Source organism: Psittacula echo, assembly GCF_963264785.1.
Source record: "Psittacula echo genome assembly, chromosome: 1".
Classification (NCBI taxonomy): Eukaryota; Metazoa; Chordata; class Aves; order Psittaciformes; family Psittacidae; genus Psittacula; species Psittacula echo.
Window position 1 is genome coordinate 79,922,140 of NC_137735.1, and position 143,821 is coordinate 80,065,960.

The following is a 143,821-nucleotide window of genomic DNA, read 5'->3' on the forward strand; positions in this document are numbered from 1 at the left end:
AGGGAAGGCTTGCTAAGCATGTAGCAGAATTCAACTTATCATATTGCCTGTAGTTTTTTTGCTCTGGGAGCAGAGCTACCTTGCTTGATCTACTGGTAGTGAAGGCTTCTTCAAGTTCGTTTATACAATGCTCAGAAATCTGGCTGTCACTGCAAGGATAAGCATCTATTAGCTTCTCATCCAGGGCTCTCACAGCTTCCCCTCTGCCCAGCCACAGTCCTCTGGGGCAGGACTGCAGAGGTGATTTCTTAAAGATAATCATGGCTTAGATCTGCCAGTTATGAAGTAATGTTTATTCCTTCTGGATCAAAAAATTGTCAGGAGAGCATGTTTTAAAGCCAAGACACACAGGTCTCTTCTTCCAAAAAAAGCAGTATGCCCTTTCAGTATTTAGCAATCTATTTTTTGGCACTTTGTTAATCATGCTTATTCCTTAAAAGTATTGATTCCATTTCCAAACAAGTGACCACATAAATTAATAAAATCAGTCAAACCCAAAACAGTGAATATTTCCTTAACCAAAGATTGAAATATTTAAGACGATATTGACAGTCACTTCAAGCACTTTGTATTGCTAAAAGAGATTAACTGGCATGCAAAACCAGCAGAAATGCATTTCTTGCTGTCAACATTTCTTTCAAATTTTAAATTAGAGAGCTTGCACAGAAGATTTCTTCAGTTTCTGTACAGAGCAGAAGGGAAAATATTGACCTTGGAAATGTAGCTCTCTCACTACAGTAAGCATATTCTCTTCTCCAGCATAATCATTGTTGTCTGAAGTAATTTATCTTTTGAAGACTACCTCATAGCACTGACAAATACTACAGTTCCCATTTACCTCTAAACGGATTTTTCTGCTATTTGCAGATCCTGAGTGCTTTACACAGTGGTTACAACTAAAGCATCAGTTACCATATAGATACTGGATTCATATCTCATTCTAAAACCAGGAAAGAACAGTGCGGCTGCTAAAAGTTTAAATAACTTTTCTGAAATAGGCCAGCCATGCTGAGATTTGGGAAAGGATGAAACTAACTTGAAATATTTAATTTTAAAAAAGAACAGTAGAAAGGATGAGCTTTTCCATTTATCAAATCTGAGAGTGAAAATCTGTTTTATATAGCATTATAACTTATGTAGTAGCTATGCTGGGAAGGTATAATGTACCTGCGATACCTCAGCTTTAGAAGAATCAGGATAGAGCTTTAAATCAACATATTTTATACTATTCAACACTAAATTTGCAGTGATAGAATATAGCAATATAAGGATTTTGTAACTGAAAAGGGATTCAAAAGAATATTCCTAAATCCAAGGTATCTCCATACATTCTCCTAATTCGAATTGGAGTTGTGTTTGTGCAGCTCATTCTGTGAAGGGTTACTGGTTAAAAATGCTAGAATTTACTTAGGTGTCCCCTTCTGAGGGCCGGACTCCCCAGGTCTGGAAAGCATTTAGGTTTCACAAAAGGATATGAGAAAACATTCCTGACAAAGCCTCCATGCTCCTACTTGATTTGACTTTTTGGATTGCATGTTGCAAGCTGCTGATCTCTCAGAACAAGACTTTGAGATAGGGGTGCACACTCCTGTTCTCAGCTCTCTGTTTCTTGGTATGTGATGGGTTCTCCACTGTTGTGCTGAAAGCATGGGGGGCAGGGAGCCCTATCCACCTCACTATAAAAAGTCTAGCAGACAAACCTGAAGAGAACCTGTTTCTTAAATCTGTTTTTGAAATTTTCTGTGGTTGTTTTTTTTAATTTTTTTATTTTTTTTATATTTTTTATTTCACAAGGCTTATCCCATGACCGGTTTTGGATGTTAAGGGTCTGCATTTCAGAAAATGATCTTGCTGGTTATTTATGCCCTATATCTCTATTTCAGTTATGCATTCAGCAGCTGGAGTCCATATGGAAATGTTAGTCATTTTAACTGAGTGACGACCTTTGGAGATAAGGGATAGGAAATATGATTTTTTTTTCTATTTTGTTTCTAATCTTATGCCATTAAAGAGAAGTATATATGGAACAAGATGTTTTTCCTAATGTCATGGTTTACTATTTCAATTTCAGCCAACTAATTGGGCCCTGGCTTGGGAAGCAAAGAAATATTTTGTTTTACAGTTGTGAGCAGGAATTAATGGGACTGAATGTTGCACTACTATTTTGAAGGAGCTCGACTTTGTGCAAGAATTTCTTTCTGTAGGAACTGTCATCTTTTCCTAAATCACTCAGGAACATTTCTGCCTGGGAAGCAGCCCATAAAAAGCCCTGCCACCTCCAGGAGTCACACTGGCTCGCGAATATCCACCAGTGCCAGGCTGAGGTTATGCATATCTAAGCAAATTTATACTGGTCACTTGATTTGGGTGGCACATAACATCAGCAGTACATACAACCCAAAGAAGTTTGCAGAGATCCAGCAGGCACACAGGTGATTCATATGCCTTCCTAACAAGTATCCCACTGTAAACACAGTGACTTCTGCTCAGCCTTGGTATCTACATGGAGAAGGTAACATGGTGGCATTGACCTTGACAATTTGTTTGCAAGGCTCCCAAAAGCACAAGACATCCTACAAAAGGGGGAAAAGGTTAATAAACTTTGTCCTGGAAAGCTAATCATCCTTGGAAACGATATAAGAAGAGATAGGTTGAAGGCAACAGATAATGCAAGAGACAGGGATAAAGTCCCTGAGGTGATTCAAGCAGCAAGTCTGATGGAAAGGGAGGAAATGTGTATATTTAATAAGGCTAACATCACTTTGGCACAAGGGGCAGGGCCAAAAGAGTCAGTAAGTCTCACAGAACTAGAATATTTATTTCAATTAGATATCCAGGCTCTTCTGGTAACCTTCAAATCCAATCTTAGGTGGCTTTATCAGGATAATGGGGTACCATGCTTCCCTGACCTGACTTGGGTTTGGTTAGCTGAAGATGCAGAATATGGTAAGAAGCAAAGCAGACTTTGATTTTTCTTTTTACTTCAGGAATGTAAATGAATTTCAGTTTCCAGCAAAGTATCAAACATCTGCATGCTCCACTTCCTCAGGAAGCTGACAAAAAATGAGCATTAGAAGCAAGAAGAAAATGAGTCTGACAAACTCATCTGGGCATCCTTTCCTGGTTTGCTCTTTGCCAAGCCATGACTGCAAAAGCAATTCCTTACACCCATGAATAAAGGCCATAGAGCTGTTCCAACAAGTACAACCAGGTAAGTCAACATGGGGGTGCTATATTTAATGCAGTTGATAGCTGTGTGTAAGAGTTTGGAGCAAATGCCACTACTGGAAGTCCAAGACAGCAATAGAGCTGACAGGAAAATCGATTACAGAGCTACAGCGAGGCAGTGGAAAGAGAATGATGAAGAATTTGAAAATTAAAAATACATATAGTGAAATTTCAATCGAATGACCATCTTGCACCTGCTATGCCTACACAGAAGAGGAATGGCTTGTGCAAAACCTCTTCAGTGAGAAAAGAGGAATATGAAAACCATAACCTAATGTTACCCAAACTTTTGAGGCCAGATGGAAAATCCATGTAATAATAAAGAACATAGCTGATCTGCTGGCTTGCAAACATAGAGAAAACAAGCTGCATATCAGCTTTATTAAACCTACAACAAGCAATGATGTGTTTGTTTTAAGTTTACCAGTTTAAGGAAAAGCCAATTTACCACAAAAATTTGTAAGATGTTGCCAAAAGAAAACTGTAAATGTCGTCACAGACTCTACAATTTTAAACCTGAAAGATTTTCTGACAAATTCAAGTCTGAGGAATCTGAATTCATATAGCGGTCACATATGTTATTTGCTTTCAGAAATGGAAAAACCTTCTTAGACAGCCAGCCTTTTTTCACTCTTTCATATATATAGATACGACAAAATTTAATTGCTGGAACTGAGTGGGTGTTGGTCTTACCCATTTTGAAGAGGGAAAACCAATTCTGGGTATGAATAAATATGAGCACTGCTTCATCACAAAGTATCTTGTTTATACAATTAGGTGATTTTAGCCCCAGGGCGTGCTGGGTGGAAGTGTTCCCTGTCACATGGTTTCAAATGGTTTGTCCAACTGATTTGTAAGGTGCTCAAGTGGCATCATTTTCTATTCACTCTCCTTAGAATATTATTCCAGAGCTTCCTAATTTTCAGCATTTGAAAGTTGTTCCCAGACACTGAGCCACATCTTACCACATTGAATTTTTCACAACATAACCACAGATTTAGAAGGAGGAATCCCAAGTCCCAGAATAAACTTAATATTGGAAGAGAATTTGGTAGTACTGTAAGGAAAGTGAAAGAAGCCACTGCTGCATTATTTATGTTGCAGAATGAGGATGGATAGGGTAATTCTTACCAAGAGCGACACAAATCCTGTGATACCGAACAATGAGGATTTAAGATCTTGACAGTTTTATACCTTTCCCAATTAAAACATCCCCCTGACTGAATTTTACCATTGGAAAAGCTTATCACTCTTCAGAGCTTTCTAGAAATATCAACCACTGCCATTCTGCCTGCACATTAACATGTGTGTTCAGCTGACACTTCTGCTCCAAACACAAACACCACACTTCTGCTCCAAACATTTCACCACACTTTCCTGAAGACAGAGGAGGGGAGGAAAAGGAGCAGAAGATGTCCGTGCTGATTTTCAGTTTGGGAGAAACCTAGGGTGCATGTAATACATACAAGTAAAACAGCAAAGCAATGAGCCACTACATCCAGCAAAACTCAACTTTTATTAACTGTGAGCACCTCTGTCTATTGCTTCAAGTTCACCAACTAATTTAGGGAGCATTAATCCACTACTGCTTTAGTGGAGTGCAGAATGTTGAATGCAATTTCTAATAAAAGGAGCTGTCTAATGCTTTTTGTGACCACCTCTCTTCTATGACTTAGACTTACATAGAGGAAAACACCTTTGCTTTGTATATTTGAGCCTTCTGCTTCAGTGATTTCTCCTTCACTCAAGGTCCCCAAATCTACTGCTGTTTTGCCCCTTTGTTGTGGTGCAAGGTGCAATGCAGAACTTTGAGAAGAAGCCTGCAGAGCCTGCAAAGGAACATGACCTTTCTGTCCTGTCTGCCAGCAAAAGGTTCATGGGGGATTGCCCAACATTACTGGAGCCAAACATTCCTGTGGCAAAAATGAAGGACCTGGTAGGCCAAGACAACAACTGCCAGAGAGGTTTGAGCTGCAGATGTTTAGCGCAGCGTAAATACTTCTGGAGTTGATAAATATCATAATAAAAGATTGTGTCATTAAAATGGAAATTTATGCCAGGTTAATGGTCTCTACAGTGGAGTGCAGCTGCCTCACGAAAAGTCACCATGGGCTCAAGCTTAAAACAAGATAAAAGTGGACACTGAATTTCAGCATAAGGGAAGGCCGTTTCCTCTTGGTTAGAGTGCAGCTGAGTCAGTCATTTCATGTCAAAGTGATTTGAAGCGAGACAAGCAGGTGACATCCTGAATATCTATTGTAAAAAACAAGTGGTGGTTGTTTCTGGGTTTGAGAAAGTCATCCCTGCTGAACTCTTCATGGCTGCAGACGTTGCACCAAGATCCCACTGGCAAACCAGGATTGGAGCAAGGTCCATGGTGCATGGGATGCAAGGATCCATTGGAGCATGGTCCATGGATGCAAGGGATGGTGGACCACATCTGCAGGAAGGGCTTGTGGGGCGCTGCCCATCTCTGCCCAGCAGCAAATCTCTCCAGGAACTCACCTGAGAGTGGTGAGTGAGTTTCCTGGGAAGGGAAACCCTCACAGCAGACTTTTCAGTCTTTTTCAGACCCTGTCACCTCACCCATCCAGTTTCTTAACTTACTTTTTTGTATGGGCATTTTTGCAGTGTGAGATTTGCAGAGCTGAAATAACATCAAAAGAAAAAAAATCCTTTGCAAGGTAATTTGAACTCTAAACTGTTTGGATTTAATGATGTTCACAGGCCTGTGTGTTCGTTTTCTCTGTACATTTCAGCATTCCAGCATTCTCCATGAGAATACTCATGGAAAGTGAATTTCAGGTAATAGCTCACTTTGGACTTTACAGTTGACTTCTATGCTCGCCCTGTGCAAATCTCATTATAGCAATTAGACAGATAGATGGAGGAAGAACGATAGTAGCCTGTGGGGGAAAACCTGGGTCTAGTGAAATCTAGGAGAGTTTCACCGATGGCAGGATTTCAGCCCATATTTGTAATGTGACAAACAAGGCAGCTGCAAACTTCAAGCATTCATTACTGGCAAAAAGATTACCACTGCAAAGAAATTAAAGAAGCAGTCAAATAGTGGGTGCATCTAACTCAATTTGCAGGCAGAGAAAAGCAATATTTGTTTATTATAATGTGAGTTATTGGCTCAGGCCAGAATTCCAAATCAGACCAATTCTGCTAAATTTACAAAGAATTTGAGTGAATTAAATCTATTCCATAGACATGGCCCCAGTCATCAATCTGCAATTCCTGAGATACATAAATTATATGATGACTTTTTTACAGTTTGTAAAGTTCGTGGTGGAAATGAAAGCTTTCTTCTAAGGTTGCATTTTGAACCCCTGGAAAGTATTGTGGGAAATTTGTTATCATTGTAACACTGAATTTCAGATTGACTTACAGGGTCAACATGAAGTATGAGCATGTGGGGGCAGAAGTTACGGGAGGGAAAGGTGGACCATTTCTTCCACTGTTTCATTGTATCATTTCTAACAAATTAAAGATAATTAAAATAATAATTAAGTAATAACTGATGGCACAGATTCCCAGAGAGCTTATAGATGCCCCATCCCTAGAAGTGTTTAAGGTCAGTTTGGATGAGGCTCTGACCAATCTGATCTAGTCGAAGTTGTCATTGCAGGGGGGTTGGACTAGATGACTTTTGAAGGTCCATTCCAACCCAGACTACTCTATGATTTTGTCTCTCTAGATCAGCTTTAATATGAATTAAACTTGGAAGAAGTCTTGAGCTTATTTTACCCCAAAAACTCAAACAGATTTTCTCTGTTAAAACTCCTTTTCCCGTACAGCAGGGTTTGTTCCAGACCTATTTCTTTGTGTAATCAGTGGATTAAATATAAGTAATACAGAACCTAGAGAAGATACTTGGTCATTTAGTCACTGGTGGCTTGTTTCAGATGAGATAATTCACTGGAAGGCTTAAACTTCTCCTGGAGGAATCCATGTCTATGCATGAAACAGTTGTCTATCTAAAAGCAACAAAGTCTTGAGACATTTTATCTCACTGGTAAATCTCTGTGTACCCTGCGTATATGTATTTGTTAATGCCCATCCTAACACACTATTTCAGCTTGTGCTGTTTTGGGTGGGCACGTAATTACATCTCAAGACCTTAGAGAACAAGAGAAAAGGTAATTATGGGTTATAAACTTCAGGTTTATAGTTCAGGTATACAGTTCATATATGTTCATACAGTTTAGGTATGTTTGTTCAAGTTTCTTTCCCCCCCCCAAAGTAAGTTTATCTGCCAGGAAAAACAACAGCATGCAAAACAGCATTTGGAAGGAGCTGGCTGCACCACCCTGGATTGCCAGACCATGATCCTCTCAAGGTTTCATATCCCAGCACTGTCTTCTAGTGTAGAAAAATGCAATGGATAACCTAGATGCTTAACACAGAAGTGCAGTGTCTCATTTTATAATCTCTTTATTGGCTCTAGGGAGAAAGGGAGTTATTCAGAGAGGAATTGTGTAAGTGCTGTCTTTGTCAAACATGTGCAGAATGAGAAATAAACATTTAAAACAGCTGAAGGGCAAAGAAGGCACTGCCAAAAAAATGTTTGTTGGAAAGAAAAAAATTAAATTTAAACCAAGTGCTACTAGTATTGCAAAAGAACAAGAAACAGAACCTCTTCTATACACAGCACAGGAGCCACAATGCAGAACCTGGGAGGAGAAAGAAGAAGAAAGGTGCCAGCACCAACAAGGGGAGCAGCAGTAGCAGAGCTGCAGCACGTGTGCAGGAAGCCAAGCATGAGCCAGGGCTGACTTGGGCAACATCCATAGCAGCATCTCTCTTCCTACAGGCATGCCTCCTGCTGCCAGTTCTCAAATGAAGGTCACCTGCTCTCACCACAGTCATTTGCTTGGGTGGCCCCTTACACCCAGCTTCTGGCATCCCTCCCGCTGCTACACCCGAAGCGCCTCATAAGTCAATGTTTGTATAAAAGAAGCCACAGTAGAGCAGCATCACCTTGCTCTACTTCACAGTGGTGGGATAGTTAGCCCGTGCCACAGGATGCACCACACAAAAAGAATTTCCTCTATGCTAGCACTTTTTGGAGCCCCAAACTGAAACACAGCGATATCTGGGATACAAACAGTAAGACCATGAAGCAACTGCACCACAATATTTCCCTCTACAGCTACTTATATGTCTAACTGAAGGACATATTTACAATAACACCTTTTGGGGGTGCCTCCATCCTCCTGCAAACTCCAGAACCACTGGCCCATACCTTGAACTTGTGGTCTATGCCAGGGACCAGCACCATGTGCTGTCAGGGTCGCCAAGCTACTACATTTGAACATCAGACTGGTGAGTCTTTGCAAACCATATTTAACCCAGTGCCCTGTTTGTGGGGGGCTATCAGAAAAGCATCTGCGCTTCAGGAAAGGCTGTTCTATGCCACACATGTAATCATGCTTTCCTGCACAGTTCACTATAGGTTTCATAGCAAAGTGGATTATAAATAAGCTAAGGAAACAGAGTGATCTGCTTAGAGCCTAGATAGTGTTCCTGGCCAGTCCTTGGCCTGGGATGCTGAGGAGCAGGACCCTATCCCCCTTCATAGAGCTGATGCAGCTCCATAGCAAACAGCCTGCAGCCACCAGCTGCAAGGCACTGCTCTCCAGAGGAGACATCTGCACTTGCCTTATGGCCTAAAATCTACTCATCCCATCTGATTTTTGTCTTTCTATACTACTCACAGGGATAAAGAACAGCCAAGACTCAGTTTGGTCCTGATGCTCTCTTTTTGTTATGATTACAGAATATCATAATATCTTGGTCAGCTAAAGGAACAGGGTGTTTAATTTCTTGCTCTCATTCTTTATGGAGATGGGCATGAGCCATGACATTTGATCCAACCCCTGCATTGAGCGTTTTCAAAGCTGTGGGTTGTTTGGACATGGGTTTCCGGCTCAGCCTTCTCTCCTCATGCTTCCCCCTGGGTGCTGCCAGCCACATCTCAGATTTTGCAAAAAGACAGATGTAAAATCTTCATTTGAGACTCACAATGAGAACCCTGGGTATGATGTCTCCAAACAACATCCATCTAAGTTTGGGAGTGGATTTCAAGTCCTGTGCGCAAACCCTGCCCTAGCATATGTTTTCTACAAGTACCTGACAACTGATGCTCTGGTAACTAAAACACATGGGGCAGGGGGGACAAATTATGACCTAAGAAAATCAAGTATTGTCAACTACAAAACAGATGCAAGCTTTTAAGGGATAAAGCTATTTCACTTGCAGTGCAAGAGGTGTCTGACTTCTGAAGGTTTTTAGTCTTTAGTAAGACAGATCAGGGACAAAGCAGCAGGAGAAATTGAGAGGTTGCAATGCTGAGAGCAGAGCAGGCTCAGCTCTCCACTGCTAGGATAACTATCAGCAGTGGAGCTGGTACTTACTTCAGCAGAAGCAAAGGAGAAGAAGCTGCAGAGAAAGCAGCTGCTTCCTTCTTGCTAGTGTCAGCTAAGGAAAGAAGGAGAAAATCTGTCTTGGGACTGCTACTTTTACAAGGCTGAGGGGATGGGCGATGCTCAGATTTGATCTTTTGGTGCCTCACATAAAATATGGGGGGTCCTGCAGTGGCAGGGGTTTGGCAAATGGCTTTTGAAGGCTGTGGAAGAAAGGGATGTATTTCTTTTTGCAGAGGAAGGCATAGCCAAACAGGTGAGGGAGGTGACGCTGAAGGCGGTCATAAAGACCCAAGGAAAGACAGGGAATAAAGAGAGGAGGAGGAAACAGAAGCAATAAAGAGTGGACAGAAGGAAAACCCCTGTAGATGGAGGAAGGGAGAGAACTGTCCCTCAAAAAAAGAGGGAAAAACTAAGAAATAGAGTGAAGGGAAAATTGCAAGGAGAGGGAACTTCTTGGCTGACACTACCACAAATGGCAGAGTACACTGGATCTGTCAGAACAGCAATCCCAGGAGATTTATTCCTGAAGCTTTACAGGGGCTCATCCCAGAGAGAAATTCTGCTCTTCCCCAGGGTCTCAGAGCTGCAAGATGAAGATAAGAACCAGATTGCATCAGGCACCAACTGCAACTTAACACACACCACAAACATATTCATGTTAACAAAACATAGCTACATTTCAACCTTATTATATGACAAACTGGAGACGTAAATGAAGGGATCCTTCAGGAGAATATCAGGGCAGGAGGTGGGAACAGGTTGGTCTTAGGAGACGCTCTCCCTTTACAGCTGTAATTTTGCTAACAGCTCTCGAAACTTTGCATCCAGTTGTAAACCGAGCTGTCCAAGTTCTGCCCCTTCACTTATATCATCTAACCAGGAAATAGGAATTATACAACCTGCCTCTGGCTTCTGTAGCTAAGCAAAACACTGCACAGGCTTACTGCAACAAACTAAAGAATTCCTTAGTAACCTGGAATGCAATTTAAATGAGACGGTTTCCCCTTTCTGATGATAGATGTTTTGCATGAAGAAAAAAACCCTTACATTTGAGCACACGATTATGTGTGAATTCCTGAGCCATACTTAGTGTGCTTTAAGATGGTTCCAGTATCCCATTCAGACACTTAAAACCAAAACAAACTCAAGTTTTTTCCTTTATTTTCCTCTCCTTCCCACGAGTGGATATATTACTATCTAGAGGCATGTAAACCCATACAAATTTATGACTATGTTCTAATTAAGTTTATTTCTTGATTTATCCATTTCACCTCTTTAAAGAAAATAGAGCTAAAAGCTCTTCAAAAGCTGTGTTTGTGCTGAAGGACCACAGCTACAGCCTCACATTATACAGGCAATGCTCAGCTCTCTGGACTTCCAACACAGAAGTAAACATCCTGTTCTAAAGCTTGTGTGCGACAAGTCAGTCCTGACTAATCTCAACAGCAAATGCAACTCACAGAAGAGCAGCACATTTTGTCTGCACAAATGGAATGAACATCTTTGAATTCACCTTCTGTGCTCCCTAACTTTATTTGGGACATGGGGGGTGAAAGAAAGGATTGGTGAAGGACATGATTTTCAGGCAAACTTGGCTTCTGCAGGGCGTAATGCTGCCTCTCCTCCCACCCTGCCCAACCTTCTCCCATCTGTGGGAGAGGAGGCTGATGTGCCTTCATTACCAGCTCTGGCTCTTACCAGTATCACTCAGGAGGTGAGGCAACAGGGTGTGATCTCAGCTGCCTCCTTCTTTCCTTCCCTCTCCTCTGCAGGGACCCCGGATCTGATGTAAATCCACTGATGTGAATAGGAGTCTGATCAAAGGGGCCTGGAATAGACCCCAAAGACATTGCCCCCAAGAACTATTTATGGCAAACCAATGTGACTTCAAGGAAGTGCCCTGACTACAAAATTAAATATAATCTAGTTTTAAATACCAGGTGGAACAATCTTCTATTTAAGTCCTGATCCAGGAAATCATTGAGTACTTACTGAACTTTAAGCATCTCATTAAGTTCTGTGCTGTCCAGCATGAGAGCAGGATAAAAGTTCACAAGTCTTTGGTTTAAGTACATAATTAAAGGTAAGCATGTGTCTAAGTGTTTTGCTTAATGACGATGAGATTATTTGCATGCTTAGATGCTGTGCTGAACCACAGAGACAGGGGCTGCTTTGTACTTGCTGAGAGTAGAGAGAACAGGGAGGCTCTACTATGCTGCCGCAGACTGAAGGGTGAAGAAGAAAGCAAGGCACTCAGCAAACTTGAGGGGCTGCCGTTTCTTTGGGAAATTAGTGGCACTTTGAGACCTGCTGCTGAAATATTGTCAGGAATAGAGAAATCTGTGTGCCTCATCTGTCTGAATTACTTCTGCAAGCTTTTCCCCATCTGGCTTTTTCTCCGTCTCCATTGCCTTTCCAGAGGGGTCTTTCAAGGATGCTAAGAAAAGCATGGCCAAATGCAGCATAGCACATAGAAAAGGGAGTGTTAAGCCAAAACAAAGTGGAAAAGCATCTGAAATACTTTCCAGGAGCTTGTAGGCTGTTTAAGATTTCATTCCTGCTTTAAGGTGGGCAGGAGCTACCTGGTGATCCTTACTGTAAGTATATGGGCACACCAAAAGTTTGGGTTTGGTTTGGGTAGGAATGAACCTTAAAGCTCATCCAGTTCCAACCCCCTGCCGCAGACAGGGACACCTTCCAGTAGACCAGGTTGCTCCAAGCCCCACCCAGCCTGGCCTTGAACGCTGCCAGGATGGGGCAGCCACAGCTTCTCTGGGCGACCTGTGCCAGTGCCTCACCACCCTCACAGGGAAGAACTTCTTACTAATGTCTAATCTAATGCTCCCCTCTGTCAGTTAAAGCCGTTATCCCTTTTCTCATCACTACATGCCCTTGCAAAGCATGGCTCTCCAGCGCTCTTGCAGCCCCCTTTAGGTACCGGAAGGCTGCTCTAAGGTGCTGTAAGGCTGCTGTGAGGAAGCTGTTCCTTGAGCTCGGTTTCCCGGCAGCTCGACCCCACTCCATAGGACACCTACAAGCGAAGGCAGCCGCGGTGCTCCGCGCGGCTGTGATGCGGCCGCATCCCTGGAGCGCTGGCGCCCCCTGCTGACCACACCCCGCCACCGCCCCACTGGGACCTGGGCAAAAGAAGCTTTCGAGCTCTAGCTCGCAGTTTGCTCAAAGCCTGAGGGAACAGAAACATATTCCTTCTCTCCTTTCCCGCTTTGAAACACTCACCTCCATCTCCACGTCTTTTAAAGCAAAGGATGCTATTGGTAGGCTTACCGGGATATTATTGCCATCGATATTCCTGGGCTAAACACAATTAGCATCACCTTTAACTGCACTTTCATTTATCCCAAACCCTCCTGAGCTTTGCAGAAGCAAACCCGTACTCACACAGGAGAGGGAGAGGTAGCCAGCCCTTGTACTCACTCAGCATCCAAGGAGAGGAAAAGTATCCTGCACTGCCAACTGCCTCCTCTTTGATTGTCTTCATTAAGCTTTACACCTCTGGTGTGTGGGAACAAGTTCTCCTTGGAGTCAGACCAGCGTTGACAAGGCACTACCACACATTACACTGGAAGAATATGGTCACTTTCTTACGCTAGAGTAACAGCATGGCACGGTGGTAGATGGAGGGACACAGATTAATGCAGAAACACTAATGTGAGAACACTAGCTGTGGTGAACGACTACAGTCTGGACAGCATGTGATGACCAGACTGAAATCTTCTTTAAGGTAAATCACTGCAGCAACATGGACTTCAGCTCTGGTGACTTGCACAGCACCTCCTTCCCTGCTACATTTCTGGTGCAGCAGGCCAAGAGGTGGCAGGTAGTCATGGGTCTGTGGATGCAGCTGGGGAAGAAGCCACTCAAAAAAACCTCCTCTGCAGGACCTGTTTTGCCTTCCCCTAGATGGGCTAGAGCAGGGAGATCCCTGCTGACTAGTCCCCTGGTGATGGTTGCATCACCCAGGCAGATTACCTGACAGAGCAACCAAACTCCCTCCATACCTTTTAGAAATCTAAGAAAAACATGGTGGTGTTTGTTACACTTCTAACTGTGCAAAACATTTGCTGGTTTATACTCACCTTGATACCCTGTGTTCTTCCCTGGAAAAATCCACAGTTACCTTCAGAGAGTCAAAGTGGCTGATATTTAGGGGCCCATGGTGCCCACCACCCCTCTGCCATTCACAGGGCAGGCGGAGGGAATAGAGCCAAACCTGTCAGCTTCACCCCACAGCTTGACAAAGCAGCTCCAGCATCCTTATCCCAAATGAGGGGAAGGAAGAAAGAGAGGAGAGAAAAAGAACAATCTGCCATTGCATATTACACTGCATCAACAAGCACTAGAGATTCAGACAGGCTTTTTCCAAAAAAAGATAAAGCACATTCAAAACATTTAATGCAGCGCATCATGCTTATACCAACAGGACTACAGACACAGAGGGCTCATTCCCGGCCTGACACCCAGCTTAGTGTCCAAAGACACTTCCATTCAAAGGCTGTGCACTCAGATTTATTAGGCAGCTTTATAGACTGATACTTCCTCACATTTTACTAGTTTGATTAATTCAGCTAGCATCTCTGATCTCACTTCCACTACTAACATTTTCTCTTGAATGGGATGACTTCCATAGTCCCACCGTCCATTTGTCTGAGGCAGATTTTACATCAAAGATGTCCTTGGTTTTATACTGTCAGAAGTAATTTTGTCCAGGAAGAATGAAGATTGTGATTACCCCAGGAGGAAAGCTGTCAACTCAGCTCTGTGTAGAAAAACTGCTGTCTGCAAAAGCTTACATGGGACACCCTTTGGCAGGTTGCCCTCTTAAAAAATAAGTCCAATATTGCCTTCATGAAAGACTTTTTCTAAGAGTGTGTATTTTCTGGCTTGATTCACACAGCAAATTCAAATGAGAGAGAGTAAGTTTGGGGATTTTTTTCCATAAGAGCTCATTTTTCAGGGCAATGTATATGAAACTGATAAAACGGAGCATAAGGAAAACACGCTTGGAGAAGGGACTGCCAGATCCAGACCGATGGACCATTCGTTTGCAAAAAATGACCAAGCCAGGCTCTCCATGGGCAGTCAAGACTGCTTCAAAAACACAGGGGCTCTCCCCACTTTTGCTTATTTGGACAGGTTTCATCCAAGACGCAGCTCTGTGGTCTGCTCCTGTAGCTGTTTGCACTATGATCTACGCTGCAGCATGAGCTCCCAGGGAGGCAGCTGGGTCAGGCTGCCTGTGATGCTAGATCATACAATAACCTCTCTCACCCTGGTGCAAGCTGATGGCAAGCTGGTTAATGAACAGCACACACCATATTTTATGCAAAGAGCCGTTTTGCTACAATCCCAGCAGCATTAGTGTGCTGCAGGACAAGAAGAACATCTTCCAGAAGTTGCCTTTAATAGTTAGGAGCATAGGACACATCTCCACCCTTTAAATCAGCTCACATCTGAGCCAACGTGATCATCCAAGAAGCAAAATGCCAGGGAAATTTCATTTTCTCTAAAGATCATTTTCTTTTTCTTTTAATTTTCATACAAGAAATCTGGAGAAGGACCTTTGACTCACTTTATCACAGTGTAGCAATAAGGAGGAATGGATTTAAACAGACAGAGGGGAGATTATTGTGAAGAAGTTCTTCCCTGTGAGGGTGGTGAGGCCCTGACACAGGTTGCCCAGAGAAGCTGTGGCTGCCTCATCCTGGCAGTGTTCAAGGCCAGGTTGGACGGGGATTGGGGCAACCTGCTCTAGTGGAAGGTGTCTCTGCCCACGGAAGGCGGTTGGAACTGAATGAGCCTTAAGGTTCTTTCTACCCAAACCAGTCTGTGATTCTATGATTTGTGCCTCAGAAGAAAACAGTGCCAGTGAGCAGATCTGGCTTGTCTGTATTGCCATCATATCTATGGAATTGAACCAGCCACAAGAAACACCCTGTCCCCAAATCGTGACTGGATGACAAAGGCTTTGGTTGTGATTTAATAAGCACTTGAGCAAGACCTTGATACCCACTGGTTTCAAGATAACCCCCATAAAAACTTACAGTGGAATGTGTATTTAAGTAGTTTACCAGTTCCAGGCTTTATTACACTGAGTAACAGATAAGGGAAAACAAAAATTGTGGAAGGCGTAAAATTAAGAAATCTGAGTACCAGAGTCAAAAGGTAAAGTGGGTATGACGGAGAATAGCCATTTCAAAAATTCTACAACATGAATACTCTAAGATGTCATGCTGTTCAGAAACACACGTTTCTCTCTTTAAATGCATGCCCCCCAGGCTTAATCTAATGTGTTGGTATTTCATATAACTTCAGAAACAGTCTTCTTAAAAAAAATTGACAGGATGGGGTACATTTCTATTACTGGAAATGGAATTTTAAGCACCAAGTTTATCTTGTCGGTTTAGCTCAACACTGATGAGAGCTTGCTAGGGGTGAAGTGGACCACTAATTGCCAGAAAGCATGATAATAAACTGATAAGCACAGTCTTTAGAGTGTGGAGATGTTTCGGTGAAGCGTGGACTGTTTGAACAGGTACTTTTCCTCCGCAAATTGGCTTCTCCCACAATTCATCAGTGACTGCCTGACTTTTGTTCTCTAATCCCAAAAAGGAGCACACTGGGGGTTGTTTGGGCCAAAACAGAGACAGGTATATACCTGTACACCTTACTGCCAATGCCAGCTCCACCCTGAAAATCTTGCAGGTCTATTTATGCTACATTTTTCCGTGGCTCCAGACAGCCACAATTTTAATTGGACTGGCTGATTGTTTTTTTAACCCTTTTTATTTATTTTATGTCATTTTATTATGCTAATCTTGGCACTGGAATACTCTTCTTAATTCAAATTGCAATATCAGAATACACATCAGCTAATATAACAAATGGCCATTCACCTAAAATTAGGCAACCTACCATAAACAATAAGCCAAATTAAACCCATGCTGCTCCTCTCTTCCTTTTGGCCTGAGCTACTCCCCAGACATTTAAGGAAGATTATCCTCATGTGGGGAAGGTTAACAGATGCAGGAAGGTGAGAGGGGGAAGTACCAAACCTGCCTTGGGCTTACAAACGTTTCAATGCATTTTCGTCCTCACAGGGGATATGCAACAGAGAGCAAAAAACCAAACCTTGGCCAGCTGTGAAAAATTAACTCCAGAAGTGGCAGGGACTCATCTGATACAAGTTTTTCCTTCTGAAGTGTTGCCATCACTGTCAGGAAGAAAACAAAAGGAAGGCAGAGAAGGACTGGCCCCATTTTGGGTGCTTTGTTCTGTGTATGACTGTCTACCTGGAGCTTCCTCCACATGCTCCAGTCCTCAGCTATTAGAAACAACAGGAGCAAACGAATAAAAATATTTCAGGAGCACATGAAAGACCTAACTCCCTTCACTCAGGCCAATTATAACAGGCAGAATTTCAGCAACTGGGCAGAAAGTGTGTGTTTGTCATCATCTTGCTTTGCCACCACTTCCCCTGTATCCCTTGGTATCAAGTGACTTAAGCCAAGCCCTGATCCTGCAAGCAGCATGTGCTGGCAGTGTGTTTATAGCTGGTGAGTCGGTGGCTGTATCCACACACACAAGTCAGAGGCTCTGAAATAGTAAACCTCAGAAGAGGCTGGGTCTTAAATTTCTTCTGGAAAGCACCCTCAGGACTTGGGCTGGTCAATCCAAGGGGTCCACTGGCATTACTTGAGCCCAGGGACATCAGCATCGTGTGGCAGGAACAACAGGCAGGGGAGAGTTGACATGCTTTTACAGTGTATTTTGTGTTTTTCCCCCAGGTTTAAGCAAAGGTTTCCTCTCATTCCTATTTGCGCAGAAGGTTATTTATGAATTAGTGAACTAGTTTTATGGCACATAGCATCTCATAAATTCCCCTAGATCCCACTGGGCCACTCCATAAAATACTTACATATGCTACTGACTGTCAGAATAAGAAATGTTTTCCAAATAGTCTGAACTCTGGCTATCACTAGCATAAGCCAGAGTGAGTTTTGTGGAAGTTCTCATGGCTTTGGCCCTTACCTCAGCAGTGAAACTGACTGCTGTGCAATAAAAGATACCAACTATTGTATTTCCCACAGAGGTTACAATTCTGTCTGTATGGTTTACAGTCTAAAGGAAAAGTGCAAAATAATGTGCCAGACAAAACTTTAAAAGCATTTTTGTTTAAGGTAATTATGATCTCTATTTATGCCTATTAAATTACAAAGATGAATATTAAAGAACACACAAAAACTGCCAGAAGGCAACACCTGAACCTTGTAGGTTTAACACCCTTGCTGTTTCTAAAGTAACTGCTCACTCATCTTGAAGCTGCCTAGGTAATTGCAACTTTTTTGTCTGGAGTTCATTTGAAATGGAAGAAAGCAGGGATTTCCTACTCCCTAGCCTGGGAACACTTGGAGGACTTTGATCCAATGTTTACAGACTGTATCTTCGATAATGTCTTACGGTATAGTGAGATTTCATTCACTTAAGCACAGAGGGATGTTTGCTGTAGCCACAGCTGTGCCAGCTTCTCCATTCATATCTTGCACACACACAGTTACCATAGTTTTCCTGAGTCACAAGTAATACTAGATAAATGAAAGTGTATTTCAATATTTATATCACCTGGACACACATATGCTATGTAACTGTTAGGGGCAAGAGTAGCACTAACACTGACCATTATAGTTTTCTTTTCAAATTTTTTCACACGTTCACTGTCAGTTTCCTCAGAGTTTCAGCTCAGAAACAATACTGTAAAGTGAGTATCAAAAAACCCTCTACATATTGCCCAAATATTTCTGAAGGTCAAAAATCTCTTATCCTCCAGTTGCAAGGAAATACTAGAAACTAAGTTTATGTGAATAGCTCAAGCAATTTAGATCTTTACTGGCTTACACCAAATTAAGACAAAGATTAGGAACAAATGACTCATCCAGATATTACGGATTTGCAAAATTAACTTTTTCTATAGAAAACCACCTGCCCTGAAAAACAATATTAAACCTCTCTAGAGCAGATGTACATGCAAACACATTGCAAAAGGAAAAAAAAAAAAACAAACCACCATGCTTTTTCTGTTTTAACCCCTATTTTTTGGAGCACCTGAAAGTAAAAAGGACTTGTGCAAGTGCCTTCATTTACACAGGGTCACCAGTGGGGGATGTGTCCACTTGTGCCATATATACTAGGGCTTTTCTACTGACATCTACCAGTCATGGAGAGGATGGCAGCAGCATGCTGGCCAGGCAACAGTGGGTGTCTGGGTACTGTTGTAGGTGGTGGTAGGCCACAACCAGGGATGCTGCTGGGTGGCAATGATCTGTTGTTCTTCAGGCATGAGCAAAGAGAGCCACGATGTGAGGTCCTACCATGCTGTCCAAACAGAGGGGAAAATAATGTGGGTGGGACTGAGTTCCAAATACTGCTCATCACTGCAATTGACCTGTAAAAGTTGCTAGATATTATCCCCATTTTTACAATTTGTAGCTTCTACTGCTAAATACATTCAGCCCTTGGGCTTGTCAACAGGCATTTTGGTCTGTAAGACTGTGAAGATCTCCATCCTAACATAATCTAAGCCTCCCAGTGCTGATCACAGTGAAAACTGATAATTTTGGCTGCTTTATGAAAACTGCCAGTGAAGCATAAACTTTTGAGGAGCAATACCAATTTTTTTGAATGTTAACAGTTTCAAGCCAAAGTTAAGGAAAAAAAAAAAAAAAAAAGAAAAGAAACTTGCGAAACTTGGCATCTTCTGTCCCTTTGCTAGAGCTGGAAACCTCAGTTATGAAAACAGGATGGATAATAAATAGCTCTGTCCAAGTCTCATGTGGACTAATGATTAAAAAGACAGCACATCACTCAGCATGTTTATTTGGTTCTTCATTAATGAAGGATAACGACCTATTCAGCTCTGTTATGGTGTTTTATTAAATGCCAGAATTTTATATTCTGCTTGCAACCATTGATGTAATCTGCCCATAGTGTTCCCTTGTGTAGAGCTACTCGCACTTCACATCATAGGTATATGGAGAACAGCTGGATACTCCACGTATTTCTGTAGGCAGTAAGAAAACCTAGCCTGTCTGCTATTTGCTGTAAAACTCTAGTCTGGGTTTTGGGGTTCAGCATTTGTTCTTTGGCACTAAACAACACTTTTATCAATGCTAGTAGCATACCACAACAAGCATGTGTGCTGCTAAACTCCAACCCAGGCTTAGAAACCTCTGGCCAGGTGGTTAGGTTCTGAATGGTTAGGTATGGCACTTGTGCAATTCTTCTATTTTTTTAACAAGTGAACCAAAGGAGCACTTACAACACAAAAGCAGTTCAGAGCATAAGGTATGTCTGTTGGCAATATCACGTTTAATTCCCCCAGCAGAATCTTCTCCTTGAACTTGACTTTCAACCATTGTTGTGGCCAACCTGGTTCTGCAACAGCATATGACACAAGGGTGAAAAAAGAGGAGTGGGAGGGCTCAGGTTAGGTGGGCCAGGGGGTTAATGGGGGCATCAAAGTGAAGTTTCCCCCTTGCAGCACAAGCTCCATAGCCTTCATTATTTAAACAATGAAGGGGATATTAGACACATCTTTAACAGCTTTCACAAGATCAAACCTCACAGAAGTCTCCAAAAAGGGGAAATGTGAATTAAGCCCTATTTGAAGATTCTTGAGAGGCACTCTGCTCTGCAGCTGGGAACTTGCAGGTGCTCCAGGATGCCCTCAAACTTGACTGAGAAGGCCAGCCCTTACATACAGCCTGTGCAAGAAAGGACAGAGTTCAGATCTTGCCAGGAAGAAGTTAATGTCACCTGACAGCCAGGCTCATCTTTTTTCCTTTGACTTGCTGCCTTGAGGAATGGCTTCAGATCTTGACATTCATTAAGCACAGCACACAAACACAGAAGTCCTACAGGATCACCGCTTTTTGCTACAAAAACCCTACAGATAGTGCTAAGGATAAGGCATGGCCCTGTATGTCATGTATGTGTTGAGCCTTGGTACTGCACAGATACCTGAAGGGTTTCGTCCACAGATGAACAAGGGATGGTGACAAGGCACACGCTTTGAGGCACGAAGATGTGGAGAAGTGTGGAGGGGCCTTAGCAGTCTGGGGACATCCCAAAGGCTTTCCAGAGAGACAAGAAAGGTCCCTCATCAGTGATTGCCTTCAGAGCAACCTGACAGAACACCACTTACATGACTTGTGAGGTCCCACCTGGATACCGTCACAAAGCCCATAACTTCAAAGAAGTTGTCAGGAAGAAGAAAATAAATTACTTGGTTTTTTCCAAGTTAATATAAAAATAAAGGCTCCAATATTGTTTCTATTATGAAGAGCTCTCTGCTCGTAACATTTCAATCAATGCTTTGCCAGCAGTGACTAATTCCACATGCCAGAGAAGCAAACAGCTCCTTCCTCATACCCTCCCCTTTCCTAGGATTTCTACCTGCAGGTGGAAAAAAACCCAAACCATTTCAATTGCTTGTTTCAAGGCTGTCATCAGTTAGCAGTTTTTCTTCCTACCAGATGACCAGGCAAGGTAGAAATTATAGAACTCCTGCAGAAGATTATATGTTTAGCCTTTCAGAGCAGCGAGGTATGTAACCTTTCTTTCAAGTATCCCTCTGTCACCTTCCCGCCCTCTCCCCGAGGCTCATTCCAGCTTGTTCACAAATCAGAGGTAACTGACAGCAGCAAATCAGATCACATAAATCACTTGCTAGCTGGTGAAGTGCTGCAGCAGGGAAGGTGGGGGTGCACTGCCACCATGTGAACCCGAGGTCACCAGGGTGCTTCTCACCGCTCACCTGCAGCCCCTGGTGGTACAGGCAGCCCTATTCCCCTGACCAGTGTGTGGGACCTCTCCCAAAACCTCCATCCACCCTGGCCACAAGCAGAATTGGTTTCAGAATTATAGCCAAATGATCAAAGCCGGGAGCTTAATAGCACTACCTTTAAAATTTAATCTCAGTTTGACTCTCTGATGTTCATTTTTTCAAAGTAAGACCACTTATTGTGCTTTAGAACATCAAAATTCACATATACTGGTTTATGTATGTTAGGGAGGGAACGGCACCTTTCTGCATTACTTTGACAGTTTTGTTCCGTAGTGGCTAAAATACAGCACACAGGTGGCTTTAGTAGTATCTGTCATGCTGAGACTAATGAGAACTATGAGCATAAATCCAGAGAAGTGAAAACCACTGTGCTGAGCCAAGATATTAGAACAAAGTAGTAAGCAAGAGAAATCTCAAAAGTAATGACTAGCTGTTTACTGGCTGAAGCCTGTCGTTGACATGATCTGCTTCAATGGATCACTAAATTACAAAAAAATGGGGCAGGTGGTTAAAGTTTAATATTTTAACACTATTTTTAACATCAAAAAGTTTTCATTTTGCAGAAAGAATCCCCAACACCTGCAGACCAATGTCAAAACAAATAAGTAGTTGCCACTACGCAGTCATTAACAGTTTTAGCCGTTTATACTATATCAAAACTTGACTGACTAATTCTTATTGGAGAAATTGCTTTCTTATCCTATATATCTACCTAGGTCCTTCACTTTAATAAGGAATTACTAGTTTGCACTTAAAACTATGCTCTCGTGCAAGAAGACGTCATTCAGCTGTATGCCGCTCTTACAAGACCAACAGAAAAATCCCAGCATCAGTGATGAGATACACCTATGACAGCATTTCCATGAAAATTATCACACACACATACACACACACGCGCTGCTTTTACAGTTTAGCAGTCCCAGTCTGGAGGTGTGGTAGCTACTTTCAACTAGCACAAATTGCCTTTTTGGGATGTATTCACATGAAGCATGGCCACTAGGTAAGAGGACTCATTCTTCATTATCTACAATTGATTAGCATCATCCCGGGGAGTCTGGTACCTGACCAGTTGGACCTTTTTTTTCTTTTTTAATAGGTAGGGGGTAAAAATCCACACCCCCAACCTGTTAAATTTTTAGAACAATAGCTGTACTGTTGAAACTGCTATGCAGTACTGTTGTACTGCAGTATTTTCCCAGGTTTCCATCTCTAAATATAATTGCTGTAGCCTAATTCCTATTAATAGTTTTCTCCCTACGTGCCTTTTTATAACTCCTTTTCGTTGGTCAGACATCTTGGGTAGAAATTAAGCTAAGAAGTTAAATCTAGGGAGCCTTCAGTCTTTTAGAGTTAAGCCCAATTTTGAATGAGAGCATAACATTAGCTGGACATTAGCTGAAAACTTCTTTCTAGCCTTATTCTGTACAGGGAGCTATTGGCACTACCAGAGCTGATACAAAATATTTCCCTTATGTTGGAAACCTGCTTGACATGTTATTTTGTTTGTGGATATCTGCAGTACTGCAGGATTTTCAGCTAAACATTTATTTCAAGGTGGTTAAAGCCAAGCAAAAGGAAAGAAGAACATGCCGTGAACGACCTGCAGAAAACACTCCTTTGCCTAAACAGGGTTGTAAGCAATCTGCCTCCTCTGCTACTAGTCAGTTTGATTTGCCATCGTATTTTCTATCTTGGAGGAATTTTGACAGATTTATGTGTGACACTAGGTTCTCCTGTAACATGGAAAGCCTGTAATTAGATACTGCACAATCAGCTACATCTCACTGGCAACCTGTCTGCCTTAAATCTGCCATCATGCTTAATCAAGCAAATGCCTCCAGGGAGACCAGTGCCTCCACAACCCTGTTCTTGGTGGGACTTACAGAGGTGGCAATATGTGTAAGGTAATGGACCTGCCCCAAAAATCATGGGACAGCCATGGATGGGGACAAGCACGTGTCCTGTAGCCCTGCCGCAGTATTGAACTCAGGACAAGCATTTTCTCCAGCAGCAAAAAGTAAATCAGGGCCCTCACCTGCCACCACTAAAGCCATCAAGAGGACCCCTCCTGCACTATGTAGAGGTACAGCTACATATCTTAAATGTAAATGTGCTATAGGATGTTTTTGATGGCTTCAAGAAGAGTTTAGTCTAAAGCTGTGTTATTATTTGAATAAAACATTCTTAACCTGTATGTGCTGCTGTGCTTGCCAGACAGCTGCTGGTTTTCATTTGAAGAAAAAGTAGTAGTAGAAGAAACGAAAAAGGTATTTCAAACAGCTGAAACCATACAGTGTGAAAGGCATAACAGTACAATAAAGCTTAAGGAACATGAGACAGGACAGACTGTGTTGAAGAAATCAGTTGAAAGATTCTTCCATATAAAGCCGTTAGAGTATCTGTGATTTTGTAACTTCTTAGGAGTCACCTACAAAAAAAGGTGCATTACACAATGGAGAGGTATTGCTAAATATCCAAACACGTGCACAGGCCACATGAGTACCATAAAACTTCAAAGGTGGCTGCCTAATTAAAACACTAATAGTTTTAATAATGTATTTCTTGGAACTGGTCTTAATGTTCTCAGATATACATAGATGTTTAACTCCCAGAAAATGATGTGCAGAAAGAGAAAACAAGCCCACTCCCATAGGCATGGTTTGGACATCACTGAGACAGTAGCCAGCAAGGAGAAAACACATTCAGGGAGACAGGAAGGAGCTGCAGTTGTAGATCCCAATTAAAGGTGGGGCATCATAGCTGTGCTGAGTTTCTTGGACAGGTATCAATGTTTTTGAAGAGAGTCTAAACCCAAACCTCCCTTATTACCATCAACGCCAAAATTTGAATCTAGTTGTCCATGGCCTGCAGGGGCAGACACTGGTATGCAACCCCCATGATATACATAGGGCATAAAAGTTGCTCCCCAGCATGGGGATTGGTTACTGTTCCCTTTGCACACCAACATGACACAGAGGAGGCATTAACGAGTTTCCATAAAAAGCCCGACACACCATAGAGGTGTTAGTTTGGTTTCAATGCTTAATTTTGTTGTCTTCAGTTGCTTTATGCCAGCAGAGGGACTGAAGCCTTCAGAAATAGCATGAAGTTCGTTATTTTACGGTCTCTGCTGCCATCTATTGACCCGTTACTGGAACTTCGGTCCCTCTGGTGGTCTTTTACTTCCTCAGATGATCTTTCCTCCTTCATCACTTGTCCTTTAGTTACCTGTTAGTGTCAGCATGCGCAGGTTGTCTCCTCGTTATATAAGCTCTCTGGACTACCTTCAACATTTCTTGCCGTTGTTTCACGCGGACAAAGACTCTATTTTACAATGTGGTGACATCCATCCTGTTCCACAATATGGTTACATTTTGTGGGACTTGCAGTTTTATTTTGCAATATGGTTACATCCTATTCTAGAAATGTAGCTACATTTTGTGAGCCTTGATTGCAAAACACTTGATATGTGAAAAATCAAGCAAATTGACAATTACACCATTTAACAGTTTCGGTGGAAAAATATTAACATCCTGTTTCACGTGGCAGGGCTCAGGTGGTCGTTTCTCCCGACTGCTGGAGGCTTTGGCCAGGCTCTGGGGACAGCCTCTTTTTCTTGGGGGGTCGTTGCATGTCGGGAGTTGTGGATGGAGGGGCAGGTCCACACAAGGGGGGCGCACGTGCCACCTTGCTGGGGGGCTCACACGTAGTGATAGTGATGGTGGTAATCCCATCATTTAGAAGGAGGTGATGGGGGATGGGACCTGGACAACTCGTTTCCCTCTTAGGTGGTAAAGGAAGAGAAATAACGTGAGGCATGCTGACTCCAAGTGCAAGCTGGAAAAGAACTCCTTTTAGGGGAGCATTAGAAACTTGAAAATTGGAACAGGTGAATTGGTCAGAAATAGCTGAAGAATGGAATAAACCTTCGGCTGGAGTGCAAGTTGGTTGGGCTTCAGAGTCTTTGCTGACTCCCTTAGCAATACAGCAGAACAGGGAATGCATCTCTCAACTAATGGGACAAGTAGAAAGGCTAGCAAATGCAACCAGAAAAGGCTTGAGGGACCTAACAATGACAGGCAACTTCAAGGGTGGATTTACAAAGCACAACTGCTTTGGAGATACTCTTACTGTATGTAGGGCTTTGCGCCTACTTGAAAGATAGAATTGATCGGAGTTGTGCACATGGAATTCCAAGTGTGACTGGAGATGCGGAGCGTGACTTAAACTTCTTGGAAAAGGTAGGAGAGAATACTCAAAAGCTTCCACAAGACATACAAGAAAGTTGGAGAGAGAAAATCTGCAAGGGATTAGAGTGGAATTTGAGTTCCCGGATAACAGCACTGACTAGCACTGCATTAGCCGTGTTGCTAATCTTTTGAATAATTATCTCGATGCACTCTTGTTTAAAAAGGCAACTAAAGAGCAAGACTGCATGGAATGGCATGAGCATGCAAGCAAAGCAGTGGCCAGCCAGCAAGAGGAGCAGGAATGAATTCCAAAGATGCCCGCTAACAGCGAATGACTGCCACCAGCGGGTAATCAAATATTTCAGTGTTGGACTGAAAGGACTGAAATGATTTTCAGAAGTTTGCAAGGGGGGAAATGGCAAGCAGGGTCGGGCTCGCTTCGTACTTCTGTGGGAGAGCGCCTGGGAACGGCGGATGCTGTAGGCTTTTGTCAGTCCCTGGGGGCCCGTGCGGGCGATGGCGGCCCCCGTTCTCTTGGTGGGGTGTTGCGGGTGGAGGGGCATCTCCGCAGGAGGGGGGGCGGCCGTGCCGTGTTGCTGGCTGGCTGCAAGGGAGGGAGCGTGGCATGGCTTGGGCGAGGGGGTTTGTGGTGGGGCCGCTGGCGGGGCCAGGGCTGTGCGGGACTCTGTGCTCGGGGGAGAGCGGTGTTGCCACAGGACGGGTCTGCGTCAGAATCCTGCCGGTGCCGTGGTCCACTGCGGCCGGAATGCAGGGCTGGAGCGTGACAGCGGATAGACCACAGCGGCACGGAGAAGGCCCGAGCTCGCCTCATCTCGGAAGTTAAGCAGGGTCGGGCTCGGTCAGTGCCTGGCTGGGAGACCTCCTGGCGCTCCCGGCCGCTGGAGCCTTTTGCCAGGCACCGGGGAGCGGCCCCCTTTTTCTTCGGGGAGGCGGTTGCGGGTGGGCAGTTGCAGGAGGAGGGGCAGGTCCGCACAGGGGGGGCGCGCCTGCCCCTTGCTGGGAGGCTTACACGCCCAAGTAGTAATCCCACCACTTAGGAGGAGGGAAATCCTACAGGCAAACCAGGAAGAATGTCACTGCGGAGCAGAAGCGCGAGCGGCCCTTTTAAAGAGACACAGAGGATCAGGCCAAATGCTAGAAAGAGCAAAACTGCCATCTGCAAAACGTGCAACAGGTTCAAAAACCATTCCGGTTGTAAAGACAACGTTTCAAAAGGGAATCCTGAAATCGGGAATGGAACCGGGAGGCTCTTGGCAGGTAGATTTTTCAGAAGTACCTCGGCAAAATGGGGATGGGTACATTTTGGTCGGGGTTGACACTGTTGCAGGGTGGCCAGAAGTCTTTCCCTGTCAGAGCAATCAAGCGAAAGAAGTCCTTAAGTGGCTGTTGCAGGAAGTTCTCCCAAGAATTGGGGTGCCTATAGGAATATCCTGGGCTAGAGGTCCACATTTGATTGCAGAAGTGGTTATTAGAGGGCGTTAGTAAAATGCTGGGAATGACTTGGGACTTCCAGACGCCTCGGAGGCCACAATGGAGTGGAAAAGTAGAAAGAATGAACCTACCTTTGAAAAAACAGATTAGAAAAATAGGTGAGGACACGAATTTGAGATGGCCCCAGGCCCTCCCACTGGCCCTTTTGCCATCAAGAGAGCTGAGTCAGAAGCATGGGAGCACTAGACTAGGGTGAAGAAAGCCCCACCGTCATGGAGACTTGTCAATAGGAATAAGATAAGACCTCCAAATTGACTCCAAAATAGGTCTAATTTTGTGTATCCTTTTCAAACCTGGGAAGAATGGAGATGGCTTTGGATGTTAGTGGAAGCCAATTTTGTGGTAAAAACGGAGCCAGAGGGAGAGGTAGTAAGGCATGGAAATCTCTTGAAATGGTGATGCACTTGTGCTCCAGTTCCAGACCTCAGTCCTGACAAGGAGATGGCAAGTGAACCAGGAAAAAGGTGGACAGGAAAGAAATGAGAAAGGAAATGAAAATAGATCAGTTTGTCTGTTTGTATCTCCCAAGAAAAACCCAGGGTGACAATTGGCTATTAGCATTATTGAGAGAGTTTGCTAATTTGCAAAACATGTCAGGAGTGACTGCTTGTTTCCCAATTCCAAGAGCAGTGTGTGAATCAACTCCGTGGGATTTACAATCCCTTGCAAGGGGCATTTCCTTTCAGTTTTTAGTGATTGGGCTTCATAGCCAGAAATGACCATAGCAATTGAAGTTCCTCATAGCCCCAAACCAAAACTGACTCATCTATGACAGCTTTGTGAAAGGGGAAATATGCACAACCCCAGGGGGCATGAAAGCACAAGCTGTTCCCAGGCTGAAAGTCAAAAAACACAGCAATGCACCAGCTACTAAGAAGGAGAAAAAAATGACTGCTACTGCTGAACCCAGGACAACCACACATGTAAGAGGGAAGGAAACAAGTAGGAGTGCATGCTGAATGAGACTACAGGCCTGTTAGTGAGAAACTTCAGTGCAGGAGTTCTGTTGTCAAGTGACTTTGTGAATGGTAAGGGACAGGAGAGGCTGAAACTATCTTGAAGCAAGAACAGGCTTGCTGGGGGGAGGTATTAAGTGCAAGGAGTCATCTGGCTCATTCCAGGCTTTGAACTATTGTTTAGTTCCTGTACAAGCTAAGAGCTTAGAGTTTTCAAGGTGGTTTGTGAAGTGCCTGCATTAATAAGCTCAGTTTCTTGAGTGAGGTACCTTCAGGGACAGGTACCTCACTCAAGAGCAGAGGTGGGGATGGTGTCGAAGCCTTGGCTGTCCATATGGATGAGCACATTATTGAATGTAAGTGAAGAGGGAAGTGAGGGAGAGGCTTGAGTATTTGTTAAAGAGTAAGCTGGTGGCAGTTCCGAGCTTGTGGTTTCCGGGCAGTTTTGCTCCCAGGCTTTGACAGAGTTTGCATCCATCTTCAGGCAGAAAACAAGCCGCTTGTCTGTGGAGTTGAGTGTAAAAGACACTGTAGCACCGCAGAGCAAGGACCTGCCGCTAACATCCCCCTGTGCTCTGTTGTGTGCAGATCAGCTGCAGGGAGCAAAGCAGACAGTTTACATACAACTTGTTTCCTTAAGGAGTGGTTTCATCCTTTAAAAATATTGGAATTTGACTATTTTGGCAAAACTGAAGCTGCATGAGAAAAAGTTTCTTTTTTAATTTATATGGCTCATTATCAGAGTAGAACTGTGCTTATTTACAGCAGTTTCTTCTGGTGTTTTGCTTCCAGGATTATAGTGCAGAAATGGAAGCTAGGGGAGGCAGCAGATCTGCAGCCTTGGCATGATGTAGAGATGAAAATGACTGTTTTGTCTCACAGCATTCATGCAACCATGAGTGCCAGACCCATGGATCTTCCATCCGTTTGTTGCTTGTGTGACTCTCTTCTGAGAGACTTCTGGCTTTGGACAACTCTTGCAACCTTTCTCCACAGCTATGGAATGGTTAGAAATCAAGATGGAATTTCTGTCAGCCTTTTATCACCAATAGAAATGATTGCTTTTAGTGATGTTTCTCTGTCATTGTCACCACTAAATGTTCCTGTGTAAATCCGGTTATCTGTATCTCATCCAATCTCTGCAAAATTGTCATGGAGATATGAACAGAATTACCCAACTGGGACCACAATGTGAATTCCAGTAGTATTTCCCTGGCTATGGGCTATTTCAGCCACCCTTGGCTAATGAAGGCTATAGCCATTTCCATCCTGACAAATCCAACATGCACTAATTTGAATACTGTATATACTGAAACTCTGAACAGTTATTCTTAATGGAAAGAATTTCAATTCATCTTAACATTTTAAGGTCAATAATACTGGTTTTGGATTAGCTGCATGGCAATAGCTGGCTGCAAAACTTTGCTACTCTTTTGTTCCACCTGTGCCAATTAAGCTTTGAACTGGAAGTTGTTTCTGTGCTTCTGTACTCATGGTGCAAAAGAAACAGAACAGCAGTAACTGAAACGGTGGCTCAAGTGACTCTCGTAAGACTTCTGGAGTGGAAGATTGTGACTTTTATCACTAGGGGTAAGGATTTTTAATTCTCTGCGTATCTGTACTTGTGGTAGAGTCATGGTTTACATCTGTGTGCAGCAGCTCTTGCAAGGGCTGTTCTTGAAATAAATCTTTGAGTTGGCAAATGAGGGAATAACAAGGAATGAGCAGGGTCATTGAGTGTTTGTTGCAGGGATCCTGTTAGACATACAGAAATACTTCAAGCTCAGTGATGGAGATACAGGTCTGCTGCAAACAGGTAATAAAATCTCTTCAGTTTGGATAGTTTGCTTTGCCTTGCATCTATGTGGCGTGTTCCTAAACCGCAGGCTACTTACTTATTTCTTCTAGGTCCTACCTGTGTTGCTCACTTCCGCTGGTGGGCAGGCTGACTCTAATGCAAACCTGAATGTCTTTGGTTCAGGGAAGACTGGAGCTGTGTGCTTCAGGAATCCCACACTATGTGAATCATTAAAGATGAAGCAATTTCTCAAGAAATACAGAACTTGAGCAATTCCCACATGTTTTAGTTTTTTTATATATATATATATATATAGTAATCTATGTTCCTCTTTTTCTAAATATGGATCTACCTACTAGTTCTACAAACTCAGCCTTTAACCTCTGCCCCCAAAATAACCTGAGTTTGTTTGAAGCATGAGGAGTACATAGGAGGAAAATAATTTGACCCATGTTGTCTTTGATCCTTCTTGGATTTCCAGTCTTCACCCTGTGTAACATGCTGGCTGCCCCCGTCTTTGGGTACCTTGGTGACCGGTACGATAGGAAAATTGTTCTTGGAGCTGGCATTTTCTTCTGCTCTGGTGTCACATGAAGCAGTTCCTTCATCAGTGAATTGGTAAGTTGCTTTTGTAGTCCTATGAAAATAATCTGCTTATGTCTTGCAGGAGTCACTAGTCTTTATCTAATCACATTTGGAAAAGCTATCAATGAGCACTTGCTCCCCAAGCCTGGATTAAATGGACTTTGTGCAGGAAAGCTTAATGGGATGCTGGAGTCCAGCCTAGGCAATGGAGAAGCCACCCATTACTGTTGCGGTTGATGGGATCTTAGTTTTGTCCTGAATGTTTGTTGACCATGACCTTACAGTGTTGCAGCTTGTTCAGCAAGCTTGTGTTCTATTGACCATATCCGGTCATTCCCTCTGGGTGTCCGTCTAAGGAATCACTACAGTGCAGAAAGGAGAAAGGACAGCAGTGGGAAGCTGTCCCAGTGCTCTGGGAAGCAGGTGTGAGTGGAGGGAATGCAGATATGCAAAAGGCAGTTAATTCTTGTTTCCTCTGGTACATTTCATTCACCAAATTGCATCCCTCTAACAGCAAACTTTCTTTCTCGCACGGGCGATCTTGGACTGTGATGTGTCTTTTCCCTGCAGCATTACTGGATATTCTTTCTTTCACGAGGACTAGTTGGCATTGGCATGGCCAGTTATTCCCCAATAGCACCTACCATCATTGCAGACCTGTTTGAGGAACCAAAAAGGACCACGATGCTATCTGTCTTCTACCTCTTCCTTCCAGTGGGAAGGTTGGTTTTCTTGCTAGTAACTGACCTGCCTTTTGAAATTCCATCTGACCACACCAGGCATTCAATATGCCCTGAGCCTTGATCAGATCTATTTTGATGTATGTCTGGATTGGCTCTTGCAAAAGGATTTGTCCCTTGCTTAGCATGTTGAAATAGAGCTGGTTAGGCTTATTTCTGTAGTTACCTTGAAGAAAAATGAGCTTTTTTTCCCCTCAGCATTTTTTAGAGAGAATCTGAACTCTGAAAACCTGTGGGATTGGGATAAACGATTGAATCAACTCTGAAAGAAATATGTGCCTGGGGGTAGGTAATTTATTTCTGGCTTTTGGAAGGCAAAAGCTTTTGGATATTTGCTTACTTGACAAATTTGTCAAGAACCCCCCCCATTAAATCGTCCCAAGGAAGAACTGGCCCTTCCCTCTCCTCTTTCAGTTGAATTGACAGTGTCTGATGAAGAGGAGAAGGGTTTTTCTGTGCCTTGGACACATACTCTTTATTAGAGCAGGCAGCCAAGTCTGAGCCCAGAAAGCAGATTAAAGCTAAAGGAATTCCTGCAGGGTTTTATTCATGTGGCTAGGACAGAAAAGAGCCAATAATAAACTGCTTTATGGGTTGTCTGATCTGGGTTCTCTGTGCTCTCCTTAGCTGGCAAGATGTCATTTCGGGCAACAAGAATTCCTTGGTGCCTACTGATTACTCCTTTTTGTTGCTTACAGTGGTCTTGGCTATGTCCTGGCAGCTGGCATGGCAGGTCTGTCGTGACTGGCAGTGGGCCTTCAGGGTGAGTTCCTCACTGTCACTCGGGCGGCTGAGCCATTCATTGTAAAATCAGAACCATCCCTGGGGTTGGGATTACTTATGCTCGTCATGTCAAAGGTGAACAGTGGAAAGACCTTCTACTGCCTGACTGGTCATGAACTTGGTGTTTTAGAGGACTTGGTCATGAGTTTGGTGTTTTCCCTTGTTCCTGCAGGACGAAGGAAAGATTTTAGCCTAGTTCTTGCAGAATGGAAGAGGCACAGGTTAAACTGTACAGCAGCCAGGGCAGGCGCTGATGTGCTTCTTACCTGAGGAGGCACTTGGATGCATCAAGACCTCCTGAAATAGAGGAATGTGAAGGTATCTTCTGTTCTTGTCACGTCATTGTGATGTTTCTCCACAGAGAACACCAAGTGCTTTGGAAGTACTCTGTCAGATCCTCCCAAGTTCTCTATAAAATTAACTAGCATGTACACGATGAGGGGGGAAGAATGTTTGCTGGAATAACAGTCTGAAGTTACGCAGGTAACGCTGATGGCTGCATGATTGATTCTTGCATTTGTAGCTGGAATATTACTGTTCACTTTTCTTTCTTCACATATTTTACTCCAGAATCAGAGGGAGCGATCGTGTATCTTTGTGATGCAGAGGGAGGTCTTTTTTCCTCTGAAGTCACCATACATCACCAAAGCCACTCTTCCTTACAAAAATGACCTACAAACCGCAAGTTACATTCATTTCTGAGCATAGCTGCCATTCTCCAGTCCGTAATTCTAATGCTGAATTTGAAGTTCTGTAGGCTTTTCACTCCACGGGTACCCTTTCTGTAACCAGCCTTGCTTGTGTCTACAGATAACTCCTTGCCTGGGAGGTCTAGCACCGGTTCTTCTGCTTCTGCTGGTCCCTCACAGGACCCAGGGAAGGAGAGCAGCACACAGAGCACTGAGCATCTCTGGCACAATACAAGCAGCAGCTGAGAAGCCAGGAGTACACAGAACTGCCTGGACTACTTGGTGTCACGATGTCATCTCACTTGCCAAGATTTTAGCAACCACGGTCCCCTCTGTCACGGAATGGACTCAGTTGGAGATCAATGTGATCAGACAAAAGCCATTTACTATAGAAAACTAACTCTTTATATACTATTGCTTAAAGTAGCTTACAATAACTTGGCACATTGTGATTGGATACATATCTTTAAGGCCCTTAACAACTAATGTATAATTGGTTAAGCACAGGTGTGAGAACCTGACCTTCAAAGCTTGCCCACAGTCCACAATTCAGCAACTCAGTAAATTCCAGCTCCTTCTTATCTTGCTTTCTCGCTCCCTTATTTGTGTCCTCCTTTGCTCTTGGATGACCCTGAATCCATGTCGAGCTCCACGTAGGCACTTGCTGATCTGGGTACGTGGCTGTTCTTTGCCAGAAAATCATCCACATCTCCCCCTTTTTCTTTTTGTACAAGCCAAACGCGCTTTGTAGCACTTATAATCGTTTGTTGGATACATTGAAAAATACACGGCAACAAACTCAAAATCGTTAAAATGACAATAAACACCAGTAGTCCACCTTTTACTAGAGCAACCAGCCAACCTGTCAGTCCCCATTCACCTAATAAATTGTCCAGCCAATAGACTTGCCCATCCTCATACACCATGTGTAAGATCTGAGCATGTTTCCGTATTTCTTCAACAGATGCCAATCACAGGCTGCTGGGTCTGCCCTTTTTCTCCTGGATGGCTCTCTGATAAGAGGGGAGGCCATCCCTCACATCAAGGTCTGGCATGGCATGTGTCCCCACCGCTCCACGCCTGCTGGGTTGCAGCCAACCGCAGAGCTAAAGGTTCTTCTTGGTGGCAAACACAGAGGCCAACCCAGTCTTGCCCTTGACTGTGGCAGCAGGCATTTGGTCAACCTCAGTTCTTGTACTTCGTTGTCAACGCAGAGTTTCACCTGCTTCATCCAGTAACAAGTTGCTACTGTGGCAAAGCACACACAGATTTACATTACCAGAGTAACTATTACAGGTTACAGCAGCATGTTGAAGATGCTGATGGCAGCGAGAAACCAGCCAAAGAATTTTCTGACCAGTGGAGTTCTCCCACCCTCTTAATTTGCTCCATTACCTGCTTTATAACACTACCATCGTATTAGAATCTTTCTAGCTTTTGCCTTAGCATTTTCTAGCAGCTGCTGCAAATTTGCATGCTCTGACATCTCTTTTACAAGTAATGAATCCACACAATACAAGGTATAGTTTCTCATTAGCAACTGGCTAGTAAATACAGGTGGTTTTGTACACAAAATCACAGCCTCTAATAACAGCTACGTTACAAGCACACATATTCGAGTTGTTACTTTTCAGCTGCCCTCAAGTGATGTCCTGCAATCATTCATTTTTCTCTTCCTCTATCTCATCCTGCTCGGGGTATTCACTGTCAGCTCCTATAGCTGAGGCATCGGGTTCCTCCACTTGTCTGTCCAGCTCATGGCAAGGCTTTGCAAACTTTGCAGGCAGCCACCATGGACCTGTAGGTAGGAGGACACAAACATGCCCCCTCTCCCAGGTCATCAGCTCTTGAGAAGGAGGCGGGTTAAAGTGATTCAAAGGCATTCTGATGGAAAAGGAATGAGGAGCAGCAGAGAATGTGAAGCTACAGCTGCCTGCCTGCTTAGCAGCAGCCATAAATACCTGCCGGCAACCACACTTTTGCATTAACCCTTTCTTGCCCGAAATGTTAATCTGCTACCCATTAAAAACTTTTACATGAACCCAACAAGAAAAAATACACAGAACACCGTCTGCCCTCAACACACACATACACACACAGGGGATCCCACAAGCAAGCTCCATACAATTACAATATTTGAAACACAAAATCCAGACAATCATTACTCCCACTACACTGTCCCATGTACAGAACCTGGCACAAGGACCCCGTGAAGACAATCAGAAACCAGCTCCAAGAAGCATCATCGCAGTGCGAGGTGGCAGGCTCACCTTTAGCGGGCGTCCCCGCAGAGGCTCTGCCTCCCCCCCATCGCATGAGCCTTGGGCTTCTGTACTGACCAAAACGCACACTCATTCCGACGCAGGTGGCCAGCCTAGATCGGAAGAAGTGGTCAGCAATATCTATTAAGGTCTCCAAGGGTTGAGAGAAACATGGACATACTTATATTTGCCAACTTCTAGTACATGAGCATCACAGAGAGACTGTCAAATGAGTTGTATATAGGGTCCCAAGTCCACAGTCTGCCATGGTCCACCTGATATGTTGATATTTTCCCAGGGAATTAACAACTTCCCAGCTGACCAATTTCCTAATGACATAAAGGTTGCTGCTTCCATGGGTACGCTGGCTTGTCTGCACTGATATGACGTGTTCAAAAGGCTGTAAGAGTTAAGACTTAAAGGGACTCCTAATAATGGTGCATTAAATTGCTCTACATTTCCACACACCCAACAGTTTTTCACGTGCGTATAATTAACTACCTTTGCTAACAGATCTACATAAGCATTAGCCTTAAAAGCAGTATTACCTCTCTGAAACATAAGCATGAATATTGAAAGAAAGAATAGTCTATTTACACTCATGACTACATCTGGTTTTGTGCTTCCAAGCAAATCGCTTAGCACACCTTTGCTTAGTCCCCTCCAGTGCTCAGGAGGAATCTGCCATATGTATGGCACCAGTAAGGGCTTTGAACATTCAAATTGAATAACGCGTATCTGCTGCTTCTGCTCCAATACCCGTCTCTGCAGCTCAAACTCTCCTTCAGAAATTCTAGGCGTGAAACCTGGCTCGTGCCTCGTCGTCATCCAGCCGATTCATTCGCCGGCAATGAGGGTGTTCCGGCTTCTTTTGGCAACGCTGGCTCCTTCCAAGGTTTCACTCACCGAGCTGGTACCCGCCGCGGGCCAGAGTCTGTGATTACACACATATATCCTCGACCGGTTAGTTTTACTTCCACAGGACCCTTCCAGGTACCCGTTTCCAGATCCTTATACTGGACCAGTATACCCTGAGTCTTATTCACATAACCTGACCCTAACGCTTGACCATGTATTACAGCAGGAGGGTCACTAGTCTCCTACCAATTGCAAAAAGTTCATAACATACACAGCTTTCTGTATTCTTGCTGCTGGGGTAAGCCCTTCTTCCCTCGTTTATTGTTTTTCTAACAATTGTTTCAAGGTCTGATGCGTACATCCAATAATAGCCTGACCTGTAGGAGAATGAGGAATACCAGTGATATGAGCAATGCCCCAATTATTTAAATTTTCAGACAGTGTTAAAGAAGCATAGCTAGGTGCGTTACCTGTTTGAAGCTGTAAAGGTACTCCCATAACTGCAAAACAGCCCTCCCTGGCCGCGCAAATGCATGATTACGTGGCGTGCGGTCTCACCAGCCAGAGGGGTAGCCCAAAGAAAGCGAGAAAAGGTGTCGATAATAACATGGACATACCTCAGTTTTCCAAAAGATGATACATGGGTTACATCCGTCTGTCAAAGTTGGAGAGGTTGGAGACCTTGAGGATTGACTCCAAGGCCTATACCTATTGTCTGGCCCTGACAATCAGGACAAGACTGTACAGTGCCTCGGGCATCTGTCAGGGACAAGCCAAACTGGCGAACTAACATCTTTGCCGATTGGTGAAAGAAGGCATGAGATGCTCGGGCTTGTTGAAAAGTATCTACCGGTGGTCTCGCCCATGCTGGAGCAACTAATATATCTGCTTTGTCATTACCATCACTGAGGCTCCCTGGGAGGCCCGAGTGACTGCGAATATGCGTAATAAAATATTTACAGTTACGATTATTTACAAGATGTAACAGAGTTTTCAACAAGGTCCATAACCTGCGATTAATAACTTCCTGTAAAATTGCCCTCTCTAGACGCTGAACAATTCCTACGACGTACAAAGAATCACAGACAAATGTTAAGCGGAGTATCAGGCCATTGTTGAAATACCGCAACAACAGCACTTGGTTCTAATGTTTGTAAGGAATGTGTAGAGCGACCAGGTATTTTCTGTTTCTTCCAACCATCTTCTGTTTTCCAAACGTATCCGGCTATGTGATTATTTCTGCTAGCATCTGTAAAAACAGTTATACCTGAAACAGGTCTGTCGGAGTAAAAGGTAACATCTTCATATTGGTTCATATTGTCTCAGAGCCACTGTCTCTGGCCCATGTTCAGTCATGCCCGTTTACAGACAATTGGGTGGGTCCCTCTCACGCTACACAGAGCGTTTTGCATGCGCTGCCACTGAAAGCCTGCTCTCTTGCCTGATGCTGCCCTAAATGCGCTCCAGGCCACTGGGAAATGAGAAGGGCTGTATCACAGTGAGCTCCACTTAGTAAGAGGAAAGAGAATCACTAAGGAAGGGGAAAAAACCTTGGCTGATAGTGCAAGGAGCTGGGGAGCACAGTGGAGGAGCTTCATAGATATTAAATTGGTGCGAAGGGAATGTGTCTCTCCGCACACTGACGGGGGGAGAAGCAGCAGAACAGACATTTCTAGCTCTTCCAAAGGACAGGATGCTATGAGAAAAAAATTAAACTACAATGTAATAGTTCAGTGGGGTTTTCTGGAACATGCAGTTAGTTACTCACAGCTATTTATAGCACTATCATTTCAATATCCCTGAAGATGCATCGTCGGACTCTTTTCATTGCTGCTCTGATGAACAAACCCGTACTTGTTGTAACAAGTCACGCCACGGGAGATGCTCTTCTGCGCTCCCCACCCACACAACCCTGGGATTTGTTTTCATTTGAGAGCTTGTTAAACACAGCAGCCATCAAGTGAAGAAACCCATGTTCCAAGACACAAAGGAGTCACACCTATAAATCGTGAACTTTAGCAGTGGGAAAAGGCCATCCTCGCTTTGAGTTGGAACAGCCAGTAGCAGAGTTTGTGGCTGCAAGGGGTTGGCTTTAAATCTGTGACACCCAGGGACTTACCTTGTTGTATCTATTTAGGCTGGGTGTTCAGTCTCCATCGTTCCTATACAGATGGGCCTAAGGGGAGGATAGGAAAATAAAATGCAGTAGACAGTGGCTGAAGTAGATACTCAAATAGCAGTTAATCCTGTGGTAGGGTGCAAGGGCCCGCATCTCATCCCATAGAATCAGAGACTCAACTAGACTGGAAAAGACCTTTAAGATCATCAAGTCCAGCCTATGGCTGTTTGTGTGGCTGTAGCAGCAGTTAACCCACAGCAGTGTGTGTCACCTTGACAGGTAGCCCCAAGGTAGCTGCAGCAGGAACAGGAGACTCCTCTCTGCCCACCCTCACAGCAGCTCACTGTGACAGACGGGACCACTGCTCCCCTGAGCACCTGATGCATTCCCTGAGGCCGGTGTCTCGTAGTTGTGGGGCAGCCCAAGGTGAGGCTCACCTCATCCCTGACAGGATCAGGACTGTTGGCCTTCAGAGGCATCACATTCATGACAAGATTGGCACCCCCATTCCCTGTAGTGGCAGCATCTCACTGGCCTTGGGAAAGGGCTCTTACTGTTTGTGCATGTTTGCACTTTTTCAGCCTGCTTGAGAAAGTCTTCTGTTAAGGGAATAAAAAGCTTAGCATGAAACTTCTGGGTTTGTATTTTTAAATTGTAATATATTAGAAAACACATGTGTATTTTCATGTGTTAACAGGAATGTTGTGGAGACTTGTTATTCCAAGTCAGAGGTTTTTGGAAATACTTATGCCAGACAGAGACAGCTGAATACTTCGTAATTAGCCACTCACATTGTGGGTCAGTCTTATTGCCCCTGAATAACAACTTCCTTTCTCTTCCTCCTTGTAGTTTTGCCTGAATTAACTCAAAACCAGAATTTATGCCCCCACATCAAGAAAGTTCTGAATTTCTACTTTATCTTGTTGCTTTGTAAAGTATTTTAGCAGCACTGGCAGTAGCTGGGCAGGGATTTGGAAGCCGTTTCCTAAGACAGAGCTGCTTGCTCCAAGGGTGCAAGTTTTTCCCTAAATAGACTTTCTAACCTTTTAAAGACATAATTAAAATAAAGCTCTTCCTCCTTTCATTCCCTCACCATGCCTGGAGTGCATTTTGTGATCTCGAGGAGCAAGGAAGCTCAACTGTCCAAAGAGAGGTACTTAAGAAGTGTCTTTAGCAGCAGTGTTGTTGAGGAAACATCTCCCGTGTGGCTCCCCACTCCTTGCAGTCCTGCTGCTTCTGCTTTAGGGTTGATGAACATTTCCTCTAAAGGAAAGAAAATGTGCTCCTGCCATTGAACCGTGCAGAAGCTCCTCCATTCGTGCACTCCCTACAGCACAGGAGCACTGCAGTGAGTTACCAGGCTTGTGCACGATGTCTGTCTGTCTGTAGCTCAGTGGGCCTAGGGGCCTGTTCAGTGTACAGGAACAAGAAGATGTCTCAGAAGGAGTCAATGCAGTCATGCTTTAATGTGTTTTTACATCCTTTTACGATTCACAAGGCCAGAATATAAGTACTTATACATTTTTAATAGGAAAGTAATATATTCCCCCAAAAGAAAAATAGATTTAATTATTTGTCATAAAAGTTGCCTGACAGTTGAAACTTCAAGCTTCTAAGCTAGAAAAGCTCAAATAGACAAATTATACTGAAATGTTCTTTAAAGACCAAGTGGCTGCTTTATTAAAATATTAAATTTACAATTTAAAAAGAAATATCCTGATTTATTATTCAATTATGATAATCTTATTGAAGTGACATGAAATTCATGACAGTGGGCTTTATTCTGTCCAAACCCTGTCCTCGGTTATCCTCAGAGGCAATCAGTTTTGCCATTACCTTTTTTGCCAAAACTTTTCCTTGTACCTAAAAACAATTTATCAGGCAATTAAAAACATTAAACCTAGATCCATATTCTACCTTTTCCTGATTTTCTGGCCACGCTACTCTCCTATCTACAACACATTGGCAGGCATCTGGGGACATTTTCACCATATTCAGGGATGGTAAAGAAGATACGATCACACCATGCCGCTCTGCATCACAGGTTCCAAAATGCTTCACAGTATGTACGAGGGAAGCATGCAGTTTACTTAAGAGATGTATGCTGGGGCATGCTACGGTTTCCTGGTCACCACATCACATCCAATAAACATGCCAAAATGTGACTACTGAAACGGGAGCAGTAACAGGATCATAATGAAATAACTCTCCTCTTCTTCCACGTACACCACGGAATGTAAAGGGTACCCACAAGTTACACCAAGCAACTCGTCTTGTTTCTCTGACACTGAGACTTTGCTTGTACACAGGAGGAACTGAGAAGCCAGGAATGAAAATCACATTGCTTACAAAACATCTAAAATGTGTTTTGGGACCCTCTCTTCTAGCATGAGACAGAGAACTCAACACAGCAGCTAAGCTAAGGTATTCGGCTCCTTGGTTTTGGTGAAAGAGGGCTGGTGGCAGAGCACTGGCACTGTGAATCTTTAGTGTCTGGAGTATCTTTTTTTCTTCCTTTCTTCCTCCACATATTTTGATTCTCACTTTTGCTTCCCCCCTTTGTGATCAAAACAACTGAGTTAGTCCACTTCAACCAAACAGTGTTCTGTAATCATACTTTGTAGGAACTGCACACATTCCTCTGCATAGGGAATAAGCATTTGAAGTCAGAACAAATACAAGTATAATGCCTGGCCAGTAACACTCCCTGGGGTACTCTGCAGACAAAGGAGTGAATTAGTTATGTGAATAACCTAGAAGCTTTTTAGTGTTCGCTTCTGACGGCTGCCCCATATCCAAACTCATGGATTTTCGTGTTCAAGGGCTTATCTGTCCCACTGTCGGGTAACTGGCAGCCAGGTCTCTGTCTGACCCCTTTGGTGATGACCAGGGTTGGTTTTCTTTTAGTGTCCTGAAAGTGCAGAGAAATTCAATTCAGAAAATCTTTAGAACTGTGCATATTTAGGCATAAATTGTGCAAATAGCCAAACTATCCTGTATTAAACCCGTCTCTCCTAACAGGTCAATCTCCCCAAAACACAGAGAAAGAGATAGTCATTACTTTGCTTGCAAAACTGACTAGTGAAGGCTAACAATCTGATATGGATGTAATGCTGAAGAGATAAACAATAAAGCAGTGAAAAGCACACAAGCGAAACAGCCTACAAGGCAAGACAAAACTGGATGCTGAGAAGACAGACACTGAGTAAAGTGCTCCCCATTGAGAGAAACTGGCTCTCCCCATCACTTTGAGGTGGGTTTCTCAGCTTATATCTGTGCTGCATACAGACAGGCTCTCAGGTGGTGAGATTTTCATGACAAGGGTAAAGTGACTACTTATAAAAGGACAAGTAAAACTTTCTTCTAAAATATAAACGAGATGAAATTAGGTCTTGTAGAAAGATGTTAGCAAAGAGTTGAACAACCTCCAAAGCAGTTCAGCTCTGCAATAGCTTTACAGACCTCAGAATTAAATCTCTATGAATTTTGATACCCAAATTTCTGTGACTGAGTTTTTAATAGAACACAGGTTACCTTTGGATAATTTATTAAAGGAAACAGACATTGAAATGTATGTGAAATATCTAAAAGTTAGACAACCAACCTACAGCTAGTGTCACTGTGATGGATGGGGTAGGTATCCATGGGAACATTCTCCATTGAAACGGCTGTCAACAAGAGAGACTTCCTGTGCTTTAGGCTGCAGCGACTTCCAACTTCCTCAGACACTGGCAGCAAAGCTAAAAAGCCAAAGAGAGTCAACGTAAGTTTTGCAGAGAGGCAACGCTGAAGGTAAGCAACATTCCACCCACTACCAACTCCTCCTGTGTGCATTGCAGTGCGGAGTGGTTATGTCCCAGTGGTCGTCTTTGTTCTGATTCAAAGCAGGCCATTTAAAAAGAATGCTAATCCCCATCCAGTCACAATTACCTGACTTAAATACCTGCCCTCACAGGGTCACAGTTTCTGTTTGTAGATCACTAGGAACTGGCACACTGTAAGGCACACACTGCAAGGCTTAAATCAAGAAACCTTCAGCCTCCCTGAAGCGTTTCCATTGCTGCACAGCCGCTCCCCTGTGGGCAAAGCCTTCAGCCCCCCAAACGCTGTCTCTGATGCACCCCAGCCTGGCCCAGCCCCTCGTCCACCCCCAGTTACAAGTGTCCTTCACGCTGGTACAATTTTATCAACCTAAACCCGTAAGAATTCCCACAAGAATCCATTCATTTTCAGTCAGCACAAACTGAGAACAACGCTGGTTTGTCTGCTTTTACCTGCCAGGTAAGCCACGCTCTGGGTGTTCACCTCAAACCTGTCACAGGTTCCTGTGCTTGTTAACCAGAGCTAGTAGTGTGTGTAAAACCCTCACAGTTCTTGCTACAGTGGTAGCAGAAGGGTGCCTGTACCCTAAGAAATGGGGTTAAAAACCGAATACTGTATTTAATGTTCAATGCATATTTACGAAGCATTACTGTGTTCATTAGCATGTTCTCAGGACACTTCACACGAAGGGTAAGGAAGCACAACTCTAACAGGAGATGCAAGATGTGTTCTTACCCTTCAGGAGGTGTCCCACTACTGCAAAGTTGAAGTTGGAGTTGAAATTCAACCCAACAAAATGGTCCATCTGCTTGCAGTGCCACTCGAGGGGCCTCCTGATCTCCATGAACACCTCTTCCGGGCTCTGACCAGGAAAAAGAAGACCCAAGAGCTGCTCATGATAGCTCAAGGTGTTCTTTTGACAAGTGACAGAGTAATTTTAAGAGCTTACACTGAAATACCAAACACACCTTTGAACACAACACACCTGTACATTTCTGTGCCGGTTCAGAACGCAGTTACGTACATCGCAGTTTTACTCTTGGTAGTACCCAAGTGGAACAATTCCTAATGCAAATTGCAATTTCAGTTGCTTACCCAGTGTCCAGGAGGACAAGAGTTGTGTTTTTTTCCGTTATCAACAGATGTAAGTGCTCACACAAACCCAGTGTCAGTCAGAGCTGGTCGCTAACAGCTCACCTTGCCGTTGAATATTCGAAGGCTGTCCAGGGTGTGCAGATTCTGCTCAAGCAGGTCTGTACCTGCTGAGTACAGGTTTACTTCATCCAGCTGCAGCACTGCCATGGCTACCCAGAAGAGGGCCTTGTGCATCGGCGAGTCCTGAAGGGAAAGAGAGAAAGCCACGATTTTCAAGTCAAGAAATCCATCACTGAACATTAAATTCCTTAATCACATTCATTAATTTCATAGGCAGAGCCTGTTAAAAAAGGACAACCAATGTAACGCTTGCGAGGTGGGCTGATGCCAACCTGATGAAGTTTAACCATGCCAAGCGCAAGGGGTCCTACACCTGGGTCGGAGCAATCCCAGGCACAGCTACAGGTTGGGCAGAGAAGAGATTCAGAGCAGCCCTGCGCAGAAGGACATGGGGGTGTTGGTCGATGAGAAAATGAACATGAGCCAGCTTCAGTGTGCGCTCGCAGCCCAGAAAGCCAACCGCATCCCGAGCTGCAACAAAAGTTGCGTGACCAGCAGGTCGAAGGAAGTGATCCTGCCCCTCTACTCCGCTCTCCTGAGACCTCACTTGGAGTATTGTGTGCAGTTCTGGTGTCCTCAACATAAAAAGGACATGGAACTGTTGGAACAAGTCCAGAGGAGGGCCACGAGGATGATCAGGGGAGTGGAGCACCTCTCGTATGAAGACAGGCTGAGAGAGTTGGGGCTGTTCAGCCTGGAGAAGAGAAGGCTGCGTGGAGACCTCATAGCAGCCTTTCGGTATCTGAAGGGGGCCTACAAGGATGCTGGGGATGGACTATGCGTCAGGGACTGTAGCGACAGGACAAGGGGGAACGGGTTCAAACTTAAACAGGGGAAGTTTAGACTGGATATAAGGAAGAAGTTCTTTACTGTTAGGGTGGTGAGGCACTGGAATGGGTTGCCCAGGGAGGTTGTGAATGGTCCATCCTTGGCGGAGTTCAAGGCCAGGCTGGATGAGGCCTTGGGCGGCATGCTTTAGTGGGAAGTGTTCCTGCCCATGGCAGGGGGGTTGGAACTAGATGATCTTAAGGTCCTTTCCAACCCTAACTATTCTATGATTCTATAATTCTAACTTTGAAGGGAAAGCAGACACTAAGTTCACGGCTATTATACATGTGGAACAATCACAGCTTAAGGAGCATCTGCTACCTTCGAACGAGCCCTAAGGTTTTAAGGTTTTTCCCATTCAGCTTTTGAATAGAGGCCAGAGACGATTTTTTGCTTTAAAGCTACAGTATTTGTCATTATGGCTTTTAATAACCCTGCCTTTCACCGAGATGAGGTATGTGTTTCTAGGGAAATGGTAGGACATTGCTAGTAGTCAATCCACCCAGCAAGGCCTCTTTCCACCAGAGTTCTGTTTACGGACACCACCTAAAGGGAGGTGAAAAGAAAGAAAACAAAAAGTAGAAAGGTGAACAAACCACTAGAGAAAAAACGATCAGCAAGTTCCTAATCAACAACAGGAAGCCTGCATCGGCATCAATTCCAACAAAAGAGGTACGTCAACGCACGCACCTCATTGCCCGTCAGGTTCCACAGCTGTATCAGTGGCAGTCCTGTTGCACTGTCATAATTTGTGACCTGGAAACACAGAAAAACCAGAGTGGGCAGCAGTTCTGCTGTGAGCCGTGAAGGATGCAATGCCAGCATCATTCGCTCCCTATCAGACACCCCTTCCTATGTGTAGGCTGGAGGAAATGCAGCTCCTGCCACCAGGCAGCAGCTGGAACACCCTGTGGGCAAGTTCACTTTCATCACTCAAATCCATACCCTGGCTTTCTGCCCACATCACTCACAAGAGGGAATACTCATCCCTCCCCAGCCACACAGCCCTGAGCGGGAACTGATGCTACACCAGGAAGTTCTCATCAAGACCCTGCTCAGCAGCCAGACTTCCAGGCTCTGGCTTTGTTGTCTGTCTTCACACACACAGGATGGGGGGTGCACAGAGTCACAGCAGTAGTACCATCAGCAACAAGACTTTTCCCAACAGCTCCACGTACCTGCGCCTCAAGGACTGCGCCTCTGGTCATCTCGCCAACAGCTGCGTCAGCTTCAGGGGAGAAGCGATCCTCATCTTGGGGAAGAGCAGGAGAAAACAAATGACAGTCACAGGCTTCAAAGGCCAGAAGGGACTATTAAGCTCACCTTGCCTGACCTCCTACATCCATTAGGCCAGCAAATCCTCACCCACTGTTGCTGAAACCAGTCTATTAAGCTGGAGATCACACAAGCATTATGCCTGCTGGGTTGCTGAAAGGAAGAATGAAGTGCTTTCTAAAGCCACTAGCTAAGTTAATAGGAATTTAAGTGGCTGATGAATTAGGAGGCTTTAACAATAGAAAAGTGCGTATCTGCAGTACCTTTCAGCGGTCATTAGTATTTTGATCCTTAATAAACTAAGCTCAAGGGCCTCAGGGCTTCACTGACCCTGAAGACACTACTGACCCGCCTGATCCCCAGCTCCCACAGAAACCCCTTCCGTACAAGGCAGCTTCTTAGGCCCCCAGGCATCAGGCATATCTACCACCATGACACTCTGCCGGGGCTTGAACGGTAGCATTTTGAACACAGAACTATACACGTCAGTCACCTTAGTAGGAAAGTATCAGATATTGGTTTAACACATTAAAACTAAGTTTGCATTTACAGCTACTTTATGACAGAAGGTAGCAGAGTAGTTACAGCTACTTCACTTAATACACTGCCAGCCCTGCCAACTTGCTCTTTAGGAGAGTAATTCACCCTCTCCTCCAAGCCGGAAAAAGCCTGGACATTTATCATCTTTCCCCTGGAGTCTGACAGGTTCTGCCATGCTAGCACATTTAGAAGAATAAAATTCATTTTTTCCAGTCCTTGCTCTAGTCACACCAGAGCTGTGCTTGCAATAAGAGAGGGAAGGTTCAGGCACGATCATTGCTTGCCCACCGCTGGCACCCACTGACACTGCAGTGGGACCGCCAATAGTACTTGTCAGGAGCTCCATTACCTGCAAGAGGCACCACATTGTCCAGGAAAACTTCTGCTCCTTGGAAAGGCAACAATAAAAAGTCAGACCTTAAAGAAAAGAGAATCCATCAGAATAAGAACAGGGCTTTAAGTCACTCCTGTATTCTTTAAGGTGACATTGATTAATCAATTGCTGTAAGAGGGATTTAGTGTAACATTGATGACAGTCAAAAACAACCTCCCAGCAATCTAAGCAGCAGCAGCAACCCATTGTCTGATGAGCACGCCACGTTGGACTGGGCTCCAAGCAAAAGCCACCTCCACCATGGAGGCTTGACTGCTTTCCTCCCACCTCTGGGCACAAGCAAGTATTTAATGGGCTTGTGTAAGAAAACCCTCATCCAATACAGCTCTCCCAGACAGTGGGGCTGGAGCATAGAGAATCCCAATCTTATTCCTAGCTCAGCAACTAACTACACCTTGGGGCCTCCCAAAGGCATCCTTTTGCTCAGCTGCCATGCTAAAGTGACAGAAGTCACAATTTCCTCTTCCTTCCCCTTCAATAAAGCCTTGTGAGAGCTTGCTCTGCTGCCAGGGAACCCACCCCTGCTGCTGAGGCAAACCTTTCTACCAATTCCCACTTCAGCTGTGGAAAAACCCGGAAGGAATTCAAACAATACAGATGCCTCTGAAGAAGATTCGAGCCAGATATGGCCTCAGGCCATGGAAGAGGAGCTAGAGACCTGATTGGTCTGACTGTGTCAGCCTTCACTTTGGCATATCCTCCATAGTCCACATATCTGAGTTCCACTTCACTGGTCTCTTCAAAGTAGCTGATAACTTGAGCCCGTAGCCATGCCCCATCCAAGCCTGGAGCTGCGCAGATAATACCGACTGCGGAACATAAGGGTACAGAGAAGAAAGCTCAGCGGATTTCCAGAAATCAGCACTTCAGGCATTAGTTATGACGAATAACTCCTTTCCATGTGATGCACCCTCCACTTTAGACCATGTACAGGCAGTGACACTAGGAAGATGCGGGAGTAGCTCCACACTTTGTCAGCAAAAATATACCAGGTGCCAGGTAGATAAGAAATAACCCAAGACTGACTTACGTCCTTCCAAATTTCAATGTGCAACTATGTGGCTGGAGAAGTATTCAGGGATGAATGGGGTGAGGAAGAACAGAGCTTAAAAAAAAGCCCAAATCAATGGAATAACCAACGAACTATCACACCTCATGCACTGGGAAACCTCCCAAGCCTAACTCAGGGCAGCAGGATTTCACATGACCCTCGAAGTTTCTTAAGTGAACAGTCAAGTTACTTGCCTTCTACTGGAGCTGGCAGGGTTGGAATTTCAGGTTGAGAGTAGCAGACGCACATCTGCTGCTCAAGGCTCCTCAGCACGTAGAAAGTGGGGTGAGTGTGCTGCTGCAGGAACATGTGCCCTGCATCAACTTGGTGCGCCACGACCACCGGCACAGTGACTCCATCCGGGAGGAAGAGCTGTCACGTGGAGGAAAGAAGCTCTCATTAGTGTTCACTGCAACTCGAAGCTTCATTCACAGCAACTCCCTGTTCCACCAGCACCTCCTGAGGCTTACAGCCACGGCACTGTAGTATTTCACTTCTAAAGACTGCTTTGGAGCAGGAGCAGAAGACTACCCATTGTTAACTGCATGCTGTTCTCAAGGAAATCAGACTTGGGCTGGGGCCCATCTTGTTCCCAAAAAGACTATCAGCACAGAGCAGCTGCAAGACTTATTTACCCAAGAGATCAGTGAGCAGAGTCAGGAATGATGGGTCAAGCCATGCTGCACTATCAACGCTGTGCAACTTGCCAGGACTCCCTGCCCATGGAGGTTTTAAACATCAAGGTAATCTTCACAGGGATTGTCCAAGATTTGTCACAGAGGCCTCATTTTCAAAGTCCTTTGCCCCGACTGCTAGAGAGCCACTGTGCCGGGCAGCTTCCGAGCATTACCGTGCTTGGAATACATCCAAAATGCCTTTCATTTCCCAGCATAAATTCACTTCTCCAGAATAAAGCCTATCTTCACATCCAAGGAAACAGTTACGTGCACCGTTACTACAGGCACAATGGGAACAGTAGTGGAAGAACAGGTAGATAACCCTGATCTATTAACAGCTAAATCAGCTGGATAACAACCAGCCACACAAAATCACACTGGGTTTGAGGGCGCCTGTGAGCCAGCCACATGGATACAGCATCCTACAATGGCAGTGACCAGCAACAGCCTTCCGCCCCGACATCAGCATAGCCAGCAAGCTGGGACTCACCCAGGCAGTCATAAGGAGGGAATGAAGTGTCAGTGGTGCTGCTGGAAGTAGACCGTGGACGTTGGCATCAAGCTCAAGGAGCTGTGTCTCGCCAGTCAGGCTCAGTACTTTTTCTACTTGATGCGGGAAACCTGGAAGACAAAGTCCCACAGAAGGTCTGTAGCACAGATTTGGTGAGGACAACCCCAGCCTTGCCACATGAACCAATATAGCTACCAGAAGCCTTCTGCACTACAGCAACAACTTCAGTTTTAGCAGATTGGCCATGTAACCTGGTAGGAGACCAACATGAGCTGATACACACTCCATAGCTCTTCCTGTAGGCCAGCTAACACTGGATCCTACAGAGAGATGAATTCAGACCTGTCCCTGAAGGTACCTCACTCAAGAAACTGAGCTTATTAACGCAGGCACTTCACAAACCACCTTGAAAACTCTAAGCTCTTAGCTTGTACAGGAACTAAACAATAGTTCAAAGCTTGGAATGAGCCAACTTAATACTTCCTCCCAGCAAGCCTGTTCTTGCTTCAAGATAGTTTCAGCCTCTCCTGTCCCTTACCATTCACAAAGTCACTTGACAACAGAACTCCTGCACTGAAGTTTCTCACTAACAGGCCTGTAGTCTCATTCAGCATGCACTCCTACTTGTTTCCTTCCCTCTTACGTGTGTGGTTAAAAAGTATTCAAACCAAAATAAGCTTCAACTCCTAAACCCACCAGCCTCTCAATGTAGAGAGATACTCAGTCTTCAGTTTCTGAATGGTCTTAGTAGGAAAAAAAAAGAGTGAGTGTACTGTCACTCCATATTAATTCCACATTTAACAATTCATCCATTGGGTTTTCTCCAAAGCTTTGAAACATTTATGATTTCCAGGCCACTCGGAAGTAAAATATAGCAAGCTCACAACAAGTGTTTCCTCTTAATTTACAAATCAGATCCCTGAAAGCATGGTACATGCTAAGGGGAGATGCTAAACCTGAGAATTGACACAGACCACAGTTTACAGAGAATCCCAGACTTGTTTGGGTTGGAAGGAACCTTAAAGCTCGTGCACTTTCAACCCCCTGCCATGGGTAGGGACACTTTCCACTAGACCAGGTTGCTCCAAGCCCCATCCATGGGAGGGAAAACTCAGGTCCCCCACCAGTTTACAAGGAGCAATGCCTTGCTCTTATGGCTAGGTTTAAAAAAAAAAAAAAATAATAAAAAACCCCCAACAAACCTAAAAATCACATTTTGGATGAAGGATATTATTTATTAGAAAACAAGGTGTAAATTTAGTAGGTGACGCTTAAGGAAGTGGATCTTCATCCTCTTTACACTCTTCATTGCAGAAATCACACCACTGTCAGGTCATGAGGAAGTGAAGCTCCCTCTAAACAAACTTGCACAAAGACAACATAGCTCTTGCCCTTTTAACAGGGAGACTGGCATCACTATTCTGTCTAAGGGTGGTGAGGCACCCGAATGGGTTGCCCAAGGAAGTTGTGAATGCTCCATCCCTGGCGGTGTTCAAAGCCAGGTTGGACAAAGCCTTGGGTGACATGGTTTAGTGTGAGGGGTCCCTGCCCATGGCAGGGGGGTCGGAACTAGATGATCTTAAGGTCCTCTCCAACCCTAACAATCCTGGGATTCTGTTCTTCACATAAAGGAATGCCATATCTAATCTAGTAGAGCCAAAGAAGGCCTGGTAAGTTGCAGTATACAGTAAGGGGAAGCATCTTAGTCAAATCTCTGTAGAATCCAGACACAAAAAGAGACCAGTTGCTCTCGATGCTAAAGTATGTTTGGAAGAGACTAAGGTTTAAAAGCATGAATCGTAGGTATTTAAGAGATGTGATGCTTATAAGCATTCTACTAACCATTAGAAAGTAAACCATCACTTATTGGTCTTTCTAGGTTTGTAATTGCACATTTAATTCAAAGTATGACTGAAAGACTAATGCAGATAAGTGAGAAAGATCAAAGACAGAAAGCATAGCCTTAACTTTAGAAAACATCTGTGACTATGGCATAAGTAGAGCTGTTGAAAACTTACCTTTCTTTTTTGCTTAGAAGGAGAAAATGGGCTCTCACCTGGTACAAGGCACCAGACCATGAAGTTGATCAAATTTGTGTAGCACAGCACAGCAGCTATCAGGTAATCTCTCTTTGCCGGACTCTTCCTTGACACAGACACGACTGGACCTTGTCTCCCATGTGCTGCAGCAGCTCCGTAACTCTGCTCCTCGCGAGGTGGCTGGGACTGCAAGCTTGTGCTTTCATGCGCCCTGGGGTTGTGCATATTTCCCCGCGCACAAAGCTACCATAGATGAGGTATCTCCTTAGCACGCCAAGCTATGAGTCAGTTTTGGTTTGGGGCTATGAGGAACTTCAATCACTACGCTCATTTCCGGCCGTGAAGCCCAACCACTAAAAACTGAAAGGAAACGCTCCTTGCGGTCCCTGCTTTACAAGGACTTTACAGAGGCAAAAAGCTGCAGTCCTGTGTTTTTGCAAAAGTGCTGAAGTGCTATACCCTGAGGACAAGGAAAAGTAAAGGGAAACAGCAGCAAAATATTCCATTGTGCATCCAAGATCCCAAAGTGCACGACTTTGCACGGATCTCACAGGAATTGCATATGCCAAATTAGTAATAAACTTCACTAATGTCTCAGTCAGCTGTCAGAGCTAAAAACGGCCTTCCTAGAGAAGAGGCGTTTGCTAGACAAGGTACCCTGGACAGTCGTTTGCTTACACACACTACTTAAGCTACCTAGCCTTGTCCTTGTCACCCAACCAGTCACTTCTTCCTTTTACCACCACCTGCTTTGCACTGACCAGATCTACCCCAGAACAAAATCCTTTCCAGCAAGGTCCTGAGTTTTTAGGTCAAACCAGCAGTTTAAGCAGAAGACTTACACTCCAGACTATTTGCTCGTTTGGGTTTCTTTCAATGGAGGGAATACCAAACAAAAAAAAAACCTAACCAAAAAACCAACCCAGAATGTTACAGGGAGAGATGGAAACAAAACCATCCTTCTTCCTCCCTGCTGGAACTGTGCACATTCTACAGCTCTGAATCGGGAAACAGGATTTTTTTCCCTTTCTTCCCAAACAGGGGCCTGAAAGGAGAAGAAAGGAGGATGCAGGAAGTCATTCTTGCTCTTTCAGGGTGTGTAGATACCTTTATTCCTTGTCTTTAGTCGGGCCACTCAGATTTGAACAAGTACTCTTACTTGATTCTTCCAGCATTAGGTTCCCTATTATATTCAGTATTTTTTTAGACACAGAACTGGTCCCACGTCTTTTGAGCCATTGTGTGGATTGCAAACTTCAGAAGGTTATTTGGTTTCTTGCACCTTGTTTGGACGGTTTAAAGTGAAAATTAAGAGAAAACTAGTAGCTTAATGGGCAGCTAATAGCAATGAGCTCTGATTGCAGCGTCTGACTCATGCATGAAGACAAGAGCCTATGGTTGGAGTTTCTTTTAAGGAAGTGTGTTTCACACTTCAGACTACGCTGAAAACAACAATAGCACCTACTATTCTAGGCCATTTTGTCAAATGAACACTCAGCACTCTAGTATTTCACTCTACCTTCATTTCATGAACATTTAGTTGCTCCTGAACCAGCAGGCATGTTTAATTTCATCATGGGTAAGTCTATACAAATTTTATTTCCGGACAGGTCTTATTTTGAGCAACAGCTTACCCCTCAGCTTTCTAAGGGACGATTTAGAGACAGATGATGGGCATCTCTCCCCACTCCTGCTCATGGTAGCTCTACATGGAGAGATTCAGGCTGGCTGTGAGGAAAAACATCTTTACAAGGAGGCTGGCAAAATACTTGCACAGGCTGCCCAGACAGGTGATAGATGCACCATCCCTGCAGATATTTAAGGCCAGGCTGGATGTGGTTCTGTGCAACCTGATCTAGTTGAAGATGTCCCTGCTCATCGCAGGGGGTTGGACTAGATGAGTTTCGAAGGACTCTTCCAACCCAAACTATTCCATGGTAAGTCAGCTAGAGTCTGAACACATTTCAGAGGGCGTCAACTTACTATTAGGAAGCGATTTTTGCTCACTATTCAATATCATCACTACTGCCTTTTGCGCTGCTACAGACCACAGAAGCTATAATGGCACATTCTCTATGCATCCCACTGCTGTGTTAAACCAAGGAAGTCAAGAGGTGACTACACTCACAATAAAGAATGAGCACAACGTCGTAGGGATTGAAAACTTTACCTACACCCACAACGGTGGATAAATAAGTCTGAAAAGAATGTTTCAAATCACGTTGAAGAATTACAGGGAGGAGGCGCACGTGCGCGCTGCTTTCACTCCATTCCCAAGGCAAGAGCCGACGGGAACCGGCGGCTCCCGGTGCCGCGCCGCGCCGCGCCGCTGGGTGGCGCTCAAACACTGGCGGCCGGCACAGCCTCCGCGCGCGCGCGCGCGCACACACGCACCCCTCGGGCGCTCGGCCCCAGCAGCGCTCCGCCTCCCGCCTCAACCCGCCCGCCCACCGAAACGGAATGCCATGGGAAAGGAAACCCGACAGCAACAGGCGGCAGCGGAGCCTGAGCAGGGAGTGGGACATTCAAACTCAGAGGTGTCCGCTGCTTGCGCAGGGAGCTTCGTTAGCAACAGGAACTGAAACAGCCCAAGCTGTGCTATCGGTTTCCATGCCTGTTCTCCTCGGAAGCTAGGAGAGCTGGCCTCTCTGTCCTTCGGCAGGAATGTGTTCCGTAGATGATGCCCAGACAACATCTCAAACCTCGTGAGGAACGCCCCACACGGCAGCTCATCAGGATTTAACTCTCACTCTGGGCAGCTTAAGCATCTCTTGGTCTAAGCAATACTGAACTAAAAAGTAGGCACTTCTATCTAGTCATTTCATTGGGAAGCTCCTTCCACCCACTCTTTATACTACCTGTAATTTCTCCTGGTCTGAAGATAGCCTCAGAAGATCTTCCAAATGAAATTAAAAGGCGTATGAGCAAAATCTGGCCTTTTTTGCTGGCATTTGCACACTTGACACACTTTCAAGACAATAAAACAAGACAGAATCTCAGCCCGCTAATAAGAAAATGTTATTCTGATGACTTTTGCAGCCCTTTCTGCTTAAGACAAGTTCAGCATCAGTGAAAGAACTTGTCTGCCTTTGTCCCTTTGAGCCAGCAACCAGAAGTCTCTACTCCACACTTCAAAGTAGCTTTTCAGATGCCTTTCGTTAATAGTCAATACTTACTTTTAATCATGTTCCCTTGTTATGTACGACTGTGTCAAGATAAAAATATACAGAGCAGAAAGTAATGCTCGAATAATGTTACCCCCCTTACCAAGAGGAGCATTAATGTCAACTTAGCTGGTATATTTACTAGAAAGAAAAATGTTAGGAGAAATTATTATGTGTAAATCCCTAAGAAGCTCAGAACTTCTTTTCAAGGCCTAAAACAGTTGCAGGACTTTAAGAAGCTTCAAGAACTGCAGCCACCCAGGTTTCCAAACAGAACAAACCCCATCTTCTCTGCCTCACAATGAGGCTTATGTCAATAGCATGTTTTCCAAATCCATTCAGATGCTTCCTTAAGAAAGAATTACAAAGTACTGAATAAGGATGGTGTAAGTCAAAGTGATGAATCTGATCAAGGAAAGCTAAATAGAACTCAAGCCACCTGTGTTTTCACTGGCTCCATTCTGCCCCCAGCCCCCCCCCCCTTTTCTCCCTCTCCGAGTCCATCGTGTACTCCTAACAGAGACACAAACCAGTCACACAGAGCAAGACATTAAGATCAGAACAAGCCAGCACTGTAGCAGGATCCCAGCAAGAACTTACCCGACGCCACAGGTCACAAACACCCCTGCCCTTAGGCACGCACCTCTTCCCAGCCACAAGCAAGATCTGTAACCCCACCCTAAACGCCCTGGGGCAGGGCTGGGGCGAGCCAGCAGCTGGGAGAAAAGAGGCGGGATGAGGAACGGCTCCGCTTTCTTTTTGTGTGAGGTCTGTAGCACTCCTGGCTGCTCGGGACTGGCTCCACAGGGCTTGCGTTTACTGAGCCTGACTTCGGAGAAGAGGTTTCTGTTCATCTTGTTCCAGGAGTGCTTTCTTCCTGGAGCAAAGTGCCTGGACTACAACAGCGTGACTGCAGCCTACAAGGGGAGGAGAGGTCACAGCTGCTGCTTGTGCTCTTTGTCACACAGGAGGTGGGGTGATGGAGCGGTGCTGCTTTTGCTTTCACCCCAGGAAACTTTAAATAAACCGGCCCACAGCATGTAAAGTTCAGTTGTGCTGTGGCTCTAGCAGTCACGTTCTGCCCGTGCATCACTCCGGCCAGTGCGCTGCAAGCAGCTGCTGGGGGTTCTCCTTCATTGCCTGTGCAGGAATGACATCTGTGCTCTCAGGAATGCTTTCACCCCAGGCAGAGCATCCTGCTGCGCTGTCATCACTAACATCTTCCCTGTTGGTGCACTCCCCGACGTGGCTGGACGCAAGCAGATTGATGATGAGGGCAGAAGGGTTCCTGAGGAAAGCTTTTCCTTGGAACAGCTGCAGCCCCTCTCGTGTTTTGGGGAACACCAGCATAGGATGTACAGCTGGGAGCTTGGAAGATGCTGGTGTGTGAAAGCTGTGTGGAAGAGAAGGCAGTGGGACAGGTGGTCTCCAAAGCCTCAGAAACGCAGAGCCTCTTCCCTGCTAAACTTTGCAGCTTCTTGGGAAAGTTTGTCCTGCCAGGTCAGAAATGGTCCCTGTCCAGATGCCTAAACCCAGCGAGATGAGATCATGGAGAGAAGGCTGCTGCTGGAACTGACCTGCCATTGGTATTTTGGGAAGAGGAAACCGAGCCCAGGGCCAGGATGCTTTCTGATTTCTAAAAGCTCATTCCAAAAGGGAGGGTGCCCACCCAGTGCAGGCAGTGGCTCTGAAGGCAGCGTCACAGCACTGGGGTGTGTGAGGCCTCAGCCCTAGGACACAGCTACCTCCACAGTAGCGCATCCTGCCCCTGGCAAGCTCTCAGGGCACCAGGTGCCTGGGAATACTTTCAATTAGAACTTATATTCTGGCTGTAAGTTTGCTGAAGGGCTTTTCCCAGCAAAGCCGCGGCCCTGGAGGAAGAGATCCCTTGTCCTCCACACGCTGGTATTTCTCTGGTCCAAAGGAGGTTGTGTCAACTCCTTCACTTCCTGCACAGAGAATCTGCACTTCCCTGTTCCCGTGAATCCTCTTTGCTGTCTCTGGGCTGAGGAGTGAGTTCTTTGTTCTGTCAACCTGTGAATATGCAGCTGTGCCTAGGAGCGTCCCACACGGCCTCAGTCCTGTTCGGCGCCAGGATTCCCGTACAGGGAGGAGCGATACCCTGAAGGGGTCCATACCTCTGCCTGTGGAGCCAGCGGGCTGCTGGAAGCTGCTCCTGTGGTTGCTGCTCCTTGACTGCACACTGGCTGGGGACTCCGCCTGATTTCGTTCTTTATTATTACTCTCATTTCTTTATTTATTTGCTTGGTTGGTGTCTGCCTTGGTCACAGTTTTCTTTGGCTGTTTCAGTGGGCTGCTCCCGACTTGGAGCATTTAGAAAGCAGAGCTGGGATGGAGAGATGGCAGCTATTTTCATTTGAGACGATGTGTTCTCTGAGTTCAGGCACATCCCTTTCTAAGCCACGGAGAGCTTTGTACTACAGGGTTTCTGTTCTTTTCAGCGTTACTTTCTTTGCATGTTTCAGTGGGGTACTTGTTTTGAGAAGGACAGTTCCCTGCGGTACGTGAATGATGCCAGCAGAGCGTCCAGAGTGTTGGTGATACGGTACGTTTTCATTTAATATCACATTGTATTATAATCATGTCTATTTTCACAAAGTACATTTTCCTTAAAAAAGCAAAAGATGCAGTGATGCTAATTCGGAGGGGTGGGGGGACGAGAAAGATGGGAAAATGATACCGGTCACTTGCACCTTGAAGGTGCTCCACAGCACTTCGCTTTCCTGTGCTGCTGGGGGGAGCTGCCTTCTCTGGGAGTCCCAGAAGCTGGCTCTCGTTTCCCCAGTGAGGCCAAAGCCCCTGTGAGTGTGCCCGTGCCAGGCGGAGGGGCCCCTGCTGCTGTGGAGCCGTCCCCAGCACCTCTGGGCAGGTGGCAGCCTGCTGCAGGCAGCATCGGAGACCCGGAGGAGCCCGGCTGGGAAGGGAGAGGGGCTGCAGCCCCCTCAGGAGCAGCACGGGACTGTGCCAAACCCCAGCCACCCAGGATACCCCATCCCTGGCACTGTTCCCCGCCTCACCTTCAGCGTTCAGCAGCTTGCGGCCTCTGCGCATGCCTATCAGGAAGAGGCTATTGGCCCGGGTGGACTTCCCCAGCCCAGACTTATCTGGGGACCGAGGGAGCAGGGGAAACCAGGGGTGGCAGTGCCAGCCCGAGGTGGCATCACCTGACTTGGCCAAATGAGCCAATAGGTTGCAGAAGCCACAAACACGCACCTAATGATGGCAGGGATGGGAGAAGAAGGGGGACACAGCCATGACTGTGGGGACAGATCAGGTGCACCGTCAGGGGAAGGATCCCCTGAACTATTTCAGGTGACTGAAAGGAAAAGGTCATGCAAGGGCAGGAGCTCTGGCATGTGCAGCCTGCGGCTGCCCCATCCTGCCTGCGCCTTGCCCCCCCAGCTTCCCCACCTGCCCTCTCCCAGCCATGCGGAGGATGCCGCTGCCATCCCTGAGCTTGGGGAGCACCCTAGGTGTTTCCTTCAGCCCATCCACCTCTGCTCAAGAGCGTAAAGACCCCTCTGGTTGCCGTTGCCAAGGCACTTCTCTGTCCTTGACCTTCTGTAAACTGAGTGCTGCAGCACCATGGGGAGCATCTGCAGTCAGAGGGGACGCCTAGTGATGGGTCAAGCAAAGGGTGCTGGAAAGTGGCACCTGCGCCCTGGCCCAGGAATCAAACACAGGAAGACAGATGTGAACATAGTCTGTTTATTTTAAGTGGGGGACATAAAAACAGGGGGTGGGGGATGTAGCAGGGGGGGTGGAAATTGTATATTGACAGTAAAAAAATACGCTAAAATGATAGTAAAATTATGGTAAAAATACTAGTTTACTAGTGTTAACAACAGAACAGCAGTATAACAACCAAAAGCTACAATAAACCAACAAAACAAGTACAGTATAAGAACAAAACAACAGCAGTATAACAAGAATATTACAACAGCCGTAGGCCAAACACAGAACAATAAAAATCTTCAATGAACATCATAGACGCCGACGTTTTGCCTCTGGTGGCCTAAAAGGCCACTTGGCATCTCTGCGGTCCTCCTCCTTCGGGAAGTAAAAAAACCAAAGAGAACAGGTTTAGTCCCACCCATGTGCATCGCAATTTAGAAGGAAGCAGGTGCTGTAACAGCTCAAATATCAAAACAAAGTGTGATTTCCTTAAAGCAGGTTTCAATATTTGTGGGGTTTTGGCTAATTTAGACTGCAGCCAGCACACACAATTACAGGGCTCAGGGAGTAAAAGACCCAGCAGCGAAGGCCTCCTGGGGGTGGTGAGGACCCCACGGGCAGGGGGGAGCAGCTCTCGGGTGACTCCTGGCTCCAGCAGCCTCTGCCGCGCTCCCACTGCACAGCACCAGGGGAGACAGCACCGCAGGTCCTGGGAGCTGGTAAGTCCCAAACAGGTGGGGGTGAGCCACAAATGAAAAGCAATGGGGATTTGGGGAGGGGGAGGACCCCAGTCCGCTCGGGACTCCCCCAGTGGCTCCAGAGCACCCCAACATGGGCAAGGGGATAAGAAGGGAGGGGAGAGACTGCCAGGGCTGGAGCAAAAGTTTACACCTTAGGAAACGTGGCAAAAGAAAGCCAGGACGGAAAGGCTGCACAGACGCACAGAGGTTCATCAGCCCCGGCTGGGGAGCTCTTCCAGTAGGAAGAGTTCCCCCTGTCCCACCCCAGGCGCTGCCACCCAGCACGGCTTCTTGCTGGCAGCAGAAACGGGGCCTGGCCCCATCACTCTGGTCCCGCCTCGGGGCTGCTCTGGACCGCAGCCCGCACAGGTGGGGGCCAGCAGCACTGGCCATTACTTATTGCAGAAATGATGGATCCGTGCCTTGTGCCGCTTGCAGGCTCTGTCCTTGGATCTTGCCCGGCTGGAAGAGGTGGACGAACCTGGAAGCACAACTGTTGCTCAGGTCTCTGCAGCCTCACTCTGAGCTGGCACCGGGGCTACCCCCATCCCTATCCCGGGGGGAATGGAAGGTTTTGCATCCCTGGAGGCCAGTAGCTACCACCCGAGCCGGCCCTTCCGCCATCCCCTAGCCCAAGGGGACAACACCACCCATCAGCTCCTCAAGCCTGAAGCACCAACTGCGTCCATACCAGAGGAAGCGGGGTCTCGTCCGAGGCCTGATGGGCGCTGGCCCCAGAAGGGTGCAGGAGTCCCTGGAAAGCAGCACACCACTGTGAGCCGGGGTCGGCCAAGGAGGAAGAGCCTGGCTTTTAGGGAGTTGGCAGCTCAGCCAGGTGCGGCAGGAAAGCTGCTGCCTAAATCAAGCCCTGCCCTTCACCCCCACAGAAGTCCTGTCCACCCCGACTCACCTGGCAAGACGGGCGCGCTCCTGCTGCTGGACTGGGTGGTGTCAGGAAAGCCGGTGGTGGTGGAAGCCGCTTGCCCAGAAACGACTGATGCTGTGGTCGTGGATGCTGCCTGTGTGTGGCTGGTGCCTGAGCAGCCCTGGGTGATGGCTGCTGGCAGGGAGCAAGAAATCAGGACCCGCAACTTGCCGCACGGGACTACCCCTTAGCAGAGCCTCCCAGCTTGAACAGCTCGCAGCTCCGGTCCTGGGCAACCTCGCCCATCAACCACCCTGGGGACTGCGGGACACGAGGACTCCGTCCCGAGTCTTCACAAGTCTCGAAGAGCATCAGACCCGAGGACCAGGCAGCACTGGCCCAGGAGCTTCCTCGGCCTGCGCTACACCCTGCCAGCCCAGGCCGTGGCTTTCTCCTCCTTGCCGTGCCCTTCGCATTCCCAGTCTGCCCTTACCAGCCTTAGGTCCCAAGAGCTGTCGGTAGCGCTGCCACGCTGCCTCCCTCTCCTCGCTTAGGGTCATCTCTGTGGTGGGGTACCCAGGAATAAGCTCAGGGAACTGCCAAGAGAGAGCAGTAGCTTAGCTCCTTCTCAGGGCAGCCAGCAGAGCCGCTCTGAAGGAGGTGTGCAAGCAGGCGCGTGCCAGAGCCGTGAAGCCGTGGTTCTGCCACAGCCACGGCGGAGCTCCGGTCCCCCTTCATTTTGGCACCGGCTTGGCGCTGAGGCCACGGCAGCCTTGCCCAGGCCAGTACCTGCTCCAGCAGCGGGCAGCAGTCACGCACAGCCACCACACGCTGGGGCAGGGGAGAGCATCAGTTCCCACTCGGCCAAGGATGAGGCCTCCTGCCCCAAGGCAGGCAGGTCAGCCTGCTCCCAGCCCTGCAGGGATTGCACTGAGCACATTCTATCCCCAGAGGAGGGCAAAAGAGGCTTGCGAGACAGCGACGTACCAGCACCAGTGGGTGGGTCTCGCCAGGCACCAGCAGGCAGATGCTCCTCCTGCGTGGCCTTCCTTTCCCCAGCGCAGGTGGTGGGCTCGGGGACTGCCGCCGCTTCTCCTCGGGCCTCTTGACAGCTACAGGAGGAGACAAGTCAGGAGCAGCTCCCAGCAGAGGTGTTTGGCCTGCACCAAGGGGGTTGTCCCTTCTCACTCCTCTCCGGATGCCCATCCTGGAGGGCAGAGCCAGGGACACGGCCTTCAGCCACAGACAAGGCTGCGATGCCCTGGGGCAGCAGCTGGCCACAAGAGATCCGTGGGGAAGCTCTCACAAGAGCCTGCTGGGGCTCCACGGGCCGGCGGCCCCTTCCCACCTCCACAGACGCTCCTTGCACGCTGCCCACCCGAACCACAAACCACACAAACTGCCACACGGGCCCACATCTCGCACTGTGCCACGGGACCCTCTCCGCGATGGGCACACGGGGTTTCCTCTCCCTTTCGGCTGAGGAAGTGTTGCCATGAGTTCCGCCTGGAATGTGAGCAGGCCCAAGCCAGGGGCCCATCCAAGCCCGGCACAGAGCTGGGCCCCACCTACACTCACCTTCCTCGGTCTGCACGGCCTTGTTGGCTCTTCCTGGAGCACGGTCTTCCGGTCGCAACAATTCCCATTCCCTGTGCAAGTGGGAGAGAGCCAGTTAGGGTCAGCCCCAGGCTGGGACAGGACATGCCAGTGCCACAGGGCAACGCCACCGCTGCAGCAGTCTGAGCCCTTCGAGCTCCAACCCGGCCTGCGGGCAGGGCAGGGATGGTGCAGGTCAGCGCTGCCGCCAGCGCCGCAGGGGCACAAGGCAGCAGGGATGCTGATGGACACAACAAGGGAGCTTCCCCACCACTGGGTGACCCAGCAGCCATGTCTCACGGGCCTGGAATGTCCCAGCTCCCGTGGAGAGCAGGCCTTGGGCACCGGCTCAGCTGGGAAAGCGACTGCTCTCTTCCTGGCCGGCACTGACAAGCAGGCACCGGCTGGATGAGCAGTACGTTACCTTCCTGTCCAAAGTGGCACCTCGCAGCAGGATCCTGGGCCAGACTGCGGGGACTCCCTCACGCACATCCTCTTCTATTGGCATGTGGAAAGAGACCAGGAGTAACTCATTTGGTTCAGGGGAGCACAGCCTCCCTTTCTCCTGCTCATCACAGAGTAAATCCCATCTCCCAGGTGCTGGCTACTGAGCCCACAGCCTCTCTTGCTTCAACACTGCTCAACTTACCTCTGCAACGTCTGTGGAGGGCAAAGTCTGAGCACCTCAACCTGAATCCGCTCTGGGAGCAAGCAGCCTCCAGGCTCTTTACTGGCCGAGGCAATGGGGAGGGAGGGAGGACGCTGCTGGCCCAGCCAGAGTAAACCCTTCCCTACTGACCCACCCGGGATAAAACCTTTCACTGCACAGCTGCAGAGCTCCATCAGCCACGACTACGTCCCACTCGCACATCTGCAAGCCCAGCCCAAGACGTGAGCAGTGTTTTACTACAGCTCAGCAGCTGCTGAGGAGACCTGTGTCAAAGTGGGAACACAGGGCTCCCACACGCGCTGCTGCCTCCAGCTGAAAAGGTGCCAGCACAGCAAAGAGATTTTCTCTCATCATCTGTCCCAGCGTACCGGTGGGGAAACGGTCTCAGGGCTCCGGTCCTGCGGCAGCGGGTCCTGCTGGCGCACGGACTGCGGCGGGGCTCTGCTGGCAGACAACAGTTGGAGCCGCTGTTAGTGGCAGGAAGATCCGATCCCATCCTCCCCCCAAGCTCACCCGAGTCAGCAGCGGCGGGACGGGTGCCCTCAGCATGGACGGCGCCTGCAGTCACGCCACTGTAGAGGTCGTTTTGCCGTACGGGTGACATAAGACAGGAGCGATGCGGGCTGGCAGGATCTCATCACACCCCAGGACCCCCTGTGCCCAACAGCCATCCCTGCAGCACCACGCAGGCCAGCACCAAGGGAAGTGATATGGGCCTGGCACCTCCATCACAGTGCAATCCACATCTGCACCCAACCGTGCCCTCTGACGCCTGCATCCCTGACAGCCTATGTCCCTGTGCCAGCTGTCTCCATATCCCACCCAACCTTGCCCTCTGCCACCCTCATCCCTGACAACCTGCTTCTCCCTGCCACCTGTGCCTGTATTCCACCCGTGTCCCTCTGCCACCCTCATCCCTGACAACCTGTGTCCCTGTGCCACCCATGTCCCTGAGAAGGAGTGTCCTACTGCCACCCGTGTCCTTATCCCACCTGTTTACCAGGGCCACCCGTGTCCTTATCCCACCCACATCCTACTCCCGCGCTCACCCGAGGCAGTTGCCGCGGGTCGGGGTGCTCAGACCTCGGCCGATCACAGTGGCCGGTCCGCCGTTACTGGCCCTTTTCCTCGTCAGGCGCCAAGCAACCTGGTCCCGAGTGGCTGGGAAGCGGGCGATCAGCCTGCGCCTGGGCCTGTACGAGGGCAGCCGCAGTCGGGGAGGGCGCTGGGGGAGCAGGAATCGCGCTGGAGAGCGCCGGGCCGGAGGGCGCCTGGCGGGCGGGCGGGACCGCAGCGCACAGCAGGCACCCCCCGCACTCAGCGCCGCTGCCAGCAGCAATCCCTGCAGCAGGCAGGCGACCGCCACCGACAGCGCCACTGCCAGCGCCGACGGCCAGCAACAAGGGCAGCGCCACGGGCCCGGCAGCGCCATCGCTCTCGATCGCTCTGCAGCAACGGCCACCGGCCCGGAGCGCGCTGCGGGAGCCGCGCGGCGTTACCTCGGCAGCCGCCGCCTTCTAGAGCTCGCGGCCCTGCTCCACCGGCCCCGCCGTTCCACCCGCCTCCTACTGACAGCCCTGTGCCCCCCGCGCCCCTGACAGCCAGCGTCCCTGTGCCACCCCTGTCCTTATCCCACCCTCGCCTCTGTGCCTGCAGCTCCCAGAGCCCTGCTGTGTCCTGCCAGGCAGGCGCCATGGCAGGGACGATGCCACGGACCACACAGAACACGGTTCCCCTGAGCATCTCCCATGCCATGGCCCTGCTGCGGGGACCCTGCAGCCCAGCTGAGCAGGCCAGGGCTGTCTGCACGGCATCACCTCGCCAGAGAGGGAGAGGGCTGGTGGGGCAGCCAAAGCCACCCTCAAAGTGCAACTGCTCAAAGCAGAGGCAAAGTGGAGGAAAACTAGTGAAATAAGAAGAAGAAACAGTAATAATAATAATAACTGTTGTTCAACCACGCAGCTGTGTTTGAACAAGGGAAGCAAGTACCCACAAGCAGAGGGTGCTGGAAAGCTGCACCCTGTGGCCTGGCCCAGGAATCAAACACAGGGAAGACAGATGTGAACACAGGCTGGTTATTTTAGGTGGAGGACATAAAAACAGGGGATGGGGGTGAGGTGGAGGAGAGTGGGAATTGCATATTGATAGTAAAAAAATACTAAAATGATAGTAAAATTAGGGTCAAAACACTGGTTTGCTATTGTTATAACAACAAAACAACAGCGTAACAACAAAAATACTACAATAAAACAACAGAGTAACAACATAAATACTACAGTAAAACAACGAAACAACTACCGTGTAAGAAAATAACAACTACAGGATAACAAGAATATTAGAACTAGTGCAGAAGAAACACAGAACAATCAAAATATTCAACAAATATCATAGCTGCTGATGTTTTGCCGTTGGTGGTGCAAAAGGCCACTTGGCCTCAGCATCCCGGCAAGCAAGGTAGTACAACATTCACACCCAACTGCCTTCACGAGAAGCGTTCACAGTCACATCCTACCTTCTGTCTTTAAACAAACTGGGATTCAGCCTTGTGCAGTGTTCCCAAGGGTGTTTCCACAGCTGTGTGCACCTCACCTGTTAGATGAATTGCATGTCTCCTGGAGGCACGGTGACACAGTGCCCTGGACAAGCTGAGCCCTGTAAAGAAACAGCGGTACACACATTCCCACAGCTCCAGTAACAAAGGCCATGGCAGTCAGATCCAGTGAGGACCAGACAAAACTCCAGCTGAGAGGCAAAGAAGGAAATGAGAGATACTAGAAATAGCAGGGTGTGACGAATAGGGCAGCCTACCTCATTTAGACTTCTTATAATCAAAATGCACTCCCTTTGAAGATATGAACTTTGATGAGGCTTTATCTATGAACAGGGAAATCCTAATTAGTGTGAAGACTACGACCCACTGATTTCATGTTAAATCCCAGTCCTGTTACCTGCAGATTTCATTGCCAGCTTTTGCTAAAAAAATTGCTGTGAAATTTTGGATAGGAGAACTACGACAGCTGAGAGTGGGCAAGAATGTAGCAAATTAGTAGCTAAATGGAAGTGTTCTGTTTAAAAAGAAGAGGCCATCTGCCAGCCACAGGTTAGCTGCTCAGAACACACACGCAACTACTTTATAAACCAGGTTCGAGTCCTACAGGCCCTGAGCTTCTTCATCAGAGGCACAGGAGGCTCACAAACACCATAGAAAGACTGCCTCAACCATGCTGATCCAACCTTCCTCAGGCACTAAGAATGGCAGAGAGAGTCACACTGTGAACTGTGCTCTTTTCCCAATCTAGTTTACCCTAACGTGTTAAAGCAAGAGGGAAAGGCAAACTTAGTAGAAAATAAAGCTGGATTGCAACAGGAGCACACTCCCATCCTAACTCTGCCTCCTTCCCCCTCAAAAGAGGAGAATAACAGACACAAAGAAGTTTTTGATCTCCTGTGTAGCATTCCTGTAAAAGTGTTTATGGTGTTTCAAGCAACTTGTACACAACATGCGACACAAAGGAGCTGAGTGGGATGTGATGACCATATTCCCCAAAAGGGAATGGTCATTCTTCAGGGGAGGGGACCCTGGCTGCTAAAATCACTTACTTCTTGGCAAGTGAGATGACATCGTGACACCAAGTAGTCCTGGCAGTTCTGTGTACTCCTGGCTTCTCAGCTGCTGCTTGTATTGTGCCAGAGATGCTCAGTGCTCTGTGTGCTGCTGTCCTTCCCTGGGTCCTGTGAGGGACTAGCAGAAGCAGAAGAACCGGTGCTAGACCTCCCAGGCAAGGAGTTATCTGTAGACACAAGCAAGGCTGGTTACAGAAAGGGTACCCGTGGAGTGAAAAGCCTACAGAACTTCAAATTCAGCATTAGAATTACGGACTGGAGAATGGCAGCTATGCTCAGAAATGAATGTAACTTGCGGTTTGTAGGTCATTTTTGTAAAGAAGAGCGGCTTTGGTGATGTATGGTGACTTCAGAGGAAAAAAGACCTCCCTCTGCATCATAAAGATACACGACCGCTCCCTCTGATTCTGGAGTAAAACATGTGAAGAAAGAAAAGTGAACAGTAATATTCCAGCTACAAATGCAAGAATCAATCATGCAGCCATCAGTGTTACCTGCGTAACTTCAGACTGTTATTCCAGCAAACATTCTTCCCCCCTCATCGTGTACATGCTAGTTAATTTTATAGAGAACTTGGGAGGATCTGACAGAGTACTTCCAAAGCACTTGGTGTTCTCTGCGGAGAAACATCACGATGACGTGACAAGAACAGAAGATACCTTCACATTCCTCTATTTCAGGAGGTCTTGATGCATCCAAGTGCCTCCTCAGGTAAGAAGCACATCAGCGCCTGCCCTGGCTGCTGTACAGTTTAACCTGTGCCTCTTCCATTCTGCAAGAACTAGGCTAAAATCTTTCCTTCGTCCTGCAGGAACAAGGGAAAACACCAAACTCATGACCAAGTCCTCTAAAACACCAAGTTCATGACCAGTCAGGCAGTAGAAGGTCTTTCCACTGTTCACCTTTGACATGACGAGCATAAGTAATCCCAACCCCAGGGATGGTTCTGATTTTACAATGAATGGCTCAGCCGCCCGAGTGACGGTGAGGAACTCACCCTGAAGGCCCACTGCCAGTCACGACAGACCTGCCATGCCAGCTGCCAGGACATAGCCAAGACCACTGTAAGCAACAAAAAGGAGTAATCAGTAGGCACCAAGGAATTCTTGCTGCCCAAAATGACATCTTGCCAGCTAAGGAGAGCACAGAGAACCCAGATCAGACAACCCATAAAGCAGTTTATTATTGGCTCTTTTCTGTCCTAGCCACATGAATAAAACCCTGCAGGAATTCCTTTAGCTTTAATCTGCTTTCTGGGCTCAGACTTGGCTGCCTGCTCTAATAAAGAGTATGTGTCCAAGGCACAGAAAAACCCTTCTCCTCTTCATCAGACACTGTCAATTCAACTGAAAGAGGAGAGGGAAGGGCCAGTTCTTCCTTGGGACGATTTAATGGGGGGGGTTCTTGACAAATTTGTCAAGTAAGCAAATATCCAAAAGCTTTTGCCTTCCAAAAGCCAGAAATAAATTACCTACCCCCAGGCACATATTTCTTTCAGAGTTGATTCAATCGTTTATTCCAAGCCCACACGTTTTCGGAGTTCAGATTCTCTCTAAAAAATGCTGAGGGGAAAAAAAAGCTCATTTTTCTTCAAGGTAACTACAGAAATAAGCCTAACCAGCTCTATTTCAACATGCTAAGCAAGGGACAAATCCTTTTGCAAGAGCCAATCCAGACATACATCAAAATAGATCTGATCAAGGCTCAGGGCATATTGAATGCCTGGTGTGGTCAGACGGAATTTCAAAAGGCAGGTCAGTTACTAGCAAGAAAACCAACCTTCGCACTGGAAGGAAGAGGTAGAAGACAGACAGCATCGTGGTCCTTTTTCATTCGCAGGAGCCGATGCATCCAGTGCATCCAGAGGGGCCAACGAATGGCATTTCAGATTCCCCTCCACCCCCCCCCAGGGCTGGGGACTGGGGCAGCGAGTGACGGAGGCACCTTTCCCTTGGTGATGACCAGGGTTGGTTTTCTTTTAGTGTCCTGAAAGTGCAGAGAAATTCAATTCAGAAAATCTTTAGAACTGTGCATATTTAGGCATAAATTGTGCAAATAGCCAAACTATCCTGTATTAAACCCGTCTCTCCTAACAGGTCAATCTCCCCAAAACACAGAGAAAGAGATAGTCATTACTTTGCTTGCAAAACTGACTAGTGAAGGCTAACAATCTGATATGGATGTAATGCTGAAGAGATAAACAATAAAGCAGTGAAAAGCACACAAGCGAAACTGCCTACAAGGCAAGACAAAACTGGATGCTGAGAAGACAGACACTGAGTAAAGTGCTCCCCATTGAGAGAAACTGGCCCTCCCCATCACTTTGAGGTGGGTTTCTCAGCTTATATCTGTGCTGCATATAGACAGGCTCTCAGGTGGTGAGATTTTCATGACAAGGGTAAAGTGACTACTTATAAAAGGACAAGTAAAACTTTCTTCTAAAATATAAACGAGATGAAATTAGGTCTTGTAGAAAGATGTTAGCAAAGAGTTGAACAACCTCCAAAGCAGTTCAGCTCTGCAATAGCTTTACAGACCTCAGAATTAAATCTCTATGAATTTTGATACCCAAATTTCTGTGACTGAGTTTTTAACAGAACACAGGTTACCTTTGGATAATTTATTAAAGGAAACAGACATTGAAATGTATGTGAAATATCTAAAAGTTAGACAACCAACCTACAGCTAGTGTCACTGTGATGGATGGGGTAGGTATCCATGGGAACATTCTCCATTGAAACGGCTGTCAACAAGAGAGACTTCCTGTGCTTTAGGCTGCAGCGACTTCCAACTTCCTCAGACACTGGCAGCAAAGCTAAAAAGCCAAAGAGAGTCAACGTAAGTTTTGCAGAGAGGCAACGCTGAAGGTAAGCAACATTCCACCCACTACCAACTCCTCCTGTGTGCATTGCAGTGCGGAGTGGTTATGTCCCAGTGGTCGTCTTTGTTCTGATTCAAAGCAGGCCATTTAAAAAGAATGCTAATCCCCATCCAGTCACAATTACCTGACTTAAATACCTGCCCTCACAGGGTCACAGTTTCTGTTTGTAGATCACTAGGAACTGGCACACTGTAAGGCACACACTGCAAGGCTTAAATCAAGAAACCTTCAGCCTCCCTGAAGCGTTTCCATTGCTGCACAGCCGCTGCCCTGTGGGCAAAGCCTTCAGCCCCCCAAACGCTGTCTCTGATGCACCCCAGCCTGGCCCAGCCCCTCGTCCACCCCCAGTTACAAGTGTCCTTCACGCTGGTACAATTTTATCAACCTAAACCCGTAAGAATTCTCACAAGAATCCATTCATTTTCAGTCAGCACAAACTGAGAACAACGCTGGTTTGTCTGCTTTTACCTGCCAGGTAAGCCACGCTCTGGGTGTTCACCTCAAACTTGTCACAGTTCCTGTGCTTGTTAACCAGAGCTAGTAGTGTGTGTAAAACCCTCACAGTTCTTGCTACAGTGGTAGCAGAAGGGTGCCTGTACCCTAAGAAATGGGGTTAAAAACCGAATACTGTACTTAATGTTCAATGCATATTTACGAAGCATTACTGTGTTCATCAGCATGTTCTCAGGACACTTCACACGAAGGGTAAGGAAGCACAACTCTAACAGGAGATGCAAGATGTGTTCTTACCCTTCAGGAGGCGTCCCACTACTGCAAAGTTGAAGTTGGAGTTGAAATTCAACCCAACAAAATGGTCCATCTGCTTGCAGTGCCACTCGAGGGGCCTCCTGATCTCCATGAACACCTCTTCCGGGCTCTGACCAGGAAAAAGAAGACCCAAGAGCTGCTCATGATAGCTCAAGGTGTTCTTTTGACAAGTGACAGAGTAATTTTAAGAGCTTACACTGAAATACCAAACACACCTTTGAACACAACACACCTGTACATTTCTGTGCCGGTTCAGAACGCAGTTACGTACATCGCAGTTTTACTCTTGGTAGTACCCAAGTGGAACAATTCCTAATGCAAATTGCAATTTCAGTTGCTTACCCAGTGTCCAGGAGGACAAGAGTTGTGTTTTTTTCCGTTATCAACAGATGTAAGTGCTCACACAAACCCAGTGTCAGTCAGAGCTGGTCGCTAACAGCTCACCTTGCCGTTGAATATTCGAAGGCTGTCCAGGGTGTGCAGATTCTGCTCAAGCAGGTCTGTACCTGCTGAGTACAGGTTTACTTCATCCAGCTGCAGCACTGCATGGCTACCCAGAAGAGGGCCTTGTGCATCGGCGAGTCCTGAAGGGAAAGAGAGAAAGCCACGATTTTCAAGTCAAGAAATCCATCACTGAACATTAAATTCCTTAATCACATTCATTAATTTCATAGGCAGAGCCTGTTAAAAAAGGACAACCAATGTAACGCTTGTGAGGTGGGCTGATGCCAACCTGATGAAGTTTAACCATGCCAAGCGCAAGGGGTCCTACACCTGGGTCGGAGCAATCCCAGGCACAGCTACAGGTTGGGCAGAGAAGAGATTCAGAGCAGCCCTGCGCAGAAGGACTTGGGGGTGTTGGTCGATGAGAAAATGAACATGAGCCAGCTTCAGTGTGCGCTCGCAGCCCAGAAAGCCAACCGCATCCCGAGCTGCATCAAAAGTTGCGTGACCAGCAGGTCGAAGGAAGTGATCCTGCCCCTCTACTCCGCTCTCCTGAGACCTCACTTGGAGTATTGTGTGCAGTTCTGGTGTCCTCAACATAAAAAGGACATGGAACTGTTGGAACAAGTCCAGAGGAGGGCCACGAGGATGATCAGGGGAGTGGAGCACCTCTCGTATGAAGACAGGCTGAGAAAGTTGGGGCTGTTCAGCCTGGAGAAGAGAAGGCTGCGTGGAGACCTCATAGCAGCCTTTCGGTATCTGAAGGGGGCCTACAAGGATGCTGGGGATGGACTATGCGTCAGGGACTGTAGCGACAGGACAAGGGGGAACGGGTTCAAACTTAAACAGGGGAAGTTTAGACTGGATATAAGGAAGAAGTTCTTTACTGTTAGGGTGGTGAGGCACTGGAATGGGTTGCCCAGGGAGGTTGTGAATGGTCCATCCTTGGCGGAGTTCAAGGCCAGGCTGGATGAGGCCTTGGGCGGCATGCTTTAGTGGGAAGTGTTCCTGCCCATGGCAGGGGGGTTGGAACTAGATGATCTTAAGGTCCTTTCCAACCCTAACTATTCTATGATTCTATAATTCTAACTTTGAAGGGAAAGCAGACACTAAGTTCACGGGTATTATACATGTGGAACAATCACAGCTTAAGGAGCATCTGCTACCTTCGAACGAGCCCTAAGGTTTTAAGGTTTTTCCCATTCAGCTTTTGAATAGAGGCCAGAGACGACTTTTTGCTTTAAAGCTACAGTATTTGTCATTATGGCTTTTAATAACCCTGCCTTTCACCGAGATGAGGTATGTGTTTCTAGGGAAATGGTAGGACATTGCTAGTAGTCAATCCACCCAGCAAGGCCTCTTTCCACCAGAGTTCTGTTTACGGACACCACCTAAAGGGAGGTGAAAAGAAAGAAAACAAAAAGTAGAAAGGTGAACAAACCACTAGAGAAAAAACGATCAGCAAGTTCCTAATCAACAACAGGAAGCCTGCATCGGCATCAATTCCAACAAAAGAGGTACGTCAACGCACGCACCTCATTGCCCGTCAGGTTCCACAGCTGTATCAGTGGCAGTCCTGTTGCACTGTCATAATTTGTGACCTGGAAACACAGAAAAACCAGAGTGGGCAGCAGTTCTGCTGTGAGCCGTGAAGGATGCAATGCCAGCATCATTCGCTCCCTATCAGACACCCCTTCCTATGTGTAGGCTGGAGGAAATGCAGCTCCTGCCACCAGGCAGCAGCTGGAACACCCTGTGGGCAAGTTCACTTTCATCACTCAAATCCATACCCTGGCTTTCTGCCCACATCACTCACAAGAGGGAATACTCATCCCTCCCCAGCCACACAGCCCTGAGCGGGAACTGATGCTACACCAGGAAGTTCTCATCAAGACCCTGCTCAGCAGCCAGACTTCCAGGCTCTGGCTTTGTTGTCTGTCTTCACACACACAGGATGGGGGGTGCACAGAGTCACAGCAGTAGTACCATCAGCAACAAGACTTTTCCCAACAGCTCCACGTACCTGCGCCTCAAGGACTGCGCCTCTGGTCATCTCGCCAACAGCTGCGTCAGCTTCAGGGGAGAAGCGATCCTCATCTTGGGGAAGAGCAGGAGAAAACAAATGACAGTCACAGGCTTCAAAGGCCAGAAGGGACTATTAAGCTCACCTTGCCTGACCTCCTACATCCATTAGGCCAGCAAATCCTCACCCACTGTTGCTGAAACCAGTCTATTAAGCTGGAGATCACACAAGCATTATGCCTGCTGGGTTGCTGAAAGGAAGAATGAAGTGCTTTCTAAAGCCACTAGCTAAGTTAATAGGAATTTAAGTGGCTGATGAATTAGGAGGCTTTAACAATAGAAAAGTGCGTATCTGCAGTACCTTTCAGCGGTCATTAGTATTTTGATCCTTAATAAACTAAGCTCAAGGGCCTCAGGGCTTCACTGACCCTGAAGACACTACTGACCCGCCTGACCCCCAGCTCCCACAGAAACCCCTTCCGTACAAGGCAGCTTCTTAGGCCCCCAGGCATCAGGCATCTCTACCACCATGACACTCTGCCGGGGCTTGAACGGTAGCATTTTGAACACAGAACTATACACGTCAGTCACCTTAGTAGGAAAGTATCAGATATTGGTTTAACACATTAAAACTAAGTTTGCATTTACAGCTACTTTATGACAGAAGGTGGCAGAGTGGTTACAGCTACTTCACTTAATACACTGCCAGCCCTGCCAACTTGCTCTTTAGAAGAGTAATTCACCCTCTCCTCCAAGCCGGAAAAAGCCTGGACATTTATCATCTTTCCCCTGGAGTCTGACAGGTTCTGCCATGCTAGCACATTTAGAAGAATAAAATTCATTTTTTCCAGTCCTTGCTCTAGTCACACCAGAGCTGTGCTAGCAATAAGAGAGGGAAGGTTCAGGCACGATCATTGCTTGCCCACCGCTGGCACCCACTGACACTGCAGTGGGACCGCCAATAGTACTTGTCAGGAGCTCCATTACCTGCAAGAGGCACCACATTGTCCAGGAAAACTTCTGCTCCTTGGAAAGGCAACAATAAAAAGTCAGACCTTAAAGAAAAGAGAATCCATCAGAATAAGAACAGGGCTTTAAGTCACTCCTGTATTCTCTAAGGTGACATTGATTAATCAATTGCTGTAAGAGGGATTTAGTGTAACATTGATGACAGTCAAAAACAACCTCCCAGCAATCTAAGCAGCAGCAGCAACCCATTGTCTGATGAGCACGCCACGTTGGACTGGGCTCCAAGCAAAAGCCACCTCCACCATGGAGGCTTGACTGCTTTCCTCCCACCTCTGGGCACAAGCAAGTATTTAATGAGCTTGTGTAAGAAAACCCTCATCCAATACAGCTCTCCCAGACAGTGGGGCTGGAGCACAGAGAATCCCAATCTTATTCCTAGCTCAGCAACTAACTACACCTTGGGGCCTCCCAAAGGCATCCTTTTGCTCAGCTGCCATGCTGAAGTGACAGAAGTCACAATTTCCTCTTCCTTCCCCTTCAATAAAGCCTTGTGAGAGCTTGCTCTGCTGCCAGGGAACCCACCCCTGCTGCTGAGGCAAACCTTTCTACCAATTCCCACTTCAGCTGTGGAAAAACCCGGAAGGAATTCAAACAATACAGATGCCTCTGAAGAAGATTCGAGCCAGATTTGGCCTCAGGCCATGGAAGAGGAGCTAGAGACCTGATTGGTCTGACTGTGTCAGCCTTCACTTTGGCATATCCTCCATAGTCCACATATCTGAGTTCCACTTCACTGGTCTCTTCAAAGTAGCTGATAACTTGAGCCCGTAGCCATGCCCCATCCAGGCCTGGAGCTGCGCAGATAATACCGACTGCGGAACATAAGGGTACAGAGAAGAAAGCTCAGCGGATTTCCAGAAATCAGCACTTCAGGCATTAGTTATGACGAATAACTCCTTTCCATGTGATGCACCCTCCACTTTAGACCATGTACAGGCAGTGACACTAGGAAGATGCGGGAGTAGCTCCACACTTTGTCAGCAAAAATATACCAGGTGCCAGGTAGATAAGAAATAACCCAAGACTGACTTACGTCCTTCCAAATTTCAATGTGCAACTATGTGGCTGGAGAAGTATTCAGGGATGAATGGGGTGAGGAAGAACAGAGCTTAAAAAAAAGCCCAAATCAATGGAATAACCAACGAACTATCACACCTCATGCACTGGGAAACCTCCCAAGCCTAACTCAAGGCAGCAGGATTTCACATGACCCTCGAAGTTTCTTAAGTGAACAGTCAAGTTACTTGCCTTCTACTGGAGCTGGCAGGGTTGGAATTTCAGGTTGAGAGTAGCAGATGCACATCTGCTGCTCAAGGCTCCTCAGGACGTAGAAAGTGGGGTGAGTGTGCTGCTGCAGGAACATGTGCCCTGCATCAACTTGGTGCGCCACGACCACCGGCACAGTGACTCCATCCGGGAGGAAGAGCTGTCACGTGGAGGAAAGAAGCTCTCATTAGTGTTCACTGCAACTCGAAGCTTCATTCACAGCAACTCCCTGTTCCACCAGCACCTCCTGAGGCTTACAGCCACGGCACTGTAGTATTTCACTTCTAAAGACTGCTTTGGAGCAGGAGCAGAAGACTACCCATTGTTAACTGCATGCTGTTCTCAAGGAAATCAGACTTGGGCTGGGGCCCATCTTGTTCCCAAAAAGACTATCAGCACAGAGCAGCTGCAAGACTTATTTACCCAAGAGATCAGTGAGCAGAGTCAGGAATGATGGGTCAAGCCATGCTGCACTATCAACGCTGTGCAACTTGCCAGGACTCCCTGCCCATGGAGGTTTTAAACATCAAGGTAATCTTCACAGGGATTGTCCAAGATTTGTCACAGAGGCCTCATTTTCAAAGTCCTTTGCCCCGACTGCTAGAGAGCCACTGTGCCGGGCAGCTTCCGAGCATTACCGTGCTTGGAATACATCCAAAATGCCTTTCATTTCCCAGCATAAATTCACTTCTCCAGAATAAAGCCTATCTTCACATCCAAGGAAACAGTTACGTGCACCGTTACTACAGGCACAATGGGAACAGTAGTGGAAGAACAGGTAGATAACCCTGATCTATTAACAGCTAAATCAGCTGGATAACAACCAGCCACACAAAATCACACTGGGTTTGAGGGCGCCTGTGAGCCAGCCACATGGATACAGCATCCTACAATGGCAGTGACCAGCAACAGCCTTCCGCCCCGACATCAGCATAGCCAGCAAGCTGGGACTCACCCAGGCAGTCATAAGGAGGGAATGAAGTGTCAGTGGTGCTGCTGGAAGTAGAGCGTGGACGTTGGCATCAAGCTCAAGGAGCTGTGTCTCGCCAGTCAGGCTCAGTACTTTTTCTACTTGATGCGGGAAACCTGGAAGACAAAGTCCCACAGAAGGTCTGTAGCACAGATTTGGTGAGGACAACCCCAGCCTTGCCACATGAACCAATATAGCTACCAGAAGCCTTCTGCACTACAGCAACAACTTCAGTTTTAGCAGATTGGCCATGTAACCTGGTAGGAGACCAACATGAGCTGATACACACCCCATAGCTCCTCCTGTAGGCCAGCTAACACTGGATCCTACAGAGAGATGAATTCAGAGAGCAAATGCAGACCCACCAGCACTTGAGGGCTAAATAGTCATTTCCTGGGGAAATTAAACATGAAGATTTATCTGCACATGTCCTGAAGCAGGAAGGTTACAGCACATAAAATGCTTGTTCACCGTGCGTGTGTAAGAGCATTTTCAAATCGCTTACCTTGTGGGCAGTCTCCATCTATTCCTGGTGCCTTGCTACACTCATTACATGGGTCTGGACCATCCTCTCGCAGTACTCCATTGCTGTATGGTACTTCATTGTCTTCAGGCAGCTTCAGAGTAGGCTGAGTCTCACTTGGGCTGGAGCTCTGCCCAGCACTTGTGTCTCGGGTTGCAGATAAACTACGTAACTCTGAATGCTGGCCCGATGCAACAGCCAGCACTGTGCTCTGCAGCGGGCGCTTCACACATGCCCCACCTTCACATGTGGATGTGCTGCACACAGAGCCCTCCCTAACCAAAGGCGCCTTTTCTGGAGAACCTTTGTGGTTTTCCACAGGAGTCCGACCACCTCCTTGGGACTCACTGCACACAGGGGTCTTCATCTGACAGTCTGTTGTGGCTCCCTCAATGGGGCTTTGTGTTAAACAGCTTGAACGTGTAACATCCTGATCCTGTTCCTCTGTCTGCGGAGATGTCAGGACCGCAGCATCATTCTTTCCAGCAGTGTTCGTATCAGCTACTGGAGCTTCCTCTGCAAGCGTCTGATCACTGGAAACAGCACTTGCCATCTCCAGAGGTGTCTCAGCTTGGCTAGCAGCAGCCTGGCAGAGCTGAGTGGACCCATCACCTGCAGGAGCGGGCAGCACTCCCTCACTGCGGACAGGCTTCTTCTGCCAACAGTCTTCTGTGTCTCCCTCTTCAGGGCTGGATGAACAGCCACGTGTTAAACAGCTTGAACGTCTCACATTCTGACCCTGTTCCTCTGCCTGCAGGGATGTTGGTACCACACCATCACTCCTAACATTCTCACTGCCTACTGGAGCTTCCTCTGCAAGCATCTGATCAGAGGAAACAACGCTTGCCATCTCCAGAGGTGTCTCAACTTGACTGGCAGCAGCCTGGCAGATCTCAGTGGACCCATCACTTGCAGCACCCCACAGCACTTCCTCAGTTGCTGCCAAAATGACCTCGGAAACAATCTGTATTGTCACTTGCTCAATTTTCTCAATGTCTTCCTTGCACAAACCCACTCCTCTAATCTTCTCTCTTCTCAATTCATCCCCTTTTGGCTGTGTGTCCTCCTCCTCCTGACACACAGGGACAGTACTGGCAATTGACCTGGACACGTCTTCTTCCCCTGCCTGCTCCGAACAGGCAGACTCCCAGGGCAGAGAAACACAAGCAGGGACACTCTTTTCGTCTTGAGATCCCGTTTCTTCTAGTTTTTCACTGTCGTTCTCAAGGGTGCTGGGCTGATTCGTTGTTACTGGCCAGTCTGGTGAGAGATCCAGCCTCTCATCAGGGTGACACATAACAGAGGGCATCGTCAACCCTGCTGTCAGCAGGGAGGTCGAGGTTTTGTTCTCTGTGTGTTCCCCTTCCAGCAAGGAGAGCTGTCTTTGAGGAACACATGGTTCTGTTCCTGGTGTGGAATCCTGCTCTGTCACTTCTTCCTGCTGCTCTGCAGCACCTACTGCTTCTTCATCTGGATAGGTTCCATGCTTTTTTCTATGGGAATAAATCCACCAGCACCCGAGAAGTGCCAGCACTCCAGGTACGGCATACGCGACGTAATTCCGGAAGCATAAAGGCATTTTAGAAAGTCTCAGCAGTTATACCTAGAAGGAGAACCAGAAAACATGTTACAATAGCCACAGGGAAGGGAACAGGAAGACTAAAGCTTCATAAATGCCTTGAGGTATCTCTAGTAGTATGAGCAGGCTTGTTTTCCATTTGCTTTTTAAATTCACATCTCTGCTCTACAAGAGACCGCAGAACGAGATCCTTACCTAAGACCAGGGATCTCTGGGCATTTCTCACCATTACAGTCATCAGTTTCACCTTAACCCCCCTTTCTACGCAAAGCCGTTTCGCCTTCTTTCCCCTGCCTCCCCTTTGCTACACACAGGGACAGTATCCAGCGCTGCAGTCTCTCCAGCAGCAGGCTGGGTTCAGAACACCGCTGGACCACCAGTTTATTCCACATTAGATTTCCTACATGGACAGCTGCTACTCTGACTTTTCAGCTGAAAGCTTTCTCTTTTACTCCGGAAAGCGTGTGAACCCTTCGCTGCCTGGACGCCACTGGGACTCATGTCCCAGCCATGCTCCTCCATCTACAAGCCTCATCTAGGTTATATAAGGCAGGGCTGAGAGGCCTTCCCGTTCCCTTCAGGCAAGCCTGCGGCTGGCACACAGAGCTGAAGTTCCCTGCATCCCCAGAACAAAGAGGGCAAAGGACACTCAGTTTACATTTTCACTGGCCAGGAATGAAAGCGGAACCCACGGGTCTGACAATGCTTACACACAAGAGGCTTTTCTCCAAAGGGGCCCCAAGACTTTCACCAGTAAGCAACAAAGATAAAGATTGTTTTCAGGAGATAAAATCCTAGGCACGGGAACCACCCACTGGAAAACAGTATTATCTAGTTCCTCTTCAGAAGTAGAAAGGAGTATAAAAAGACGAGACAATCAAGTCAGTCTCTCCACTCTGCTTAGTCTGTCTCAACCAGAAAACACCTTTCGTTATCAGAGCAAGCCTCCTTCCAGATACCTCCTTCAGGGCCTTGATTTTCCCAGCAGTCGGTTACACTCTAGCTAAGGACAAAACCATGCCTCCCTCAGACCCAAACCGAGCATCTGAGACCTGGAGCATATAACATACATTCCAGATGTCTCACCTCCTCCAGCCACAATCTCCTATCCCACAGGAACAAACACACAATTTCATCCAAGCTATCTCAGACACCAGCCTGGCTTCTGTACTGCTTGCTGCAGAGTCATACAGTCATAAAGTCACAGAATGGTTTGGGTTGGAAGCTGCCTTAAAGCTCATCCAGTTCCAAACCCCTGCCACGGGCAGGGACACTTTCCACTAGAGAAGGTTTCTCCAAGTCCAACCTGGCCGAGGCAAGTAAATAAACGAACAGCAGAAACAGGCACTAGAAAATGTCTTGCTCAATCCCAAATCAAAGCTCAGCTGCAGACATGATTTAAGAAGTCCAGCAACATCTCCAGCATATCACCAATGTTGACCCACACAGGAAACTTGAGTCTTGTTCACTCTGTGACATTCATGTCTGATGTCTCTTAAATCCAAGTTCCTTCCAGTCAGACAGCAGGGCTTATTGCTGAGGACGAACTTTCAGTTAACAGCAACATCTGAGACTTGGAATTCAAAACAGAACAACACAATAAATCTAGGCAGTAATTTCGATGTTTGGGTTTTGGAACTTGGTAAGTGGAAAGCATGAAGCCTGTACATACATTCCTGAAACAAAAGGTACCCATTTCTGCTCTCCAGCACAACGGCACATTGTGAGTGACTGCGAGGGCTCACCTGCTGCCCGCTGAAGTTGTTGCAATTCGCGCAGAACCGCTCCACAAGCTGTCTCACAGAGCACCACAAACTCAAAGTAGCTCACAAGTCCATTCCCAGCAAGCTTCCCTGGTTAAGCAGACAGCCCTATTATTACGTCATTCCCTATTATGCTGCACCAACTGCACAAACAAGGGTCCCCCACAATTCTGCAGCACAGGGAGGCAGCAGGATGCTCCACAGAGGGCCAGATCCATCCCAAAGCCTGGCAGACAAAGCAATTCCAAGAGTCCCTTTAAACATTGATACCATTTAAGATCTCCACTCTCTGATGTTTAGATCAGTGGGGATGGTGGGTTAGCTGACTGCTCCTTGCACAGCTCATTTCATTTCATGCTTTTAATCTGACTAGTTTCAGCAAGAGCTGCATTATACAGCCAGGGATGTGTTAAATGGGAACTCCGCATCCTTCCATCAGCTAGAAAGGGACAAAAGGCACTGGCTCTGCACAAGACACAAGCAGACATCCAAAAGCACTGGGCTGGCCAGGGGACAGCTAGCACTAACAAGCATCTCCTTGCATAAACACGACAGGAAGACTTTGGTGGCCTGATTTTAATATGCTGGTCACAACACCACTTTCATGGGATGCCTTGAAGACAGCCGATTTTCAACCTGCTCAACACAACCATTGGAAGATGCAGCACATACTTCTCTCTCATTTCTGCCACAGGGGAGCTCCTACTGCCCACATCCAAGTTTCCAACAGGTTTAAAAGTGACAAAACCCTCTCTCCATTGCCAACTCGACAGCCAGTTCAGGACCGTAGGAGCAAAGGGATCATTTAAATACATGGAGGGGGGGAAGCAAGCCTGGGATTCTCCTGCCAGCAGCAGAACACAACATGGCAACTTGTCAAATCCCACGGCCTTAAGCAGTGCCAAATTGGAGGAGCCTGGCCCAGCAGCCCCTGCGCTCTCCAGGCAGGAGGAGCCAGCTGGGGAAGCACAGCAGCTCCGGAGGCTTTGCGCCACAGACAAGCAACCTGGGGAAGCCAGAACCAGTGTGAACACTGGATGCACCAGTGCCATTCCCCAACACGCAGGGCTCCGTGCCGTCCTGCACCAGAAATAGTGCAGAGCTCGCACGCTGTACATGCTTGCCCCACACCATGAGCCACTTCCACTTCTTCCTCCTGCCATGTCAGGAATCCGCTCTAAATGTCACACCTTGTATCAAGGCACAGGGAGCTGCAGACAGGGCATGAGGCTTTTCCAACTTGCTAAATAATCCCTACAGTAGGTCAGGATAGGATTAAGACACCAAGCGGAGAATAGGGGTCAATCGGCTCTCCAAATCTGTATCCTGCCTTGATTTATGGAAAACTCCTGGTAAAGATCAGGGGGATGAGGACAAAAATGAACCCCCACACTCGCCTACCTTACAAAACAAAGGCAAGGACAGTCAACTCATTCTACTTGCTCGCATTAGGATCCCAGAGCAGTTTTAAGCCACCTCGTTTCTCTCGCCAGCACAAACAACCCTTCAGAAGACACATCTGTACTGAAGCACGAAATCAGACTCTACAACTCAAAGAGAGTTCTAAAGCAGGTATGTTTATTACGGCGCCGGGTGCAAGGGGGATCGCTTCTCCTAACTTGCACCTCGAGAGGTTAAGCAAGCAGGTATTTATTACACACCAACATGCATATTCATTAGGTTCGAGAGTTCGGTGGGGAAATTACAATTACTTTAGGTACTCATTATCATAAGTCTTCTCCCTTTTGGTGCTTGTGCACTGCCCTCCAATGGCCGATGGTCGTGGGCAGGGGTCTTCAAGATGAAGTAAGCAGTCTTCTTCAGGGTGCACTTTTCACCTTTGGCACAGTTGGATGCCCCAGTAATCACAAAGGAGCTGAAACCAGCCATATCTGCAAGCTTCCGATAGCAGACAAACATTTAGAACAGTGGGACCTTCATCCACAAAAATTTATTGCCTCCCAAGCTAGCAGATGTTCGGGAGTCACTGTCTCCAGCCTAACTGATAATTAGAAGGATGGTCACTCATTAGAAGGATGGAAAGAAATAACTCACTCTTGTTAGCAAGACTACTAAATTCTGTTATCACACCACAAACTTACAACACAAATGTTGTTCTCTAGCTTAGACCTAAGTTAAAAGTGTCTTAACCCTAGGTTTTCCAGGCACTTGCTTTCCTTATATCAAGCCCCCCCTTTTCTTTTACCTTTGCAAATCCTTTTGCTAGGTAACTCCACTTTACTCAGGAGTTCTGGCAAAGTATTTACCACTTCCAACTTGTTGCCTAACCTTATGTCTTTTCCAATCTTCATAAACAGTTACAGACCTTTTACAATACCAAAAAGAACACTATCATGTTACAAGTAATCAGCGTTAAAACAATTATTAGTACGATTCCTGCAACCAGCTGCCTCAACTAGGAGAGATTAGGTAACCATGAAGTTAACTTTCTCCATGTTTCTTCAAAAACCCAAGAGGTATGTATCATCCTTGGTCATCGCGTGAAATATTTCAGTTTATTTCCAAATTTCCTCCAGATCTGTTTCAATTCTGCCACTTTGATCTATATAGGAACCATTGATTATGGAACAAACCCCTCCTTGTGAAGCCAAAACCTGGGTACCACAGCACCTAAGGTGCACGCGCCTTCCAGTTGAGGTAGAGTCTTAGGAGCATTTTCTCCACATAACCAATACCATCCTTTCCCTTCAGGCACGGGCCACCACTGAACTATGATACCATCTCTATTAATAGTGTGATTGCAGTTTGAACAGTGACCTACACCTGTGGCATTTCTTTGTACACAGGTCTAATATTCTTAAACCCAGTCTCCAGATCTCAAAGGGTGAATCGGATAATCTAAACCTGTTGCTCTTGTCCCTAATAGTCTTTTAACACCAACAAATATCAATAACCTTCTTTTCTCAGGAATTCAAAAAAATCTATTTGCCACTCTTGTCCTGGATAACTTCCTCTCCCAATTGTCCCAATTTGATTCCTATTGTCAGTTTTAGGATTATTCTTAAGACAGAGCTGACATTGTTCTGTCACTAACTGAACTACGGTGTATAGATTCCTTCCTATAATCTGTAGATAAAGAGTTGCTACCCAATGAGTTTCATTATGTTCCTCCTGAACTAACTTTCAGAGGTGATTAGAGGGAATTACAATTCGCCCATCAGGTATCTGAACCCAACCCTCTTGGTTTTCCTGTCTCTTCAGACCTTCAATCAACTTTTTATCCTCTCTTGAATATCTAGGTTCAGACTTCTCAGTTGTTAGTTTGCCATCAGGGATTAAGGACATGATTTCAGATTGTTCAGCTTCTTGTTTGGCTTCAGAATCGGCCAAATCATTTCCAGTTTCCTGATTAGGGTCACCTTGTTGATGCCCTCTACAATACATAACAGCTACTTCCTCAGGTAGCTGAGCAGCAGTTTCTGTAGCATGTTGAATCTGTTTCCCTTGTACGTTCAAAAGTCCTCATTCTTTCCAGATGTGGCACCATGTGCATGGACCACACCAAATGCATATTTAGAATCAGTCCAAATATTTATCCTTTTGTCTTTGGCCAATACTAGGGCTCTCATTCTGCCTTTTGGGTGGAGGTGTTTGCGGGTAAAGGTTCAGCTTCTATTATCTGTGAAGTGGTGGTAACGGCATATCCTGCCTTTCGTTCACCATTTTTCACGGAGCTACTACCATCAGTAAACCAAGAATCAAATCCGGTTGGCTCGAATATACAGTCTCTACAGTGGCCAAGCAGTCACGTGTTAGTGGTTCTGTCGGTTGCTCCTGCAAAAAGGATGCTGGATTCACAGTGAATGTGTGACCACAATTTCTGTATCATCGTGTTCCACAAGGGTGGCCTGGTATTTTACAAACCATGAAGGAGACAACCAGTGGGCTCCTTTCTGCTCCAGGACTGCTGATACAACTTGGGACACTAGCACAGGGATCTTTTGTCCCAAGGTGAATTTGCAAGCCTCTTCAGTATTCATGACAACCGCTGCCACAGCCCTTAGGCATCCGGGCCATCCTTTGCTCGCTTCATCCAGCTGTTTCAAAAAGTATGCCACTGGCCTTTTATAGGGCCCTAGTTTCCGAGCAAGGACCCCCCCCAAGGCTATTCCTTGGTTTTCATAAGAATATAGCCAAAAGGGTTTGCTTACATTGGGAAGCCCCAGAGCTGGAGCTCTCATTAGCTCTGTTTCTGAATTTCTAAAAGCCCTCTCTGCTGAATCAGTCCATTCCAAAGAGGGAGGATTTCCTTTTAACAGTTCATATAGCGGTCTTACCAGAACACCATAGTCACGGATCTGAAGTCTGCGGCATATGGTCATTCCCAGGAACATCTGGAGCTCCTTGATGGTCAACGGTCATGGAGATTGACAAATGGCTTCTTTTCTAACAATTCCAAGTTCTCTCTGTCCTCCTGTTACTTCATAGCCTAAGTAGGAAACTCAGGTTGGAATTAGTTGGGCCTTTTGTTTGGATACCCGATAGCCATTCAGTCCCAGGAAATTCAATAATCCCACCATCCACTGGACACGTTCTTCCTTTGTTTCTGTGGCAATTAATAGGTCATCCACATACTGTAACAGAGTCCCCGTCTGAGTGGGTGGCTTCCGTGATTCTAGTTCTCGTGCTAACTGACTTCCGAAACTCATCGGACTGTTTTGAAACCCTTGAGGTAATACCGACCAAGTTAATTGGGTTTTCCTTCCCGGGTCAGGATTTTCCATTCAAAAGCAAATAAATTTTGGGCTTCTTTGGCCAATGGTAAGGATTAAGGATTTCTTCTATTTCAGGGAGGTCCTCCTGTTCGCTTTTCTGTTGAATTAAACTCAAAACTGGAATTAATTGATCGGTTTTAACTCTTCATTCCATTTTGCCTTCCTTAAATGTTGCTTCTTGCCCTAATAAAGATTTTAGAGAATTCGGCACGCATAAAAATTTGTGCGTTCCCATTTGGTTTCCCAATTTGTACTCTAAAGGTTTCAGAAAGAATGCCCTTTTTTTTTTGTTTCCTTTTCCTTGGCAGCCAGTAGCTCCTACAACTGTAACAAATTCTTTTCCCTCCGATTTAACGCTGAATAAGTTGCTCCTGTACCCACTAAAAATTCCACTGGATTTCCTCTAGTCCCTAGCTTTAACGTAACCAGTGGATCTGCTAGGGTAGATTCCCCAGGTCCCCATCAGTCTAGTTCCAATTCAGTCACCAGAGCCACCCCATGGCACTACCCCCCAAGGGCAGCCTCCACTTCCAACATCCAGCACGCACACCCATCCGGTAAGAGCCCTCTCCCCCACCTCCACCTTTGCCTGACATCCCTCCGCCACCAGTTTCAAAGCAACCACCGCAGCCGTGGCTATAGCACGACTGAGCATTTTCTTTTCTACCTGTTCCCGATTCCTATACGCTCTCCATGCTTCCTCCTTCACTCCCGTCCGCATTTATCCAACAAGCCCTCAGTCCGTCTGTTCCCACTTGTCCGCCTGCCCCAGCACTCATCCCATGCTCAAACACAGGCGCTGCGCGAGCTCCCCTCCTTTCCCCCTTGGTTTTCCCCTTTTTCCTTTCCTCACAGCTACTCACCCTGCTCTGCAGCACTTCTGGTTTAACCCTGTCTTGACTCTGAATGGGAATCTGCTGCTGGTTGCCAGTGACAGTCATCTCTTCCTCCTTATCAATATCAGATAAGACAGATGCACAGGGTGCTCCCCGTGGAGGTACCTCTGATACATAATTTTCCAACCTATCTTCCTGATTACCCTGGTTTTTTCTTAACTTTAAACATTATTCCCCCGATATCACAGGCTGAACAACATCTCTCCAGCTTAGCTGTCTGGTTTTCCCTGTCCGAAAAGGAAAGCGCAGCCAAAATTAAGGGCTCTGGCAAAGCTATACTCATTTTGCATTCCGTCCATCAAGCCGGGTGGTTTCTTAAAGTGAAAAACATATCTGCATACATTACTTCATGCCATTTTCCTTGCCCCCTCAAAACAGCATTACTTTTTGTGAAAATGTATTATAGTTCAGAGTTCCATTTTTAGGCCATTTTTCCTGATCTTCCAAAGTATACAAAGGCCACCATTGGTTACAATATTTTACCAACATTTTCTCATTTACCGAGCCCCCGAGAAACCCTCCCAGTTCTTTCCCATGCACCAAAATGCACCCAAAAGGACTCTTTCTCAAGATCTCTCCACTCTGCTGATTTCCCATTATCAATCTCACATTCACACACACACGGGGTCCCACAGACACACTCCACACAGTTACAACACTTGAGACAGAGACTAAAATTCAATCAAACAAACAACAATTAATAACACAGTTATAACATCCTGTCACCAAGACCAAAATCACAAGACCAAAATCATTACTGTAACAAGCCACAAAATAAGTCAAATACCAATACGACCCAAAACCATTTCCACAAGACACCCCTTGTGCCTTGTAGGACCTAAACCACAAGGTGCCCCCTGCTTCTTGTGGGTGTCTACCAGCAGCCAGGTATACGCCTTTACCTACCACCCGCGCCCTTTACCTCGCATAGGACGCCTCCTTACGACTGATAGGTATCCCCTTTACCTGGTTCAAACATACCTGATGATTCACTAGGGATGGTCCTTGTCTGCCCCTGCGGTGATCTGAGTCAGTGGGGGAGTCCTCCCAAGAAACCTCAGGGGCTCCCAGAGGAGTCTCCAAGCTAACTGATAATTAGAAGGATGGCCACTTGTTAGAAGGATGGAAAGAAATAATTCACTCTTGTTAGTAGTAAGACTACTAAATTCTGTTATCACGCCACAGACTTACAACACAAACATTGTTCTCTATCTTAGACCTAGAGTTAAAAGTATCTTAACCCTATGTTTTCCAGGCACTTGCTTTCCTTAGATCAGTATCAGGTTAGAAATGTTTGCAGCACAACGTTCACAGAGAAGCCAGATAATTCATCCTCAAGGTCCGAGAGCAGAGTTCAGCAGGCACTTGCTCCAGATTTCCAGGCTTTCCACACACAGGCAGGCCTGCTCTGGGGGCAAGCTGCTTCCAGTCTCTAGAAGAAGGGAGACAAGAACAGTTCCCAAAGGATGGAGCCCACATTCCCTGCAGGGACGTTCCCCACAGCATTGCTGGTCCCTGCCTCTTCTGCTTCCCTCCTGCTCCAGCACTCAAGAGGTTACGCTTCCAAACCCCAAAAGCAGTGGAAACCGAGGCTGGAATTAAAGACCGCCCACAAGCAAACAAGCAGGCAGCCAAATTGGAAATGCAGCTTCAACAGCAGAGACAGGATGACTCTGTGCAGATCCTATAGTTACTGATAGAGCACTCAGGAAATAAATCCTACCTGGGTGAAAGAGAACTGGACATGGCTGGCAGAGTTCAAACTAAATGGGACCACGTGGGCTCTTAAAATTTTCCATGCTAAAAATAACCAGTAGCACATGCTCTGCCTTATAGGAGGCATAGGAACGGGAGTTGACAAAACCCTAAAGAACTGGAGGCCACGCCTTTAAAAATCAGTTATTGCACAGAAACACTTTTTCGACCTACCCTTGCCATCAGGTGTGTTTTCCCCAAAAGCTGAATCGGTGCCCGTGTCCCCAGGCTGCAGGCCCCGGCACAGCACACTTTGAGCACCAACCAGGCTGTATAGCCTTCCTATATACCTCTCTCTTTGGTGGGGCAAGCAACCATCACCCAGAGGTGGGGGCCACCAAACATGACTCAGTAGCTGCAAGCACACAAAGACAGGAGCCAGGCGAGCAAGGTCTCATCTGGATGGCACTTTTGAGAAGAACTGAACAGGTAAGTGTCTCTATACTTCAATAATTAAAGGTAAGGGTTGTGCATCAATTGCTGCTGCTTCAAACACCAGTACTGCGAGACAAGAACAGCAGGAGACTCCCCTTAAGCAATACCACCTTTTCACAGCCCAGTTAACACAGGCTCCTCTGTGAATGAAAGCTACCAGTGAAGCCACTCCACAACCTTAAACTATTTAAGAACTAAGTCCTACGTGCAGAGGGGTAAATTATGACATACCTAAAAGGCTGAAAAAGCTGGTTGTTGTCGAGCTAAAAAGTAGGGCTGTGGAACAGCAAGTGCTACCACCCCCAGGCTCTCTTATCTCCGAGATAAAAACCTGCTCTTGATGTTCCTACAAGAGCTCACTCCCCACCTTTGCAGCTGAGGCTGCTCTGCTGATGGCCCAGGCTTTATTAGTATTTCATCTTATAGTCACTTCTTCTGTGTCCTTCTCACACCCCAAGCACCAAACACTGTCCCAGCACAGCTCCACACTCCAGCAGCACCACTTCTGGGCCAAAGCAGAACCCCAAAGAGTTTCTATGTTATACTCAGTTTACAATGCAAGTATCAGCCTAGTTAAACTGCAGCAGGCTTTTTCCTGATGTTTCGGAAATCACCAAGGAGCACCTGTATACACCAACACCGACCACCAGCAACCCTCCCAACAGGCACTGATCACCCCTGAGCTCATCACTCCTGCTACACAACTCATCACAGGTTACCCTCAGTAGTTAACATTAACCCTGACTATCAAGCTCCTTAATGCATGTTCTACCCTATTACCTTCCTACTCCAGTCATTTCATCATTTATGGTTTCCTCCCTGTGAATCCTCTATTACAGACACCACTTTGCCAGAAAGGTGTCTCAGGTGCAGAAGCAGACTTCAGAAACTGCTTTTGCACCACTTCACCAATAGCACCTTTATCTTTCTTGGCTGTTCCTCAGAATTTGGTGGAAGCTTGTTCCTGGCTTTTCCTATTTTGCCAGCTTTGGTGTCCTCTCCAGAAACAGTCAGCTCAAATGTTCTGCCTCAAACCATCCAAAAGGGTTCAGCCCACAAGCCAGAGGCCACACGGCCTTTCTGTTCTCACCCAGCTTTGAACTGCAGTGAAAGTCCTCTGACTGAGACTAAGGCACTCTGTGCACAGGTACCCCTGACTGGGGAATCAACACCACTTCTAGAGCCAAGGGCGGCTGGAACTGGGGATCTTTCAGGTCACAAACAACCCACTTAATATCACTTGTTGGGGCTCTTTCCAAACAGCTACCTCCTCAGCACACCTTCCAGTCCAGACTCAACTCTTTTAAAAGCATTTAGTCTTCCCATTACTTCTAAAAGCATCCTCTACGATACAGGCAAAGCAGAATTGCACAGAAACTACATCCAATGCTTAGCATTTTCCATTTGCTTCTCCACAGTGAAGCTCATGCAGCCCTTGCTATGGGCAGTAATGGAGTGTCCACTACAGGGCAGCTTATAAATTGAAATTTCAAAGCAACCAGCTAAGCCAAGTGCCCAATATCCAGATCAATTCCCACAAAACAGGCATGTACAACACTCCGGAGCAGAGACTAAAGAAAGCTAAGGCTTCCAACATTCTCTGCGTGCAAGACAAGAACCAGACTTGCATTTTCAAGGAGACAGGTTGGCAAGGTTTAAATCACAACACGCTGATACCACTGGAAGAACAGCGAGAAAAGAGGCAGCACCGACACCAAGCAGGTATCTGGAGAACAGCATCAAGACCTACTCACTAGATTTACTGTGCACAGCAATGAGAGCCTGATAAGCAGCTCCTCAAAACAAAAGCTGCACTAGACATAAACAGAAAGCAAGGAGTAGTGGTTTTCAGTTGGAAGCTTTGTGCCTGAGGCTTGGCTTGCTGAGAGCAAGTAGCAGAAGCACCCACAGAAGAAGAAGAGCAAATATTAGTGGAAGAGGCACTTTATATTCCTCTGTACTAGGAAGGAACTGCAGAGGCTCCAGAGAGTCATCTGGACTGAATGAGCAGGGAGATAACTGGTATGCACTGAACCAGCTTGCTAAGAGAAGTTACACAACATACTTGAGACTGATGAGAGGCCTGTTTCACTTTGATCTGTATTACAGTAGCACCGACGAGCCCTTGCCCAAATTACACCAGGGGCTGTTCTCAGAGACAGAAAGGCTTCCCCTCAAGACTGCAGGCTGCCTCCCTGCCTCGGCTTTGGCAGCCCTTCCTTTAAAAACCAAAGCCAAGACAGATTAAGTCACCTTCCTATGGTCACATCAAGATGAAGGAAAGACATGAATGGCAAAGAGGTCCTCCAACTCGAGAGACAGGAACCCATTCTCTCACCAGGCAAACAGAACACTATACTCCAACTTGGAATACTTTAGGGAAGTGATGTGCAGATTTCTTTCCTGCACCCCTGAACACCAAAATATTTTCCTTAACCCTGCATTTCAACAAGAAACGGAATACAAGTCCGAGCTAATAACAAACAAGGCCCTAAGGTTTATGGAGACACACACTCCCATCCTCATTCCATATTCCCAATTACCAGATTCATCCCTGTGCAAAGCTAATGTCCCCAGCACAAGAGGCACAAGCAGATCATAAGCTTTTGCCAAGAACTGATGCTATTTATACACAGGAGTCAAAAATCAGCCACAGCACATGCTAAAAGTTTCTCATCCTCATTGCCAGGTGGCAGCAGAGGTCAAAGGCAACCGGCAGCTCTTCAGGTCTACCAGCAGTGATTTGTCTGCTGAGGGAACGATTTTTAATGATCTTCCATGAAATACTCAGCTCTGCCTGCAGTAAGGTACAGCACCCATAAATTCAGGGCCAGCTTCCAGCTAGGAGCAGCAAAGTCAAACAGAATCCATGTAGCGGACAATAAAACCCCACAGTAACACAGCTTAAGACAATCATCTCCAGAAGCAGCCAGTGACACTCAAACTTGTCATCACCTTCAGCAAGCCCTACGAGAAGCAAACTCAACAGCCTTCATTTCCAGGAAGTATTAAGCACCTGCTGAATAAAACAGCTTCTTCCAAGTATCTGAAAGAAGCTGCCTGAAGTTAATCATCACTTCATGAAGTTTAACCAGCCATCTGCATTCAGAGCACTGTAGTTAGAAATCAGGATTTAAAAAAGCCTGTCATTAGAACTGAAACATTACACAATCAAAAGTAATTAATTGTTTTAACTTTTGCTATTGCTTCTAAATGTTGCTACGGACACCTCATCATATTACAGTCTCCCTGGACACTAGAAATATGTTAAATAACTGACATCAGGGAAGCACACATGAAAGATGAGAGCCACAGATAAGTGCAGTTTGTTGCTTTGAAAGCATTATGCTCTTCAGCTAAACCAGCACACTCCACTGCTGCACAAGTATGCATGGACATACGCATGGACTGAGAGTCAGGCTTCTTTGGCCTGCAGAAGGCTCCTGGGACACGTTACTGCAGCCTTTAAGTACCTTGCCGACAAGGAATCTGGAGAGGGGTTAGAACTGGATGCGCTTTAAGGTCCCTGCCAACCCAAACCAGGCTGGAATTCTATGATTTAGTGCACTAGCAGCACATGCAAGCAAACCAATTAATCAAGAACTAAACTGTGCCATCAAGATACATGCAGCAAAGCTGTACTATCCTGTATCAGGAGCACAGGTACACGACATTAACAGATGACAGGTACCATACAGTGCACAGTATCTCCACCCTTTGCTCAGTTAGCTCTTTAAAGAATGAAGAGTTGAAGTGACTTGAACCAGGTCACACAGCAAGCCCTGGCAGAAGAGCAAACTCAGCTACATTGCTCCGACAGCTCCGCTCCATGTGCTTCCAAGAGAAAGCCATCCCTCCCTCACGAGTTGTACCACGCTCCCGCACGCCACATGCTCCTCCTTGGCTACACCGCACACACACGCTGGGCTGCAGCTCAGTAGATCATATACAGGACAGGAGAAAAGGAAAGTTACCATCTACCACTACTGCCTTCCCCAGCAATAAGCCATTTCCTTTCACCTGAGACAAAGTCCACAGAGGCTCTGATAACACTCAGCAGGCACAACCACCAACCCCACAGAGGCAGCACAAGACCTTGTGAACATGCAAAGCCAGAATTACTTCCATTCTGCAGCCCCTTCCTTTCCTGTGGCAGACTGGCTGTGGTCAACCACAGCTTTTGCTGCTAATCCTTACTACTGCAGATAACTCTCAGTAAAGGGTGCTCCGTTCTGGAACATGAGTAACTCGGATCTCACTCGCTTCAAGAAGGGGGAAGAAGAATGAAAAACAAAAGATAAAAGTCAAACAACAAGGCCTCTTTCAGGGAGCAAGGCTACTGAAACATTCCTTCCTCAACAGCAATACAATTTAATTCCTTTGCTCTCGAATGTGTTCCATGCTGGCTTACAAACAAGCGGAAGTTACTGCACTATACGAAAAGCTTGCTAATAACAGTTTTTATCAATCGTTACCATAACATAAGCAAGCCTTGCCCTACCAGACACACAAGAGACAACACAAGGTGCCCTTAATCTTTACTACCTCGTCTGCCGCTCTTACGTCATCTCCCGCTTTCCTTTCTAAGTAGCTACAGGAGAGTTCACAGCGAGAGTGAATCACATTTAACACCAATTCACACACTCCTCCGGCCTGCACAGCCGCTTCCCTCAGCAATGCCCAGACTTTGCTAATGGCAAGTGGGAAACGAGCAATAAAAACCACCTAAAACCAAACCTACCACACGTAAGACCCCACAACTACCACAGGTCACTGAGGAGGCCTTGGCACCCCTCTGCTGCTACACGGCCCGGCGCACAGCACTCCTCAGCTGCCGGGATTCTGAGGCCCGCTTCCCGCCGCAGCCCGCCTCTCAGCCCTAGGGCCCCGGTAACGAAAAGCCCCACCCCCGCCACGGGTGACCTGCGGGCTGGACCGCGGCGGCGCTGACCTTGGACGTGGCGGAGCCGTGCGAGGGCCTGAGGAGCGGCTGCCCACGGGACTGACAACGCGGCAGCAGCACTCCGATCCCCTCAGCCCCACACCGAGCGCTGCCGGTGGCAGCCCGCGGCCCGCTTCCCGCCGCTGCCTGCGGGGCCTGGCAGCGCCCCGCCGCGGTACTCACTGCGCACAGTAAATCTAGTGAGTAGGTCTTGATGCTGTTCTCCAGATACCTGCTTGGTGTCGGTGCTGCCTCTTTTCTCGCTGTTCTTCCAGTGGTATCAGCGTGTTGTGATTTAAACCTTGCCAATCTGTCTCCTTGAAAATGCAAGTCTGGTTCTTGTCTTGCACGCAGAGAATGTTGGAAGCCTTAGCTTTCTTTAGTCTCTGCTCCGGAGTGTTGTACATGCCTGTTTTGTGGGAATTGATCTGGATATTGGGCACTTGGCTTAGCTGGTTGCTTTGAAATTTCAATTTATAAGCTGCCCTGTAGTGGACACTCCACTACTGCCCATAGCAAGGGCTGCATGAGCTTCACTGTGGAGAAGCAAATGGAAAATGCTAAGCATTGGATGTAGTTTCTGTGCAATTCTGCTTTGCCTGTATCGTAGAGGATGCTTTTAGAAGTAATGAGAAGACTAAATGCTTTTAAAAGAGTTGAGTCTGGACTGGAAGGTGTGCTGAGGAGGTAGCTGTTTGGAAAGAGCCCCAACAAGTGATATTAAGTGGGTTGTTTGTGACCTGAAAGATCCCCAGTTCCAGCCGCCCTTGGCTCTAGAAGTGGTGTTGATTCCCCAGTCAGGGGTACCTGTGCACAGAGTGCCTTAGTCTCAGTCAGAGGACTTTCACTGCAGTTCAAAGCTGGGTGAGAACAGAAAGGCCGTGTGGCCTCTGGCTTGTGGGCTGAACCCTTTTGGATGGTTTGAGGCAGAACATTTGAGCTGACTGTTTCTGGAGAGGACACCAAAGCTGGCAAAATAGGAAAAGCCAGGAACAAGCTTCCACCAAATTCTGAGGAACAGCCAAGAAAGATAAAGGTGCTATTGGTGAAGTGGTGCAAAAGCAGTTTCTGAAGTCTGCTTCTGCACCTGAGACACCTTTCTGGCAAAGTGGTGTCTGTAATAGAGGATTCACAGGGAGGAAACCATAAATGATGAAATGACTGGAGTAGGAAGGTAATAGGGTAGAACATGCATTAAGGAGCTTGATAGTCAGGGTTAATGTTAACTACTGAGGGTAACCTGTGATGAGTTGTGTAGCAGGAGTGATGAGCTCAGGGGTGATCAGTGCCTGTTGGGAGGGTTGCTGGTGGTCGGTGTTGGTGTATACAGGTGCTCCTTGGTGATTTCCGAAACATCAGGAAAAAGCCTGCTGCAGTTTAACTAGGCTGATACTTGCATTGTAAACTGAGTATAACATAGAAACTCTTTGGGGTTCTGCTTTGGCCCAGAAGTGGTGCTGCTGGAGTGTGGAGCTGTGCTGGGACAGTGTTTGGTGCTTGGGGTGTGAGAAGGACACAGAAGAAGTGACTATAAGATGAAATACTAATAAAGCCTGGGCCATCAGCAGAGCAGCCTCAGCTGCAAAGGTGGGGAGTGAGCTCTTGTAGGAACATCAAGAGCAGGTTTTTATCTCGGAGATAAGAGAGCCTGGGGGTGGTAGCACTTGCTGTTCCACAGCCCTACTTTTTAGCTCGACAACAACCAGCTTTTTCAGCCTTTTAGGTATGTCATAATTTACCCCTCTGCACGTAGGACTTAGTTCTTAAATAGTTTAAGGTTGTGGAGTGGCTTCACTGGTAGCTTTCATTCACAGAGGAGCCTGTGTTAACTGGGCTGTGAAAAGGTGGTATTGCTTAAGGGGAGTCTCCTGCTGTTCTTGTCTCGCAGTACTGGTGTTTGAAGCAGCAGCAATTGATGCACAACCCTTACCTTTAATTATTGAAGTATAGAGACACTTACCTGTTCAGTTCTTCTCAAAAGTGCCATCCAGATGAGACCTTGCTCGCCTGGCTCCTGTCTTTGTGTGCTTGCAGCTACTGAGTCATGTTTGGTGGCCCCCACCTCTGGGTGATGGTTGCTTGCCCCACCAAAGAGAGAGGTATATAGGAAGGCTATACAGCCTGGTTGGTGCTCAAAGTGTGCCGTGCCGGGGCCTGCAGCCTGGGGACACGGGCACCGATTCAGCTTTTGGGGAAAACACACCTGATGGCAAGGGTAGGTCGAAAAAGTGTTTCTGTGCAATAACTGATTTTTAAAGGCGTGGCCTCCAGTTCTTTAGGGTTTTGTCAACTCCCGTTCCTATGCCTCCTATAAGGCAGAGCATGTGCTACTGGTTATTTTTAGCATGGAAAATTTTAAGAGCCCACGTGGTCCCATTTAGTTTGAACTCTGCCAGCCATGTCCAGTTCTCTTTCACCCAGGTAGGATTTATTTCCTGAGTGCTCTATCAGTAACTATAGGATCTGCACAGAGTCATCCTGTCTCTGCTGTTGAAGCTGCATTTCCAATTTGGCTGCCTGCTTGTTTGCTTGTGGGCGGTCTTTAATTCCAGCCTCGGTTTCCACTGCTTTTGGGGTTTGGAAGCGTAACCTCTTGAGTGCTGGAGCAGGAGGGAAGCAGAAGAGGCAGGGACCAGCAATGCTGTGGGGAACGTCCCTGCAGGGAATGTGGGCTCCATCCTTTGGGAACTGTTCTTGTCTCCCTTCTTCTAGAGACTGGAAGCAGCTTGCCCCCAGAGCAGGCCTGCCTGTGTGTGGAAAGCCTGGAAATCTGGAGCAAGTGCCTGCTGAACTCTGCTCTCGGACCTTGAGGATGAATTATCTGGCTTCTCTGTGAACGTTGTGCTGCAAACATTTCTAACCTGATACTGATCTAAGGAAAGCAAGTGCCTGGAAAACATAGGGTTAAGATACTTTTAACTCTAGGTCTAAGATAGAGAACAATGTTTGTGTTGTAAGTCTGTGGCGTGATAACAGAATTTAGTAGTCTTACTACTAACAAGAGTGAATTATTTCTTTCCATCCTTCTAACGAGTGGCCATCCTTCTAATTATCAGTTAGCTTGGAGACTCCTCTGGGAGCCCCTGAGGTTTCTTGGGAGGACTCCCCCACTGACTCAGATCACCGCAGGGGCAGACAAGGACCATCCCTAGTGAATCATCAGGTATGTTTGAACCAGGTAAAGGGGATACCTATCAGTCGTAAGGAGGCGTCCTATGCGAGGTAAAGGGCGCGGGTGGTAGGTAAAGGCGTATACCTGGCTGCTGGTAGACACCCACAAGAAGCAGGGGGCACCTTGTGGTTTGGGTCCTACAAGGCACAAGGGGTGTCTTGTGGAAATGGTTTTGGGTCGTATTGGTATTTGACTTATTTTGTGGCTTGTTACAGTAATGATTTTGGTCTTGTGATTTTGGTCTTGGTGACAGGATGTTATAACTGTGTTATTAATTGTTGTTTGTTTGATTGAATTTTAGTCTCTGTCTCAAGTGTTGTAACTGTGTGGAGTGTGTCTGTGGGACCCCGTGTGTGTGTGAATGTGAGATTGATAATGGGAAATCAGCAGAGTGGAGAGATCTTGAGAAAGAGTCCTTTTGGGTGCATTTTGATGCATGGGAAAGAACTGGGAGGGTTTCTCGGGGGCTCGGTAAATGAGAAAATGTTGGTAAAATATTGTAACCAATGGTGGCCTTTGTATACTTTGGAAGATCAGGAAAAATGGCCTAAAAATGGAACTCTGAACTATAATACATTTTCACAAAAAGTAATGCTGTTTTGAGGGGGCAAGGAAAATGGCATGAAGTAATGTATGCAGATATGTTTTTCACTTTAAGAAACCACCCGGCTTGACAGACGGAATGCAAAATGAATATAGCTTTGCCAGAGCCCTTAATTTTGGCTGCGCTTTCCTTTTCGGACAGGGAAAACCAGACAGCTAAGCTGGAGAGATGTTGTTCAGCCTGTGATATCGGGGGAATAATGTTTAAAGTTAAGAAAAAACCAGGGTAATCAGGAAGATAGGTTGGAAAATTATGTATCAGAGGTACCTCCACGGGGAGCACCCTGTGCATCTGTCTTATCTGATATTGATAAGGAGGAAGAGATGACTGTCACTGGCAACCAGCAGCAGATTCCCATTCAGAGTCAAGACAGGGTTAAACCAGAAGTGCTGCAGAGCAGGGTGAGTAGCTGTGAGGAAAGGAAAAAGGGGAAAACCAAGGGGGAAAGGAGGGGAGCTCGCGCAGCGCCTGTGTTTGAGCATGGGATGAGTGCTGGGGCAGGCGGACAAGTGGGAACAGACGGACTGAGGGCTTGTTGGATAAATGCGGACGGGAGTGAAGGAGGAAGCATGGAGAGCGTATAGGAATCGGGAACAGGTAGAAAAGAAAATGCTCAGTCGTGCTATAGCCACGGCTGCGGTGGTTGCTTTGAAACTGGTGGCGGAGGGATGTCAGGCAAAGGTGGAGGTGGGGGAGAGGGCTCTTACCGGATGGGTGTGCGTGCTGGATGTTGGAAGTGGAGGCTGCCCTTGGGGGGTAGTGCCATGGGGTGGCTCTGGTGACTGAATTGGAACTAGACTGATGGGGACCTGGGGAATCTACCCTAGCAGATCCACTGGTTACGTTAAAGCTAGGGACTAGAGGAAATCCAGTGGAATTTTTAGTGGGTACAGGAGCAACTTATTCAGCGTTAAATCGGAGGGAAAAGAATTTGTTACAGTTGTAGGAGCTACTGGCTGCCAAGGAAAAGGAAACAAAAAAAAAAGGGCATTCTTTCTGAAACCTTTAGAGTACAAATTGGGAAACCAAATGGGAACGCACAAATTTTTATGCGTGCCGAATTCTCTAAAATCTTTATTAGGGCAAGAAGCAACATTTAAGGAAGGCAAAATGGAATGAAGAGTTAAAACCGATCAATTAATTCCAGTTTTGAGTTTAATTCAACAGAAAAGCGAACAGGAGGACCTCCCTGAAATAGAAGAAATCCTTAATCCTTACCATTGGCCAAAGAAGCCCAAAATTTATTTGCTTTTGAATGGAAAATCCTGACCCGGGAAGGAAAACCCAATTAACTTGGTCGGTATTACCTCAAGGGTTTCAAAACAGTCCGATGAGTTTCGGAAGTCAGTTAGCACGAGAACTAGAATCACGGAAGCCACCCACTCAGACGGGGACTCTGTTACAGTATGTGGATGACCTATTAATTGCCACAGAAACAAAGGAAGAACGTGTCCAGTGGATGGTGGGATTATTGAATTTCCTGGGACTGAATGGCTATCGGGTATCCAAACAAAAGGCCTAACTAATTCCAACCTGAGTTTCCTACTTAGGCTATGAAGTAACAGGAGGACAGAGAGAACTTGGAATTGTTAGAAAAGAAGCCATTTGTCAATCTCCACGACCGTTGACCATCAAGGAGCTCCAGATGTTCCTGGGAATGACCATATGCCGCAGACTTCAGATCCGTGACTATGGTGTTCTGGTAAGACCGCTATATGAACTGTTAAAAGGAAATCCTCCCTCTTTGGAATGGACTGATTCAGCAGAGAGGGCTTTTAGAAATTCAGAAACAGAGCTAATGAGAGCTCCAGCTCTGGGGCTTCCCAATGTAAGCAAACCCTTTTGGCTATATTCTTATGAAAACCAAGGAATAGCCTTGGGGGGGGTCCTTGCTCGGAAACTAGGACCCTATAAAAGGCCAGTGGCATACTTTTTGAAACAGCTGGATGAAGCGAGCAAAGGATGGCCCGGATGCCTAAGGGCTGTGGCAGCGGTTGTCATGAATACTGAAGAGGCTTGCAAATTCACCTTGGGACAAAAGATCCCTGTGCTAGTGTCCCAAGTTGTATCAGCAGTCCTGGAGCAGAAAGGAGCCCACTGGTTGTCTCCTTCATGGTTTGTAAAATACCAGGCCACCCTTGTGGAACACGATGATACAGAAATTGTGGTCACACATTCACTGTGAATCCAGCATCCTTTTTGCAGGAGCAACCGACAGAACCACTAACACGTGACTGCTTGGCCACTGTAGAGACTGTATATTCGAGCCAACCGGATTTGATTCTTGGTTTACTGATGGTAGTAGCTCCGTGAAAAATGGTGAACGAAAGGCAGGATATGCCGTTACCACCACTTCACAGATAATAGAAGCTGAACCTTTACCCGCAAACACCTCCACCCAAAAGGCAGAATGAGAGCCCTGGTATTGGCCAAAGACAAAAGGATAAATATTTGGACTGATTCTAAATATGCATTTGGTGTGGTCCATGCACATGGTGCCACATCTGGAAAGAATGAGGACTTTTGAACGTACAAGGGAAACAGATTCAACATGCTACAGAAACTGCTGCTCAGCTACCTGAGGAAGTAGCTGTTATGTATTGTAGAGGGCATCAACAAGGTGACCCTAATCAGGAAACTGGAAATGATTTGGCCGATTCTGAAGCCAAACAAGAAGCTGAACAATCTGAAATCATGTCCTTAATCCCTGATGGCAAACTAACAACTGAGAAGTCTGAACCTAGATATTCAAGAGAGGATAAAAAGTTGATTGAAGGTCTGAAGAGACAGGAAAACCAAGAGGGTTGGGTTCAGATACCTGATGGGCGAATTGTAATTCCCTCTAATCACCTCTGAAAGTTAGTTCAGGAGGAACATAATGAAACTCATTGGGTAGCAACTCTTTATCTACAGATTATAGGAAGGAATCTATACACCGTAGTTCAGTTAGTGACAGAACAATGTCAGCTCTGTCTTAAGAATAATCCTAAAACTGACAATAGGAATCAAATTGGGACAATTGGGAGAGGAAGTTATCCAGGACAAGAGTGGCAAATAGATTTTTTTGAATTCCTGAGAAAAGAAGGTTATTGATATTTGTTGGTGTTAAAAGACTATTAGGGACAAGAGCAACAGGTTTAGATTATCCGATTCACCCTTTGAGATCTGGAGACTGGGTTTAAGAATATTAGACCTGTGTACAAAGAAATGCCACAGGTGTAGGTCACTGTTCAAACTGCAATCACACTATTAATAGAGATGGTATCATAGTTCAGTGGTGGCCCGTGCCTGAAGGGAAAGGATGGTATTGGTTATGTGGAGAAAATGCTCCTAAGACTCTACCTCAACTGGAAGGCGCGTGCACCTTAGGTGCTGTGGTACCCAGGTTTTGGCTTCACAAGGAGGGGTTTGTTCCATAATCAATGGTTCCTATATAGATCAAAGTGGCAGAATTGAAACAGATCTGGAGGAAATTTGGAAATAAACTGAAATATTTCACGCGATGACCAAGGATGATACATACCTCTTGGGTTTTTGAAGAAACATGGAGAAAGTTAACTTCATGGTTACCTAATCTCTCCTAGTTGAGGCAGCTGGTTGCAGGAATCGTACTAATAATTGTTTTAACGCTGATTACTTGTAACATGATAGTGTTCTTTTTGGTATTGTAAAAGGTCTGTAACTGTTTATGAAGATTGGAAAAGACATAAGGTTAGGCAACAAGTTGGAAGTGGTAAATACTTTGCCAGAACTCCTGAGTAAAGTGGAGTTACCTAGCAAAAGGATTTGCAAAGGTAAAAGAAAAGGGGGGGCTTGATATAAGGAAAGCAAGTGCCTGGAAAACCTAGGGTTAAGACACTTTTAACTTAGGTCTAAGCTAGAGAACAACATTTGTGTTGTAAGTTTGTGGTGTGATAACAGAATTTAGTAGTCTTGCTAACAAGAGTGAGTTATTTCTTTCCATCCTTCTAATGAGTGACCATCCTTCTAATTATCAGTTAGGCTGGAGACAGTGACTCCCGAACATCTGCTAGCTTGGGAGGCAATAAATTTTTGTGGATGAAGGTCCCACTGTTCTAAATGTTTGTCTGCTATCGGAAGCTTGCAGATATGGCTGGTTTCAGCTCCTTTGTGATTACTGGGGCATCCAACTGTGCCAAAGGTGAAAAGTGCACCCTGAAGAAGACTGCTTACTTCATCTTGAAGACCCCTGCCCACGACCATCGGCCATTGGAGGGCAGTGCACAAGCACCAAAAGGGAGAAGACTTATGATAATGAGTACCTAAAGTAATTGTAATTTCCCCACCGAACTCTCGAACCTAATGAATATGCATGTTGGTGTGTAATAAATACCTGCTTGCTTAACCTCTCGAGGTGCAAGTTAGGAGAAGCGATCCCCCTTGCACCCGGCGCCGTAATAAACATACCTGCTTTAGAACTCTCTTTGAGTTGTAGAGTCTGATTTCGTGCTTCAGTACAGATGTGTCTTCTGAAGGGTTGTTTGTGCTGGCGAGAGAAACGAGGTGGCTTAAAACTGCTCTGGGATCCTAATGCGAGCAAGTAGAATGAGTTGACTGTCCTTGCCTTTGTTTTGTAAGGTAGGCGAGTGTGGGGGTTCATTTTTGTCCTCATCCCCCTGATCTTTACCAGGAGTTTTCCATAAATCAAGGCAGGATACAGATTTGGAGAGCCGATTGACCCCTATTCTCCGCTTGGTGTCTTAATCCTATCCTGACCTACTGTAGGGATTATTTAGCAAGTTGGAAAAGCCTCATGCCCTGTCTGCAGCTCCCTGTGCCTTGATACAAGGTGTGACATTTAGAGCGGATTCCTGACATGGCAGGAGGAAGAAGTGGAAGTGGCTCATGGTGTGGGGCAAGCATGTACAGCGTGCGAGCTCTGCACTATTTCTGGTGCAGGATGGCACGGAGCCCTGCGTGTTGGGGAATGGCACTGGTGCATCCAGTGTTCACACTGGTTCTGGCTTCCCCAGGTTGCTTGTCTGTGGCGCAAAGCCTCCGGAGCTGCTGTGCTTCCCCAGCTGGCTCCTCCTGCCTGGAGAGCGCAGGGGCTGCTGGGCCAGGCTCCTCCAATTTGGCACTGCTTAAGGCCGTGGGATTTGACAAGTTGCCATGTTGTGTTCTGCTGCTGGCAGGAGAATCCCAGGCTTGCTTCCCCCCCTCCATGTATTTAAATGATCCCTTTGCTCCTACGGTCCTGAACTGGCTGTCGAGTTGGCAATGGAGAGAGGGTTTTGTCACTTTTAAACCTGTTGGAAACTTGGATGTGGGCAGTAGGAGCTCCCCTGTGGCAGAAATGAGAGAGAAGTATGTGCTGCATCTTCCAATGGTTGTGTTGAGCAGGTTGAAAATCGGCTGTCTTCAAGGCATCCCATGAAAGTGGTGTTGTGACCAGCATATTAAAATCAGGCCACCAAAGTCTTCCTGTCGTGTTTATGCAAGGAGATGCTTGTTAGTGCTAGCTGTCCCCTGGCCAGCCCAGTGCTTTTGGATGTCTGCTTGTGTCTTGTGCAGAGCCAGTGCCTTTTGTCCCTTTCTAGCTGATGGAAGGATGCGGAGTTCCCATTTAACACATCCCTGGCTGTATAATGCAGCTCTTGCTGAAACTAGTCAGATTAAAAGCATGAAATGAAATGAGCTGTGCAAGGAGCAGTCAGCTAACCCACCATCCCCACTGATCTAAACATCAGAGAGTGGAGATCTTAAATGGTATCAATGTTTAAAGGGACTCTTGGAATTGCTTTGTCTGCCAGGCTTTGGGATGGATCTGGCCCTCTGTGGAGCATCCTGCTGCCTCCCTGTGCTGCAGAATTGTGGGGGACCCTTGTTTGTGCAGTTGGTGCAGCATAATAGGGAATGACGTAATAATAGGGCTGTCTGCTTAACCAGGGAAGCTTGCTGGGAATGGACTTGTGAGCTACTTTGAGTTTGTGGTGCTCTGTGAGACAGCTTGTGGAGCGGTTCTGCGCGAATTGCAACAACTTCAGCGGGCAGCAGGTGAGCCCTCGCAGTCACTCACAATGTGCCGTTGTGCTGGAGAGCAGAAATGGGTACCTTTTGTTTCAGGAATGTATGTACAGGCTTCATGCTTTCCACTTACAAAGTTCCAAACCCCAAACATCGAAATTACTGCCTAGATTTATTGTGTTGTTCTGTTTTGAATTCCAAGTCTCAGATGTTGCTGTTAACTGAAAGTTCGTCCTCAGCAATAAGCCCTGCTGTCTGACTGGAAGGAACTTGGATTTAAGAGACATCAGACATGAATGTCACAGAGTGAACAAGACTCAAGTTTCCTGTGTGGGTCAACATTGGTGATATGCTGGAGATGTTGCTGGACTTCTTAAATCATGTCTGCAGCTGAGCTTTGATTTGGGATTGAGCAAGACATTTTCTAGTGCCTGTTTTTGCTGTTCGTTTATTTACTTGCCTCGGCCAGGTTGGACTTGGAGAAACCTTCTCTAGTGGAAAGTGTCCCTGCCCGTGGCAGGGGTTTGGAACTGGATGAGCTTTAAGGCAGCTTCCAACCCAAACCATTCTGTGACTTTATGACTGTATGACTCTGCAGCAAGCAGTACAGAAGCCAGGCTGGTGTCTGAGATAGCTTGGATGAAATTGTGTGTTTGTTCCTGTGGGATAGGAGATTGTGGCTGGAGGAGGTGAGACATCTGGAATGTATGTTATATGCTCCAGGTCTCAGATGCTCGGTTTGGGTCTGAGGGAGGCATGGTTTTGTCCTTAGCTAGAGTGTAACCGACTGCTGGGAAAATCAAGGCCCTGAAGGAGGTATCTGGAAGGAGGCTTGCTCTGATAACGAAAGGTGTTTTCTGGTTGAGACAGACTAAGCAGAGTGGAGAGACTGACTTGATTGTCTCGTCTTTTTATACTCCTTTCTACTTCTGAAGAGGAACTAGATAATACTGTTTTCCAGTGGGTGGTTCCCGTGCCTAGGATTTTATCTCCTGAAAACAATCTTTATCTTTGTTGCTTACTGGTGAAAGTCTTGGGGCCCCTTTGGAGAAAAGCCTCTTGTGTGTAAGCATTGTCAGACCCGTGGGTTCCGCTTTCATTCCTGGCCAGTGAAAATGTAAACTGAGTGTCCTTTGCCCTCTTTGTTCTGGGGATGCAGGGAACTTCAGCTCTGTGTGCCAGCCGCAGGCTTGCCTGAAGGGAACGGGAAGGCCTCTCAGCCCTGCCTTATATAACCTAGATGAGGCTTGTAGATGGAGGAGCATGGCTGGGACATGAGTCCCAGTGGCGTCCAGGCAGCGAAGGGTTCACACGCTTTCCGGAGTAAAAGAGAAAGCTTTCAGCTGAAAAGTCAGAGTAGCAGCTGTCCATGTAGGAAATCTAATGTGGAATAAACTGGTGGTCCAGCGGTGTTCTGAACCCAGCCTGCTGCTGGAGAGACTGCAGCGCTGGATACTGTCCCTGTGTGTAGCAAAGGGGAGGCAGGGGAAAGAAGGCGAAACGGCTTTGCGTAGAAAGGGGGGTTAAGGTGAAACTGATGACTGTAATGGTGAGAAATGCCCAGAGATCCCTGGTCTTAGGTAAGGATCTCGTTCTGCGGTCTCTTGTAGAGCAGAGATGTGAATTTAAAAAGCAAATGGAAAACAAGCCTGCTCATACTACTAGAGATACCTCAAGGCATTTATGAAGCTTTAGTCTTCCTGTTCCCTTCCCTGTGGCTATTGTAACATGTTTTCTGGTTCTCCTTCTAGGTATAACTGCTGAGACTTTCTAAAATGCCTTTATGCTTCCGGAATTACGTCGCGTATGCCGTACCTGGAGTGCTGGCACTTCTCGGGTGCTGGTGGATTTATTCCCATAGAAAAAAGCATGGAACCTATCCAGATGAAGAAGCAGTAGGTGCTGCAGAGCAGCAGGAAGAAGTGACAGAGCAGGATTCCACACCAGGAACAGAACCATGTGTTCCTCAAAGACAGCTCTCCTTGCTGGAAGGGGAACACACAGAGAACAAAACCTCGACCTCCCTGCTGACAGCAGGGTTGACGATGCCCTCTGTTATGTGTCACCCTGATGAGAGGCTGGATCTCTCACCAGACTGGCCAGTAACAACGAATCAGCCCAGCACCCTTGAGAACGACAGTGAAAAACTAGAAGAAACGGGATCTCAAGACGAAAAGAGTGTCCCTGCTTGTGTTTCTCTGCCCTGGGAGTCTGCCTGTTCGGAGCAGGCAGGGGAAGAAGACGTGTCCAGGTCAATTGCCAGTACTGTCCCTGTGTGTCAGGAGGAGGAGGACACACAGCCAAAAGGGGATGAATTGAGAAGAGAGAAGATTAGAGGAGTGGGTTTGTGCAAGGAAGACATTGAGAAAATTGAGCAAGTGACAATACAGATTGTTTCCGAGGTCATTTTGGCAGCAACTGAGGAAGTGCTGTGGGGTGCTGCAAGTGATGGGTCCACTGAGATCTGCCAGGCTGCTGCCAGTCAAGTTGAGACACCTCTGGAGATGGCAAGCGTTGTTTCCTCTGATCAGATGCTTGCAGAGGAAGCTCCAGTAGGCAGTGAGAATGTTAGGAGTGATGGTGTGGTACCAACATCCCTGCAGGCAGAGGAACAGGGTCAGAATGTGAGACGTTCAAGCTGTTTAACACGTGGCTGTTCATCCAGCCCTGAAGAGGGAGACACAGAAGACTGTTGGCAGAAGAAGCCTGTCCGCAGTGAGGGAGTGCTGCCCGCTCCTGCAGGTGATGGGTCCACTCAGCTCTGTCAGGCTGCTGCTAGCCAAGCTGAGACACCTCTGGAGATGGCAAGTGCTGTTTCCAGTGATCAGACGCTTGCAGAGGAAGCTCCAGTAGCTGATACGAACACTGCTGGAAAGAATGATGCTGCGGTCCTGACATCTCCGCAGACAGAGGAACAGGATCAGGATGTTACACGTTCAAGCTGTTTAACACAAAGCCCCATTGAGGGAGCCACAACAGACTGTCAGATGAAGACCCCTGTGTGCAGTGAGTCCCAAGGAGGTGGTCGGACTCCTGTGGAAAACCACAAAGGTTCTCCAGAAAAGGCGCCTTTGGTTAGGGAGGGCTCTGTGTGCAGCACATCCACATGTGAAGGTGGGGCATGTGTGAAGCGCCCGCTGCAGAGCACAGTGCTGGCTGTTGCATCGGGCCAGCATTCAGAGTTACGTAGTTTATCTGCAACCCGAGACACAAGTGCTGGGCAGAGCTCCAGCCCAAGTGAGACTCAGCCTACTCTGAAGCTGCCTGAAGACAATGAAGTACCATACAGCAATGGAGTACTGCGAGAGGATGGTCCAGACCCATGTAATGAGTGTAGCAAGGCACCAGGAATAGATGGAGACTGCCCACAAGGTAAGCGATTTGAAAATGCTCTTACACACGCACGGTGAACAAGCATTTTATGTGCTGTAACCTTCCTGCTTCAGGACATGTGCAGATAAATCTTCATGTTTAATTTCCCCAGGAAATGACTATTTAGCCCTCAAGTGCTGGTGGGTCTGCATTTGCTCTCTGAATTCATCTCTCTGTAGGATCCAGTGTTAGCTGGCCTACAGGAGGAGCTATGGGGTGTGTATCAGCTCATGTTGGTCTCCTACCAGGTTACATGGCCAATCTGCTAAAACTGAAGTTGTTGCTGTAGTGCAGAAGGCTTCTGGTAGCTATATTGGTTCATGTGGCAAGGCTGGGGTTGTCCTCACCAAATCTGTGCTACAGACCTTCTGTGGGACTTTGTCTTCCAGGTTTCCCGCATCAAGTAGAAAAAGTACTGAGCCTGACTGGCGAGACACAGCTCCTTGAGCTTGATGCCAACGTCCACGGTCTACTTCCAGCAGCACCACTGACACTTCATTCCCTCCTTATGACTGCCTGGGTGAGTCCCAGCTTGCTGGCTATGCTGATGTCGGGGCGGAAGGCTGTTGCTGGTCACTGCCATTGTAGGATGCTGTATCCATGTGGCTGGCTCACAGGCGCCCTCAAACCCAGTGTGATTTTGTGTGGCTGGTTGTTATCCAGCTGATTTAGCTGTTAATAGATCAGGGTTATCTACCTGTTCTTCCACTACTGTTCCCATTGTGCCTGTAGTAACGGTGCACGTAACTGTTTCCTTGGATGTGAAGATAGGCTTTATTCTGGAGAAGTGAATTTATGCTGGGAAATGAAAGGCATTTTGGATGTATTCCAAGCATGGTAATGCTCGGAAGCTGCCCGGCACAGTGGCTCTCTAGCAGTCGGGGCAAAGGACTTTGAAAATGAGGCCTCTGTGACAAATCTTGGACAATCCCTGTGAAGATTACCTTGATGTTTAAAACCTCCATGGGCAGGGAGTCCTGGCAAGTTGCACAGCGTTGATAGTGCAGCATGGCTTGACCCATCATTCCTGACTCTGCTCACTGATCTCTTGGGTAAATAAGTCTTGCAGCTGCTCTGTGCTGATAGTCTTTTTGGGAACAAGATGGGCCCCAGCCCAAGTCTGATTTCCTTGAGAACAGCATGCAGTTAACAATGGGTAGTCTTCTGCTCCTGCTCCAAAGCAGTCTTTAGAAGTGAAATACTACAGTGCCGTGGCTGTAAGCCTCAGGAGGTGCTGGTGGAACAGGGAGTTGCTGTGAATGAAGCTTCGAGTTGCAGTGAACACTAATGAGAGCTTCTTTCCTCCACGTGACAGCTCTTCCTCCCGGATGGAGTCACTGTGCCGGTGGTCGTGGCGCACCAAGTTGATGCAGGGCACATGTTCCTGCAGCAGCACACTCACCCCACTTTCTACGTCCTGAGGAGCCTTGAGCAGCAGATGTGCGTCTGCTACTCTCAACCTGAAATTCCAACCCTGCCAGCTCCAGTAGAAGGCAAGTAACTTGACTGTTCACTTAAGAAACTTCGAGGGTCATGTGAAATCCTGCTGCCCTGAGTTAGGCTTGGGAGGTTTCCCAGTGCATGAGGTGTGATAGTTCGTTGGTTATTCCATTGATTTGGGCTTTTTTTTAAGCTCTGTTCTTCCTCACCCCATTCATCCCTGAATACTTCTCCAGCCACATAGTTGCACATTGAAATTTGGAAGGACGTAAGTCAGTCTTGGGTTATTTCTTATCTACCTGGCACCTGGTATATTTTTGCTGACAAAGTGTGGAGCTACTCCCGCATCTTCCTAGTGTCACTGCCTGTACATGGTCTAAAGTGGAGGGTGCATCACATGGAAAGGAGTTATTCGTCATAACTAATGCCTGAAGTGCTGATTTCTGGAAATCCGCTGAGCTTTCTTCTCTGTACCCTTATGTTCCGCAGTCGGTATTATCTGCGCAGCTCCAGGCCTGGATGGGGCATGGCTACGGGCTCAAGTTATCAGCTACTTTGAAGAGACCAGTGAAGTGGAACTCAGATATGTGGACTATGGAGGATATGCCAAAGTGAAGGCTGACACAGTCAGACCAATCAGGTCTCTAGCTCCTCTTCCATGGCCTGAGGCCATATCTGGCTCGAATCTTCTTCAGAGGCATCTGTATTGTTTGAATTCCTTCCGGGTTTTTCCACAGCTGAAGTGGGAATTGGTAGAAAGGTTTGCCTCAGCAGCAGGGGTGGGTTCCCTGGCAGCAGAGCAAGCTCTCGCAAGGCTTTATTGAAGGGGAAGGAAGAGGAAATTGTGACTTCTGTCACTTCAGCATGGCAGCTGAGCAAAAGGATGCCTTTGGGAGGCCCCAAGGTGTAGTTAGTTGCTGAGCTAGGAATAAGATTGGGATTCTCTGTGCTCCAGCCCCACTGTCTGGGAGAGCTGTATTGGATGAGGGTTTTCTTACACAAGCCCATTAAATACTTGCTTGTGCCCAGAGGTGGGAGGAAAGCAGTCAAGCCTCCATGGTGGAGGTGGCTTTTGCTTGGAGCCCAGTCCAACGTGGCGTGCTCATCAGACAATGGGTTGCTGCTGCTTAGATTGCTGGGAGGTTGTTTTTGACTGTCATCAATGTTACACTAAATCCCTCTTACAGCAATTGATTAATCAATGTCACCTTAGAGAATACAGGAGTGACTTAAAGCCCTGTTCTTATTCTGATGGATTCTCTTTTCTTTAAGGTCTGACTTTTTATTGTTGCCTTTCCAAGGAGCAGAAGTTTTCCTGGACAATGTGGTGCCTCTTGCAGGTAATGGAGCTCCTGACAAGTACTATTGGCGGTCCCACTGCAGTGTCAGTGGGTGCCAGCGGTGGGCAAGCAATGATCGTGCCTGAACCTTCCCTCTCTTATTGCAAGCACAGCTCTGGTGTGACTAGAGCAAGGACTGGAAAAAATGAATTTTATTCTTCTAAATGTGCTAGCATGGCAGAACCTGTCAGACTCCAGGGGAAAGATGATAAATGTCCAGGCTTTTTCCGGCTTGGAGGAGAGGGTGAATTACTCTCCTAAAGAGCAAGTTGGCAGGGCTGGCAGTGTATTAAGTGAAGTAGCTGTAACCACTCTGCCACCCCAGTGGGGCAGCACTCTAGAATTGATGAAGACTGGGAGGCCTCCTATAATCCTAGGGTGAAATTGGTGAGCTCAGCTCCCTCCTTGAAATGCCTATACACCAATGCGTGCAGCATGGGAAATAAGCAGGAGGAGTTGGAGACCTGTGTTAAGTCAGGAGATTATGATCTGGTGGCAATTACAGAGACGTGGTGGGACAGATATACTCATGGAGGGCTATGTCCTTTTCAGGAAAGACAGGCCAGCCAGGCGGGGTGGTGGGATTGCTCTTTATGTGTGAGAGCAGCTGCAATGTACTGAGTTCTGTCCAGGGACAGGGGACGAGCGAGTTGAGAGTCTGTGGGTGAGAATTAAGGGGCAGGCTGGCAGGGGCAATACTGTTGTGGGTGTCTGTTACAGGCCACCAGATCAGGGTGAGGAAGTTGACGAGGCCTTCTACAGGCAGCTGAGAGCGGCCTCACAGTCACAGGCCGTGGTCGTCGTGGGGGATTTTAATTTCCCTGATGTTTGCTGGAAGGACTACACAGCAACCCAGCCACAGTCCAGGAGGTTCCTCCAGTGTATGGATGATAACTTCCTCATGCAAATGGTGGATGAGCCAACCAGGAGAGGAGCGCTGCTGGATCTCATCCTCACTAACAAGGAGGGTCTGGTCGAAGCAGTAAAGGTTGAGGGCTGCCTTGGTTGCAGCGACCACGAGATGGTGGAATTCAGGATCTTGTGTGGTAGGACCAGTACAATAGCAAGTAGAATTGCAACCCTGGACTTTAGCAGGGCAAACTTTGGCCTTTTCAAGCAATTGCTAGGGGAAATCCCATGGGCAAGGCTGCTTGAAGGTAAAGGGGCCCAAGATAGTTGGTTGACATTCAAGAATTGCTTATTCCAAGCTCAAGAGCAGAGCATCCCGACACGTAGGAAGTCAAGGAAGAGGGCCAGGAGACCTGCGTGGCTAAATAAGGAACTGCTGGGTATGCTCAAGTGGAAGAGGAGAGTTTATAGGTCATGGAAGGAGGGGCTGGCCACTCAGGAGGAATATAACGCTGCTGCTAGAGGATGTAGGAAGGCAGCTAGGATGGCTAAGGCCTCCTTAGAATTAAATCTGGCAAGAGGGGTGAAGGACAGCAGAAAGAGCTTTTTCAAATACATGGCTGATAAAACTAACACCAGAGGCAAGGTTGGCCCACTGGTGAACGGGATGGGTGCCCTGGTGACAGAAGATACAGAGATGGCAGAGTTATTGAATGCCTTCTTTGTCTCAGTCTACTCTGCCGGAGGCAGTCCTGAAGAGCCCTGTACTCCTGAGACCTCAGATGAAGTCAGGTCACTGGAGCAGTTGGCCTTAGTCGATGAGGAATGGGTTAGGGACCAGTTGAGCAATCCGGACATCCATAAATCCATGGGTCCAGATGGGATGCACCCATGGGTGCTGAGGGAACTGGAGGAAGTCATTGCTAGACCACTCTCCATCATCTTTGCCAGGTCTTGGGAAACTGGAGAGGTGCCTGAGGACTGGAGGAAAGCAAATGTTACCAAGGGGAAGTCATGCTTGACCAACCTCCTAGCCTTTTATGAGGAAATAACATTGTGGATGGATGATGGCAGAGCGGTGGACGTGGTCTACCTTGACTTCAGCAAAGCATTTGACACAGTCCCCCACAGCATCCTCATAGCTAAATTGAGGAAGTGTGGCCTGGATGATCAGGTAGTGAGGTGGACTGCAAACTGGCTGAAGGACAGAAGCCAGAGAGTTGTAGTCTATGGGGCGGAGTCTAGTTGGAGGCCTGTATCTAGTGGAGTGCCTCAAGGGTCAGTACTGGGACCAGTATTATTTAATATATTCATCAATGATTTAGATGAGGGAATTGAGTGTACTGTCAGCAAGTTTGCTGATGACACTAAGCTGGGAGGAGTGGCTGACACGCCAGAAGGCTGTGCTGCCATCCAGCGGGACCTGGACAGACTGGAGAGTTGGGCAGGGAGAAACTTGATGAAATATAACAAGGGAAAGTGTAGAGTCCTGCATCTGGGCAGGAACAACCCCAGGTTCCAGTATAGGTTGGGGAACGACCTGTTAGAGAGTAGTGTAGGGGAGAGGGACCTGGGGGTCCTAGTGGATGGCAGGATGACCATGAGCCAACACTGTGCCTTTGTGGCCAAGAAGGCCAATGGCATCCTGGGGTGTATTAGAAGGGGGGTGGTCAGTAGGTCGAGAGAGGTCCTCCTGCCCCTCTACTCTGCCCTGGTGAGACCGCATCTGGAATATTGTGTCCAGTTCTGGGCCCCTCAGTTCAAGAAGGACAGGGACCTGCTGGAGAGAGTCCAGCGCAGGGCAACTAAGATGATTAAGGGAGTGGAGCACCTCTCTTATGACGAAAGGCTGAGGGAGCTGGGTCTCTATAGTTTGGAGAAGAGGAGACTGCGGGGGGACCTTATTAGTGTATATAAATATATAAAGGGGGAGTGTCATGAGGATGGAGCCAGGCTCTTCTCAGTGGCAAACAATGATAGGACAAGGGGTAATGGGTATAAACTGGAACACAAGAGGTTCCACTTAAACTTGAGAAGAAACTTCTTCTCAGTGAGGGTGACAGAACACTGGAACAGGCTGCCCAGGGAGGTTGTGGAGTCTCCTTCTCTGGAGACGTTCAAAACCCGCCTGGACACATTCCTATGTAACCTTATCTAGGTGTTCCTGCTCTGGCAGGGGGATTGGACTAGATGATCTTTTGAGGTCCCTTCCAATCTCTAACATACTGTGATCCTGTGATACCTTCTGTCATAAAGTAGCTGTAAATGCGAACTTAGTTTTAATGTGTTAAACCAATATCTGATACTTTCCTACTAAGGTGACTGACGTGTATAGTTCTGTGTTCAAAATGCTACCGTTCAAGCCCCGGCAGAGTGTCATGGTGGTAGAGATGCCTGATGCCTGGGGGCCTAAGAAGCTGCCTTGTACGGAAGGGGTTTCTGTGGGAGCTGGGGATCAGGCGGGTCAGTAGTGTCTTCAGGGTCAGTGAAGCCCTGAGGCCCTTGAGCTTAGTTTATTAAGGATCAAAATACTAATGACCGCTGAAAGGCACTGCAGATACGCACTTTTCTATTGTTAAAGCCTCCTAATTCATCAGCCACTTAAATTCCTATTAACTTAGCTAGTGGCTTTAGAAAGCACTTCATTCTTCCTTTCAGCAACCCAGCAGGCATAATGCTTGTGTGATCTCCAGCTTAATAGACTGGTTTCAGCAACAGTGGGTGAGGATTTGCTGGCCTAATGGATGTAGGAGGTCAGGCAAGTTGAGCTTAATAGTCCCTTCTGGCCTTTGAAGCCTGTGACTGTCATTTGTTTTCTCCTGCTCTTCCCCAAGATGAGGATCGCTTCTCCCCTGAAGCTGACGCAGCTGTTGGCGAGATGACCAGAGGCGCAGTCCTTGAGGCGCAGGTACGTGGAGCTGTTGGGAAAAGTCTTGTTGCTGATGGTACTACTGCTGTGACTCTGTGCACCCGCCATCCTGTGAGTGTGAAGACAGACAACAAAGCCAGAGCCTGGAAGTCTGGCTGCTGAGCAGGGTCTTGATGAGAACTTCCTGGTGTAGCATCAGTTCCCGCTCAGGGCTGTGTGGCTGGGGAGGGATGAGTATTCCCTCTTGTGAGTGATGTGGGCAGAAAGCCAGGGTATGGATTTGAGTGATGAAAGTGAACTTGCCCACAGGGTGTTCCAGCTGCTGCCTGGTGGCAGGAGCTGCATTTCCTCCAGCCTACACATAGGAAGGGGTGTCTGATAGGGAGCGAATGATGCTGGCATTGCATCCTTCACGGCTCACAGCAGAACTGCTGCCCACTCTGGTTTTTCTGTGTTTCCAGGTCACAAATTATGACAGTGCAACAGGACTGCCACTGATACAGCTGTGGAACCTGACGGGCAATGAGGTGCGTGCGTTGACATACCTCTTTTGTTGGAATTGATGCCGATGCAGGCTTCCTGTTGTTGATTAGGAACTTGCTGATCGTTTTTTCTCTAGTGGTTTGTTCACCTTTCTACTTTTTGTTTTCTTTCTTTTCACCTCCCTTTAGGTGGTGTCCGTAAACAGAACTCTGGTGGAAAGAGGCCTTGCTGGGTGGATTGACTACTAGCAATGTCCTACCATTTCCCTAGAAACACATACCTCATCTCGGTGAAAGGCAGGGTTATTAAAAGCCATAATGACAAATACTGTAGCTTTAAAGCAAAAAGTCGTCTCTGGCCTCTATTCAAAAGCTGAATGGGAAAAACCTTAAAACCTTAGGGCTCGTTCGAAGGTAGCAGATGCTCCTTAAGCTGTGATTGTTCCACATGTATAATACCCGTGAACTTAGTGTCTGCTTTCCCTTCAAAGTTAGAATTATAGAATCATAGAATAGTTAGGGTTGGAAAGGACCTTAAGATCATCTAGTTCCAACCCCCCTGCCATGGGCAGGAACACTTCCCACTAAAGCATGCCGCCCAAGGCCTCATCCAGCCTGGCCTTGAACTCCGCCAAGGATGGACCATTCACAACCTCCCTGGGCAACCCATTCCAGTGCCTCACCACCCTAACAGTAAAGAACTTCTTCCTTATATCCAGTCTAAACTTCCCCTGTTTAAGTTTGAACCCGTTCCCCCTTGTCCTGTCGCTACAGTCCCTGATGCATAGTCCATCCCCAGCATCCCTGTAGGCCCCCTTCAGATACCGAAAGGCTGCTATGAGGTCTCCACGCAGCCTTCTCTTCTCCAGGCTGAACAGCCCCAACTTTCTCAGCCTGTCTTCATACGAGAGGTGCTCCACTCCCCTGATCATCCTCGTGGCCCTCCTCTGGACTTGTTCCAACAGTTCCATGTCCTTTTTATGTTGAGGACACCAGAACTGCACACAATACTCCAAGTGAGGTCTCAGGAGAGCGGAGTAGAGGGGCAGGATCACTTCCTTCGACCTGCTGGTCACGCAACTTTTGATGCAGCTCGGGATGCGGTTGGCTTTCTGGGCTGCGAGCGCACACTGAAGCTGGCTCATGTTCATTTTCTCATCGACCAACACCCCCAAGTCCTTCTGCGCAGGGCTGCTCTGAATCTCTTCTCTGCCCAACCTGTAGCTGTGCCTGGGATTGCTCCGACCCAGGTGTAGGACCCCTTGCGCTTGGCATGGTTAAACTTCATCAGGTTGGCATCAGCCCACCTCACAAGCGTTACATTGGTTGTCCTTTTTTAACAGGCTCTGCCTATGAAATTAATGAATGTGATTAAGGAATTTAATGTTCAGTGATGGATTTCTTGACTTGAAAATCGTGGCTTTCTCTCTTTCCCTTCAGGACTCGCCGATGCACAAGGCCCTCTTCTGGGTAGCCATGGCAGTGCTGCAGCTGGATGAAGTAAACCTGTACTCAGCAGGTACAGACCTGCTTGAGCAGAATCTGCACACCCTGGACAGCCTTCGAATATTCAACGGCAAGGTGAGCTGTTAGCGACCAGCTCTGACTGACACTGGGTTTGTGTGAGCACTTACATCTGTTGATAACGGAAAAAAACACAACTCTTGTCCTCCTGGACACTGGGTAAGCAACTGAAATTGCAATTTGCATTAGGAATTGTTCCACTTGGGTACTACCAAGAGTAAAACTGCGATGTACGTAACTGCGTTCTGAACCGGCACAGAAATGTACAGGTGTGTTGTGTTCAAAGGTGTGTTTGGTATTTCAGTGTAAGCTCTTAAAATTACTCTGTCACTTGTCAAAAGAACACCTTGAGCTATCATGAGCAGCTCTTGGGTCTTCTTTTTCCTGGTCAGAGCCCGGAAGAGGTGTTCGTGGAGATCAGGAGGCCCCTCGAGTGGCACTGCAAGCAGATGGACCATTTTGTTGGGTTGAATTTCAACTCCAACTTCAACTTTGCAGTAGTGGGACGCCTCCTGAAGGGTAAGAACACATCTTGCATCTCCTGTTAGAGTTGTGCTTCCTTACCCTTCGTGTGAAGTGTCCTGAGAACATGCTGATGAACACAGTGATGCTTCGTAAATATGCATTGAACATTAAATACAGTATTCGGTTTTTAACCCCATTTCTTAGGGTACAGGCACCCTTCTGCTACCACTGTAGCAAGAACTGTGAGGGTTTTACACACACTACTAGCTCTGGTTAACAAGCACAGGAACTGTGACAAGTTTGAGGTGAACACCCAGAGCGTGGCTTACCTGGCAGGTAAAAGCAGACAAACCAGCGTTGTTCTCAGTTTGTGCTGACTGAAAATGAATGGATTCTTGTGGGAATTCTTACGGGTTTAGGTTGATAAAATTGTACCAGCGTGAAGGACACTTGTAACTGGGGGTGAACGAGGGGCTGGGCCAGGCTGGGGTGCATCAGAGACAGCGTTTGGGGGGCTGAAGGCTTTGCCCACAGGGCAGCGGCTGTGCAGCAATGGAAACGCTTCAGGGAGGCTGAAGGTTTCTTGATTTAAGCCTTGCAGTGTGTGCCTTACAGTGTGCCAGTTCCTAGTGATCTACAAACAGAAACTGTGACCCTGTGAGGGCAGGTATTTAAGTCAGGTAATTGTGACTGGATGGGGATTAGCATTCTTTTTAAATGGCCTGCTTTGAATCAGAACAAAGACGACCACTGGGACATAACCACTCCGCACTGCAATGCACACAGGAGGAGTTGGTAGTGGGTGGAATGTTGCTTACCTTCAGCGTTGCCTCTCTGCAAAACTTACGTTGACTCTCTTTGGCTTTTTAGCTTTGCTGCCAGTGTCTGAGGAAGTTGGAAGTCGCTGCAGCCTAAAGCACAGGAAGTCTCTCTTGTTGACAGCCGTTTCAATGGAGAATGTTCCCATGGATACCTACCCCATCCATCACAGTGACACTAGCTGTAGGTTGGTTGTCTAACTTTTAGATATTTCACATACATTTCAATGTCTGTTTCCTTTAATAAATTATCCAAAGGTAACCTGTGTTCTGTTAAAAACTCAGTCACAGAAATTTGGGTATCAAAATTCATAGAGATTTAATTCTGAGGTCTGTAAAGCTATTGCAGAGCTGAACTGCTTTGGAGGTTGTTCAACTCTTTGCTAACATCTTTCTACAAGACCTAATTTCATCTCGTTTATATTTTAGAAGAAAGTTTTACTTGTCCTTTTATAAGTAGTCACTTTACCCTTGTCATGAAAATCTCACCACCTGAGAGCCTGTCTATATGCAGCACAGATATAAGCTGAGAAACCCACCTCAAAGTGATGGGGAGGGCCAGTTTCTCTCAATGGGGAGCACTTTACTCAGTGTCTGTCTTCTCAGCATCCAGTTTTGTCTTGCCTTGTAGGCTGTTTCGCTTGTGTGCTTTTCACTGCTTTATTGTTTATCTCTTCAGCATTACATCCATATCAGATTGTTAGCCTTCACTAGTCAGTTTTGCAAGCAAAGTAATGACTATCTCTTTCTCTGTGTTTTGGGGAGATTGACCTGTTAGGAGAGACGGGTTTAATACAGGATAGTTTGGCTATTTGCACAATTTATGCCTAAATATGCACAGTTCTAAAGATTTTCTGAATTGAATTTCTCTGCACTTTCAGGACACTAAAAGAAAACCAACCCTGGTCATCACCAAGGGAAAGGTGCCTCCGTCACTCGCTGTCCCAGTCCCCAGCCCTGGGGGGGGGTGGAGGGGAATCTGAAATGCCATTCGTTGGCCCCTCTGGATGCACTGGATGCATCGGCTCCTGCGAATGAAAAAGGACCACGATGCTGTCTGTCTTCTACCTCTTCCTTCCAGTGCAAAGGTTGGTTTTCTTGCTAGTAACTGACCTGCCTTTTGAAATTCCGTCTCACCACACCAGGCATTCAATATGCCCTGAGCCTTGATCAGATCTATTTTGATGTATGTCTGGATTGGCTCTTGCAAAAGGATTTGTCCCTTGCTTAGCATGTTGAAATAGAGCTGGTTAGGCTTATTTCTGTAGTTACCTTGAAGAAAAATGAGCTTTTTTTTCCCCTCAGCATTTTTTAGAGAGAATCTGAACTCCGAAAACGTGTGGGCTTGGAATAAACGATTGAATCAACTCTGAAAGAAATATGTGCCTGGGAGTAGGTAATTTATTTCTGGCTTTTGGAAGGCAAAAGCTTTTGGATATTTGCTTACTTGACAAATTTGTCAAGAACCCCCCCCATTAAATCGTCCCAAGGAAGAACTGGCCCTTCCCTCTCCTCTTTCAGTTGAATTGACAGTGTCTGATGAAGAGGAGAAGGGTTTTTCTGTGCCTTGGACACATACTCTTTATTAGAGCAGGCAGCCAAGTCTGAGCCCAGAAAGCAGATTAAAGCTAAAGGAATTCCTGCAGGGTTTTATTCATGTGGCTAGGACAGAAAAGAGCCAATAATAAACTGCTTTATGGGTTGTCTGATCTGGGTTCTCTGTGCTCTCCTTAGCTGGCAAGATGTCATTTCGGGCAACAAGAATTCCTTGGTGCCTACTGATTACTCCTTTTTGTTGCTTACAGTGGTCTTGGCTATGTCCTGGCAGCTGGCATGGCAGGTCTGTCGTGACTGGCAGTGGGCCTTCAGGGTGAGTTCCTCACTGTCACTCGGGCGACTGAGCCATTCATTGTAAAATCAGAACCATCCCTGGGGTTGGGATTACTTATGCTCGTCATGTCAAAGGTGAACAGTGGAAAGACCTTCTACTGCCTGACTGGTCATGAACTTGGTGTTTTAGAGGACTTGGTCACGAGTTTGGTGTTTTCCCTTGTTCCTGCAGGACGAAGGAAAGATTTTAGCCTAGTTCTTGCAGAATGGAAGAGGCACAGGTTAAACTGTACAGCAGCCAGGGCAGGCGCTGATGTGCTTCTTACCTGAGGAGGCACTTGGATGCATCAAGACCTCCTGAAATAGAGGAATGTGAAGGTATCTTCTGTTCTTGTCACGTCATCGTGATGTTTCTCCGCAGAGAACACCAAGTGCTTTGGAAGTACTCTGTCAGATCCTCCCAAGTTCTCTATAAAATTAACTAGCATGTACACGATGAGGGGGGAAGAATGTTTGCTGGAATAACAGTCTGAAGTTACGCAGGTAACACTGATGGCTGCATGATTGATTCTTGCATTTGTAGCTGGAATATTACTGTTCACTTTTCTTTCTTCACATGTTTTACTCCAGAATCAGAGGGAGCGGTCGTGTATCTTTATGATGCAGAGGGAGGTCTTTTTTCCTCTGAAGTCACCATACATCACCAAAGCCGCTCTTCTTTACAAAAATGACCTACAAACCGCAAGTTACATTCATTTCTGAGCATAGCTGCCATTCTCCAGTCCGTAATTCTAATGCTGAATTTGAAGTTCTGTAGGCTTTTCACTCCACGGGTACCCTTTCTGTAACCAGCCTTGCTTGTGTCTACAGATAACTCCTTGCCTGGGAGGTCTAGCTCTGGTTCTTCTGCTTCTGCTGGTCCCTCACAGGACCCAGGGAAGGACAGCAGCACACAGAGCACTGAGCATCTCTGGCACAATACAAGCAGCAGCTGAGAAGCCAGGAGTACACAGAACTGCCAGGACTACTTGGTGTCACGATGTCATCTCACTTGCCAAGAAGTAAGTGATTTTAGCAGCCAGGGTCCCCTCCCCTGAAGAATGACCATTCCCTTTTGGGGAATATGGTCATCACATCCCACTCAGCTCCTTTGTGTCGCATGTTGTGTACAAGTTGCTTGAAACACCATAAACACTTTTACAGGAATGCTACACAGGAGATCAAAAACTTCTTTGTGTCTGTTATTCTCCTCTTTTGAGGGGGAAGGAGGCAGAGTTAGGATGGGAGTGTGCTCCTGTTGAAATCCAGCTTTATTTTCTACTAAGTTTGCCTTTCCCTCTTGCTTTAACACGTTAGGGTAAACTAGATTGGGAAAAGAGCACAGTTCACAGTGTGACTCTCTCTGCCATTCTTAGTGCCTGAGGAAGGTTGGATCAGCATGGTTGAGGCAGTCTTTCTATGGTGTTTGTGAGCCTGCTGTGCCTCTGATGAAGAAGCTCAGGGCCTGTAGGACTCGAACCTGGTTTATAAAGTAGTTGCGTGTGTGTTTTGAGCAGCTAACCTGTGGCTGGCAGATGGCCTCTTCCTTTTAACCATACAAAGATCAAAGGTCAACATCAGCTGCCCTGTGGGACAAAGTCAAATACGGATTGCAGCAGATTTCCCTCTCGCGTCATCCTGCAGCCTGGAAAAGTCCTTGCCAGGGCCGGGGAGGGAGAGCGGGATCTGGTTTGGGAACAGCAGGTGCCGCTGTGCAGCTGCGCCAGACCCGGCTCTGCACTGCCGCTGCCCGCAGGCTGCTCCCCGGGCTCCCCTTCAAACGCTTCTGGTTTAAACACTTGCTTTCCTGGGAGCGTGGCTGTCTGCGGAGTGTTCTTCTTGTAGGGGATTCTAATTGACAATCAGATTTGCATCCTGCTTGCAGCCGGAACAGCAAGTCCACCAGTGATGTAGTTGGATCACAATTTGGAGGCAGTAAAGGCTGAAGTGAGTAAAAAATGAAGTTTCCTGAATCATAAATGAACATTTCTGACAGTTCAACAACTAGACTACTGTCAAAGTTGCTCTGCTGCAAAGATGTTCCTTATAACCTCCAGCAATGCAGTAGAAACAGATTTCAGTTTTTCTTTAGCAAAGGATTTCCACAGCATAAGGACATACTGCCGAAGCCCAGATGGTTCCACTTCAAATCAAGTCCAAGAGCCCTTTATCTCTAGAAGATGAAGAATTAGGTTCATATCTTACTGAATCCACCAGTTTGATGGTCACCTGGTGATTTGCAGCACCTTAGTTTTAAGATTTCAAACTTCCGTATTGACCTCAAAGGGGATTTTCTGCTAAACTACTAAGCAGAAAGAGGCCAGTAAAAAGTTAATTCTCTCCTAGAGCAGGGCAGGAAAGAGGCAAGATTTGGACAGTTTTGAAAAAGGAGAGCTTTTGTCTGCTAACTTGCTGTGCAGACTGAGACTCGGGTTTTAGACTCGGGCAGAGTTAAGGAGTGCTTCAGCTGCTGCATCTGAACAGTTCGGAAAACCCACATGTTACTCTCATTTGTATCGGTTACACAAGCAAAACCATCTTGGGGCATTTAGACTTGCCCACAGAACGCTTCCATTTAGCTACTAATTTGCTACATTCTTGCCCACTCTCAGCTGTCGTAGTTCTCCTATCCAAAATTTCACAGCAATTGTTTTAGCAAAAGCTGGCAATGAAATCTGCAGGTAACAGGACTGGGATTTAACATGAAATCAGTGGGTCGTAGTCTTCACACTAATTAGGATTTCCCTGTTCATAGATAAAGCCTCATTAAAGTTCATATCTTCAAGGGAGTGCATTTTGATTATAAGAAGTCTAAATGAGGTAGGCTGCCCTATTCGTCACACCCTGCTATTTCTAGTATCTCTCATTTCCTTCTTTGCCTCTCAGCTGGAGTTTTGTCTGGTCCTCACTGGATCTGACTGCCATGGCCTTTGTTACTGGAGCTGTGGGAATGTGTGTACCGCTGTTTCTTTACAGGGCTCAGCTTGTCCAGGGCACTGTGTCACCGTGCCTCCAGGAGACATGCAATTCATCTAACAGGTGAGGTGCACACAGCTGTGGAAACACCCTTGGGAACACTGCACAGGGCTGAATCCCAGTTTGTTTAAAGACAGAAGGTAGGATGTGACTGTGAACGCTTCTCGTGAAGGCAGTTGGGTGTGAATGTTGTACTACCTTGCTTGCCGGGATGCTGAGGCCAAGTGGCCTTTTGCACCACCAACGGCAAAACATCAGCAGCTATGATATTTGTTGAAGATTTTGATTTTTCTGTGTTTCTTCTGCACTAGTTCTAATATTCTTGTTATCCTGTAGTTGTTATTTTCTTACACGGTAGTTGTTTCGTTGTTTTATTGTAGTATTTATGTTGTTACTCTGTTGTTTTATTGTAGTATTTTTGTTGTTACGCTGTTGTTTTGTTGTTATAACAATAGCAAACCAGTGTTTTGACCCTAATTTTACTATCATTTTAGTATTTTTTTACTGTCAATATGCAATTCCCACCCTCCTCCACCTCACCCCCACCCCCTGTTTCTATGTCCCCCACTTAAAATAACCAGCCTGTGTTCACATCTGTCTTCCCTGTGTTTGATTCCTGGGCCAGGCCACAGGGTGCAGCTTTCCAGCACCCTCTGCTTGTGGGTACTTGCTTCCCTTGTTCAAACACAGCTGCGTGGTTGAACAACAGTTATTATTATTATTACTGTTTCTTCTTCTTATTTCACTAGTTTTCCTCCACTTTGCCTCTGCTTTGAGCAGTTGCACTTTGAGGGTGGCTTTGGCTGCCCCACCAGCCCTCTCCCTCTCTGGCGAGGTGATGCCGTGCAGACAGCCCTGGCCTGCTCAGCTGGGCTGCAGGGTCCCCGCAGCAGGGCCATGGCATGGGAGATGCTCAGGGGAACCGTGTTCTGTGTGGTCCGTGGCATCGTCCCTGCCATGGCGCCTGCCTGGCAGGACACAGCAGGGCTCTGGAAGCTGCAGGCACAGAGGCGAGGGTGGGATAAGGACAGGGGTGGCACAGGGACGCTGGCTGTCAGGGGCGCGGGGGGCACAGGGCTGTCAGTAGGAGGCGGGTGGAACGGCGGGGCCGGTGGAGCAGGGCCGCGAGCTCTAGAAGGCGGCGGCTGCCGAGGTAACGCCGCGCGGCTCCCGCAGCGCGCTCCGGGCCGGTGGCCGTTGCTGCAGAGCGATCGAGAGCGATGGCGCTGCCGGGCCCGTGGCGCTGCCCTTGTTGCTGGCCGTCGGCGCTGGCAGTGGCGCTGTCGGTGGCGGTCGCCTGCCTGCTGCAGGGATTGCTGCTGGCAGGGGCGCTGAGTGCGGGGGGTGCCTGCTGTGCGCTGCGGTCCCGCCCGCCCGCCAGGCGCCCTCCGGCCCGGCGCTCTCCAGCGCGATTCCTGCTCCCCGAGCGCCCTCCCCGACTGCGGCTGCCCTCGTACAGGCCCAGGCGCAGCCTGATCGCCCGCTTCCCAGCCACTCGGGACCAGGTTGCTTGGCGCCTGACGAGGAAAAGGGCCAGTAACGGCGGACCGGCCACTGTGATCGGCCGAGGTCTGAGCACCCCGACCCGCGGCAACTGCCTCGGGTGAGCGTGGGAGTAGGATGTGGGTGGGATAAGGACACGGGTGGCCCTGGTAAACAGGTGGGATAAGAACACGGGTGGCAGTAGGACACTCCTTCTCAGGGACATGGGTGGCACAGGGACACAGATTGTCAGGGATGAGGGTGGCAGAGGGACACGGGTGGAATACAGGCACAGGTGGCAGGGAGAAGCAGGTTGTCAGGGATGAGGGTGGCAGAGGGACGTCGGTGGGATATGGAGACAGCTGGCACAGGGACATAGGCTGTCAGGGATGCAGGCGTCAGAGGGCACGGTTGGGTGCAGATGTGGATTGCACTGTGATGGAGGTGCCAGGCCCATATCACTTCCCTTGGTGCTGGCCTGCGTGGTGCTGCAGGGATGGCTGTTGGGCACAGGGGGTCCTGGGGTGTGATGAGATCCTGCCAGCCCGCATCCCTCCTGTCTTATGTCACCCGTACGGCAAAACGACCTCTACAGTGGCGTGACTGCAGGCGCCGTCCATGCTGAGGGCACCCGTCCCGCCGCTGCTGACTCGGGTGAGCTTGGGGGGAGGATGGGATCGGATCTTCCTGCCACTAACAGCGGCTCCAACTGTTGTCTGCCAGCAGAGCCCCGCCGCAGTCCGTGCGCCAGCAGGACCCGCTGCCGCAGGACCGGAGCCCTGAGACCGTTCCCCCACCGGTACGCTGGGACAGATGATGAGAGAAAATCTCTTTGCTGTGCTGGCACCTTTTCAGCTGGAGGCAGCAGCGCGTGTGGGAGCCCTGTGTTCCCACTTTGACACAGGTCTCCTCAGCAGCTGCTGAGCTGTAGTAAAACACTGCTCACGTCTTGGGCTGGGCTTGCAGATGTGCGAGTGGGACGTAGTCGTGGCTGATGGAGCTCTGCAGCTGTGCAGTGAAAGGTTTTATCCCGGGTGGGTCAGTAGGGAAGGGTTTACTCTGGCTGGGCCAGCAGCGTCCTCCCTCCCTCCCCATTGCCTCGGCCAGTAAAGAGCCTGGAGGCTGCTTGCTCCCAGAGCGGATTCAGGTTGAGGTGCTCAGACTTTGCCCTCCACAGACGTTGCAGAGGTAAGTTGAGCAGTGTTGAAGCAAGAGAGGCTGTGGGCTCAGTAGCCAGCACCTGGGAGATGGGATTTACTCTGTGATGAGCAGGAGGAAGGGAGGCTGTGCTCCCCTGAACCAAATGAGTTACTCCTGGTCTCTTTCCACATGCCAATAGAAGAGGATGTGCGTGAGGGAGTCCCCGCAGTCTGGCCCAGGATCCTGCTGCGAGGTGCCACTTTGGACAGGAAGGTAACGTACTGCTCATCCAGCCGGTGCCTGCTTGTCAGTGCCGGCCAGGAAGAGAGCAGTCGCTTTCCCAGCTGAGCCGGTGCCCAAGGCCTGCTCTCCACGGGAGCTGGGACATTCCAGGCCTGTGAGACATGGCTGCTGGGTCACCCAGTGGTGGGGAAGCTCCCTTGTTGTGTCCATCAGCATCCCTGCTGCCTTGTGCCCCTGCGGCGCTGACGGCAGCGCTGACCTGCACCATCCCTGCCCTGCCCGCAGGCCGGGTTGGAGCTCGAAGGGCTCAGACTGCTGCAGCGGTGGCGTTGCCCTGTGGCACTGGCATGTCCTGTCCCAGCCTGGGGCTGACCCTAACTGGCTCTCTCCCACTTGCACAGGGAATGGGAATTGTTGCGACCGGAAGACCGTGCTCCAGGAAGAGCCAACAAGGCCGTGCAGACCGAGGAAGGTGAGTGTAGGTGGGGCCCAGCTCTGTGCCGGGCTTGGATGGGCCCCTGGCTTGGGCCTGCTCACATTCCAGGCGGAACTCATGGCAACACTTCCTCAGCCGAAAGGGAGAGGAAACCCCGTGTGCCCATCGCGGAGAGGGTCCCGTGGCACAGTGCGAGATGTGGGCCCGTGTGGCAGTTTGTGTGGTTTGTGGTTCGGGTGGGCAGCGTGCAAGGAGCGTCTGTGGAGGTGGGAAGGGGCCGCCGGCCCGTGGAGCCCCAGCAGGCTCTTGTGAGAGCTTCCCCACGGATCTCTTGTGGCCAGCTGCTGCCCCAGGGCATCGCAGCCTTGTCTGTGGCTGAAGGCCGTGTCCCTGGCTCTGCCCTCCAGGATGGGCATCCGGAGAGGAGTGAGAAGGGACAACCCCCTTGGTGCAGGCCAAACACCTCTGCTGGGAGCTGCTCCTGACTTGTCTCCTCCTGTAGCTGTCAAGAGGCCCGAGGAGAAGCGGCGGCAGTCCCCGAGCCCACCACCTGCGCTGGGGAAAGGAAGGCCACGCAGGAGGAGCATCTGCCTGCTGGTGCCTGGCGAGACCCACCCACTGGTGCTGGTACGTCGCTGTCTCGCAAGCCTCTTTTGCCCTCCTCTGGGGATAGAATGTGCTCAGTGCAATCCCTGCAGGGCTGGGAGCAGGCTGACCTGCCTGCCTTGGGGCAGGAGGCCTCATCCTTGGCCGAGTGGGAACTGATGCTCTCCCCTGCCCCAGCGTGTGGTGGCTGTGCGTGACTGCTGCCCGCTGCTGGAGCAGGTACTGGCCTGGGCAAGGCTGCCGTGGCCTCAGCGCCAAGCCGGTGCCAAAATGAAGGGGGACCGGAGCTCCGCCGTGGCTGTGGCAGAACCACGGCTTCACGGCTCTGGCACGCGCCTGCTTGCACACCTCCTTCAGAGCGGCTCTGCTGGCTGCCCTGAGAAGGAGCTAAGCTACTGCTCTCTCTTGGCAGTTCCCTGAGCTTATTCCTGGGTACCCCACCACAGAGATGACCCTAAGCGAGGAGAGGGAGGCAGCGTGGCAGCGCTACCGACAGCTCTTGGGACCTAAGGCTGGTAAGGGCAGACTGGGAATGCGAAGGGCACGGCAAGGAGGAGAAAGCCACGGCCTGGGCTGGCAGGGTGTAGCGCAGGCCGAGGAAGCTCCTGGGCCAGTGCTGCCTGGTCCTCGGGTCTGATGCTCTTCGAGACTTGTGAAGACTCGGGACGGAGTCCTCGTGTCCCGCAGTCCCCAGGGTGGTTGATGGGCGAGGTTGCCCAGGGCCGGAGCTGCGAGCTGTTCAAGCTGGGAGGCTCTGCTAAGGGGTAGTCCCGTGCGGCAAGTTGCGGGTCCTGATTTCTTGCTCCCTGCCAGCAGCCATCACCCAGGGCTGCTCAGGCACCAGCCACACACAGGCAGCATCCACGACCACAGCATCAGTCGTTTCTGGGCAAGCGGCTTCCACCACCACCGGCTTTCCTGACACCACCCAGTCCAGCAGCAGGAGCGCGCCCGTCTTGCCAGGTGAGTCGGGGTGGACAGGACTTCTGTGGGGGTGAAGGGCAGGGCTTGATTTAGGCAGCAGCTTTCCTGCCGCACCTGGCTGAGCTGCCAACTCCCTAAAAGCCAGGCTCTTCCTCCTTGGCCGACCCTGGCCCACAGTGGTGTGCTGCTTTCCAGGGACTCCTGCACCCTTCTGGGGCCAGCACCCATCAGGCCTCGGACGAGACCCCGCTTCCTCTGGTATGGACGCAGTTGGTGCTTCAGGCTTGAGGAGCTGATGGGTGGTGTTGTCCCCTTGGGCTAGGGGATGGCGGAAGGGCCGGCTTGGGTGGTAGCTACTGGGCTCCAGGGATGCAAAACCTTCCATTCCCCCCGGGATAGGGATGGGGGTAGCCCCGGTGCCAGCTCAGAGTGCGGCTGCAGAGACCTGAGCAACAGTTGTGCTTCCAGGTTCGTCCACCTCTTCCAGCCGGGCAAGATCCAAGGACAGAGCCTGCAAGCGGCACAAGGCACGGATCCATCATTTCTGCAATAAGTAATGGCCAGTGCTGCTGGCCCCCACCTGTGCGGGCTGCGGTCCAGAGCAGCCCCGAGGCGGGACCAGAGTGATGGGGCCAGGCCCCGTTTCTGCTGCCAGCAAGAAGCCGTGCTGGGTGGCAGCGCCTGGGGTGGGACAGGGGGAACTCTTCCTACTGGAAGAGCTCCCCAGCCGGGGCTGATGAACCTCTGTGCGTCTGTGCAGCCTTTCCGTCCTGGCTTTCTTTTGCCACATTTCCTAAGGTGTAAACTTTTGCTCCAGCCCTGGCAGTCTCTCCCCTCCCTTCTTATCCCCTTGCCCATGTTGGGGTGCTCTGGAGCCACTGGGGGAGTCCTGAGCAGACTGGGGTCCTCCCCCTCCCCAAATCCCCATTGCTTTTCATTTGTGGCTCACCCCCACCTGTTTGGGACTTACCAGCTCCCAGGACCTGCGGTGCTGTCTCCCCTGGTGCTGTGCAGTGGGAGCGCGGCAGAGGCTGCTGGAGCCAGGAGTCACCCGAGAGCTGCTCCCCCCTGCCCGTGGGGTCCTCACCACCCCCAGGAGGCCTTCGCTGCTGGGTCTTTTACTCCCTGAGCCCTGTAATTGTGTGTGCTGGCTGCAGTCTAAATTAGCCAAAACCCCACAAATATTGAAACCTGCTTTAAGGAAATCACGCTTTGTTTTGATATTTGAGCTGTTACAGCACCTGCTTCCTTCTAAATTGCGATGCACATGGGTGGGACTAAACCTGTTCTCTTTGGTTTTTTTACTTCCCGAAGGAGGAGGACCGCAGAGATGCCAAGTGGCCTTTTAGGCCACCAGAGGCAAAACGTCGGCGTCTATGATGTTCATTGAAGATTTTTATTGTTCTGTGTTTGGCCTACGGCTGTTGTAATATTCTTGTTATACTGCTGTTGTTTTGTTCTTATACTGTACTTGTTTTGTTGGTTTATTGTAGCTTTTGGTTGTTATACTGCTGTTCTGTTGTTAACACTAGTAAACTAGTATTTTTACCATAATTTTACTATCATTTTAGCGTATTTTTTTACTGTCAATATACAATTTCCACCCCCCCTGCTACATCCCCCACCCCCTGTTTTTATGTCCCCCACTTAAAATAAACAGACTATGTTCACATCTGTCTTCCTGTGTTTGATTCCTGGGCCAGGGCGCAGGTGCCACTTTCCAGCACCCTTTGCTTGACCCATCACTAGGCGTCCCCTCTGACTGCAGATGCTCCCCATGGTGCTGCAGCACTCAGTTTACAGAAGGTCAAGGACAGAGAAGTGCCTTGGCAACGGCAACCAGAGGGGTCTTTACGCTCTTGAGCAGAGGTGGATGGGCTGAAGAGAGCCTGTCTGTATGCAGCACAGATATAAGCTGAGAAACCCACCTCAAATTGATGGGGAGAGCCAGTTTTTCTCAATGGGGAGCACTTTACTCAGTGTCTGTCTTCTCAGCATCCAGTTTTGTCTTGCCTTGTAGGCTGTTTCGCTTGTGTGCTTTTCACTGCTTTATTGTTTATCTCTTCAGCATTACATCCATATCAGATTGTTAGCCTTCACTAGTCAGTTTTGCAAGCAAAGTAATGACTATCTCTTTCTCTGTGTTTTGGGGAGATTGACCTGTTAGGAGAGACGGGTTTAATACAGGATAGTTTGGCTATTTGCACAATTTATGCCTAAATATGCACAGTTCTAAAGATTTTCTGAATTGAATTTCTCTGCACTTTCAGGACACTAAAAGAAAACCAACCCTAGTCATCACCAAAGGGGTCAGACAGAGACCTGGCTGCCAGTTACCCGACAGTGGGACAGATAAGCCCTTGAACACGAAAATCCATGAGTTTGGATATGGGGCAGCCGTCAGAAGCGAACACTAAAAAGCTTCTAGGTTATTCACATAACTAATTCACTCCTTTGTCTGCAGAGTACCCCAGGGAGTGTTACTGGCCAGGCATTATACTTGTATTTGTTCTGACTTCAAATGCTTATTCCCTATGCAGAGGAATGTGTGCAGTTCCTACAAAGTATGATTACAGAACACTGTTTGGTTGAAGTGGACTAACTCAGTTCTTTTGATCACAAAGGGGGGAAGCAAAAGTGAGAATCAAAATATGTGGAGGAAGAAAGGAAGAAAAAAAGATACTCCAGACACTAAAGATTCACAGTGCCAGTGCTCTGCCACCAGCCCTCTTTCACCAAAACCAAGGAGCCGAATACCTTAGCTTAGCTGCTGTGTTGAGTTCTCTGTCTCATGCTAGAAGAGAGGGTCCCAAAACACATTTTAGATGTTTTGTAAGCAATGTGATTTTCATTCCTGGCTTCTCAGTTCCTCCTGTGTACAAGCAAAGTCTCAGTGTCAGAGAAACAAGACGAGTTGCTTGGTGTAACTTGTGGGTACCCTTTACATTCCGTGGTGTACGTGGAAGAAGAGGAGAGTTATTTCATTATGATCCTGTTACTGCTCCCGTTTCAGTAGTCACATTTTGGCATGTTTATTGGATGTGATGTGGTGACCAGGAAACCGTAGCATGCCCCAGCATACATCTCTTAAGTAAACTGCATGCTTCCCTCGTACATACTGTGAAGCATTTTGGAACCTGTGATGCAGAGCGGCATGGTGTGATCGTATCTTCTTTACCATCCCTGAATATGGTGAAAATGTCCCCAGATGCCTGCCAATGTGTTGTAGATAGGAGAGTAGCGTGGCCAGAAAATCAGGAAAAGGTAGAATATGGATCTAGGTTTAATGTTTTTAATTGCCTGATAAATTGTTTTTAGGTACAAGGAAAAGTTTTGGCAAAAAAGGTAATGGCAAAACTGATTGCCTCTGAGGATAACCGAGGACAGGGTTTGGACAGAATAAAGCCCACTGTCATGAATTTCATGTCACTTCAATAAGATTATCATAATTGAATAATAAATCAGGATATTTCTTTTTAAATTGTAAATTTAATATTTTAATAAAGCAGCCACTTGGTCTTTAAAGAACATTTCAGTATAATTTGTCTATTTGAGCTTTTCTAGCTTAGAAGCTTGAAGTTTCAACTGTCAGGCAACTTTTATGACAAATAATTAAATCTATTTTTCTTTTGGGGGAATATATTACTTTCCTATTAAAAATGTATAAGTACTTATATTCTGGCCTTGTGAATCGTAAAAGGATGTAAAAACACATTAAAGCATGACTGCATTGACTCCTTCTGAGACATCTTCTTGTTCCTGTACACTGAACAGGCCCCTAGGCCCACTGAGCTACAGACAGACAGACATCGTGCACAAGCCTGGTAACTCACTGCAGTGCTCCTGTGCTGTAGGGAGTGCACAAATGGAGGAGCTTCTGCACGGTTCAATGGCAGGAGCACATTTTCTTTCCTTTAGAGGAAATGTTCATCAACCCTAAAGCAGAAGCAGCAGGACTGCAAGGAGTGGGGAGCCACACGGGAGATGTTTCCTCAACAACACTGCTGCTAAAGACACTTCTTAAGTACCTCTCTTTGGACAGTTGAGCTTCCTTGCTCCTCGAGATCACAAAATGCACTCCAGGCATGGTGAGGGAATGAAAGGAGGAAGAGCTTTATTTTAATTATGTCTTTAAAAGGTTAGAAAGTCTATTTAGGGAAAAACTTGCACCCTTGGAGCAAGCAGCTCTGTCTTAGGAAACGGCTTCCAAATCCCTGCCCAGCTACTGCCAGTGCTGCTAAAATACTTTACAAAGCAACAAGATAAAGTAGAAATTCAGAACTTTCTTGATGTGGGGGCATAAATTCTGGTTTTGAGTTAATTCAGGCAAAACTACAAGGAGGAAGAGAAAGGAAGTTGTTATTCAGGGGCAATAAGACTGACCCACAATGTGAGTGGCTAATTACGAAGTATTCAGCTGTCTCTGTCTGGCATAAGTATTTCCAAAAACCTCTGACTTGGAATAACAAGTCTCCACAACATTCCTGTTAACACATGAAAATACACATGTGTTTTCTAATATATTTAAAAATACATGGCTCTATAACTCAGAAGTTTCATGCTAAGCTTTTTATTCCCTTAACAGAAGACTTTCTCAAGCAGGCTGAAAAAGTGCAAACATGCACAAACAGTAAGAGCCCTTTCCCAAGGCCAGTGAGATGCTGCCACTACAGGGAATGGGGGTGCCAATCTTGTCATGAATGTGATGCCTCTGAAGGCCAACAGTCCTGATCCTGTCAGGGATGAGATGAGCCTCACCTTGGGCTGCCCCACAACTGCGAGACACCGGCCTCAGGGAATGCATCAGGTGCTCAGGGGAGCAGTGGTCCCGTCTGTCACAGTGAGCTGCTGTGAGGGTGGGCAGAGAGGAGTCTCCTGTTCCTGCTGCAGCTACCTTGGGGCTACCTGTCAAGGTGACACACACTGCTGTGGGTTAACTGCTGCTACAGCCACACAAACAGCCATAGGCTGGACTTGATGATCTTAAAGGTCTTTTCCAGTCTAGTTGAGTCTCTGATTCTATGGGATGAGATGCGGGCCCTTGCACCCTACCACAGGATTAACTGCTATTTGAGTATCTACTTCAGCCACTGTCTACTGCATTTTATTCTCCTATCCTCCCCTTAGGCCCATCTGTATAGGAACGATGGAGACTGAACACCCAGCCTAAATAGATACAACAAGGTAAGTCCCTGGGTGTCACAGATTTAAAGCCAACCCCTTGCAGCCACAAACTGTGCTACTGGCTGTTCCAACTCAAAGCGAGGATGGCCTTTTCCCACTGCTAAAGTTCACGATTTATAGGTGTGACTCCTTTGTGTCTTGGAACATGGGTTTCTTCACTTGATGGCTGCTGTGTTTAACAAGCTCTCAAATGAAAACAAATCCCAGGGTTGTGTGGGTGGGGAGCGCAGAAGAGCATCTCCCGTGGCGTGACTTGTTACAACAAGTACGGGTTTGTTCATCAGAGCAGCAATGAAAAGAGTCCGACGATGCATCTTCAGGGATATTGAAATGATAGTGCTATAAATAGCTGTGAGTAACTAACTGCATGTTCCAGAAAACCCCACTGAACTATTACATTGTAGTTTAATTTTTTTCTCATAGCATCCTGTCCTTTGGAAGAGCTAGAAATGTCTGTTCTGCTGCTTCTCCCCCCGTCAGTGTGCGGAGAGACACATTCCCTTCGCACCAATTTAATATCTATGAAGCTCCTCCACTGTGCTCCCCAGCTCCTTGCACTATCAGCCAAGGTTTTTTCCCCTTCCTTAGTGATTCTCTTTCCTCTTACTAAGTGGAGCTCACTGTGATACAGCCCTTCTCATTTCCCAGTGGCCTGGAGCGCATTTAGGGCAGCATCAGGCAAGAGAGCAGGCTTTCAGTGGCAGCGCATGCAAAACGCTCTGTGTAGCGTGAGAGGGACCCACCCAATTGTCTATAAACGGGCATGACTGAACATGGGCCAGAGACAGTGGCTCTGAGACAATATGAACCAATATGAAGATGTTACCTTTTACTCCGACAGACCTGTTTCAGGTATAACTGTTTTTACAGATGCTAGCAGAAATAATCACATAGCCGGATACGTTTGGAAAACAGAAGATGGTTGGAAGAAACAGAAAATACCTGGTCGCTCTACACATTCCTTACAAACATTAGAACCAAGTGCTGTTGTTGCGGTATTTCAACAATGGCCTGATACTCCGCTTAACATTGTCTGTGATTCTTTGTACGTCGTAGGAATTGTTCAGCGTCTAGAGAGGGCAATTTTACAGGAAGTTATTAATCGCAGGTTATGGACCTTGTTGAAAACTCTGTTACATCTTGTAAATAATCGTAACTGTAAATATTTTATTACGCATATTCGCAGTCACTCGGGCCTCCCAGGGAGCCTCAGTGATGGTAATGACAAAGCAGATATATTAGTTGCTCCAGCATGGGCGAGACCACCGGTAGATACTTTTCAACAAGCCCGAGCATCTCATGCCTTCTTTCACCAATCGGCAAAGATGTTAGTTCGCCAGTTTGGCTTGTCCCTGACAGATGCCCGAGGCACTGTACAGTCTTGTCCTGATTGTCAGGGCCAGACAATAGGTATAGGCCTTGGAGTCAATCCTCAAGGTCTCCAACCTCTCCAACTTTGACAGACGGATGTAACCCATGTATCATCTTTTGGAAAACTGAGGTATGTCCATGTTATTATCGACACCTTTTCTCGCTTTCTTTGGGCTACCCCTCTGGCTGGTGAGACCGCACGCCACGTAATCATGCATTTGCGCGGCCAGGGAGGGCTGTTTTGCAGTTATGGGAGTACCTTTACAGCTTCAAACAGGTAACGCACCTAGCTATGCTTCTTTAACACTGTCTGAAAATTTAAATAATTGGGGCATTGCTCATATCACTGGTATTCCTCATTCTCCTACAGGTCAGGCTATTATTGGATGTACGCATCAGACCTTGAAACAATTGTTAGAAAAACAATAAACGAGGGAAGAAGGGCTTACCCCAGCAGCAAGAATACAGAAAGCTGTGTATGTTATGAACTTTTTGCAATTGGTAGGAGACTAGTGACCCTCCTGCTGTAATACATGGTCAAGCGTTAGGGTCAGGTTATGTGAATAAGACTCAGGGTATACTGGTCCAGTATAAGGATCTGGAAACGGGTACCTGGAAGGGTCCTGTGGAAGTAAAACTAACCGGTCGAGGACATATGTGTGTAATCACAGACTCTGGCCCGCGGCGGGTACCAGCTCGGTGAGTGAAACCTTGGAAGGAGCCAGCGTTGCCAAAAGAAGCCGGAACACCCTCATTGCCGGCGAATGAATCGGCTGGATGACGACGAGGCACGAGCCAGGTTTCACGCCTAGAATTTCTGAAGGAGAGTTTGAGCTGCAGAGACGGGTATTGGAGCAGAAGCAGCAGATACGCGTTATTCAATTTGAATGTTCAAAGCCCTTACTGGTGCCATACATATGGCAGATTCCTCCTGAGCACTGGGAGGGGACTAAGCAAAGGTGTGCTAAGCGATTTGCTTGGAAGCACAAAACCAGATGTAGTCATGAGTGTAAATAGACTATTCTTTCTTTCAATATTCATGCTTATGTTTCAGAGAGGTAATACTGCTTTTAAGGCTAATGCTTATGTAGATCTGTTAGCAAAGGTAGTTAATTATACGCACGTGAAAAACTGTTGGGTGTGTGGAAATGTAGAGCAATTTAATGCACCATTATTAGGAGTCCCTTTAAGTCTTAACTCTTACAGCCTTTTGAACACGTCATATCAGTGCAGACAAGCCAGCGTACCCATGGAAGCAGCAACCTTTATGTCATTAGGAAATTGGTCAGCTGGGAAGTTGTTAATTCCCTGGGAAAATATCAACATATCAGGTGGACCATGGCAGACTGTGGACTTGGGACCCTATATACAACTCATTTGACAGTCTCTCTGTGATGCTCATGTACTAGAAGTTGGCAAATATAAGTATGTCCATGTTTCTCTCAACCCTTGGAGACCTTAATAGATATTGCTGACCACTTCTTCCGATCTAGGCTGGCCACCTGCGTCGGAATGAGTGTGCGTTTTGGTCAGTACAGAAGCCCAAGGCTCATGCGATGGGGGGGAGGCAGAGCCTCTGCGGGGACGCCCGCTAAAGGTGAGCCTGCCACCTCGCACTGCGATGATGCTTCTTGGAGCTGGTTTCTGATTGTCTTCACGGGGTCCTTGTGCCAGGTTCTGTACATGGGACAGTGTAGTGGGAGTAATGATTGTCTGGATTTTGTGTTTCAAATATTGTAATTGTATGGAGCTTGCTTGTGGGATCCCCTGTGTGTGTATGTGTGTGTTGAGGGCAGACGGTGTTCTGTGTATTTTTTCTTGTTGGGTTCATGTAAAAGTTTTTAATGGGTAGCAGATTAACATTTCGGGCAAGAAAGGGTTAATGCAAAAGTGTGGTTGCCGGCAGGTATTTATGGCTGCTGCTAAGCAGGCAGGCAGCTGTAGCTTCACATTCTCTGCTGCTCCTCATTCCTTTTCCATCAGAATGCCTTTGAATCACTTTAACCCGCCTCCTTCTCAAGAGCTGATGACCTGGGAGAGGGGGCATGTTTGTGTCCTCCTACCTACAGGTCCATGGTGGCTGCCTGCAAAGTTTGCAAAGCCTTGCCATGAGCTGGACAGACAAGTGGAGGAACCCGATGCCTCAGCTATAGGAGCTGACAGTGAATACCCCGAGCAGGATGAGATAGAGGAAGAGAAAAATGAATGATTGCAGGACATCACTTGAGGGCAGCTGAAAAGTAACAACTCGAATATGTGTGCTTGTAACGTAGCTGTTATTAGAGGCTGTGATTTTGTGTACAAAACCACCTGTATTTACTAGCCAGTTGCTAATGAGAAACTATACCTTGTATTGTGTGGATTCATTACTTGTAAAAGAGATGTCAGAGCATGCAAATTTGCAGCAGCTGCTAGAAAATGCTAAGGCAAAAGCTAGAAAGATTCTAATACGATGGTAGTGTTATAAAGCAGGTAATGGAGCAAATTAAGAGGGTGGGAGAACTCCACTGGTCAGAAAATTCTTTGGCTGGTTTCTCGCTGCCATCAGCATCTTCAACATGCTGCTGTAACCTGTAATAGTTACTCTGGTAATGTAAATCTGTGTGTGCTTTGCCACAGTAGCAACTTGTTACTGGATGAAGCAGGTGAAACTCTGCGTTGACAACGAAGTACAAGAACTGAGGTTGACCAAATGCCTGCTGCCACAGTCAAGGGCAAGACTGGGTTGGCCTCTGTGTTTGCCACCAAGAAGAACCTTTAGCTCCGCGGTTGGCTGCAACCCAGCAGGCGTGGAGCGGTGGGGACACATGCCATGCCAGACCTTGATGTGAGGGATGGCCTCCCCTCTTATCAGAGAGCCATCCAGGAGAAAAAGGGCAGACCCAGCAGCCTGTGATTGGCATCTGTTGAAGAAATACGGAAACATGCTCAGATCTTACACATGGTGTATGAGGATGGGCAAGTCTATTGGCTGGACAATTTATTAGGTGAATGGGGACTGACAGGTTGGCTGGTTGCTCTAGTAAAAGGTGGACTACTGGTGTTTATTGTCATTTTAACGATTTTGAGTTTGTTGCCGTGTATTTTTCAATGTATCCAACAAACGATTATAAGTGCTACAAAGCGCGTTTGGCTTGTACAAAAAGAAAAAGGGGGAGATGTGGATGATTTTCTGGCAAAGAACAGCCACGTACCCAGATCAGCAAGTGCCTACGTGGAGCTCGACATGGATTCAGGGTCATCCAAGAGCAAAGGAGGACACAAATAAGGGAGCGAGAAAGCAAGATAAGAAGGAGCTGGAATTTACTGAGTTGCTGAATTGTGGACTGTGGGCAAGCTTTGAAGGTCAGGTTCTCACACCTGTGCTTAACCAATTATACATTAGTTGTTAAGGGCCTTAAAGATATGTATCCAATCACAATGTGCCAAGTTATTGTAAGCTACTTTAAGCAATAGTATATAAAGAGTTAGTTTTCTATAGTAAATGGCTTTTGTCTGATCACATTGATCTCCAACTGAGTCCATTCCGTGACAGAGGGGACCGTGGTTGCTAAAATCTTGGCAAGTGAGATGACATCGTGACACCAAGTAGTCCTGGCAGTTCTGTGTACTCCTGGCTTCTCAGCTGCTGCTTGTATTGTGCCAGAGATGCTCAGTGCTCTGTGTGCTGCTGTCCTTCCCTGGGTCCTGTGAGGGACCAGCAGAAGCAGAAGAACCAGAGCTAGACCTCCCAGGCAAGGAGTTATCTGTAGACACAAGCAAGGCTGGTTACAGAAAGGGTACCCGTGGAGTGAAAAGCCTACAGAACTTCAAATTCAGCATTAGAATTACGGACTGGAGAATGGCAGCTATGCTCAGAAATGAATGTAACTTGCGGTTTGTAGGTCATTTTTGTAAAGAAGAGTGGCTTTGGTGATGTATGGTGACTTCAGAGGAAAAAAGACCTCCCTCTGCATCACAAAGATACACGATCGCTCCCTCTGATTCTGGAGTAAAATATGTGAAGAAAGAAAAGTGAACAGTAATATTCCAGCTACAAATGCTAGAATCAATCATGCAGCCATCAGTGTTACCTGCGTAACTTCAGACTGTTATTCCAGCAAACATTCTTCCCCCCTCATCGTGTACATGCTAGTTAATTTTATAGAGAACTTGGGAGGATCTGACAGAGTACTTCCAAAGCACTTGGTGTTCTCTGTGGAGAAACATCACAATGACGTGACAAGAACAGAAGATACCTTCACATTCCTCTATTTCAGGAGGTCTTGATGCATCCAAGTGCCTCCTCAGGTAAGAAGCACATCAGCGCCTGCCCTGGCTGCTGTACAGTTTAACCTGTGCCTCTTCCATTCTGCAAGAACTAGGCTAAAATCTTTCCTTCGTCCTGCAGGAACAAGGGAAAACACCAAACTCATGACCAAGTCCTCTAAAACACCAAGTTCATGACCAGTCAGGCAGTAGAAGGTCTTTCCACTGTTCACCTTTGACATGACGAGCATAAGTAATCCCAACCCCAGGGATGGTTCTGATTTTACAATGAATGGCTCAGTCGCCCGAGTGACGGTGAGGAACTCACCCTGAAGGCCCACTGCCAGTCACGACAGACCTGCCATGCCAGCTGCCAGGACATAGCCAAGACCACTGTAAGCAACAAAAAGGAGTAATCAGTAGGCACCAAGGAATTCTTGTTGCCCGAAATGACATCTTGCCAGCTAAGGAGAGCACAGAGAACCCAGATCAGACAACCCATAAAGCAGTTTATTATTGGCTCTTTTCTGTCCTAGCCACATGAATAAAACCCTGCAGGAATTCCTTTAGCTTTAATCTGCTTTCTGGGCTCAGACTTGGCTGCCTGCTCTAATAAAGAGTATGTGTCCAAGGCACAGAAAAACCCTTCTCCTCTTCATCAGACACTGTCAATTCAACTGAAAGAGGAGAGGGAAGGGCCAGTTCTTCCTTGGGACGATTTAATGGGGGGGGTTCTTGACAAATTTGTCAAGTAAGCAAATATCCAAAAGCTTTTGCCTTCCAAAAGCCAGAAATAAATTACCTACCCCCAGGCACATATTTCTTTCAGAGTTGATTCAATCGTTTATTCCAAGCCCACAGGTTTTCAGAGTTCAGATTCTCTCTAAAAAATGCTGAGGGGAAAAAAAGCTCATTTTTCTTCAAGGTAACTACAGAAATAAGCCTAACCAGCTCTATTTCAACATGCTAAGCAAGGGACAAACCCTTTTGCAAGAGCCAATCCAGACATACATCAAAATAGATCTGATCAAGGCTCAGGGCATATTGAATGCCTGGTGTGGTCAGATGGAATTTCAAAAGGCAGGTCAGTTACTAGCAAGAAAACCAACCTTCGCACTGGAAGGAAGAGGTAGAAGACAGATAGCATCGTGGTCCTTTTGGTTCCTCAAATAGGTCTGCAATGATGGTAGGTGCTATTGGGGAATAACTGGCCATGCCAATGCCAACTAGTCCTCGTGAAAGAAAGAATATCCAGTAATGCTGCAGGGAAAAGACACATCACAGTCCAAGATCGCCCGTGCGAGAAAGAAAGTTTGCTGTTAGAGGGATGCAATTTAGTGAATGAAATGTACCAGAGGAAACAAGAATTAACTGCCTTTTGCATATCTGCATTCCCTCCACTCGCACCTGCTTCCCAGAGCACTGGGACAGCTTCCCACTGCTGTCCTTTCTCCTTTCTGCACTGTAGTGATTCCTTAGACGGACACCCAGAGGGAATGACCGGATATGGTCAATAGAACACAAGCTTGCTGAACAAGCTGCAACACTGTAAGGTCATGGTCAACAAACATTCAGGACAAAACTAAGATCCCATCAACCGCAACAGTAATGGGTGGCTTCTCCATTGCCTAGGCTGGACTCCAGCATCCCATTAAGCTTTCCTGCACAAAGTCCATTTAATCCAGGCTTGGGGAGCAAGTGCTCATTGATAGCTTTTCCAAATGTGATTAGATAAAGACTAGTGACTCCTGCAAGACATAAGCAGATTATTTTCATAGGACTACAAAAGCAACTTACCAATTCACTGATGAAGGAACTGCTTCATGTGACACCAGAGCAGAAGAAAATGCCAGCTCCAAGAACAATTTTCCTATCGTACCGGTCACCAAGGTACCCAAAGACGGGGGCAGCCAGCATGTTACACAGGGTGAAGACTGGAAATCCAAGAAGGATCAAAGACAACATGGGTCAAATTATTTTCCTCCTATGTACTCCTCATGCTTCAAACAAACTCAGGTTATTTTGGGGGCAGAGGTTAAAGGCTGAGTTTGTAGAACTAGTAGGTAGACCCATATTTAGAAAAAGAGGAACGTAGATTACTATATATATATATATATATATATAAATAAAACATGTGGGAATTGCTCAAGTTCTGTATTTCTTGAGAAATTGCTTCATCTTTAATGATTCACATAGTGTGGGATTCCTGAAGCACACAGCTCCAGTCTTCCCTGAACCAAAGACATTCAGGTTTGCATTAGAGTCAGCCTGCCCACCAGCGGAAGTGAGCAACACAGGTAGGACCTAGAAGAAATAAGTAAGTAGCCTGCGGTTTAGGAACAGGCCGCATAGATGCAAGGCAAAGCAAACTATCCAAACTGAAGAGATTTCATTACCTGTTTGCAGCAGACCTGTATCCCCATCACTGAGCTTGAAGTATTTCTGTATGTCTAACAGGATCCCTGCAACAAACACTCAATGACCCTGCTCATTCCTTGTTATTCCCTCATTTGCCAACTCAAAGATTTATTTCAAGAACAGCCCTTGCAAGAGCTGCTGCACACAGATGTAAACCATGACTCTACCACAAGTACAGATACACAGAGAATTAAAAATCCTTACCCCTAGTGATAAAAGTCACAATCTTCCACTCCAGAAGTCTTACAAGAGTCACTTGAGCCACCGTTTCAGTTACAGCTGTTCTGTTTCTTTTGCACCATGAGTACAGAAGCACAGAAACAACTTCCAGTTCAAAGCTTAATTGACACAAGTGGAACAAAACGATCGGATGAGATACAGATAACCGGATTTACACAGGAACATTAAGTGGTGACAATGACAGAGAAACATCACTAAAAGCAATCATTTCTATTGGTGATAAAAGGCTGACAGAAATTCCATCTTGATTTCTAACCATTCCATAGCTGTGGAGAAAGGTTGCAAGAGTTGTCCAAAGCCAGAAGTCTCTCAGAAGAGAGTCACACAAGCAACAAACGGACGGAAGATCCATGGGTCTGGCACTCATGGTTGCATGAATGCTGTGAGACAAAACAGTCATTTTCATCTCTACATCATGCCAAGGCTGCAGATCTGCTGCCTCCCCTAGCTTCCATTTCTGCACTATAATCCTGGAAGGAAAACACCAGAAGAAACTGCTGTAAATAAGCATAGTTCTACTCTGATACTGAGCCATATAAATTAAAAAAGAAACTTTTTCTCATACAGCTTCAGTTTTGCCAAAATAGTCAAATTCCAATATTTTTAAAAGGATGAAGCCACTCCTTAAGGAAACAAGTTGTATGTAAACTGTCTGCTTTGCTCCCTACAGCTGATCTGCACACAACAGAGCACAGGGGGATGTTAGCGGCAGGTCCTTGCTCTGCGGTGCTACAGTGTCTTTTACACTCAACTCCACAGACAAGCGGCTTGTTTTCTGCCTGAAGATGGATGCAAACTCTGTCAAAGCCTGGGAGCAAAACTGCCCGGAAACCACAAGCTCGGAACTGCCACCAGCTTACTCTTTAACAAATACTCAAGCCTCTCCCTCACTTCCCTCTTCACTTACATTCAATAATGCGCTCATCCATATGGACAGCCAAGGCTTCGACACCATCCCCACCTCTGCTTCAGGGACAGGTACCTCACTCAAGAAACTGAGCTTATTAATGCAGGCACTTCACAAACCACCTTGAAAACTCTAAGCTCTTAGCTTGTACAGGAACTAAACAATAGTTCAAAGCTTGGAATGAGCCAACTTAATACTTCCTCCCAGCAAGCCTGTTCTTGCTTCAAGATAGTTTCAGCCTCTCCTGTCCCTTACCATTCACAAAGTCACTTGACAACAGAACTCCTGCACTGAAGTTTCTCACTAACACTCCTGTAGTCTCATTCAGCATGCACTCCTACTCGTTTCCTTCCCTCTTACGTGTGTGGTTAAAAAGTATTCAAACCAAAATAAGCTTCAACTCCTAAACCCACCAGCCTCTCAATTTAGAGAGATACTCAGTCTTCAGTTTCTGAATGGTCTTAGTAGGAAAAAAAAGAGTGAGTGTACTGTCACTCCATATTAATTCCACATTTAACAATCCAGCCATTGGGTTTTCTCCAAAGCTTTGAAACATTTATGATTTCCAGGCCACTCGGAAGTAAAATATAGCAAGCTCAAAACAAGTGTTTCCTCTTAATTTACAAATCAGATCCCTGAAAGCATGGTACATGCTAAGGGGAGATGCTAAACCTGAGAATTGACACAGACCACAGTTTACAGAGAATCCCAGACTTGTTTGGGTTGGAAGGAACCTTAAAGCTCGTGCACTTTCAACCCCCTGCCATGGGTAGGGACACTTTCCACTAGACCAGGCTGCTCCAAGCCCCATCCATGGGAGGGAAAACTCAGGTCCCCCACCAGTTTACAAGGAGCAATGCCTTGCTCTTATGGCTAGGTTTAAAAAAAAAAAAAAATAATAAAAAACCCCCAACAAACCTAAAAATCACATTTTGGATGAAGGATATTATTTATTAGAAAACAAGGTGTAAATTTAGTAGGTGACGCTTAAGGAAGTGGATCTTCATCCTCTTTACACTCTTCATTGCAGAAATCACACCACTGTCAGGTCATGAGGAAGTGAAGCTCCCTCTAAACAAACTTGCACAAAGACAACATAGCTCTTGCCCTTTTAACAGGGAGACTGGCATCACTATTCTGTCTAAGGGTGGTGAGGCACCCGAATGGGTTGCCCAAGGAAGTTGTGAATGCTCCATCCCTGGCGGTGTTCAAAGCCAGGTTGGACAAAGCCTTGGGTGACATGGTTTAGTGTGAGGGGACCCTGCCCATGGCAGGGGGGTCGGAACTAGATGATCTTAAGGTCCTCTCCAACCCTAACAATTCTGGGATTCTGTTCTTCACATAAAGGAATGCCATATCTAATCTAGTAGAGCCAAAGCAGGCCTGGTAAGTTGCAGTATACAGTAAGGGGAAGCGTCTTAGTCAAATCTCTGTAGAATCCAGACACAAAAAGAGACCAGTTGCTCTCGATGCTAAAGTATGTTTGGAAGAGACTAAGGTTTAAAAGCATGAATCGTAGGTATTTAAGAGATGTGATGCTTATAAGCATTCTACTAACCATTAGAAAGTAAACCATCACTTATTGGTCTTTCTAGGTTTGTAATTGCACATTTAATTCAAAGTATGACTGAAAGACTAATGCAGATAAGTGAGAAAGATCAAAGACAGAAAGCATAGCCTTAACTTTAGAAAACATCTGTGACTATGGCATAAGTAGAGCTGTTGAAAACTTACCTTTCTTTTTTGCTTAGAAGGAGAAAATGGGCTCTCACCTGGTACAAGGCACCAGACCATGAAGTTGATCAAATTTGTGTAGCACAGCACAGCAGCTATCAGGTAATCTCTCTTTGCCGGACTCTTCCTTGACACAGACACGACTGGACCTTGTCTCCCATGTGCTGCAGCAGCTCCGTAACTCTGCTCCTCGCGAGGTGGCTGGGACTGCAAGCTTGTGCTTTCATGCGCCCTGGGGTTGTGCATATTTCCCCGCGCTCAAAGCTACCATAGATGAGGTATCTCCTTAGCTCGCCAAGCTATGAGTCAGTTTTGGTTTGGGGCTATGAGGAACTTCAATCACTACGCTCATTTCCGGCCGTGAAGCCCAACCACTAAAAACTGAAAGGAAACGCTCCTTGCGGTCCCTGCTTTACAAGGACTTTACAGAGGCAAAAAGCTGCAGTCCTGTGTTTTTGCAAAAGTGCTGAAGTGCTATACCCTGAGGACGAGGAAAAGTAAATGGAAACAGCAGCAAAATATTCCATTGTGCATCCAAGATCCCAAAGTGCACGACTTTGCACGGATCTCACAGGAATTGCATATGCCAAATTAGTAATAAACTTCACTAATGTCTCAGTCAGCTGTCAGAGCTAAAAACGGCCTTCCTAGAGAAGAGGCGTTTGCTAGACAAGGTACCCTGGACAGTCGTTTGCTTACACACACTACTTAAGCTACCTAGCCTTGTCCTTGTCACCCAACCAGTCACTTCTTCCTTTTACCACCACCTGCTTTGCACTGACCAGATCTACCCCAGAACAAAATCCTTTCCAGCAAGGTCCTGAGTTTTTAGGTCAAACCAGCAGCTTAAGCAGAAGACTTACACTCCAGACTATTTGCTCGTTTGGGTTTCTTTCAATGGAGGGAATACCAAACAAAAAAAAAAACCTAACCAAAAAACCAACCCAGAATGTTACAGGGAGAGATGGAAACAAAACCATCCTTCTTCCTCCCTGCTGGAATTGTGCACATTCTACAGCTCTGAATCGGGAAACAGGATTTTTTTCCCTTTCTTCCCAAACAGGGGCCTGAAAGGAGAAGAAAGGAGGATGCAGGAAGTCATTCTTGCTCTTTCAGGGTGTGTAGATACCTTTATTCCTTGTCTTTAGTCGGGCCACTCAGATTTGAACAAGTACTCTTACTTGATTCTTCCAGCATTAGGTTCCCTATTATATTCAGTATTTTTTTAGACACAGAACTGGTCCCACGTCTTTTGAGCCATTGTGTGGATTGCAAACTTCAGAAGGTTATTTGGTTTCTTGCACCTTGTTTGGACGGTTTAAAGTGAAAATTAAGAGAAAACTAGTAGCTTAATGGGCAGCTAATAGCAATGAGCTCTGATTGCAGCGTCTGACTCATGCATGAAGACAAGAGCCTATGGTTGGAGTTTCTTTTAAGGAAGTGTGTTTCACACTTCAGACTACGCTGAAAACAACAATAGCACCTACTATTCTCGGCCATTTTGTCAAATGAACACTCAGCACTCTAGTATTTCACTCTACCTTCATTTCATGAACATTTAGTTGCTCCTGAACCAGCAGGCATGTTTAATTTCATCATGGGTAAGTCTATACAAATTTTATTTCCGGACAGGTCTTATTTTGAGCAACAGCTTACCCCTCAGCTTTCTAAGGGACGATTTAGAGACAGATGATGGGCATCTCTCCCCACTCCTGCTCATGGTAGCTCTACATGGAGAGATTCAGGCTGGCTGTGAGGAAAAACATCTTTACAAGGAGGCTGGCAAAATACTTGCACAGGCTGCCCAGAGAGGTGATAGATGCACCATCCCTGCAGATATTTAAGGCCAGGCTGGATGTGGTTCTGTGCAACCTGATCTAGTTGAAGATGTCCCTGCTCATCGCAGGGGGTTGGACTAGATGAGTTTCGAAGGACTCTTCCAACCCAAACTATTCCATGGTAAGTCAGCTAGAGTCTGAACACATTTCAGAGGGCGTCAACTTACTATTAGGAAGCGATTTTTGCTCACTAAATATCATCACTACTGCCTTTTGCGCTGCTACAGACCACAGAAGCTTCACCCAGTCAATGGCACATTCTCTATGCATCCCACTGCTGTGTTAAACCAAGGAAGTCAAGAGGTGACTACACTCACAATAAAGAATGAGCACAACGTCGTAGGGACTGAAAACTTTACCTACACCCACAACGGTGGATAAATAAGTCTGAAAAGAATGTTTCAAATCACGTTGAAGAATTACAGGGGGGAGGCGCACGTGCGCGCTGCTTTCACTCCATTCCCAAGGCAAGAGCCGACGGGAACCGGCGGCTCCCGGTGCCGCGCCGCGCCGCGCCGCTGGGTGGCGCTCAAACACTGGCGGCCGGCACAGCCTCCGCGCGCGCGCGCGCGCACACACGCACCCCTCGGGCGCTCGGCCCCAGCAGCGCTCCGCCTCCCGCCTCAACCCGCCCGCCCACCGAAACGGAATGCCATGGGAAAGGAAACCCGACAGCAACAGGCGGCAGCGGAGCCTGAGCAGGGAGTGGGAGATTCAAACTCAGAGGTGTCCGCTGCTTGCGCAGGGAGCTTCGTTAGCAACAGGAACTGAAACAGCCCAAGCTGTGCTATCGGTTTCCATGCCTGTTCTCCTCGGAAGCTAGGAGAGCTGGCCTCTCTGTCCTTCGGCAGGAATGTGTTCCGTAGATGATGCCCAGACAACATCTCAAACCTCGTGAGGAACGCCCCACACGGCAGCTCATCAGGATTTAACTCTCACTCTGGGCAGCTTAAGCATCTCTTGGTCTAAGCAATACTGAACTAAAAAGTAGGCACTTCTATCTAGTCATTTCATTGGGAAGCTCCTTCCACCCACTCTTTATACTACCTGTAATTTCTCCTGGTCTGAAGATAGCCTCAGAAGATCTTGCAAATGAAATTAAAAGGCGTATGAGCAAAATCTGGCCTTTTTTGCTGGCATTTGCACACTTGACACACTTTCAAGACAATAAAACAAGACAGAATCTCAGCCCGCTAATAAGAAAATGTTATTCTGATGACTTTTGCAGCCCTTTCTGCTTAAGACAAGTTCAGCATCAGTGAAAGAACTTGTCTGCCTTTGTCCCTTTGAGCCAGCAACCAGAAGTCTCTACTCCACACTTCAAAGTAGCTTTTCAGATGCCTTTCGTTAATAGTCAATACTTACTTTTAATCATGTTCCCTTGTTATGTACGACTGTGTCAAGATAAAAATATACAGAGCAGAAAGTAATGCTCGAATAATGTTACCCCCCTTACCAAGAGGAGCATTAATGTCAACTTAGCTGGTATATTTACTAGAAAGAAAAATGTTAGGAGAAATTATTATGTGTAAATCCCTAAGAAGCTCAGAACTTCTTTTCAAGGCCTAAAACAGTTGCAGGACTTTAAGAAGCTTCAAGAACTGCAGCCACCCAGGTTTCCAAACAGAACAAACCCCATCTTCTCTGCCTCACAATGAGGCTTATGTCAATAGCATGTTTTCCAAATCCATTCAGATGCTTCCTTAAGAAAGAATTACAAAGTACTGAATAAGGATGGTGTAAGTCAAAGTGATGAATCTGATCAAGGAAAGCTAAATAGAACTCAAGCCACCTGTGTTTTCACTGGCTCCATTCTGCCCCCAGCCCCCCCACTTTTCTCCTTCTCCGAGTCCATCGTGTACTCCTAACAGAGACACAAACCAGTCACACAGAGCAAGACATTAAGATCAGAACAAGCCAGCACTGTAGCAGGATCCCAGCAAGAACTTACCCGACGCCACAGGTCACAAACACCCCTGCCCTTAGGCACGCACCTCTTCCCAGCCACAAGCAAGATCTGTAACCCCACCCTAAACGCCCTGGGGCAGGGCTGGGGCGAGCCAGCAGCTGGGAGAAAAGAGGCGGGATGAGGAACGGCTCCGCTTTCTTTTTGTGTGAGGTCTGTAGCACTCCTGGCTGCTCGGGACTGGCTCCACAGGGCTTGCGTTTACTGAGCCTGACTTCGGAGAAGAGGTTTCTGTTCATCTTGTTCCAGGAGTGCTTTCTTCCTGGAGCAAAGTGCCTGGACTACAACAGCGTGACTGCAGCCTACAAGGGGAGGAGAGGTCACAGCTGCTGCTTGTGCTCTTTGTCACACAGGAGGTGGGGTGATGGAGCGGTGCTGCTTTTGCTTTCACCCCAGGAAACTTTAAATAAACCGGCCCACAGCATGTAAAGTTCAGTTGTGCTGTGGCTCTAGCAGTCACGTTCTGCCCGTGCATCACTCCGGCCAGTGCGCTGCAAGCAGCTGCTGGGGGTTCTCCTTCATTGCCTGTGCAGGAATGACATCTGTGCTCTCAGGAATGCTTTCACCCCAGGCAGAGCATCCTGCTG

The 143,821-nt window shown here is 47.2% G+C and overlaps 4 protein-coding genes and 1 pseudogene across 5 annotated transcripts; 2 read left to right on the forward strand and 3 right to left on the reverse strand.

Annotated features, from left to right (window-relative positions):
• Positions 1–28,514: 28,514 nt before the first annotated feature.
• Positions 28,515–118,833, forward strand: LOC308232915 (protein spinster homolog 3-like; the record flags this gene model as incomplete). Its single annotated transcript, XM_080639220.1, is given in 10 exon segments — positions 28,515–28,536; positions 29,931–29,996; positions 30,460–30,569; positions 30,573–30,596; positions 31,134–31,285; positions 115,458–115,499; positions 115,501–115,522; positions 116,353–116,543; positions 118,408–118,560; positions 118,809–118,833. Coding segments are annotated over 10 exon segments (807 nt in total).
• Positions 44,365–50,590, reverse strand: LOC308226839 (A-kinase anchor protein 1, mitochondrial-like; the record flags this gene model as incomplete). The annotated part of the gene is made up of 8 exons (XM_080628895.1): positions 44,365–44,424; positions 44,569–44,634; positions 45,057–45,130; positions 46,043–46,110; positions 46,746–46,896; positions 47,333–47,510; positions 48,306–48,436; positions 50,383–50,590. The coding sequence occupies 8 exons, from the start codon at positions 50,588–50,590 to the stop codon at positions 44,365–44,367; spliced, it is 936 nt and encodes a 311-aa protein (XP_080485021.1).
• Positions 70,145–75,932, reverse strand: LOC308226927 (uncharacterized protein; the record flags this gene model as incomplete). The annotated part of the gene is made up of 8 exons (XM_080629089.1): positions 70,145–70,204; positions 70,349–70,414; positions 70,837–70,910; positions 71,823–71,890; positions 72,526–72,676; positions 73,113–73,290; positions 74,086–74,216; positions 74,606–75,932. The coding sequence occupies 8 exons, from the start codon at positions 75,930–75,932 to the stop codon at positions 70,145–70,147; spliced, it is 2,055 nt and encodes a 684-aa protein (XP_080485215.1).
• Positions 102,539–111,094, forward strand: LOC308226988 (uncharacterized protein; the record flags this gene model as incomplete). The annotated part of the gene is made up of 8 exons (XM_080629242.1): positions 102,539–103,865; positions 104,255–104,385; positions 105,181–105,358; positions 105,795–105,945; positions 106,578–106,645; positions 110,329–110,402; positions 110,825–110,890; positions 111,035–111,094. The coding sequence occupies 8 exons, from the start codon at positions 102,539–102,541 to the stop codon at positions 111,092–111,094; spliced, it is 2,055 nt and encodes a 684-aa protein (XP_080485368.1).
• A 15,645-nt stretch (positions 118,834–134,478) lies between the features above and the next one.
• Positions 134,479–139,694, reverse strand: LOC308232918 (protein spinster homolog 3-like; annotated as a pseudogene). The gene is made up of 5 exons: positions 139,469–139,694; positions 136,528–136,593; positions 135,929–136,065; positions 135,241–135,391; positions 134,479–134,524 (listed from the first exon to the last, which is right to left on the reverse strand). The product of its transcript is annotated as a protein spinster homolog 3-like (transcript).
• Positions 139,695–143,821: the final 4,127 nt, after the last annotated feature.